The 132,298-nt window shown below is 44.1% G+C and overlaps 4 protein-coding genes across 15 annotated transcripts; 2 read left to right on the top strand and 2 right to left on the bottom strand.

The window, feature by feature from the left end:
• The first annotated feature begins 6,667 nt into the window (after nucleotides 1–6,667).
• PARL (presenilin associated rhomboid like) lies at nucleotides 6,668–19,626 on the top strand. The gene is made up of 10 exons (XM_074912345.1): nucleotides 6,668–6,724; nucleotides 6,811–7,006; nucleotides 7,238–7,378; nucleotides 9,929–9,977; nucleotides 11,963–12,058; nucleotides 13,445–13,594; nucleotides 14,043–14,113; nucleotides 15,451–15,552; nucleotides 17,395–17,492; nucleotides 19,308–19,626. The coding sequence occupies exons 1-10, from the start codon at nucleotides 6,678–6,680 to the stop codon at nucleotides 19,423–19,425; spliced, it is 1,068 nt and encodes a 355-aa protein (XP_074768446.1). The 5' UTR covers nucleotides 6,668–6,677; the 3' UTR covers nucleotides 19,426–19,626.
• Nucleotides 19,627–24,329: 4,703 nt separating this feature from the next.
• Nucleotides 24,330–40,680, top strand: MAP6D1 (MAP6 domain containing 1). Of its 2 annotated transcripts, none has more exons than XM_074911941.1 (3): nucleotides 24,330–24,960; nucleotides 36,008–36,125; nucleotides 38,831–40,680. In XM_074911941.1, exons 1-3 carry the CDS (start codon nucleotides 24,443–24,445, stop codon nucleotides 38,855–38,857), a joined length of 663 nt encoding a protein of 220 aa, XP_074768042.1. In that variant the 5' UTR covers nucleotides 24,330–24,442; the 3' UTR covers nucleotides 38,858–40,680. The 2 variants fall into 2 exon arrangements, with proteins under 2 accessions (XP_074768042.1, XP_074768041.1); XM_074911940.1 differs by having other exon boundaries at nucleotides 38,780–40,678.
• Nucleotides 40,681–43,471: 2,791 nt separating this feature from the next.
• Nucleotides 43,472–93,271, bottom strand: YEATS2 (YEATS domain containing 2). 8 transcript variants are annotated; one of them, XM_074911647.1, is made up of 31 exons: nucleotides 93,231–93,271; nucleotides 92,290–92,399; nucleotides 89,092–89,189; nucleotides 88,895–88,987; nucleotides 85,636–85,878; nucleotides 83,297–83,412; nucleotides 81,989–82,150; nucleotides 80,175–80,286; nucleotides 78,660–78,704; nucleotides 77,443–77,629; nucleotides 75,539–75,778; nucleotides 73,487–73,645; nucleotides 70,975–71,078; nucleotides 68,319–68,426; nucleotides 67,054–67,227; nucleotides 65,623–65,881; nucleotides 64,689–64,850; nucleotides 62,992–63,113; nucleotides 61,790–61,945; nucleotides 60,910–61,083; nucleotides 59,333–59,531; nucleotides 56,611–56,742; nucleotides 56,266–56,364; nucleotides 55,146–55,257; nucleotides 53,827–53,900; nucleotides 52,665–52,744; nucleotides 51,513–51,714; nucleotides 49,929–50,155; nucleotides 48,984–49,058; nucleotides 47,507–47,580; nucleotides 43,472–46,645 (listed from the first exon to the last, which is right to left on the bottom strand). In XM_074911647.1, the coding sequence occupies exons 2-31, from the start codon at nucleotides 92,387–92,389 to the stop codon at nucleotides 46,510–46,512; spliced, it is 4,224 nt and encodes a 1,407-aa protein (XP_074767748.1). In that variant the 5' UTR covers nucleotides 92,390–92,399; nucleotides 93,231–93,271; the 3' UTR covers nucleotides 43,472–46,509. The 8 variants fall into 8 exon arrangements, 6 of the variants coding, with proteins under 6 accessions (XP_074767748.1, XP_074767749.1, XP_074767750.1 ...); XM_074911648.1 differs by lacking the exon at nucleotides 93,231–93,271 and having other exon boundaries at nucleotides 43,472–46,618; nucleotides 92,290–93,016; XM_074911649.1 differs by lacking the exons at nucleotides 56,611–56,742; nucleotides 93,231–93,271 and having other exon boundaries at nucleotides 92,290–93,016.
• A 2,696-nt stretch (nucleotides 93,272–95,967) lies between these two features.
• KLHL24 (kelch like family member 24) lies at nucleotides 95,968–120,305 on the bottom strand. 4 transcript variants are annotated; one of them, XM_074912774.1, is made up of 8 exons: nucleotides 120,173–120,305; nucleotides 117,400–117,525; nucleotides 112,935–113,922; nucleotides 107,793–107,977; nucleotides 106,544–106,662; nucleotides 105,262–105,450; nucleotides 104,657–104,845; nucleotides 95,968–103,467 (listed from the first exon to the last, which is right to left on the bottom strand). In XM_074912774.1, the coding sequence occupies exons 3-8, from the start codon at nucleotides 113,852–113,854 to the stop codon at nucleotides 103,267–103,269; spliced, it is 1,803 nt and encodes a 600-aa protein (XP_074768875.1). In that variant the 5' UTR covers nucleotides 113,855–113,922; nucleotides 117,400–117,525; nucleotides 120,173–120,305; the 3' UTR covers nucleotides 95,968–103,266. The 4 variants fall into 4 exon arrangements, 3 of the variants coding, with proteins under 3 accessions (XP_074768875.1, XP_074768877.1, XP_074768876.1); XM_074912776.1 differs by having other exon boundaries at nucleotides 95,968–103,464; XR_012634101.1 differs by having other exon boundaries at nucleotides 103,354–103,467; nucleotides 103,742–104,845.
• Between the last annotated feature and the right edge of the window lie 11,993 nt (nucleotides 120,306–132,298).

Below are 132,298 nucleotides of genomic sequence, written 5' to 3'. Positions count from 1 at the left end.
AAGACCCATCAGTGAACAGGGCATATCGCTTCTCCTCATCCGGCAGCTCGTTATATGGTGGGGCCTCCTTAGCACGTGTCACCTCCTGTTCTGGTGATGTCCCGGAATCTTTGCTCTCTGGCCAGTTCGTAATCACCTCTAGTATTCCTGGGCGTCTGGGGTTCCCTATTCGAGCCCGTTGTGTTATCAGTGCAACCCATTTACTCCACGTGGCATCGGTTGCACGATGTGTGGAGGAGGCCTTTCCTTTGAACATCCACCCCAGCACCGGCAGTCGGGGTGCCAGGAGGGGCTGTATTTCAGTGCCGACCACTTCTGAGGCAGCCCAAACTCCTTCGTACGCTGCCAGTATCTCCTTCTCAGTTGGTGTGTAATTAGCTTCAGAACCTTTGTATCCCCAGCTCCAAAAGCCTAGTGGTCGGCCTCGGGTTTCCCCAGGTGCTCTCTGCCAGAGGCTCCAGGTAGGGCCATTCTCCCCGGCTGCGGTGTAGAGCATGTTCTTAACCTCCTGCCCTTCCCGGACTGGCCCGAGGGCTACTGCTTGGGCAATCTCCCACTTAATTTGTTCAAAGGATTGTTGTTGCTCAGGGCCCCATTCAAAATCGTTCTTCTTACGGGTTACGTGGTAGAGAGGGCTCACAATCAGGCTGTAGTTCAGGATGTGCATCTTCCAGAACCCCACAGCGCCCAGGAAAGACTGAGTCTCCTTTTCAGAGGTTGGTGGGGCCATGGCTGTTATCTTGTTTATCACCTCCACTGGGATGTGGTGATGCCCATCTTCCCATTTTATTCCTAGGAATTGAATTTCCCTTGCAGGCCGCTTAACTTTCTTTTGCTTAATGGAAAAGCCGGCCTTCAGGAGGATTTCAATTATCTTCTTCCCTTTCTCAAAGACCTCCTCGGCTGTGTCCCCCCATACAATGACGTCATCGATATACTGCAGGTGTTCTGGAGCCCCACCTTTCTCCAGTGCAGTATGGACCAGTCCATGGCAAATGGTGGAGCTGTGGTTCCACCCCTGGGGCAATCGATTCCAGGTGTACTGGATGCCTCTCCAAGTGAACGCAAACTGTGGCCTGCACTCTGGCGCTATTGGAATGGAGAAGAACGCGTTAGCAATGTCAATCGTGGCGTACCACTTGGCTGCCTTCGACTCCAGTTCATACTGGAGCGCCAGCACTCATTGCTGGCGTAACTTCATTCAGGCCACGGTAGTCCACAGTTAGCCTCCATTCGCCATTGGGCTTTCTCACTGGCCATATAGGGCTGTTGAAGGGTGAGTGAGTTTTGCTGATCACCTTCTGGCTTTCTAGCTGACAGATCAGCTGATGGATGGGGACCAGGGAATCTCAGTTGGTGCAGTACTGCTGCCGGTGCACCGTCCTGGTAGCAATCGGCACTCGCTGCTCCTCAACCTTAAGCCGCCCCACCACTGAGGGATCCTCTGAGAGGCCGGGTAAGGTGGACAACTGTTCAACCTCCTCCAGGGCAGCTACACCAAAAGCCCACCGGTACCCTTTTGGGTCTTTGAAGTTCCCTCTCCTGAGGTAGTCTATGCCCAGGATGCACGGGGCGTCTGGGCCAGTCACAATGGGGTGCTTATGCCAGTCCTTCCCAGTCAGGCTCACTTCAGCTTCCAGTAGGGTCAGCTGTTGGGATCCCCCATCACTCCGGAGATGCAGATGGATTCAGCCCCACTGTAGCTCGATGGCATCAGGGTGCACTGTGTGCCAGTGTCCACCAAAACCTTATACTCTTGTGGGTCTGACGTGCCAGGCCATCGGATCCACACTGTCCAGTAAATCCAATTATCCCTTTCCTCCACCTGGCTGGTGGCAGGGCCCCTCTAATCCTGCTCATCATCACTCACTTCTTGCAAGAACGATTTACTGGTCCCCTCAAGATGGTCAGACATAATGTTGGCCATTCTATTCTGTCTGGGGGATTTCTGACTGTACACTGGAGCTGCGCTCCTCTTGGAGGACTCCCCTTTTGTGATGGTCTTCCCTTTCAGTTGCTCTACTCGTGCAGCTAGGGCAGCAGTGGGCTGTCCATCCCACCTCCTCATGTTTTCTCCATGGTCATGGAGGAAAAACCACAGGGTGCCTCATGGTGTGTACCTTCTGCTGCCTTTCTCTTGGGTGGGTAAACGTTTACTTCTAAAGGCTGAGACATTAGCCCGTGCAGGTGGAATGTAGGACATGTCCTCTTCCATTTTCTGGACCCTCTGAGACAGTTCCTCCACACCTGAGACCCAGGAATGCTGAGATGAAGGGAGATTTCCCTCATATTGTCAGAGCTTGCCAACCACTCCATCCACTGTTAGGGTCTGTGTGTCTGTCCACCAGGACACTATTGCCAATGCTTTTGAGTGCGCTTCTGGTGCGCTCTTCAGGAACTTTCGCCACATCAGGTGTGTGTAAGGGGCCTGATCTGGGTCCATGGGTGACTGCTCATCATTCAGATCACCATAGATCATCTCAAACACAGTCATTTCCCTGAGATTCTGGATGCCTTTCTCAATGTTGGTCCATTTGCCTAGCTGACACAGGATATCATCCTTGTAGGGGTGCCTCTCCCTTACACTGAGCAGGAGTCGCTTCCAAAGGCTGAGGGTTTGAGTCTGTTTCCCTATTTCCCTATCAGTGCCAGCATCCTTGGCCAAAGACCCCAGCTGCTTGGCCTCTCTCCCCTCCATCTCAAAAGCACTGGCTCCATTGTCCCAGCATCGGAGCAGCCAGGTGCAAATCTGCTTGCCTCCCAGGCAGCTGAAATCTCTCCGTATATCTTGCAGCTCAGTTGGGGATAGAGATCGGACGATCACCTCTGGCCCTTCCTCCTGTTCCCGTGATGGGCCTGGCTCATCCTCATCCCTCACTTTGCAAACTGATTTTCTGGTATATTTTATTTTCTGTATCGGGGCGACTGATACCGGCACTGGCTGGCTCTCTGGCTCAGCTGCTGTGCTGGTGGAGGCAACTGAGACTGGCTCTGCCTGTCCCCCCGGCCCAGATACTGTACCAGTAAGTTCACTCTCAGGTTCTGTGGCCTTTTCTCCCCCTTGAGGGCAGTGGGTGGTATTAAAGAGGACACGGTATGCATGGGCAAGTCCCCAACACATTGCAGCGATTTGTGTCTCCTGGGTTTTGCCAGCTTGGTAACACACCCTTTCTAAGCACTCCATCAGCTTTTCAGGGCTCTGCATTTGTTCAGGAGTAAAATTCCAAAGCATTGGAGGTGCCCACCGACTCAGGCCTTTGCCCATCTTTTCCCACACCCCTTGCCACTCACTATTATCTGACCTCGGGGCAGGTTTCCGGGCACTGCTATTGTGAGAGAAGTGCCGCATGGCCAAAACCGAAATCAGGCAGGCATTCAGAAGGCATAGTGCTGCAATCACACTGGCCTGCAGGCTCCAAGGATAATTGAAACTCCCCAAAAGCGAGAGGATCTCTTCCCCTGGCTCACCCATAGAGGGGGTGAGACCCCTAACAAAAGCCCAAACGGCAAACAGGTACCGGCCCGCCCCCACACACAGCGATACAAAAGCATTATAAGCAGTCAGTAGCCAGTACATCAACATAAGACCCTTTATACATTTTCCACTGATAACAAACGCCAGCACTGGGATCATATACTGGATATAAGGAATAATCCAGCCCCACCACGCAAGTAAGTGGGCCAGCATTGCAAACATTATTACACAGTACAAATACAAACAGAAAAATTACACCCAACAGATTGCTCTAACACACTCTGGTCAGGGTCTGTCCCTTTTTTATTCTTATTTCAACCCAATTCGCGCCCCACGTTGGGCGCCAAAAAAGGCTGTGGTGGTTTAAGCCCCTGCCAGGACCGGAGATCACGTTGCCGTTGCCCCTCCCCCACCCTCAGCCGGTCAGGCTGGCAGTGAGACACAAACCCCGGGCTAAAATAAGAAGAAATTTAATACAACAGTGTGATAAACAATCTGAACAACAACAGTAGCAATGCTAACAACAATAAACAGCAATAACAGTAAGCAAGACAAAAGATATACAGAGAAATACCGCAATGGTTACAGACAGCTCACTCGCGATGCTCCCCTTCACCAAAGCCACAAAGGAAAATGTTCCCATGCTCCTGCTCCTGGACCTGACATCAGCATGGTATGAATAACCCGCCTGGAGATCCCTTCCCCCTCTCTCTCTGCTGGGGAAACTTAACCCTATCCTAGCTGAACCAGGACAATATTCTTTACATTTCCCTGGCAGCATTTAATCCCTACAGTCAGTAATTCGTGCAGACAGACGCTCCTCCAGTGGATCACATTAACAATCAAAACTGTGATTTCAGACATGCCCCAAGGCAGGGCAGACCTCCCTGGCTCCTGCCCAAAGGAGGTCCAGAAGCCCTGAACTGCTCTGCAACCACTTTGCTGTTGTTCCTCCTCTTTCAACCTGTACCACATACACCCTACCCTTCAAGGACTTGATTGTACTAGCTGCCATACACTGTCACAGTTTATAGGTTTGAGGTGATGCCACAACCAATAGCAAATATGCTTTGCAGCTATCTAAAGGAGAATGACCATAAACCAAAACCAAATAAATACATAAAGCATCATCCTTCGCAAAGTGCACACATAGGCTATATACAACTAAGAGCTGTAATGTGATAAAAACGAGCCCCAGAGGAACAACAGGATCACCTTAACATTAAAAACAGAACAGCCAAAATGTATGTGGTTTGAACAAGGATAGGAAGTGTTAACAAAGAAAAATATTTAAGTTACTTAAACAAACAATCCTGATAAGGTCTCTGGAAGCAAAAACAAATTATAAAAGGGTCTAAACTTGCAAGTTAAAGAACTGTTTTACTTTTTCATTTTGTTACATAGAAAAACAGAGACAGAGCATTGATTATCACACTGGTTTCATTTACATATATATATATATTTTAACCAGCAATATACAGCTTTGAACCTGCTAAACATTTCTTAGCTCAAGCAAATTCTGAGGCTGACCCACGGCCAGGAGTGCAATCAGAAAGAGATAAAATGCACATTTAAATACAGTACTAAACCACTTAAAGCATTCTCCCACCACAGGATTACAGAGGTTTCCTCAGGTCAGAGTCTGGCCTTGAGTTGAGAAGGCAAACTCTTTCACCATCTGTTAAAAAAAAAAAAAAAAAAAAAAAAAAGAGGAACCATATTAATTAATTTCCTCTCTACTTCCAAACGGTTTGACTTTGTAACCATGCTCCTGAAGTTGGTGTAACCTTACTAATACTCTAATGAGGCTTATAGCCATTTCCAATTACAATATACAGATCATTCTCATCTTGCTATTAACTTTCCCTTCACAATAGGAACTATAGAATAATTTGGGTTGGAAGGGAACAACTGATGCCAACGTCCTGCTAACGCACAGCTTAAATGTTGGGTCAGGTCACCCAAGCCTCGTCCAGACACAAGAGATCTACACCGAGGGCTGGAGACAGAACAAACATTTTCATGTGGAGTGTGTTCCTCACACTTTTCCTGCTGCAACATGTGACTGCTGCTTCTTGTCCTCCCCACGCACCTCCAAGATAAAACCACTGTTTATTCAGCTGCTTGATTTTTGGCAGCTCTGCACTCTGATCTCTGGAGGCCCAGGCATGACTGGCATGTATACTGCCTGCCTGTCCCATTACTATCTCCACGGCAACATAGATAATCAGAGAAGCGTATGCAACTTCTTGAAACTTATCGATTACAAGTGATTTTCAAAGCAAACACACCTGTTTTTTTCCAGTTAATTTCGGGAGGGTGTTGGTGTTTCCAGCACCGGCTGGGCGGGGACAGCTCTGCCAGCATGCGGCCCCACCAGCGCTGTCGGAGCCGCCCGCCCGCACCTCTGGCGCGAAGATCGGGCCACGAGGAGCAACACAGGCGGTAGAGACTGGCAGACCTGGCCAAAGGCACAGGGATCAGGGGACACCTGGGGACAACCGCGCCGGGCAAGGGAGAGCGCGGCGAAGAGGCCTGAGAGGAGGCCGCGGGGCAGGAGCAGCTGCCTCGCACCTCGTCAGCTGCGCATAGCCCTTCGCTGGAGCGGCCCGGCGGTGAGGCAACGCGGGGCAGGGCGGAGGAACGAGGTGAGGCAAGGTGGTGAGGTGAAGTGAGACCACGCTGCAAACCAAGGCAAGGCTGAGGCACAGGCAGCAGCGTCCTCCCTGCCTCTTGGGCTGCTGCAGCCTGAGCCCCAGGCTGGCAGGAGACAGGCTCTGTCAATTCCAGAAGGCTTCTAAGGAGGCCCCTAATTACACGGCGGCAGGGGCCCGGGAGGTAAAGGACCTGCCACGCTCATCATGGCGGCCAGAGGGGCCCCGCAGCGCCACTCCCGCCATGGCGGGGCAGAGCCGGGACGACCCTCTCGACATGGCGGCCGCGGCAGGACGTGGGCGGGCCCGACCCGGCGGCCGGCAGCAGCAGCGGCGCTTCCGAAAATGCCGCCCAGGGCAGGGGCCCGGGAGCCCCGCGGGTGCCCGCCGTGCGGAACGGCCCCGAGGAGCCCCCGGGCTGCGCCTCGCCCGGCGCGCGGGGGGCGACCGAGCGGCTCCCCCGCCCCGCCGCCGGGCGCCCCAGGCAGCGCCCTCAAGATGGCGCCCGGCTGCCCCGGAAGAGCTTGGCCCCCGGGGAGGAGCCCAACATGGCGTGGTGGTGCTGGGGCCGCGCCTGGGGCCCGCGGCCGCACAGGTATCGCCGGGCCAGGCTGGGCCGGGGAGGGGGCGGCCGGGCGGGCCGGGGCGGCGGTGCTGACGGTCCGCGTCTTTCCCCCGCAGACTGACGGTGCTGCTGGAGCAGCGACAGGGTTTCCGCCGGGCGCGGCCGCGGCCCGAGGAGCCCCCTGCCGCCGCCGCCGAGGCGCGGCCCGGCCCGCCGCCCCCGCGCCGCAGCCTCTGCCCCCCGCCGCCGCCCACCCGCGCCGGCCGCCCCTCGCCGCGCCGCCTGGTCAAGCCGCTCCTCTTCGCGGTGGGGGTAAGTGGCTCCTGCGGGGTAGGCGGGGAGCCCCGGCGGGCGGCTCGGTGGCGGGGCGCCGTCTGTTAGCGGTGCCTTAGTTCCCATCAACGTGCCGGCATTGGTGAGGGCTGAGCAACGGGGAACGGCCCGCAACGCGAGCCCGGGGCGAGCCCGGCTTCCTCGCCGAAGCCACGCGTGGACTGTCCTCGGGACGGTGCGTTCATCTTGCCTCTACGCCGTCTCGCCCAGTTCACAGGCTCTGCCTTCGGGTCCGCCGCCATCTGGCAGTATGAGTCGCTCAAGTCGCGGGTCCAGACCTATTTTGAGGAAGCTCGAGCAGACTGGTTGGATAAAATACGGCCGCAGAAGAGGGGGGACTTCAGAAAGCAGGTACACGGAGCCAGGCTCGGCCTCTTCGCGCACGGGTGGGTCCCCGCGGGAGTCTAAAAACACGGCCGCGTCTTTCCTCTGGTGTAGGCACTCTTGCGAGCGCTGTTTGTACAACAGGTACTTGTCCTGTTTATCTTGATTTCTAACTTGGAGAAATAGTAGGTTCTCAGAAAAGTATAGTAGATAGATTTCCTCACGAGAAAAACTGGTGGAATTACTTCTAGAAAACTGTAATTCACAGTATCACTGCAGAAGCCACACTGGGGAAAAAATAATCATCTTTACCCTCAAATGCAGGGAAGAGAGGTCAGTAGTAGTGGTTTGTATATCTAAACTAGGTACCTTTTGCTTTTTGACTATTAAAAAAAAAAATCTAGTCTGGCTATATCTTAAGTGTTGTCAACAGTGAACACGAATTCCCAAAGAGTGCAGCGCTGGCTTAAATTCTGAACCTTAAGCATAAGATTATTTTTTTTTAATGCTCTGGCTTCTGAAATGCATTTGTATTTTCTACCTTTACTTCACAAAGACAAGGGTTTAGAGGGCTTTTTTTTATTTTTCCTCTGAGAGCTGACATTTCCATGCAAATACTTTGGAGTTCAGGCAGTGAGAACAATATAAGTCCTGCAAGGCTTATAAATTTAGTTGACATCCTGAAAGCATCAGTCATTTAGCTTTCAATTAAGCATATTTAAAACTAAACATGCATATATGCTTTACATTTGTTTCAAGGTTACAACTGTGGCTTGTGATGGACCAGCCTTGATTACTCTTTCAGGTCTGCTTGTCCAAGGGAAGTAGGGCTGAGTGTGGAGCTGGAGAAGCAGGGAGGCCCTGGGCAGGACACTGGAGGAGCTGTTTTTGTAATGTGAATTGTGAGCACTGTGGTACTTCTTTTGATATGGGCATTTGCTGTGGGTTAACCCTGGTGGGCAGCGAAGCGACACACAGTTGTTCACCCACAAACTCCCTGTGGGATAGGAGAAGAGAAAAGGAAAAATAAAAACAAGAAAACTTGGGGGTAAAGATAAAGCAACAACCAAAAAAAAAGTGTAATAAGTGATGGATAAGTGGGAGAAGAGAGACAAAACCAAAACGCATGATGCAAAGGCAGTCGCTCACAATCTCCTGTGGGTAGAACAGTGCCCAGCCAGTTCATGACCAAACCTCCTAAAATCCCCTCTTTGCCCTTTTATTGCTGAGCATGATGTTATTTGATGGGGAATATCTCTGGTTAGTTCAGGTCATCTGCCTGGTTGTGTCCCCTCCCAGCATCCTGTCTGTTCACTGCAGAGGCATAGTGAGAAATGGGAAATGCCTTGATGCTGTGCACACACTGTTCAGCAAAACTAGAACAGTAGTGTGTTATCAGTACTGTTTTAGTAAAAAATTCAATATACAGCACCACGTAAGAGCTGCTATAAAGAAAATTAACTCTGTCCTAGCCAGGCCTAGTATGCTTTCTTGCTCAGTGTGTATGAACTGCAGGTGAGATTGTGATTGACACTTAATATTTTCAGTGTCTTTTGTTTTCCTTTAAAAACCTAAGGGGGAAGATCTGGTGATTAGCTGTAAAAACAAAACAAAAAAAACCAACCCAAAACACCCCTGTTGTTAATAGGCTTAAACTCTCAATCCCCATCTTTAGTTGTTAAATTTTTATTTTTAAAAGTTCAGGATCCCCCAGTAGCTTCTGAGAGCATCTACTTCTTGTATTGTAGAAAACTCATGTTTGTTTAGTGTTCTTTTACTGGACAACTTCATAGAAAATACCAGTATCTGTATCCCGTGGCAGAGAATTAAACAAAAAAAGTAATGAAGTTGTTACTTATCAAATAATGAATGGTCTGTTTTACGTGCAGTATTTGTATCCCCCCACCTCCATCCTAGAGATAATTTTTATTACGTTGTCCCCATCAGTATGGTTGGATGGTCTCTGAGCTATCAATAATATACTCGTCCAAAATGATTCTGAAAGCTGAGGAAGGGAAAGGGGTTTGGAATTTGTCTGTGGGCTGACTGCACTCAAAATAAACTTTTTCAGGGGTTTTAAACTTGGAGGAGGGCTGGGTGAGCTGGACGCAAGGGGGAGTGGATTCCACATCTTGTGAGCCACCTCTGCAAAAGTGACCCTGGCACAAAAGTGGAATCTCTCAAAGGTGGGTGGTGTGATGTTAGACAGCCTTAGGATGAGGCTTAGTTGAGGCAGGGTTTATACTAACTTTGGCTGATCTGCTGAAGTAAGCATTACGGCTAGATCCTTGTTTAGTACAAGCAGAAGTAAACCCATGGAGTTGTGTAAAAGGATATAACTTCATTTTTTTTGAAGAAACTCTTCATCTGGTTTGGGATCTTTTACGAAAAGGAGAGTAGATAACTTCTTGAGCAAGAAAATGCCAACTTGGAAAGCTAAACCAGTCAGAAATAAAAAAAGTTTGAAACCAATTTACTTGAGATTTCAAATGCTTTCTATTCTTAAAAAGGTAGAACCTTGTGTGACTGTTTTTGAAATTGCAAATACGGTAGCATTGATGTACGATTCTGTTTCAGGTTAACAGCTGGTGGAATAACCTGACTGAGGGTCAGCGGACTGTGACAGGTTTGTGTTAGCTTACAAGTATTAGACATTCACAGGAAGAAAAATATGGCAAACAGGTACAGTATGTTAAAACAGATGGCTTTCATACCACATTTAGATTGTTAGGCACAAAGCATGTGTAAACTTACACCTGCACGTACGCTATTTCTGCTGCACTTCCTTCTTACAAACTGTTTTTTGTATGCATTAAAAACATTCCTATGCATCTGCGCAGGAGAGTGTAGAGGATTAACTAGAATCTTCTCCAGGCAATATTTTCCTCAGGAACTGTGAAAAAACAGCAAATGCCTTTAGAAGGAATAGGCATATATATTCCACTGATATGTGGAAATAAAATTCCCTAATAGATGCTTCTTGTTTGTAGCATGATGTATGTAAAATAGCAGAAAATTATCTTGTCAGCTTTCCTTTGGTTATGATGTAGTTTTGATTGGTTAGCCTAATGTCACTTGAAATCTCCAAGATAAATGTAGTATGTGGAGAGAAATTGATCAAAACTTGATTCAAATCCAAATAAAGTAGCTGAGCCATATCTGCTATATTATATATTATATAATAATATTATATATTCTACATTAAGTATTCACTGAATCTATATTAGCAGGTTGTTAGCATAAGGTTACTTAAATGTTATTTCTATATCATTTACTTTTCTGTAGAAACACTTTAGAAAAAAATTTTCAATGAACTTATTACCTCTTTGAAGAGTTGACTCCTAGTCTAAGAACAGATTGCATAAGTGCTGAATGTTTGGGTCAGAAATAATCTCGGGCCACTCAATTAACAAGTGCTGTCAAGAAGTTTTGTACAGTGCTTTGAATTGCACTTCAACATGCAAGCCAGGTCACGATGCAGATACAGATACTGTACTGGGGCAGGGGTGGTGAAGATTCACGTTCTGTGGTCTCTAGAATGTCCCTCAGCATCTAGTTAATCTTAACAGGCAATAGAAATTCTAGTTGGTAGACCCTGAGCCATTGAGATAGGTACTCTTGATTGCCATAACAAAGTTGGACTTACTGTACTGAGATTGTTGACAGTTCTGTAACATCTTGGTTTAGTATGCAGGCAAAATGCTTCCTCTAATAAAAGAGCATGGTGGACTAGGATGGAGTGTTAAAAGAAATCTATTGAAGTTATGGTTCTAGGATTTGTATATCGTAGTTTGTCAGAGTTCCTACGTTTTGTTGCAGACTTCAGATAGAGAATAATTATGTGGCATTTACCAGGAATCAGAATTATTTTCCCCTTTAATGTTTCTAGCTATTATAAAAACATTTTAAATATCTAAATGTCTGGATAAAAATAAAGACACTTTAAACAAGAAAAAATAAATTTGCATAGTTATATTTCTAATAATTCACATTTTAATTTGAAATAAGATTGCAATAAACCTCTGTGAAGTAAAAGTCTGCATTTGCTGTCTCTCAGGTGACTATGCCTTAGCAATGTCAACTTTTTATGCTTGATCTCTAAACAGTGTCTTTACGATTCCCTCAAAACCAAAGCTCCCTAAAAATGGACAGGATGCATACTGCATGTTTGTATGGTTCCTTTAGGCTTTTCCCCTCCATGCGCAGTTAAATTCAACCGGGCAGCAGACTGGCAGCATTTGGGAATAAGCAGCTTGAGAGGCAAGAAGTGAGACCTTTTAAGCTGACGTTTCATTGGTTCTACAGTGGAACAGAAGTTTGAAACTGTAGCTTGAACATCTTCAATACAGATTTTCTGGACTGTGACATTCATTACACTGTTTTAACAGTTGCAATTAAATGTCATACTTCTGAAAGACTTCTACTATTAAAATACAGCTTTCGGTATTTCTCTGTTTTTTCTGAACTCCATAAAGTATACTGCTTTTAATGGAATAGTGAAGAAAAAGTACAATTCTTGTAAGCTTACTTTTGAATGCCTGCTTACCATAAGCATTGTGGCATATTACATTCATCATTTGCTTTTATACTTTTTTTCTCCCCTCTTTATAGGTATTATAGCTGCAAATGTCTTCGTATTCTGTTTATGGAGGCTGCCTGGCATGCGTCGGATTATGTTTACATATTTCACCTCAGATCCATCTTCCAGTAAGTGAACGGTTAATTCCGGTGACTTTTCTACCTTGGAATGTAACAGAACCTCTGACCATACTGCAGAAGCGTTAGACTTAGACGGTGCATGGCTGGTTTGTAGCTCCACCACCCACAAGCAGTCTCAGTCACACCCAAACGCGTTGTGCTATCCAGACAGGAAATGGTTTGAGGGGAAAAAGTTAGAAGTAATGGATCTGATTTCTTTAAAACAAACAAAATGCTGGTGCTTTTCTAAATATTGTAGTGTCAAAACTTGCCTGCTATCTGGCCTTTTACTGCATTCAGTAGGCTGCAGCTCATGCCTTTGTAAAAGTGGAGAGACGTTTCTCCCAGTGATATGAACCCTTCCTGCTTTCCTGGGCAGAATGCGAACCATGCCACTCTTTGGGAAGGAGGAAAATAAATTGCACTATGTAATGCCATTCAAAAACTGGACTCAAGTGTGATTTTTTTTTTTTTTTTTAATCCCCCCCCAAATGTTCTGTGGGATGCAGATAGAACAGTCATCAGTCACATTCATGTGCACTTTCGTCAATAAACAAGCATTAGTCTTTATATTGTGTACAGAGGCCTTGTTTCAAAGCCGTGCTTTGGGTCATATTAAAAAAAAAAAACAACCAAACAACAAACACCACAAACTTGGCTTTCACTGTGTGTGAAATGCCTTGAAGTTGTTAACTTAGAAAAGCAAGTTACTAGTATTTAATGTCAGAACAATTAATTTTCACTTCTACTGTAGAGAATTAAAAGGATGAGACAAACGTGTTAGGAGAGTACGTTCTGCTATCCTCTTAATTTCTGCTGAAAAATTGGAAACTCAGCCAATTCCCCACACACACTCCAAACCTAAAGTTTAGTTATTATCCAGATCTGAGCATCAGTCACCCCAAACACTCCTATTTTAAATAATGTTGACCTTCAAACCTGCTAATTGGCTTTTTTGCATTTTTAAGGCCACTGTTTCAGTGAGGAGAGCCTGTAGCTTTTTGAAACGTTTTCCATCTCTGTAGCAAACTAAGGTGCTAATATATTAAAAATCTTTTTACTGTATACATACATAAATAAAATCTTTTTTCCTTTCCAGAGCATAGGAGACATGTCATAAGATATATTATATTAAATATCCCCCAGTAGGTAATAAAGACTTTCCTAAAGTAGCTGTTTGTACAGTTTGCTTATCTCTGGGGTATATGTTTTACCTTTCAAAAGGTAACAATTTTCAAATTTCATCCAATACATTTCTGGGTTACTTAGCTTGTATTTGAGAATTCTAAGCATAATTAGCCTATAATATGTCTTGATAAATTTCTAGTCTGCATGACATGCAAGTTGAAGCAAATTAAAACACTGACTTTTTAAAATTGTTTTTCTCTTTTGTAGGAGCCCTGTGTTCTCCTATGCTGCTGTCTACATTTAGTCACTTCTCTCTCTTCCACATGGCAGCAAATATGTATGTTTTGTGGAGTTTTTCCAGCAGCATTGTGTCTCTTCTGGGATGTGAGCAGTTCATTGCAGTGTATCTTTCTGCTGGTAATGTTAAATATATATCTATATTTACAACACTTAAAAAATATAAATGTGTATGCATGCAAGTAAAGTGTGTGCATGGTTAATAGATGTATGATGACAGATGGCCATTGTTCAGTCCCACACATTGCTCTAAACTAACTGCAGTATTTATTTGCTGTCATACAGAATTTTGATGGGTTTTTAGGATATTGGGGTCCAAAATACCATGACAATATAAAATAGCTCTTAATACAGACTCATGGGAGTTTCATGGGAAAAGATAACAGTTAATTCAAGTTAAAACAACACCAAAAAAAACCCTAACCCAAAACCAACCAATCAACAAAAAACCCCACCCATGCCACCTCCACTACCTTCTTTAGGAAGATGTTCAGGTAACATTGTTGAACTTTCTGATGCTTGTCTGCATTGTTGGCATTGTTTCCAATAGTAATTTTTTCCTTTCCAGGGGTTATCTCCACTTTTGTCAGTTATGTTGCTAAAATGGTCACTGGAAGGTTTGAACCATCCCTTGGAGCTGTAAGTATCCTGGAATAGGGGAGACCTCCTAATGATCTCTGAAGCTATTTTCAATGCCTGTTGTATTCTTTAACTGGCTTAAAAGCCAAGAATAAATTTGGGATAATGGAAACTAGGAAGGTTTACCAAGAACAGATAACCAGGCTGTGATTCCTGTGCAAGAACTTGCCTGTTCTTCGAATGTTCACTCTCTTGCAGTGGCAGCCCAGAGCTAATGCCACTTAATGCTAATGGCTTGTAAATGAGTACATAGCAGCAGGACCTCTTGTCACCAAGCAGATAATTCAGTTCTGTAACTTATTTCGTGAATGTTTTCATAATTGTGTATCAGTCTTCTCTAATTGAAAAATGGAATACTTCAGAAAGAGATAATATAATCAGACAATCCAAATCAGCATGTGATACCAGCAGAAGTTGTAGGGCATGCTGTGCAGAAAGGGCAGCAGCTCTCCTGCCAAAAGTCTCACAGTATGAAAGATACGAGGCAGACTGAGGAGGTCTTGTGCTTGTTGGTTCTTCACAAGTATTTTTAGTACTAGAGCATTTTAAAACCCTTGCTATAAATTTGAGGTGAACCTAGCCATTTACCAAGTTTTAAAGGCTTCTAATTGACTTTACTAAAAAATTTTTATAAAAGCCAAAAGTCACATTCTCATTTTCCAATAGGAATGAAAAAACTGTTGAACTGTTGTGAAGTTAGAATTTTTTGTAGTGCTGTCCACGTATTGTCCCTTTATCTTGTGAACAAACTTATAATCTGGAGCAAGTTACTTTCCATTAGACTTACTGTTCTGAACTTACTGAATTTGTCACACATTGCATTAGTTCACTGTATTCACAGCCTTTTCACTGAGGTATTTCATGGATTCAAAAACCCACAGTCAATTTAATACAGAGCGGGGAATTGTTTGTTTTATTGACAAAAGATTTCTTGTCCCTATCCATCTGTTACTTTCCTTATTTTGGTACAAGCTTCAGAATGACTCCCTTCATCTGAGATGTCTGTGCTTGGTTAATATATGTTAGACTTCGAGGGTTTACTGGGAAAAAAGGCACATTAACGTAAATTGTTATCTTAAAAATTGGGGGAGTTATTTCTTAATTATGTAAGAGTATCCAAGGGGTATTTTTAATTTCAGTTACTTAAGTTAAATCATGGTGTCTTGGTTTTTTCTTCTGAACTCTTTATTCTGAACTTTGATGTGGTGCTTTGAGGTTTACCACAGGGCTGCATTTGAAAATACAAGTCAAAAGGAAAACGGGTTCACATGCAGAAAAACTAATTTTCCCTTATGTAACATCTCAGCTTACTTTCATGTATTTTAATGTATTTACAGTCAGGAGCAATAATGACTGTGCTTGCAGCCGTATGTACAAAGATGCCAGAAGCGAAACTAGCCATCATATTTCTTCCAATGTTCACATTTACAGCAGGAAGCGTAAGTGCCTTTGAACTTCAAAGAAATCCTACTCTTTTTCCCCATACCTCTCAGTATCTGGGCATGTCTCCTCTTTGTTTCTGTTTCTAAGCTGTTAAATTTATTTTGAAAGAGAATACAGGTCGTGGAATTCCTGGAGACCGATTCTGATTTGTTGCAGCCTAGCATGGTCATTACACAAGTGTGTAGTGAATTCAGAATTACTCTAAATTCCGTCCTCCGTGGGTGTGTTTCAATCTGATACTAAGAGGTGAAAGATGTTGGGAGAGACTTGGGTTCTCCTGTCAGAGGAGATACGCATACACGCACTGTTCTTTCTGATGTGTGATGGTTTTTTATAGCAGCACTTGTTACAGGCTAATCTAATGTTGATGATGCACTCTTTAATTTACCAAGATGGGAAAAACAGAATTTCCCTTCTCAAGGGAAATAACATTCCAGCCCTGGAGGAATACCTGCCTCCTCATTTGGATACCATCTTTTGATACTTTCAAGAACACTGTTGGGATTAGAAATAAACTGCTGAGGCATTTCTTCATGTGTAGTACTACAACTCCTTTTTTGTTTCATTAAGTTTTTAAGCACATTCACTGCCCCATTTAAGAAAAGCTTCTTGTGTATATCTTGATTTGCTTTAATAAGTTAATCATCTTTGGCCCACTACTTAAAGTTGTTTTATTTAAAGCATTTACAATCTTGAAGTGACAAAGAGATTTGAGATTTAATGGTTTTTGTGATTGAGGTTTGCAGATTTGAACAAGTGATCTTAGATACAGTCTTTGTGTTTTCCTCACACTTCTGCTTGAGTGGACCTGGTTTTTTGCATGCTGTCCTTTAACTGCATCTTTCCTTAAAAAGATGGCCAGGGTAGAAGTACTGGCAGAGCCATGTAGAGCGCTGCCATAAGGAAGTACTCATTGCAGCAGTAAAATAAGAGCAGTGTTGGCTATTGCAGTATAAACACTGGAATAATTTTAGCCCTACTATGTAATTGTATTTCGAAGCCCTGTGTACTTTAGCCTACCTTACTGTCCTGGTCTATATACTGTAATCAGCTTTTGAAATAAACAAGCCAATGTAACAATATAGCTGCTATCCTAACACACATGCTTAAGGAAAGAAATCCTACTTAAAGTAACATTTCATCCTAACATTAAGTCTGTTGGGTTTTTTTGGAATGAGGCATTTAGTAAAATTTTGCATAATTACAGTTACGGTGGTTTGCATCTCCTGAGGATGGTATGCCGTTTCTTGCTCGTGCTGTTTCTGGCCATGGAGTTGTTCACAATATCCTGATTTTCTACCTTCCAACAGATGTGTTATGGAGGAGGATGTGATGGTCCATTTATATCAGATAAGATGACAGGGATGCTGCCCTACATGTTCTATCCACTAGACAGTTGTGTTTGGGAGAACAGAGGCATCTAAGTTATGTCAGAATTAGTGAATTAAAATGTTGCAGTTAGGTATTTTGTGGTGTCTTTTATAGCATATACTCTTTCAAGCAACTTCCTTTTTTTTTCTCTGACCTGAGTTTGGAATGTATGTGTAGTTTTAGAAATTAAGATTGGAAGAGATGAGCATTTGAAAAGCACACATTCCTACACAGCACTGTTCTGTAGCTGCTCATGGCTGAGTTTTGACAGCACAGTGCAACAAAGGACTCAAGTCTGTTTTAATATTGTTGGAGTTTTGTTTTTACAGTGATTGCTTTCATATAAAATTTAGAGGATGTGTTTTGATCCCAGATTTTTGCTCTGTGCCAGCATAAGAAACACTGTTATTGGTGGCCGTTACATTCTGTGACTGATCCCATCCTTTCCATGTTCTGTTTCTTTCCAGGCTTTAAAAGCCATAATTGCATTTGACACTGCAGGGCTTGCTCTAGGCTGGAGACTTTTTGACCATGCTGCACATCTTGGGGGAGCTCTCTTTGGAATGTGAGTCTGTATTTACTAACTTCTGTTTGTTTTTGTATTTAAATTTATCCTATATATTTTCCTCTTCACTTCCTCTTATTTCTGAAGTGTGGGGGTTTTTTTTGAAAGCTGTCTTAAGTAGCATTGAAGGCAACTCACTGTTATCCTTGTGTGGAAAATACTGTTAACAAATGCTTAGAACTGGAAGAAATTGAGCTGAACTGCCTCAGAATGATAGATTAGATGTCAGATTGTCCTATCACCATAACGTGGGCTGGCTGTCTCTCCTGCTCTCCTCAGCACATTGAAGAGAGTCAAAAGGCAGAAAAGATTCTCACAAAACGCAGCAAGGACAAATTAAAATAACTTTAGAATTAAGCAGCTAAGATAATGTCTTTGTCTGTGTTTTTCCTCTAATTGACAATTTAGAGAGCTACAGAGTTAGTATAAGCTCAGGCCAAATTCCTTTGAGCAGCCTCTACTGCTGTTTCTCTGTGTTGCTGCACTGCCTTTGTGTGGAGCCTTCCTAATTGGGAAGAACTACTAGAAACCAGTTTGTAGGAAACAGTTCTGCATTGTTCCATGTTTGAACTGCATTGCCTAATGAGTTTTTCCCCTTCTGATTGCAACGATGTCTTAATCTGCACACTTATTGCTAAGAGTGTTTTTAAACATTTTGTCTAGGCATTTTAAAAGCCTACCTCAGATTTAACTAAGCCAGACAGAGAACAGGTGCAGGACACTTTAATTTTGGTCTACAAACTGGTTTGCCTTTGCTGTTTCTTGGCCTTCCTGTCAGTAAGTTCTGTACCACAGTCTCCTTTTCTCCCCTTCTGTGGCATCACAATTTGATGTAGTCTTGCTGAATGGTAACTACTTTCTGCCATCATGATGATACCAGCTTGTTCATTATAATGCAAATTCACATATTATTAAAATAGAGTAGCAGTTGTGGTAAAAATTGTCTTGAGTTGACAAGTATCTTGCCTTCCTCACCTACATGTGTTCTGCTCCGTGAGCATTTTGGTCACTTCATCCTAAAACAGAGCCTCTATTTAGATGTAAGTCAAATGGCTAAAGTATTCCCTATCCATTGCCTCACAGACGGTTGTCCACTTCAGAGAGCACCTATATGGTTTAAAGGAATGGCCAGTTTACCTAGCACTGGCTGATGGCTCATATAAAAGTGCTTTTGTTGTTCAGGGCTTAGGTGTGAAGTTAGGCTTGTGGGAGAGCCTTCAACTTATTTCCATGCAGTTTCTTCCCCTCCTGCCTCTCCTCTCCACCATAACCTCCCTTGCTTAATTACTTATGTTGATATTCATATATCAGCATATATAGTTCTCTACAAAAATAAATCAGGCTAGAATTGTGATAGACTAAATGTTTTTAGATGTTTATAGAAGAAAATTCACTTTGAATGGAATGTGGCTGTTCATTGTGGGGCAGTTGTATTTACATACGAGAAAAGTACTTTTGCTTGGTGTTGTCAGTAAGGATTAGCACAAGCAACAGTACTGTTCTAACAGTTTCTTAAATGGAAATGGTTTTCTGCATCTTTTTAAAGTAGAAATCATGAGAGCATGAAATTAAAGGGATGAAAATCATTCATTCCCAGGGCTGAGACAAGCAAGAACACAAAGAAAGGACTATTAGGAATCAAGAGAACAAGTGGCTTCCCTACCACTGCCACTTTACAAGAATGTTGTCCTTTCTGCCTTAGTTTATCTTGTCTCCTATACTAAGCATTTGAGTTACATATTTTTTTTTAGTGATCAACCTGTTCCTCATACAGTCAAAAGTTGTGGTTAGTTTAAACTAGTATTTCTTTCTTAGGTGGTACGTGACTTACGGCCATGAGCTCATATGGAAGAACAGAGAACCACTGGTGAAAGCTTGGCATGAAATGAGGACAAAGAACACAGGAAAGGGAGGAGGTGGAAGATCTAACTGATTCTAATCCTGGAGATTCCTTGTGCCCAAGTGGTATATTACTTGAAGACGTGGGACTGAATTGGTTTTGAAGGTTTTTTGCTATTCCACATTAAGCCTCTAAGGAGCTGAAGCTTCTAATGTAAACTACAGTGACAAAAATGCCAATCAATAGAAAATGAACTCTGATAAAGGTGGAACAATAAAGGTTTTTATCCTATTGCTTTCTGAGGTAACAGTCTGCATTATGTTTTTTAAAGGAGGAATAAAAAAACATGCTTTCCAATGAAGTGACCAAAAGCTGCTCAAAAAACTGCAAAAAAGGGTACAAATGGTTAATACTTAGGAAGATAAACATTTTTAAAACTGAGGAAGTTAAATAGATCATGCATCTGCCTAATGTCCACCAGACAACACTAGGTGCTTGCCTAGAAGGCATGCATTGAAAATATCGGATGAACTAAGCCAATGATCTCTTTTGATCTTAAACTTAAAATACATGAAGCAATACTGGATTGTTTGCCAAAGCTTATGTATTGGTTAATGGTCCAGCTTTATTCATCAGCTCTGGCTTATTCAACCTATGTTTCTCAGTTCTATCACTAGATTCTGTCACATCTTGTTAGAATTTACTACAGTGACAGCTTTTTCTCTTTCATGACTATGTGCAGTGAAAGAATGACTTATACTGTGATTTTAAAGTTGAGCTGTATTGCTAGTGTCCTTTAAGGGTTTTTTGAGAATTTTTGAGCAGTAACATTTGGTTTGGAATGTGCCAGTTCTAGAGAAATTAGCACCTTCAGTAAAAATAGATGAGGTGCCCGAGATCAGCAACACTGCAACCAGGAGTAACTGCTAAAGTAAACCTGAGGGTAGTACTGTGACCAATGTTCCTGTTAATACAAATAAAAACAAAAGTGGGATTTTGGGTATGCTGCTACTCTGCCTGTCCTGCAAGTATGACTACACAGCCCCCTGCAAAGGGCTGAGGTGTCTGCCCAGATGTGAGTTGGTGGGTTCAAACCCTTAACTTTTCCCTGGAGGCTGAATTAGTCATTCCAGATGGAGTGACTGGCTAAAGAACATGGTGCATCTGTAAGAAGCAACCTGTGCCTTTTAACTTTACAGAAAATACATTTCCTGTAGGGATGAAGAATGCATAATGCTAAATGGCACCCGTTGTAATAAATTATGTGAGTACAAAATCACTGTAAACTCCCTTATTGCCACAGGCCAGTACTCGAGTCTAAATTTTTCTCCCTTGGAAAAATCAGACACTTGAGACTTTGTTCCTTTAAGAGCCTGTCGTCTTAAACACTTAAAACATGGATGAGTGGGAGTATCTAATATTCCTTTGCTCTGCTGCAGAAGCTTTCTGGCTTTCTAATCTGAGACCACTTCTCCTTTCCTGCTTCCTTCTCGGACGCCGGGACCGGGTGTGTAGGGCTGCAGGCACAGTGCAGCCCTGCCTGCAGCAGAGGGCAGCCAAAGACGGGGAGACGCCGAGGCAGGGAGAAGCCGGCAGCAAACGAAGATGGCCACTGAACGGGCTGGTCATAAGGGAGTATTTCATGCCAAAGAAGCTCAAAAGTCACAGCTCACAATGTTTTGCACGTTGTTTTTTCACCTATTTAACCTATTGTCTTTGTCCACTTTTTCCCCCCTTCCTTGCATTACCTCTTGTGCACTCAACAACTTATGTAGTCTCTCCAACACTTACGTATTTTCTAAGGGTTTTTAGAGAACCTGGCTGAAAACAGCAGGGTGTAATATTGCAGGAAATAACAGTGTATAAACCCTGAAGGACATATTTTACAGGTCTAGAAGAATAAGCCAAGGTTTCAATGAAGTTCTTCACCATAGTAGCCGGTGCCTACCTCAAAGTTTGAAGGTGATGCCCCTGTATCACTTGCAGAGCCTGGAGCCTTGCTGGTGGTCTGTTAGAGCTGGTGAGGCAGCCTGGTATCACTGTAGCCCTTCAGCTTGCAGGAGTGCAGATGAGCGCTGTGACACTTTCAGGCTGACCCTTCAGATACCTGCACTTCCACTGGATTCTCAGAGTTGGAGAGACTCAAAGCTCCTGAAAAACCATCTGGAACTGCCAGAGAGGTTTGAAAGTCACTTTCTTTTCAGACAGTGGGTGTGGTTTGAGGCTCTCAAGCTTAAGCTTCACCTTAACTTTAGGCCTAGCCACATTGACCCTTCTAAAGACTTCAGTATCCAAATCTTCCTCATTTACAGAAACCCTAGAGGTATTTAACATATTAAGGTTTACAAAAACATTCATGTGGCCAAGCAGTGGGTTTCATGTCATTTTTGCACCTGAGCCTTCATGCAGCATTGTCTGCCAGAGGTAAACTATCTTCTCTGGTCCAAAGTGACTTTCAAACTGCAATAGGAAAGTCAGACAAGGAATGGCCCGGAGTTATGACAGCTCACCAGAGCGAGTAAGATAACTTTCTGGCAAGCAAATGCCCTCCTTGAAAAATGTGGCATCAGTATATGCCAATAGCTTAGTATTGTGTCACATCTTTGAATGGCAAAGAAACTAGAAGAATGAAAAAACAAAGCCCCCAACCCCAGAAAAAAACAACAAAAATAACCAACCACCTAAAACAAAACTAACCACATGGAAAGGCTTTTTTTTCCTCGTTTTCAAAGAGCTTATTATTGTGAATAAAAGTACAATGTGGTAATTATGTACATGCTTGGCAGAGGCAGCAGCTAGTGTTCGCATAGGAAAATAGCAGTAAGTATAAAGTCATGGTTAATCATGTAGAGACACAAGCCTTCATCCTTTTTCAATGACTTTAAGAAAGTCTGCTGTGGCCTTGCCATGTTTCAGGAATATTTTGCTTCAGCGTAGTGATCTGCTCTATTGAAATTTCATTTGTAGTATTAGAACAGTGGCTTTGAGCTTTCAGCCCCCATTCCTGGCAGCAACAGCTGTTTTGCTTTCTGATTTGATGGTTTTCCTTTGTCTTTCTGTTGCAGTATTCCACCCCCCCACCCCCCGCTTTTAATCATGATAAATCTCTTCTAAATGCAGACAACTTTTTAATCTCATCCAGCTTCTTCTGGTTTCTCCGTCTGAGATAGCCTTTGTGCCAATTTCATCCTACAAGCTCTGACGAGCAGCTGCTCAAAGCGCTCCCTGATGCTGTAGGTGGGCTCTGAGATGCACAGTGCCAGAGCTGAACTCAGTACTAGGAAGCGGCAGGCACAGGGAGAGCAGAGACATCCGATTTATTCTCCAATGTATTTTGCTAAGTCAGGCCTAGGAACAAGGATCAGAGCATCATTTGTACTGTGCCAGTGATAACAGATGATAAAGCGGATGTTCTGTTTTTCTCCCATGACCATAAATTCCATTTCTCTTTACCAGGATAAAGTGTTGGACATTTCACCCAAATCTGATTTATTTTTAAAAATTACTGCATAGAGCAGAGTGGTTCTAGAATAAAAGAGCAGCAGAAAATTAAGAATTACCTCCCTGCATACTCCTAAAAGTAAAATTACTTTTGTGGGTTTTTCAGGCAACAAATGAAATGCAGATTCAATATCCTATATGATACTGTGTCAAGACTTCTGTGTGAGACCAAAATGTTGTTACCTGAAATTTCTAAGTCTCCTTGCCCTGACTCGTGGGAGGGAGGGGTGTGAAATCCAAACCAGCAAGTGCCAGATCAGGCGTTTAGGACAACAGGATCATCAGCAAAGGACTTACTTCCTATCCCTTGGTAACTGTGTTTCAAAGAGAGGCCAAACACTCGCGGAGAGGTTCTGCCTCAGTCCATATCCACATTTCTAGCCCTCCTCCCCGCCAGAAGCAGGTGCAAATCTAGACTGAGGGCTGAGGTATTAATATGCTACAGATACAAACTGCTCAGCTGAAATTAAGCAGCAAATCTTTGAGTTCCACTGCATAATTAATTTCTTATTAGATCTTATCAGATAACCACCTGTAACTAGATTATTACATTCTAAGATGAAGTACCTGCCTAGTTAGCCTTTTCAATAGATGATGGCGTCTCAGTTGATCTACATTCTTCACTTATACAGCCTTACATTTCATAATTCAGTGACCCGTTGGGAGATTGAGCTTCCTCTGTAATAACCCACTGAATGGGGAATTGTGGAGGAGCATTATGGCTTGTAGCCACTTATTACATAAGATGTCAAATTTCAAAGCCAGACTTATCCCCGATATAATTCTGGCAGCTTCGGTGGTTTGTGCCAGGGCCGTTTGGTTTTGAACCCGAATGTACAAAAGCTAAACTGTAATTTCCAGTCTCTGGAGAACAGTAAACGATGTGGACCATATATTGAGATATATAATAGCCGACTGGATTTTGGTCAATAGGTAGCACTTTCAAAGTGAAGTGGTTAAACTGTTAATGTAAACGGAGGAGGGGGGTGTTAAGAGAGATGTTTTTTTGTAGACAGCTACTGGAAACTGGATCGCAAAGCTGCTATTTCTCATCCAGATCACTTACTTTATAAACATCAGTTTTCGTATACAAATGCTTTCTCTAATGATAAATGATTACGGCTGACTTGAGATTATAATTAAGCAAGTTAGAAATTATCGTTCAGCAACACTCCTCGCTCGGCGGATGCCTGTGGCCGGGTAAGGTACGGAGCTTCCCGGCAGCGGAGAGAGGATGCTAACGCATAACCCCCACATCCAGCCTCGAAGGCGCAGGAAGAGGGGGGAGCCGGTACCCCCCGAGGGCCCCCAGCCCCGCCAAGGCGGAGGGGCCCGGCGGGGCGGGAGCAGCCCCCGGCGGGGGCCTGGGGGCGCAGCCCGGCGCGGGTCCGCTCTCGGCCGCTTCCCCCCGCCCCGGAGCCGCACGGAGCTCCCGCGGCGGCCCGGGTCACGTGCGCGGGCCGTAATCCCGGCGAGGGGGTGTCATCGCCGGGGGAAGGGGGCGGCGGGAGGAGGGGCTGCCGCCGATGAGGGCTGAAGCCGGGTGCGCGGCCGGCTGCGGGCGCCGGAGCCGCGGGCGCCGCTGCGGGCGAGGCGGGGGGCTGCGGCCATGGCCTGGCCCTGCATCAGCCGGGTGTGCTGCCTGGCCCGCTTCTGGAGCCAGCTGGACAAGTCCGACCTCTCCGTGCCGCTCACCATCCACAACTACTCGGACATCGAGGAGCAGGAGGACGGGGCGGCCCAGCGCGGCGGACCCCCCCCGCGGGGCAGCGCCCGCCCGCCCGCCCCGGCCCCGCGCCCGCGGGACCCCCCCGGCCCCGCCGCCGGGAAGCCGGGCGGCCGCGGGAAGAGCCGGGCGGCGGCCGCCGGGGAGCCCTTCGCGGCGGAGACCCAGTACCGGCGGGACTTCAGAGCGTGGCCCCTCCCGCGGCGGGACGCCTTCCCCTGGGTCAGCGCCAGCAGCGGCGGCGGCGGCGGGAGGGACGGGGCCGCCCCCCAGCCCGCCCCGGGCCGCGCCGCCTGCGCCCTGCCCGGCGGCGGCGGGAGGCCGGCGGCCGACGGCTGCGGCGGCCCCGAGCAGCTCCGGCCGCGCTCGCAGGCGGACGGCGGCCACACCACCTCCTACAGGTAACCGGGCCCCGGCGACCGCCCCGCTCCCCGCCCCGAGCCCCGGGGGGGGCTCCTGCCGCGGGCGGGGGACGCTCCTCCGCAGCGCGGGGCGGGGATGCCGGCGAGCGGCCGCGCCGGGGGGCGGGGAGGAGCTGTAACGGAGGGGGGGCGCGGGGGCCGCGGGCTCGACCTGTCGCCGGAGCCGCGTTGGCTTCTGGAGGTGCGGTCCTTAAAAGCGCCGCTTGCTTCCCTGGCGGGTGCGGAGCCCGGCCCGCGCCTCCCCTAGAGCCCCTGCGGCGGAGCCCGCCCCGGTACGCGCCCGCGGGGCCGCCCAGCCGCCCGCCTCCCCGCCGTGGGCAGAGCGGGGGAGCGCCGGGCCGGGACCCCCGCGCCGCGATCCCCCCGCTGCCGGCACCCGCGCCCCCCCGACACCGGGTTTTTCCCTTTGAGCCCCCCGGAACGCCGCGTCCGCGCCGCGCCGGAGTGCCGCCCCGGAGATTAGTCAGCGCGGACACAGGCGATGCCAGTGTGGGCAATGGGGGAAACCGTCACACAGCACCTTTCCCAAAGAGCTTTTAAAAACGATTAAGTGACTTCTATGTTGTTGATGCCTTCCTTTCCCTGTGATCAGCAGGACCGCTGCAGACACCCATTTTCTGGAAGAAGCAGTCAGGCAGGACGCGCCGAAATTCAGCCCCTGTTCTCCTTCCGTGGGAGGAGAGGGGATTTCAGCTCCTGCAGGGCTGCTGCTGAGCGCTGTGCCGCTTCACCATGCGACCACATGCTCCCTCAGAATGGTGTTTGGCAGGTTTTAATATACCTATGAGGTATATTAATAGAGCAATTATTTTTATTCCGATAGAATCCCAAGTATTTAGACACTTACTATCTATTTTGTACCTGGGAGACATTTCTTTTCATAATTGCAGTTCATTAGATTATTTATCGCAAGCGCTTTTAAGACAAACACACTGGGGGCCCTGGGAAGGATTACAGCCCTGTGTGAGAGAGTGTATTGCTTATCCCACTCTATCCCACTCAGACAGCTGCCCTGGTACTAGTACTCTGGAAGGGATAACTGCAGTGTCTGAATTTTTGTGCCATCTTATCCTTTGCCACATCTCACAGGACAATCACAGAGTGAAAGAAAAGCACTTTTAAATTTCCTAGGAGCGCAGGAATTACTTCAACAGAGAAACCTGCCTAAACAAGACTAGCAGTGTTCATCTTTCAGAGGCACATCCATCTCCATATTGCTGTTAAAGCCTCCCGCACCTCTTGAGCCCGACCCCAGAGGAAGGGCACATTCGCCTGCACTAGAGCTGCAGCTTCCCTACAGCTGTTCCAACTCTCAGCAAAGAGTCACTTCTCACACCTTGCTGCCCTCTGACTCATCTGTTCTTACACAGGGCTACTAATACTGTCGTGAAAGAGCAAAAAATCTGCAGATCACAGGACAGAGCACTGGCTGTGGTGAGATACCAACATGCAAATCAAATCAAGTTTTAGAAAAAGTAAGACCTCAGGGTAGTCAGGGAACTCCTCAGAGCTGACAGGAGGATTCATGCAGGACGAGGACAGAGGACAAGCCGGGGCAGCCACCCCAGGACAGAGTTCTCACATAACACCTTTAAGTTGTTTGAAGGCTATACAGAACAACTAATGCAGACAGGGCAATAGAAGTCAGACCACCTTTGTCTTATTCCAGTAGTTCCCACAGTTTCTTTGAATTATCACCCAGTACAACACTGCAAATTTAAGAAATCCCCATACCACTGAATGTGCCCTAGAAAAGTCACAGGAGTCACAACAAGCAGCAGGAGGAGAGTCCACAATAGCTTCACAGTCTGCAAGAGTCTATTTGGATTTGTTCTTTTTTTTTTTTTTTTTTTTTTTTTTTACAAATAAAGACTAAGCAGGGGTGGAGTGGCTGGTACTTGGCAGAGTCACTCACTCTCATTTCAGTTATGCCTGGGGCACTGGGTTTGTGTTTGGTAGCTTTGGCCCCACCAAAGCCCCAAGAGTGATCCACTGGTGTGAGGCAGGGAAGGGACAATCCACAGCAACCCCCCCCTCTGCGAGCTGAGCACCCACAGCGGGATTTCCACTAACAGGGCTGCAGTTCAGTCCTGCTTTCCTCTTACCTTACTGTTTTCCAAAGGCAGCACTGCAGTCTGCAGACATTTATCTCCTCTTCAGGCAGCAGCCAAACAGCACCATTCAGTATTAATGTTCTTCATCTTCCTAACGGGAGAAAAAGACCCTCCCTGGACATTAAGCTGTCCCTTGGTGGCCCCTCAGTTCCAGTACCCTCTGGCAGGCAGGACCTGCCCTGCTTCTTGTGGGCTGCACCCACCCACAGGTGAGGAGGCAGGAAAGGCAGATCAGCTGTAGTAGAGGCAAAGCAAAGGGGGGTTCTGTTACTGGGGGCAGCTGGAGGGTGCTGGGCCCTCAGGAGGAGGTTGGGTGTGAACTACAGAATGCTTTTAGGGGGGTTGGGAGAAGGAAGAGGGTGTCCTGTGCAGAGCCATGCGGGCAGGGACTACTGCAGGTAGGTCGGAGAGAAGCAACGGTGTGGAAGACACGTGTTTTTGGTCAGACCTTCATTATGTTTCAAGGGAGAACCCTGGGGAGATTCCTCCTTTTCTGCTGTTACAGGAGGATCAGCCCTTCCCTACGGCTCAGCCCCGTGAGTGGGTTGAGTGGCCCTGAGGATCGTGGGCCTCCCATGGGATTGAGCGGCTCTACGTGTGGGAGCTGCATCTGCTCCCCGAAGAAATGGGCCATTTGAGAGCCATGTGGTGCCGGTGGTGCGGCCGGCTCCGCGCCCCGCCGGGTCAAGCGTGCACGGCCGGCAGGATCGGCCCCCGCAGTGTGGGTGCTACCAGCCAGCAGCCTCCAGCTGCATTTTGCAACTTTGTCAGGTCTCAGCAGCTGCCTGGGCTTCCTTAATGTTGTAGAGAAAAGATCTGAAGGGAGGGTAACACTGGCTTGAACAGGACAGTGCAGAAAAGTTAGCGCTGATGCATGGTCCGCTCCAAGCTGCTAGTGGCAGTGGTGGTTTTCTTAGTTCTGGAAGGTGTTGGGGGTTTTTTGGGTTTTGTAGTTGGTTTATCTCTTTTTAACTCGGGGATTTTGACAGTTCTACAATAGCTTATTGAATGTTTGTTTTTGTGGAACACCCAAGTGTAGCAGTGAGTCCCCTATAATGTTCAGCACCTTTTGTTGTGCTTTTGTGCATCGGTGCATTGCTCCCATGAGACTTCATTCTGCAAGTTGCTGCTACATCTTTCTCTCTGCACTCTTTTAAGCACAGAAGAAAACTCATCTGCATACAAAACTGGGTGTGCATGGTGTAGTCAGTCAGCCTGACGTGGCATTTGCCAGAACAAAATAAACCCACACCCGGGATCAGTGACCAAGACAAAAAGACCCATTCCTAGTGACTTCTGGGGGAGCCGTCTGTAGCCTGAAGAAAGATAAAGGTGGAGGGGGTGTTGGAAGAATACCTGTACCCTGAGGAAGCAAAGATGTTTTTAATTTTGAAATAATAATTCTATATAAAGGGTGAAAGGACAGCACAGCTCCCTCCAAACTATTGCCCTGTGTCCCCACATCTTTGGGGCAGCTTCTGTCTCTGGTACCTGGATTTTGGCTGGAGTTGCAGGGTCTGAATGAAGTCAGACCCCAACAGGCCTACATGGGGGGAGCTCAGGCACAGAGGCCGAGGCAGATCGATACAAGCTGCACTTGAGAGGTTAAAATGGGATGTGCTCCAACTGTGAAAAGATCCCAGGGACTGCTGCAGAGAGTTGCAGTAGAGGACACCTTACTGATGCTGGAGGAGGTGGAAGAAAGTGCGGAGGGGCCCCCTCTGCACCTTCCTAAGGGTTTGTCCTTCTGGATCTTGGAAGTGGCTTCTTCCTTTCAGCAATAAGTTGCAGATGCTCTGTACTTCTGGCTTTGCACACAATTAATTATTGTAGTACTAGTTCTTGATTGCATTTAGCAGATATTTTAGGAATATGTAAGTGCTTTCCTTAGCTCCCTTCTACAGCGGATGAGAGAAGCCGGTGCTGTCAGCAGGTACGTTCAGCTGGCTCTGTTCTCTGGATGTCATCTTACCTCGTTAGAAGGCAATGGGGATGAAGGCACAACCTCTCTGCCGGGGCTGGTTTTGCTGGGAGGAGAACCCTGTTCAAGGCTCAGCTGTACTTCTTTAAGTCAGTTCAGACCTCAGTTTCCCCTCCAGTAACCTGCCAGCTTTTGAAAGCACTTCAAATGTGTAAGTGAAAATGTTGCATCGGAGCTGTGAGTGATTGTTTTGCCTCTTCTTCCCCCATCCATCAGCTTTGCTTGTATTAGCACTTAGGGAAGGGGGAGGATGACTGAATTTCTGCACACACGCACAATGCCAGCCCCGAGCAGAGCCTGATGTCTGAGGTTGGTGTTTCTGCACTATAGGTGTTTTGAGCAGGTGTGAGAGTCAAGAGCAGATGACTTATTCATAGGTGGGAGGCACAGCAGTAAAGCAGACCAAACTGGGGACCTTGAGATTAGCAGGGTTTCCTGCTCACCCAGAGTGGGCAATTTTGTTTTGAGAAAAAGAAAACGTGTAGAGAGCTGGGTCATTAAGGGAAAAGGACCTGATGTGCCATTGCTAATGATTTTGCAAATAGCAGGGTGGAAGATTCCTCAGCAAACTGAACTCCCACCTTCTTGCATGAGTATTTAGCGTGTGCCAGTGGTTGCACTGTGACCGTGGAGCAGACATCCTCCCCACCGCGGGAGATAGCGCAGGATGAAGGGGAATGACCATTTTGCACATAACTATGGGTGCAGTCACAGAGCATGTTACTCGGCTGTCTGTACTATTCACCCACCTTCAAATACTGCTTGTGCAGAAAGGCAAGGTGAACTGTGGTGACTGCTTCATGTTGAAGAGCATCTTATTTCAGCTGTGTGGAAGAAAACAGGAAAAAAAACCCGCACTCATGTTCAGCAATGTATGGGATCACGACACACACCTGAGCTGGCAGGGTTAATAGTACTGTGTATGAGGAGCTCCATCCTTGATCCAGCAAGATATTTAAATGCATGCTTGTCCTTAATAATAGGAGTAAAGCTTTTATAACCAAGGCTTACTGTATCTTTACATTCTTAAGTGTCTTGGTGCTTGAGGAAATTAATACTGAAGCCCTTGATTTTGATGGTATTTAAGAAGTAAGCTTGCTTGGTGCAGGCATTGGGATGGATCCAGAGAGACTCAATGTGTGCTGCATAGCTTGGCCAGGGGAAGGGAGGACTTGGAGGGGGACAGAGCCATGGGAGGAGAGAGCGAGGGGGGCTGGGAAGAATAGCTCAAGAGAGGGTGTCTGTTGTGCAAAGTACACTGCAGAACTGAAATGGGGAAGATTCAAAGCTGTTGCATAAAGGTTGGAGGAATATCCTCCACTCGGAGTACACACAGACTTACATTGGAAGAAAAGTGAAAAGAATGGGAACCGGGGTAATGACAGAAGTCAAGATCCTAAGACCTGCCCACAAACCCCCATTCACGCTGCTCCGATAAGAGAGAAGCAGTTGCCTGTGCTATCACATCACTGTAAGTGCTTCCTCCTCAGGGATCTGTCTGTGAGCAGAGCAAGCCCCCAAAACTCATCCTAAGAGAACAGTTTGAGGCTTAAGGCTTTTCTTCCCTGGCCTTTCAGTCCAGACTTTTGCTGTTGCTTCTTTCCTGTGAGTTATGAGCAGCTCCAGGTACTGCCTGACCTTGCTACAGGTGAGAACTGAGTCAGGAAGCAGCCAGGCATCTTCTGTTTTCCTCCTCTGCAATCCCTCTGTGCTGGTCTCTCTACCCCTCTGCTATGTCTTTCCTCTACCCCTCTAGTTTTTCCCCTCCATCAGCCTTTCCCCCATTTCTGTCCTTGCACTGTGCTCTTTGGCTGGATAGGAGAATGGGCACAATCTGCTCCCGTGTCCAAGGCTTGGAAGGGCCTCCAGCACCTCACCGGTGTGTGACATAGCTCAGAGGAAAATCAGCTTAATGGCTCCATCATCCAGGAGGGCTCCTGGCTTTGCCCATCATGCAGAGCTCTCACCGCTGCGTCCATGACTCAGAACATTTGCGGTCCTCCATTGACCAGGAGATGTCCCAGCACCCTGGTTAGTGTAAGTCTGCGTGGGCAGCGGACCCAGCCTGTCCTCTGGGAGAGCACCGCTGGCTGCCCAGCTCTGCCTGAGCAACACAGAACTGTCCCACCTGAAGGGGCGGCTACATGGCCATGCCAGGAGCCTGCAAGGAGCTGCATTGCAAGCAGAGAGACATTTCACACCCTACACCTCCTGCCTGAACCCCTTGCACACCTGGCTTCCCCAACAGACATCCGGAGTAGTGTGTACTAATAAAATGCCCAAGCTGTGCACACAACTTTCCGTCTGAAGAGAAAATAGGATGAATGTTCATCATGCTGTTTAATTCTCACTGCTGTGCTGGGTATGAGAAGGAAGAGGGTGGTGGAAGAATAAATGCAGACTAGCTCAGGCAGTATAGCTCAGAGTTAAGTTCAGCTATACAGAATGAGCCTTTTTCTCCATTTCTTAAATGAGAAATGGGACTGTGATGCAGTGGCTCAGAATGCCACTGATAATCATATGAAGCAAACCATGATGTAACAACGAGGTACGAAAATGACAACTATTGATGGCATTGGTGTCATCACTGGGGCAAAGGAATATTATAAACATTGAAGGTATCTGGCTGGAAATGGCAGCCCCAGCATTGCAAACAGCACAGTTGGTGTTTCCTCCCTCTGCCTCTCCATGCCCAACAGAACTGCCTTCCATTTTGGTGAAATGAGAAAGCTTTCTAGGTTAGACTTTCACTAGGTCAGTGAAATAAAAAAGATTTCACAGGCAGTTTTCTCTGCAAGCCAGAAAACATTTGTGGAGTACATGGAACAGGGGAAGAGCTGGAGGCAGCACTTGGGCTGGCAGCCGTGTGGCTCGCAGCACCCAACAGCTTGAGCTGCAACAGCAGTGCACTGTGTTTGGAAGGAACAGAAGGACCAATCTTGAATCCATCATTCCCAAATCATGCTCTGACTTCTGTGAGGCCACACGGTGAATCACAGTGAGAGCATCCCCCTGCCTGACCTCCTGTGTAGGCCCTGGTACGGGCGGTCCTGCTCACCCAGGGAGGGAGATGGCACACAACCACCAGCTCACTGAAACAGCTCTCTTTAAAGCCGGGTTTCATAGTAACCCCCCGGTAATTAATAGTCCAGTGCTTTTTTTTGTTTGTTTCTAGCATATACATAAGCTGTACTGCCACTTGCTCACTTTCCCATCACCACTGGGGGGTCAGACTGTGCCAGCAGGGCACTAGCGCATCTCGTTCTTGCACTGCATTGATCCAAACCTTCCCCTCCAGACACATCCTGACGTATTACAAAAGAAACACTATTCCCTGGACCCTATTAACCAGTTATGAGAAGGGGCAAAGAAACAATCGACAAAGCAGTGATTTATGCAATCAAAGCAGTTCTACTGAGTAACGGGCAACCACCTGCAAAAAGCTGCTTATTCCTTCCTAGAGAGAGTCAGATGTAAAGAAACAGCAGTACACAAAAAGCAGCCCTTCCCTTTTGGTCTCTACTATTTTAAAGCCTGTGTACAACTCAGGAGGCCTTTTTCTTTCACAGCTTCAGTGCTTTAGTACTTTAGTACCACTGGGTCACTTCTATTTATGGAGATCATCTCACCTCTAGGTTGTAACAATGGAGAACCAAAGAGAATCTAAAGAGAGCCTGGACACTGAGTTACAGACCTGGAGGTTATTTCCCCTCCACTGCAGGTCCTTGCAGGCCCGAAGTAACCTGGCAATTGCTACTGTCTAGGGACACGAGGAGGAGGAGGGGTACAGCAGGAAGGATGAAGATGACTGTCTGCAGCAGCAACATATTGTTTCGTGTTCATCCCCAGCGGCAGCTGGATGTCACACCACACAGGGCGCTCTCCTTCTCCATGCCGTTTCTGTAATTTCCTCTCCCACCACGGTGTTCTCTTGCTAATAACTGCTGCTTGTGTGGTCTTGGAGGAGACACCACCCATGGTGATGAACAGGGGAGAGAGGGAGAGGCATGCGCTGGCTGAACTGGACCTGACACCTTGACTTCCTCTAGCACAGGGAGCAAATGTTGCACCTGGAAGACAGTTGGTAAATCGTGGCACTTCACATCTTAAACTAAGTGACATTAAAAACAGGTAGTTCCTCTTCCCCATGCTCAGAGTAGCTCATGCGTTTTGTCTCCACTTATGACTCCAAGACTATCAAGTCACCAAACTAGTATTTATGCTCATGCTCCTTCTGACTTTTGGCTATACAGCTGGAGATGGGTGATGTGTCCTGCAAGCTGAAAGGCAGAGCAAATTTAGTTAGCTGTACTTTCTGGATCAAAGGTTATAATTTTCATTTCTCATTTTGTTTCAGGTGCCCCAGCTCCCAGAGGGGATAAGTTGTCTGTGTTTTGCCTAGCCCTTCCCTGTGGCTCAGAGTCCAGGCTTCCTCCATGGGGAAATCCCAATTCCAAATAAGAAATGCTGTTGTGGGTCTGAGCTGTGACTGTATCTGCCCTCACATTTCTCTTTCCATGGGTGAAGGGAGAGCATTTCCTCATTGCATGTAGGTGCTTTGAAAATAGTTTTGGCTATCCAGGCTGAGAGAACGGTTTGGCTCCCAGCCAAAATGAGGGTCCTGTGATCCAAAAGGGCTGTGTTTGGGGGCCTGCCAAATCAGCAAATGATCTGCTACAAAGCAGCAAGACGGAGCTGACTGCAGAGACAGGCAGCACAGTCATTCATTGAAAGCTGGGGACACACTCCATTGCAGCGTAATGCAGTGGGGAGACCAGCTGGCACGAGGGTGAATGGTTGGGAATCAATGCCACCAGCACTCTTGATGCAATCTGGCTTTATGTGGGGTAGCAGGTTCCAGTTCCTGGAAACTACTGGGATGTAATTGATGGTTTTGTACCATTTTGCTGATATTTTGCCCAGTAGCTCTGTGTCCTCCCTTTGGCTGCGCAGCAGAGCAGAGCTCAGATTTAATTCTGCATTCACAGGCATCTGGGATTCCCTGCCAAATGTCTTCTTGTGGCAGCGCTTGGCCAAAATCACATTTCTGCAAAGGTGCTTCCTTATCCTGAGGTGTGAAAGCAGCAGGAACTGCACCAGCAGCACCAGAAGAGCTGCACAGGCACTTACCTGCTGTCTGAGCAAGCTTGAACAGCAAGACACAGAGAAGGCGGGAGGTAGCGGCTCAGAACAGCAAGAGCAAACCGATTATAGACAAGATTTGCAGTGCACATAGACAGCCCTGACAGGGGCCTGGTTTTGCTTTCTGACAGCAGGAAGGAAGCTCTTCCACAGAGCAGTATCCATTAGTAACTACGTGGATTTAAGAACTCACTCCACCTTCACTCAAACTGACAAACTACTGTCAGCCCTGGCTGCGGGCTCCTGCCCCTTTCCTTGTGCCTGCACCCATACTCATCTGTCCTGACAGGAGGCCAGTGCTGGCAGCTAACTCGGACAAGAAACAGTTACTTAATTTTTTGGAATTGTGTTAGCATGCTGGTTTCTCACTGGCTTAGATACAGTCCAGGACTGTACCCTGTGTCTACAAAACAACCAAGAAAAGAGGTGGCATTTTAAGGCTGAGTCTCTGTTAAGAAATCAAGCATAAACCAGGCAGTGGATATTTTGGTAATATATTAAAAGGATCAAGACCAAACTATACATTCTAAAATAATACTCTGCACTTCCATACTTTAAATTAGATTTTTAAAAGAGGAATTTGGAGCTACTATCAAAATAGCAAATAACATGCTTGGGAAAAACGAGAATTGGAAAGGCTGCAATCAAAGCTGAGCTCAGCACATTAAAACACAGCCTAATTCCGTAGCCTGGACGTGGCTCAGGACTCAGTCTTAGCCCTTCATCCTGTGTACAAGCAGCTAGTAGAACGCATTTATTATTTAAGTATGCCAGGGTATAAACATAAAATTGTGACATCTTGGGTAGTCGCCTCTACTTTTGCTACAGAAGCTGCCTGAATTGGTTGCCAGAGTTACATACACAGAGAGCAGACTTCTGTCTTCTCCTGAGAGCAGACACGCCAGCTCAGCTGGTTGCTACTGCAGCATCCAGAAAGTCCTAATGGAGAGAGCATTAGCAAAGCCTGTTTGTGACAAGAGGTAGAGAGAAGCAGAGGGAAGGCTGCAGAAGGGAGGGGGCAGCCAAGCTAAGCCAGACCTTGCCACGCTGCTCTTCAGTGCTCCTGAAACATGTGCTGCCCCTTCCTCAGTGTAGTCTCCGCACTCATTTCTCAGATGTCACTGCTCCAAGAATAGGTCAGCCAGGTGCCACCTTTCCCAGACATCATCATGCAAAGTCAAAGCACTTGCCCCCATCTGAAGAAAAATCAGCAGCAGAAGCATCTGCCAGCTGAGATGGTGTCTCCCTTCAGATGCACTTGAGACTGAGCTGCCAGAGGCGCAGCACAGCACACAATGGCAAAGGCACCTGCTGTTGGGCAAGCTAAAGCCAAGTAAGGGAACACCAGCAGCCTCCCTCCACACACATGAAGGCTAGGCACTTGCAGCCTCAGACCAAGTTGTTTTACATTGTAAGTGACCAATGAGCCAGAGAATGTTTTACATTATAAGTGGTCAATGAGCTATCAAGCAAAAAGTCACCCTGACTTTTTCTTATAGAGGAGGAAAATACCAAGCACCTCTGGGAGAGAGCACAATTTTGCCAGGAATAACGGAAGAGTTAAGTCAGTTAGCCCTGCCTATGCCCTGTTGCATCTTTCAACCTGTGCTTTCTGAGAGAGGCAGGCCCCTAGGCTCAGTTCTTTTGTTCTCAGTATGCCTTACACAAGTTCAATCTGATGAGCTGATTGTAACCAGCCTTGCCTTTCTGGCTTTGCAACGACTCTGCACAGAAAGTACCCTGTATGTTGTGTTTTATGGGTTTTTCTGTCTTGACAATCTCATTTCAGGCAAGAGTATCGCCCATGGACTGGAGCAAAACCATCCAAGCCTATAAAGACAAAGCAAGGCTTCATTATCCCAGAAGACCATTTTGTTCAAGAGACAAGCTACAAGGCAGATTTTAAGGTAATTAACATTTTAAAAAAGTCAATGTGAGTAAAGCCCAAAGTACGCGCCAGGAACTCATTCTTTATCGGTGTGGTGCATGTAAGAATAAAGCCCTGTCCTCATTCACCACTCTTTCATCACTGCCCGCTAGGTAATGTGGCCATCCCTTGCTTTCAGAGAGACATGGTAGAGAATGTCATACTGTAACTTACCATAATTCAACCCAAGACCAAGATTTTAAACTGCATGTCAGTCAGGAAGTTCCAAGATTTACGATTCCCTCAGTTGAATACCTTACATACTAAGGCGTGTGTCATTCTCTCTCTCTGTGGAAGGTGCATTTAACACCCTCTGCACACACTCAGAGCAGTCAGCGTGCACTGGCATTAGGGCTGTAGTGTGAGATTCAACCTCTGGAGCTACCATCAACCACGGACACAGGTGTGTGCATGGGAATGTCTGCAGATCACAGCCTAAGGAACAGCACCCACCCAGACAGAACTCCCCTGTGCTGGTAAGGGCAGAAGCTGCCCCTGCTACCAACACCAAGGAGGACATAGCTGTGGCAAGCAGCCAAGACACACAGCTCTCGGGCCTCTGAGACTTCCTTGGGATTTTTCTGCAAGTTTCTACAACTCTCTATACCAGCATAAGATTATTTGCTTGTTGGCAAAATACATCTAAACATTACTGAAAATCCCACAAGGAAACGTTCTCTCTGTACTCAGCATTTTCCCTGGCAGGGCCCCACATCCTCCCCATCCCCACAAGGAAGGAAGGTGCACACTGTCAAGGTTTAGCTGCTTTTTGCATTAGACCACCAGAGAGAATGGTGCTTCACAACCAACCGCAAAAGCCATTCACAGGCTGCACCAAGTGACTCAGAAAGCCGAGATGAGGCCAGGGCTGAATTCCCCAGCCGCAGCATGCTGTGCCATTAGAGGTAATAGCAGCTACTCCAGGGCCACATGTAAAAAGTAAATCTTTGCCTTGGAGGAGACGAGGAAGAAGTGTTTAATCAGCAGACAGTCAAGTGCCTCCTCCGCAGAGGATTGCTGACACACTGCTGCAACCAGGCACAAGCTGGGTATATCCAAGCTCTGCTGAAAGTGGGACAGTTGACCTCAGGCACAACAGAATTTGCAAACCTCACCAAAACTTCCTCCTTGCTCTGAATAGTCTGGGCTGCTCTGAGGTGCAGCAATGAGGATAGAGGTTATTTAACCCTTAAACCTTGCATTTTGACCCTTGCATTTAATCTTTTATTTTGACGCAGGAGGGGCAAAATACGGCGTCTTCCTACTTGGCAGATAGGACGCAAATGAGAGGGTCCTAGATGAACCCCTCAGAGTCCCTATCCCGGTTCTGGAGGAAGGGAAAGAGAAGTCTGGAATCTCAGACACAAACACGTGCCACTGCACTCTGGACCATGAAAGCAAAGGTCCCTTTTTCTGGGACAACGTGGGAAAGGTGTAGTCTAGAATGAAGATGGTGCTGAGGAGTCACCAGTTCAAAGAGAAGTCAGATTCTCCCTGGTTTACACTTAGCCATTTGGACTTTCCCTCTTGCCTGAAGCCCATGGCTTTGCTGGACAGATGGGAAGGAGGTTTATGTTGTGTCCTGACAGCCTGCATGTAGGACTCAGACTGGTGGCTCTCCCCAGCTACTCTGCGTACAGGCTGTTTGTGATGCTCCTCTTGTTCCTCAATGTGTCAGATCCATCCCCAGGGGAATGGAAAAATCAGAACAATGCAACAACAAACAGATCAATAGCTTTTCCTGTACTCTCTCTGCCTGTGGTCTTGCTCTTCTTTTCCTACTTGGATGGTGCATTGAAATACTCAGCACCCAGCAAAGCTTTCCACCCTTTCACGTTTTATAGTCAGATTCACCCAGAGTCCTGGGCTGGATGCACAGTTAAAGCCAGTCCTTTTCTTCAGATCCCTCAGGTTTTAAACATCAGGGAAGACACAAGCATCCAGATGTCCTTCATGCTTCAGTACAACCTCAATATCTACATATTGAGTGGAATTCTGACTCCAGACATCAAAGAGAGCAACCTCTGTTACCTCTACCTTTCCTCTAAGCCTGAGTAGTTTACATCCTTGTTAAAGTCCTTGCAGTTTCACAGCCTGGCATGGCCAGTAACTAGCTTTTCTCCTTGGGGTACACCCAGGTCTGTGCCTCTGTTGACAGCGCACATAGCCTGTGGCCCCATAAAGCACTGCAGTGGAGCATTCTGACAGAGCCTGGATGGCATTCTCCAGAAGGTTAAGGACCAGATGGACACCACTGTAATTCCTCTCGCTTAAATCCAGCAGCAGTCCAGCGGTGAATTTGTTGTGATGTTTGTAGAGTATGTGCCAGCAGGGCTTTGTGACGAGGGCAGCTTTTTGTCTTGCAGAGGTTGGCTCCTGCCATGGGTGTCCCCCATCGCACCACACACCTCAAGGGCCAAGGGGAGGGTTACAACAAAGCCCCTCCTCAGTGGCGCAGCATCACACCTGCCCTTGAATCATCCTGTGTGCCCAGCCGAGAGCTAATGCTTGTCAGGTAGTGGCATGTTACGGGGGAGAGCAGAGAGAACGCCACAACGCTCCAGACCCCTCAAACTCTCCAGACAGCCACACCCTGTGTCACACTAACGTTTCTCTCCCCCCTCACCCCACTAGATCCCAGAGGTGAAGACCAGGTTCTCCCCCAACCCTTCTGCTGTTTTCCAGGCGCCGTCGCGGATCCTCAACGTGTGAACCTGGACCCTCCTCACACCCAGGCAGCTTAAACGCAGTGTTTCTGTTAAGAAGTATCACTATGCAATTTTCATGAGGAGTGTTAAGATCAAAGAACCAGTATTATCAAAAACAGCTCCAGTGATTAATGATATGCACACACACTTTCTGTTAACACAACAAACCGCAAAGCGCTTGGTTCAGAACTGGCAAAACACGCTGTGAGGAGTGACCTAGTTTTTCACAGGAGCAGGTTCATTACTATGCCAGCTGGCGTCACATTAGGAGATTGACTTTGGGCAGCAAAGGCAGAACTACGGGCAACATCCCTACGCTTAACTACATGGGGTGGGAGGGAAAACAATCACAAGTGGGATGGATAATTAAAACCAAAAAGAGTCTTATTTAGCAGCACCCTCTAAGTAGTCCAGTGAAAGACAGGGAGTGTCTGGCTGACTTCTGAGCTTCTTGAAGGGTTTTGGAAATAGGACCTCAAGTGACATCACCAGAAACCATAGCATCAAAGAGGCTGGTCTGAACTTCCAGAACTTCTGAACTGCTCCAAACTGACACAGGAGCAAGAGGGGCCTCAACTTTGGGAGACAGCCCTGACAGCAATGCACCAGCCTGGCTGGGAGTGGATTGCATGGACAGAGTCAGCTAGGCACCTACCAGACTCCAGAGGGTCTAAGATGTTTATGTAATTTGTATAGCTGTTAGGGTGAGTGTAAATATTGTATATGGATTTTACCTAAAGCAATTTGTGATCCTTTAATGAAAAGGACATGCTTATACTTTTAATAAATGTTACCTCTTTGCATATGCAAGGTGGAAAATATTGCCTTGAAATTCCTAAATTATTGCCTGTATATTGGTAATGCTAATGCTAGGAACAACCAGAAGCGAATGTTATTTAGAAACTCTTAAAGAAAAATGTAACGTAGAATGTAAGACATCCTTCATTTTTAAGATAGGCCATTTTAAGTATCATTATTATGAAGCTAATTTTTTTTAATTGGTGTGCATTTAACTTTTGCTGAGGTACATGTGTTTTAAGAAAACATTTTTTAGCCTTTGTTCATTGAGACTGTAGTGGGTTTACAGTTTCTATCGCAACGACTTATGCAATATAATTAGTCTACTGCTTATTTAATGGGTTTACTAACTATATTTGGGGGAAAAAAAAATTGAAAAACTTTCACTTTATGTGTTTGCAACACACAAATGCGTTGCCTAGAATGAAAGGAAACTATCCTCAGACTTGAACACTGATCAGATATTCATTCATCTGTAATGAAATAGACTTTAACACCAGAGAATTTTTTCTTAACCTTCTTACTAGCTGAATTTTAAGGCAAATTTAATGAATTCTGGGGACTCTGCAAACACGTATGCATTGCTGATAATTCCCAGAGGAACGTACAGTAATACCAGTGCTTGCCAAAATAATTTTTCAGGAGATGCATTTTTCTCAAAATTCATTTGAAACATTCAAACTGTACTACAGGTTTTGCATGTTAGATGTTTCTAAGAATTCAATCTGCTTGTTTAGTCTCTTTATAATGTTTTTAACAGTTTTGTTCAAAGAATTTAAGTTCATTTAAATCCTGGACTTTATTAACAGAAAAAAAAAAAAAAAAGAAAAAAAGGATAAATTGTCTATTCAGTTTCTCTTCTTAATTCACTGTATTTCTTAAAAAAAAAAAAATCAACCCAGTTGTAAACAAACTGGTAATATAATAAGCTTGTATTTTATCAAATGGACTGGTTTAATTTAATAAATTAAAATGTATTTTGGCTACTGGTTCTTTCCCAATTTTTTTTTTTTTTTTGATGTAAACATAACCCTCGGGTAATCAATTTGTCACTGCATTTCTCTCTCACACAGCTGCACATGCAGGATACCATGTCAGGGAGATGCCCGACTGCATTCACAGCCATCAGCAGTCAATCCGTTACTCCTCAAGCTTATCCGCAGGCACAGACCCCCAGCAAGAATGGCTTCCAAGGCACATGTCAAGCTGTGGCCTGACTGCTGATTTAAAAGTGCAACTGCTTTCCAAAGGGAAGCTATTGCTCTGCAGAATTCATAATCGCTTATGGGATTTTTCTCCAACATTTTCAAAGGGAAAGCAAACTGTTCAGCAAGCAGTCCATCAGCATGAAGGGGAAAAGGGGATGGACCAACGATACCAATTTGCTACCTTCACTATCGAACAGAGGCTTGATCTACTCTGATGCAGGTGCCATGCTCTCAAGACTCCCTTTTAGTGGTGCCCACAATGTGCCCGTTAACAGAAGGGGACAGGCAACTTGTGTTTCACCACAGTTTCACTCTGTCTTCTCACAGAGATCATGGGAAAATGGCGCTAGCTTTGAATTTTAAGAGATCATTGCAAGATTTCAGGGAGTGAAGGTGCTGAAGGTACAACCAGCTTCCCTAGATAGTGCGATGTCAGCTCTTCTAGCTATGCCTCAGAGACTTCCAGGAGAAAGCCAAAGGCTTATGAGCTGTTGCCTGGCTCCAACTACAGGAGGGATGAATGGAGGGAAAACCAAGCAGGTACTTACCATTGCAAGGGACAGGGTGATGCAATTGGCTGCTGATGCAACATACCTGACTTTGCATGGTAAGTGCCTGCCTCAGCCAAATTGAAAGGTTAACACACCAAGTTCCTCTGAAGAGGGCAAATCTACACAGGTTTTGAAGGCTTCAAGGAGTCACAATACCAGACTGCTTCAACATTTCTCACATGAGGGTTTGTCTTCCCAGTTGCTCTGGGTTCACGTCTAAGTTCATCAAGGCTTTCCAACTGCAGAGACAAGGGTTATTTGACACATAAAGAAACGTCCTTTAAAAGGAAGGTTTTACACCTGACACATAATTTACTACCTATAGGGTGACACTGAACTTGCTTGTTTCATTCCATCTTGCTGGCACCTGGTCTCTTGGGATGCTGAGAATGAGTTTCGTGCCAGCTGCATCCACTGTACCAGGTAGCTGTGAACACCTCCACTTCCACATGCTCAGGTGAAGCTCTGGTGTAGGAAATACTCCATTACTCAGGACAGTTCTCATTACCTGAACTTGAAAAGTTCAAAAGCAGCACATTAGTGATTTGCCTGGTTTCATAAACTGTATGTTTCTCTTCACATTGCACTTATTTCTTGAAGGTTGAACAATCAGATTTAAGCTTATCACCTCTTATTCACACTGATTATCTTGGCCACTGCAGTAACGTAGACCCTAGAGACCAACCTGATTTGCCACAAATGGATGTTGGTGCCATGGAGCCTGGAGAGGCTGTGTTTGCTTTCAGGGCAGAGATGGCACAGAAGGGATGGATGATCCCTTGTTCCTGGTGGCAGAGGCTTTGGTGTCACCAAGACTGCACCCTGGGACTCAGACACACTGCTTGCTCCCGCGCCAGCTCTGTGTGCAAATACCTTCATTTCTAAAGGGGATGGTCCTGGGCACGCTGCAGCTGACTGCCACGTCCCAGAGATGTGTTCATGTAGACAAGGGCAGGGCCACAGCAGCCATGAGGGGAGGCGTCAGGGGGTTTGTGTCAAGGGCCCAGCCTAGGGTGCAGTCAGCCTCTCTCTTGGCCACGTCATTGTCATTTGTTTGGCTCTGGTGGTGTAAAGGCATTGCACTGTGGGCTTCTTTGAGAGGCACTTTTATCAGATTTTGTAGAAACAAGAACGAGTTTTGCAGTATTTTGAAAGACAACCGAGCATTAAGTCTGCTCACAGACACCAATGATTCCTCCCCACAGCCTTGGGAATGGAGAAGTTAAAATTTTTCTTTTTCTCCATTTCTTTTTGTACTGGGTGCCTAGGTGCTGGCAGTGGGGCTGTGGGTCTCTGTGAGGTGAGGCTGGGGCTGCCCCATGCTGGACACAGGTGGTTCCAGTGGCCCCGGGGCAGCCGAGGGAGCTGAGCCCCTCAGGGGAGCCAGCCAGAGCTTCAGAAAGGGAGGAGGAAGGACTGGCAAAGAGGGACTGGTAAGGAAAACCCCCCATTCCCCTGTGCCTCTCGCAGGGTGAGAGGAGGTGGGGGTAAGGAATGAAGGACTCAAGTCTTAGGAAAAAAGGCATGACGGAGAAAGGTGAGGTTTTCTGTCTTTGTTTCTCACCATCCAACTCTAACTGGCAATAAATTCAACTAATTTTCCCCAGGTTGAGTCTGTTTTGCCTATGACAGTAATTGGTACACAATGTCCCTGTTTTTATCTTGACCCACAATCTTTTTCATCTTACTTCCTCCCCCTGTTCTGCTGAAGGGGAGTGAGAGAGGCTGGGTGGGCGTCTGGCAGCCAGCCAACATCAACCCACCCCGCTTTTCAATCTTCCACACAAGCCAATTACTTGCTGTTTAAACAGGCTGTTCTGGAGGATGAAAAGTTGGAGGAGCTAAGCTTGCTGAGCTCCTGCCTTCCCTTCCCCCAACCTCCAAACCCAAGAGCTTTTAAAAAGAGCTAGAAAAGGGAAAAATTACCTTTTCTTTCGGATCAATTCCACAGCTACCAGTTTTTTACCCAAAACTAACAAAATCATTCTGAATATATAGAGCACACAAAAATTGTGGATTTGGAGAAATTTCGAGTGACAGGTGACAGTCAAGACAATCCTAGCACAGCTAATAAAAGAATTTATTGTAAACATACGTATCTTACACAATTATACAGTATAATACAGATAACATGAAGGATTTAAACACTCAGCATTACAAATAGGGGCAATATTTGTAAAGAGATCTTTAACTTGTATCAAGACTCTTTAGAAAGCCAGAGAAATATACCGTAACATTTCAACACACCATATTATCTGTAGTGTTCCACACACACCTGAATGGGTGCATGAAATTTCACCACCTCTAACTCATCTCCAAGCAATTCCCACAGGAACTTCTCACCAACAAATTTTTCTCCCACCACTTTTCAAAATTCAAAGAACTCGTTGCAAATGTTTTCTATATCTGAAGGACTAATCAAATGTGTTATTTTCTATCTGCTTTTAACACGTTTATTTTTCTTCAGCAAACTTTATATATTATTAATACAGCATCTCCTAGGAGAATAACCTGTGGTTGCTCAGAAATGTAGCAATAGATCTCCTCTGCAAGAACCCCATTAAGAACAAGGGGCATAACCTGCCTGCTTCAGGGCCAGGTTCAGGACTCATTCCGAAACTCCATTCCTCACAGAAAAGCAGGACACAGGCAAGGAAGCCACAGTTTGCAAACAGATGCCCAAAGATGAGCTCTTGCATCCTCAAGAGCTGATCTGGGTGTATCAAAATCCCAGAAACTAAGCCCACAAGAGACGGGGGCTGGAAATGCATGTGTCATTGCAGAAGATCATAGCATGACTGAGTTTTCCCAAAAGGCTGTTCCCATACAACCTGCAGGCTGTCATAGCAATAGCAACAGATATCTTGAAAATGCCCTTCTCTTTTGTAAAAGCTGTGTACAGAGGCGCCTGAAAGCAGTATGCACTGTGAGTTCACTACAGCCTACGAATAGTGTGGGGCCTGCAGCCCCCCAGCTACCTGGATTCCTCCCGACTCTCAACACTGAGCTCAAACAGAATCGCCACTGCTCGACTCCTTCACACTGACCTCAGCTGAAAAACTGTCAGGACTCAGCTGTGCACTTTACTCGTGCAGGCAGTCCTGCACTCAGCTCATCCGAGCAAGTCAGGATTATCTTTTGAATCCAGAGCATCCAAAATGCCCTTTCTAGGGGGCATTTAAGTCCTTCTCTGAATGCTGTTTGGATTTCATCCACTGGTCCCACTTCCTTGATACAAGGGTCAGGTTCTGCCAACTCTTATATTCAAGCAAACTGTAACTCCCCGTTAGCTCTGATGAACTGAGAGGGGCCTTCCTGCAGACCCTAATTCTAAAAGGTGAAGACAGGCAGCGCCTCATCTGAGGTACACAGTACCCTCTTCAGTTTAAGAACTGCATCAAACCTACACTACTCTCCTTGGAAGCCTGAAACCACCAACTGAACCATCTTCCACAGATCCTGCACACTACTGGAGTTACCATCACCTGTCTTCTAGCCCCAAAAAAAGCACCAAAAGATAACATTTTGAAGATTTCTGTTCCTACCCCAGGCCAGGAAAGATAACTGTAGTTTAATGTTTATAAAAGGCTTTGTATTGTCAAAGCACGGCACCAACAAGAGCGAGGCCTCAGTACACCCCTGTGAGGTAGGTATCCTGCTCCCCATGCTCAGAGATGGGGAAACTGAGGCACAGAGTGATTAAATCAAAGGCCATGCAGCAGATCAGAGACCCAGCTGAGATCAGCGCATTGGAGGTTCTGGCTGTTTGACCCATGCTCAACCCACATGACAGCACTGCCTCACAAAACAAGCACCCTGAAAGCATGACAGTCCAACAGGAGTCCCACCAACTTTACAATGGCTTATTCACGCTACTAGCAAGCACCCATGGGGCAGGACAAAGGGGTGGTGGGTGTGGGGTGGTCAAGATGTTGTCAGCAAAGCCTTTTTCATCAAGGTATTGACAGACAGGCTGCAGACACGTCTCCTACATCAGTGATGTTCCTGAGACAGGTAAGTGCTGGGGTTAGTAGCAGAACTTATTCCTGCAGTCAAGACATCAGAGGAGCTCCCCACAAGCAGAAAATCTCTGATTTTTTGATCCTATCAGGCCTGTGTTGAGCAGAACTTAAGCCAAAGTGGTGCTGCTCCCACAGCACTTCACAGTCCAAGCTGATCATTAGTGAATGCTGTCAAAACATAAAGACTTGTACAACACAGCTGGCCACCTGCCCTCCAACACACTCCAAACCTCCTGGCAGCCCAAGGAGGCACTCACTGGGCAAGCTAAGGTTTTCAGCCAGTCCAAGCCCACAAACATGGAATACTGTCCTTGCTCCTCTCCCTTTCCATGCAGGACAAGTGGTCAGTCAAATCTTCCCAAGCCTGACCATGGTTTGCTCATCTTCACTGAGCATGTGCCAGTCTACCCCTTCTGAGGTGATAAAGGTGGCATCTGACACCTCTAGAGGGGCAAAGAATTCAGTTAGGCGATACATAGCTGCATAAGCTAACGATAAGCCTACCCAGCTGTGTTCTCAGTCACACACATCATGCTCAAGCAGGACTGGAAGAATTTTTTGCAGTCATCAGTTTTCTGCTCCCCCCCAGCCAAATCTAACCAATAAACCCACCCATCTACTCAAGTGGCCCACCTTTAAAAGCTGCATTTGACTTTTCTCATATTCAGAGTGCCAAAGCAACTGTTCTGCCCACTGCATGGGGACACAACTTGTATATAGACTGCATCAAAAAACATAATTTCTTTTCTTAAAAGAAAAAAAAAGTTCAATCTCATCAATACAGCTGTCTCAGAGGGACCAGGCCTGTGGAGTCTCTCACAGCTAGCAATTCAATGCAAACTGACAATGTTTGTTCAGCCACTGAACATACACTTACCAAGTAAACACTGACATTTAACAACTTGATTTGGAACAGAGCATCATTTTGTTGCATTAAGGTGCATCTTTAATTGGAGGTAACAATCTAGTAGCCCAATGTTATAAATGTATGTAATTGTGTCCTATAGAAATACTGGATTTGTCAACCCAACTCCAGTCATAAATCCACCTTTCCTGTGGCATCTCCTCTGCTCTATTTCATTGTTCCTCATTTAGTATCTTCATATGTTTGTTTGTGAGGAAGTCAAGAAAGGGAATATTACAGATGGCTTTGTGAATATTCATCACTGTGATCTCTCTTGGAGTCCTGCCGGGAATGAAGGCATCAGAGATGCTGTTATAATACATAAAAAGACACGTGTCCATAAAGCAGCAAGTCAATAAATTTACTAACCGGGGGAATAACACACCCCCCCCCCCCCCAAAATCCATTAAAAAAAGGATAAATGAGCAGGTGTTAGAATGACACAGGAAAAGCACAAAAAAAGCCACTCTCAAGTGACTGGGAGAAACATCTTGGGCACTGGGACAGAAAAATCAAGTGCTGAAGTTAGCACAGACTATAGATATATATTTCTATATATAACATACATATATTTAATATATTATATAAACATTTCTATATTATATAAACATTTCTATATTGCATACAAGTAAGTATTTAATCTAAGCATTTTCTCATAGTGTTAGTGTTTTATTTTTGTTTTGGTTTTTTTTCAACTTCAAGCTATCCCAAATCATGCTGCTGAACAGAAATCAAAATGTGGCCTAATCATTATTGTAAAAATCACTCGGTATCTCAGCCAGAAAAAGTTTATCAGTAAAACAGAAAAGGGATTATTTAGGTTGTTTAAGTTCTGGCGAGCCGTGGGTAAACAGTCTACATGGTAACCTCAGATGGAAAAGAATGAGAAGGTCTTTCCAATGTAGCCTGTAGAAACAGGTCATCTGCCTTTGAACATGACAACACCAAAGAATCTTGCCTCTGGTTTTAATGTTGTCTATGTTTCCATCCTTTGCTACTATGGAGCTAGGAGATGACAAACCCCCTCATAAGGCTTGGGTCTTCCCAGAATATAGTTCATAAATTCCCTCACTTACATGGTTGGAGCCACACAAAATCTCACTAAATTCCTCAAGCAGCTCAGCCCTTAGTGCTGGCATAAGTGGTCCAAGAGGAAACAAGCTGCTGTACCTGTTGTGAGGGGCTGTCTGGTATGCCACAGCCAGCGCTTGCCGCAGGATGTCACTCATCAGCTGTTCAGTGGCCTGTGACAAAAGACATCAGGAGACAGCATTATGAAAAGAGGAAAGGAAAATGCTATTTGGTCAAGTATCAGTGGAAGAGCAGCTGAAGTTCTGGCTCAATTCAATCCTGTATTCGATCAGCAGGGGGCAGTTCAAGATGCCCAAGTGAGTTTTATTGGCACAGTAGTAAGAACTGAGTATATTTAACAGAAAGAGACGTATAGATGCACAGAGCAGTCTGGTTTCTCTCTGGACCTGCACAGTAGTACGTGCGCAGCAGGTTGGATCCAGTGTTCCAGAGCCTGTGCTTCAGAGAGCATTTTAGGGCCCTTCCCCTCACACACCAGAGCTTGTTTTGTCCATGGCAGATTCCAGGTATGCTCCAGGGAGCTGGTATATGCTTGTTGGCCACTCCCTGTGGTCACCAGGCTTATGGCAAGACACTTTCACAAAAACCTCCCAGCCTGGACAGCAAGCAGACAGCAGCCACATGCCCTACACGCTTGGCTTAATTAAGGTTCAGTCAAAAGCTAATTAAGGCTCTTGGCTTTCTGTGCCTGTATCAAGACTAGAGCAGAGGTTTCTGGGACATTCAGTCAGGAAAGCTGGCATAACTCTACAATTATAATGGAGCAATCTGATGATTACAATCTGTGTCTACAAATAGATGTACCTCTATCCGAGTTCAACTCTGGTAAGTAACAGAGCACAGCAGAAGTGTGCACCCAAGTGCATGTGTAATCTGGAATCAATTACCTCTTGTGAAACTAATCTTCTGATAAGCAGCAGTCTGTATAAACAACCCCCAAAATTGTCTTTGGCTTGAAATACAGCAGAGCACTGCTAGAAGTAATCTGTGCTAGCCTTCAGTCCAAACCCAAGAACTCCAACTCCATTCTGTTCAAAGCTTTGCTAAGAAACCATCTCTGGTTTTCCAGAAGTGATTATGATAGAGAAATGGTTTCTTATGTAAGGCAGAATTGCTACTGTCTGCAGGAATTCAGCAGTCTCCCAGCAGAGACAACCCAGGCAAAAAGGACCTGAACAGTATTTAAGAAAAAAGAGCTAACCTTGTATAAAATAATCAAGTCTTACCGAACTCCAGCAGATTTCCCCACAATTCTGAAGGGCAGGACAAAGTAAGGGGTACTTTCAAAGTTACACAATGAGTCAGTAATTACTCGCGGTGGGAATCTGCAAGTCACTATTCTGTGTCCAAGCCAACAAAACAGTTAGAAAGCTGGAAACACACAGAAGTATATGACTCTCTTTGGCCAGCTATATGTTTCTATACATGCACAAAGATAGACATCAGACTCTGCATCTGCCAATTTGATAAACGCATATTAATAAAGATATTCTATCTTTTTTCCCACATTACTGGGCAGTAACAGAAAAGTTCTTACTGTGAGGTAATTTCTTACCTTTAAAATCATATCTTCTATTACTGATGCATAAACATTCTTTTGTACCTCAGCAGGTTGAAAAGAAATCCCTATCTATAAAATGAGAGGGAAAAAAAATTAGTACGTCATATAACACAACCCACATCGTACTACAGATTAGATGAGAATGAGATTAACAGAAAAAGATCTATTATAAAGGGTAGTTAAAAATCAAGTAAGCAGATATTGCAGAACTTTCAAGCAGTATAATCTCATGCTTCATTTTAAAAAGATCTGGAGAAAATGAAGCTTGACCAATAGAACAGCCTGCAGAAATGCCTCTAAAACACAGAAGAGGAAAAAAAAGCAAATTTTAATCTGAGATCCTTTCTCCCACAACTGCTGCATGCAAACCCCTCCTGCTGCTGCTGCCTCTGCTGGTACAATGGTAAGCACTCTTTCCTACAAGCTGAGTCAGTCTCCTCTCTTCCCCTCCTGCTGCTGTGGCAGAACACTCCTCTCTACCTTTCTTTTACTCTAATTTGAATAGGGGGAAGAAATCCAAGCAGTAGTTTGCTGTGGTCCAAGATCTACCACAACTCCTTTTCAGGAGCTGCTATTAAACAGCACTGGTCCAAGCAACAAGTCTGAGTCTTTCATGTGATGGGACAGGAAGAATTTGGTACTAGTGCTCCTCTTTCCTCATTTCCCCTTGTTTCTAGCCCTCCAGGATGATTTTTCTGGTACTAAGCTCTGCAACACAGCTACTATGAAATGACCTCCCACCTGACATGCTTCACTTTCTCCTGCTAGCACTGCCCAACTCAGTGGCATTAGTCAGAAGGTCCAACTTTTCTGGCATTTATAAAAGCTTCCATAAAGCATCCAGAGGCCCATATAGATGAAAGGCAGGAAACGAAATAAATGTAAGATCACAACCAGCTTAATAACAGTTCTTATTAGCTTTATGATTCACTTATGCACCTTCTCTGCAGCATCCCTCACAAACTCTGATGCAGGCAAGGAAGCCAAGTAGAACTTCATCTCCTCTTGTTTCTCCTCCTGTTCTTTCTTAATGTTTATTTTCAACGGCTCACTGAAGTTGAGAATATCTACTTCCTCTTCATGTTCTGGTTCTCGTTTCAGAAATTGCTGCAGTTCCTCTAGTTTTCGGCACAGCTCCTCACCACTGCTGTAAGATGAAGGGCATTCTGAAAAAGAAGCCATCAATTAAACAGATGATAGCTTATGGAAATTTGTTTATAAACAGATGCACACTCATGGTAAGGAATAAAGGTAATTGGAAGTTATTTTTGCAGTTCCTACCAAACTTGAGGATGAACAGAAATGCAAACAGTCACTGAGAGTCTTCTAATTATATCTTCATGCCACTCATGGTCCTCTCCCTTATCTGCCCTTACACCAATTAAGAAGGATGCATTTCAAACAAAACCAGGCTAATGCGAGTCTCCTAAGCATCCTCACAGAAGCTTTTTGACAACCGGCAATGCAGTCTGATGCCCTTCAACTTGCCTGGAGAAATGCAGTTTTTATTATGCCAGCACCATATAGCACTAAATCATCTTTTACGTTGTGACAAGCATTATCATGCTTTTTAAGAAAAATCAGAAGACAGCTCTTCAGTGAAATTATGAAAGGGTAACTTCTCTGCATGCTCAGCACGAGCCAGTAAAACCATTAGCGGAAATCTATACAATAAACAGATTCTTTTCTTCAAAGACAAACACAAATCTAGTTATTTAGATAAAAATACTAGAAGAGAGATATAGGCTTCCTTTCAACAACTGCAATGCAGGGCCAGATCTAGCAAAGAATAATCAAATCCACAGACTTGTGTGAAATACCTTAAAACCCTGTATGATCAGAACAGAAAAACATTCAGCTTTGGGAAAAGGATTATCTGAAGGTGAAACAAGGAAGCTTAACTGTGAAGAATGCATGAAATGAAAGATGGATGTTTAATATATACTAAAACGGACTGTGGAGATCCCAGAGCTATGCCTAGTGGAGTAGTGCAGCAGCAGTAATAACAAAACGTGAAGCTTCACATGGGCCAATTCAGCACACTTTTGGAGGTAAATTAACCCCCACTGAGCTCCACACCACCACTGCCAAGTTAGGTTTGATTTTTTTGCACCTGAACTCACTCACACTGTTCATACACTAAGCCTTAACAGAGGCTAAGCTTACCCAAGGACAGAAATGTCACTACTCCCTATGCTTAGTTTGTGCGTGTCCACTTATAAATGATTACACTGTGGGGCAAGAATCACCTCTTATAAGATTTATCTACACTGGGCCTCCAAGTGCCCCAATGCACAATAAAACCCAAAAGGCCCCAGAAAACATCAGGACTTATAGTGACAAGGGACAGTCTCACTCATAGGCTTGCCCTTATGATCTCCAACTTTTGTTATTCCAAAGTAGGTTAAGTAAGAATCCCCTTCTCCTGAAGCAGCAGCACGTGCGTGAGCATACACACAGCCTTGAGCCACTTAATAAACAATGTCTTTGGCAGAAAGGAGCTTTCTGTCCCCCCGTACTCACCTGGCTCACTGTCTATCTGCGTCAGCACGTCTTCAATTGAGTCCTCATCGTTCCGCAAGGTCTCAGGGTCAGGTGGAGTGTAGCCATGGCATCGACACCAGTGCACCACGTGCTTTGTTTTCAGGGGAGTAATATTGTGAAACCTGGGGTGCTTTTCTATGATTTCTTGTAGGATCTTTCTCACTGTCATTGCTCGTTGCCACTGTGAAAAAACAAAGGGAAAGCTCGTCACGACAGCTAAAACAGTTAAGGCTAGACAATAATCCAGGTTGCAAGGAAGACAAAAGGAACGTGATTTTCTTAAAAGTCTGAATGATGAGGAAAAACAGATGTGGAAGATGGTCCTAATTCTGATATTAGGCAGCTGTAGGCAGACCATTTAAACTCTGCTTTGTCATCCAAACAAAACCTCATGAAAAAGGAACACACGTTTACAGGGGCCTAGACACCTTTGTCTTGACTTGAAATGTATCATCTTCCAAGTAACACCTAAGATGACATAATGCAAGAAATCCACTAGAACAAAATATATTTCTCAAAATTTTAGTTAAACTGTTTAATCACTTCATTTGGCAACAGCAGAGGGTCTAATCAGTTATTAACATCTTCCCTGTAAAACTTCATAGCAAGATGACAAAATTATGAATAAATAGGGGGAAACGTAACAACCACAACACAAAAAGGTCCAAATTAACTGAAATATTTATCCTTGGTGAACCGACAATCTACTTCAGCACTAGCACTGCTTATGTCAGATCTCTCAATTCTCTCCCTACAGAAAGCAGACACAGTCCCATGAAAAGATAGACAAAGTATGTTGGGTAAAATTCCCATGACCATAATATGCCACAGAGGAGTGATGAGGATAAAGTGCTAACAAGACAGTTTGCAAAATTTCCGATTTTTAAAATGCTTCAAAAACATCTTGCTTTGAATCAGCCAAAAAATGACCTTCAGAGTCCCTTTTGCTTGAGAAAGTCTCTGAACAATGAACTGGATTGCTACCTGGACACAAATCATTGCAGTAAGGAATGCTTCCACTTAAAATGTGACAGACTGCTTCAGAAAACAAATCAGACAACAAGAAAGGTTCCATAATTCAGAAATCCTTGTGTCCCTAATGACTGCTTATGAAACACAGGAGAGGATTACCTCGGCTGCCCTCCTCTTCCCAATATTCCAGCTGTAATACTGTTCCACTGAACTGGCACAAAAAGAGCTTGCATCTTCATCTAGAAAACACAAAGCCAAAAAACAGTATTAAATATTTAGTAAGTGAAGTAAGATAGATTTTGGTTTTGGTGTTATTTAATGGAGAGGAAGAGGGAAATGTGATTCATGCTCACAGGATGAAGGACACTAACTCTTACAGATGCTGTGCTCTCTCTGAGCACAGCACAGATAGCGCAGCAGACACTGTGGGGTTTGGATGTTGATCACATACACAGAAATCTGTGGCTGTAGGCTGTTTTAAGCTGCTTTTTCCTCCAAAAACTGTAATTATGTGGACCTGTAAATCTGTCTTACTGGTCAAAGTCTCTTCCTTTGGAAAACTCTTTGGGGCTTTTTTGCAAACAAATTACAACATAAAAATGAAACAACAGTGAAAAGGTTTCCTGGCAAAAACATGAGAAGAGGATATGAATCCTAAGCAACAGATTCATGAATGCTACTGTAGGCCAGAGAGCTGTACGTAATGAAAGCTCTACTGTGCCACCCACTCCTACTTTATTCGCGTGCTTATCTTGAGAGGGTCTGCCCTACCCAGTCTCCAGGACCACTTGTTCAAAGTGCATTAGTTACCAGAGAAAGCTGATACATTCTCAGCTATGTACATGAGTAAGAGGTATGCACTTATAAAGTACCAGAAAAGATTAAAATGTTTCTCTGCAAACTACCACCTTTTGTTTGTTTGGTTTTTTAAAAAAGCCAAAACCCCAACAACAAACACATTCCAATGTTGAGCAATCTCTGCAAGCATTTCTGAAACCCTGATATTAAATTAAGAAAAAAAAAAAAAAGCACATCAATTAAGGACAAACCAGGGAAAAGAAGACCTACTTGCCGCCATTATGTGAAGAAATATAATCTATTTCTAACCAAAAACAGATAAAAGTTAACTGCTGACAACATATTTAGCTTTATTGGAAGAATCTAGTTCTAAGTATCTTTAGAATAACCCCTTGAGTAAGCTCTCTAGGAGAATGGCTTCATTTCATTCCGCCTTTTAATAAGTTTTGTGGCTACAGAATATGCAAGGCAGTCTGTTGATACACTGAAAATAGAAAGCAAACCCTTTTCATTTACTGCTTACTTTTTTCAGCAATTAATGGAACCTTCTTCACTATTGCTGTTAAAAGCTGCTGGATATTCTCCAAATATTCTATGCTGCAAGGGATAAAAAGAATCACAATGAAGAAAACTGTTGGAAGCAATGGACCAGATGCAAAAGGTTTCAAAATCGCTGCATGGTTTAAAGTCCCTAGCCCCACGGCATTATAGCAATAGCAGTGTGAGGATAAACTGTTATGCCCCAATCTGGAGAAGGTATTTCAAACAGCCCTTCCTCCTGCTGAAGTGTCCACATCTGAAGCTGCAACTGCCAAGCTGAAGAAACTGAAGACAGGTTTTTCTGGGCAGGCTTGGAAGAAATCCCTGCATCATCTCACAAGATGCAACACTACTCTGAGGGATGAGATGCACCTTAGTGCAGGCTGTCCCAGTAGGAACATGGGATACTGCATGGGAAACTTTGTATTTACAGGACTTTGGATAAATTTTACTTAACCAGTCAGACTGTATTTAACTGTGAAGAACCATATTTTCCATTAGTTATTTTATAACTAAGAGAATTTCCCGTGTGTAGTGACTTGAGATTTATTCCTGTCTCCTACACATACTCTCCAGAGTAATGTCTGCAGGGATATGTCAGGATAACAAAACTTCAAAACACAGAGATGGGAAAGTCAACCACTGGAGGAATCAAGAGCAGAAGAAACTCCTACACGCTACAAAAAATAAGCAGAGAAAATTTTGAAAACTGTGTTCTCCTGAAAAAAACCTAACAAGTACTTGCAAGAGCATCACAAACAAGGCACCAGATTTCACAGCATCCAGTGAACAAATACTCCAATGATCTTTATTAATTAATTCCAATTCTGAACCAAGGCAGCCCTCATACTAAGCAATTACAGAAGTATATGAGCTTAGCAAGACTAGAGAGGCAAGAGGAGAGACAGTTCTACTTATTTCAGATTTTCTGACCTGCATTTCACTGGACAGTTTCACCTCAGTAAGGACACACGGTGGCAATGGGAATTATACAAGCAGTGGATGATGAGGTTTTAGCAGCCTGAGATTTTAGCAAACCCCAGAACAAATGCAAATCTTCAAATAATGTTTTCCCCTTTCACAAGCCCTGCGTACAAATCCATTTACTAAGAAAATATTGTAACACTGTCTGAAACAAACGTCACCCAAAAGGATTCATACTGATACAGCAGTGTATGGGACAGAAGATTTTATAATGTATTTCTAGGTCAAACTTAATCCTACTACAGGTATCCCTAGAATCTCCTCCATTCCCCCCGGCATTTCAAATATCAGAAATCCTTAAGAGAAATGAACAATTACTTGATAACGTAATTCCCAAGTTCAGAGCTCTCTTCTGTTTTTACTGGTGCTTGGCCTTCTTGGGTACCCACAGAATTGCAGTTTTGTCCTGTTGAATCAGGCTCCATCTTAACTTCAAAGAAACAGAACACATTTTAAAAGACAAAAAGTACCAGTCAGCTTGATAAATAGCGTCCTGTAAGACTAAAGATCTTGCATAATAACACTTCGTTTGTTGTTTGCATTCTGATTGTTCAGCATGAACAAATCTGGCCTTCAATTCTGCTGAAAGCAAGCCACCAGAACATGTTCCTCTCCTCCAAATCTCAACACGCTCACATCTCACACTTTTTAGAAAATCTGCATCATCAATCGCTGATGTTTTGCCTATGACTGCCTGATCTAAACTGAACTGCCTGCAAATATATGTTGGCCTTTTTGTAAACAAAGAGCTGGATAGAAACTACTAACGGTTTTACCAGGTGACATTTCAAAGTGATCTTCATTTTTGAAGACACTGCTGATTTTTGATATCAGTGAACTTTCTGACATCTAGGACAGAACTTTGGTGAGACAGGAGCAGGGACGGAGATGTTCCCAACCCAGAACAGCCAGGCAGTCTGCTCATTCCTCTGGGATGGGAGAGATGCATGACAGTTCTGCAAGAACTGGACCTTGAGTATCTCAGCTGGCCTATGCATTATTCTGGGAAGTACTGTAGGTCCATCTTTCCCCTGCAGGTGTGTGCATGCACACATGCTGTCTACATCTAGGGCTGCTGCAGAGCATTCTCCAGTACATTTCACCAGTCACTCTTCTGAGAACAGCAGTAACTGTGATTAAATACATGCTGCTCCATGCATTTCTGCAAATATGGATTGAAACAATGAATGTTTAAGGTACTCACGGTAGCTTTCTAGAACATCCTCATTTCTCTCTTTACTTGCCTATGCTTTTGTTGATGGAGAAATCACTGTTAATTTCCTAGTCCCCAGATACCATTTTTATTTGATTTAAGCCCTACTAACAATGGAAATAAAAGAACCCACAGTCACAGTGTCGACTTTCATAGCCAGGCCATTTGCATAAAGCAGCACCAGCTTATTTCCACTACTTATCTTATTGAGAAATTCCTTGTTACCTTTAGTGATGGATGCTGGAGAGGGACTAGGGACAACCGTACTTGCTGCTGTGACAGCTGAAACAGCTGAAACTTTGCTGGTAGAAAGTGACTGTATCACTGAAGAGGAAAAAGAAAAAAAAAAGGACAACAAAGAAGAAAAAAATTATCAAATTTCACACTTTGACAAATAACCATGTTCAGAAGCAACACAGTGTTTTTGCAGCACAAAGTTTAGGGATTAATTTCCTTGCTACATTTTCTTCTATCTCTAACTTTAGACCATGTATGCCAACAGTGACCAAGAGCTACCCTGTGTCAAAGGGGATTTTCAAACACCATCTGTCATCCTCCTCTGCCCTTTACCTTTGTTCATAGGCATGAGTATTGTCTGAACACCTCCAGAAGCTGTGTTTACACCGAGCTGTTTAAGCTGGCTGGGAACTGTCAGAACAGCCTGCTGTGGACTAGACTGATTTGAGTGGATTTTTAGCAACCCTGCAAGAAGAACGGAAGACAAAATGTTAAATAAAACACACCATTTAGTTAATCTCCAGCTACTTCTCTCCCTTTCTGCCTGCACCAGGATGGCATGTAAGCTAGCACTGCCACCCTCTTAACAAGCCACAGTTCAGTGAAGTGTCAGACAAGTTCTTACTGACACATCTGACTGCTAAAATACTGGGGTGGTGCACCACAGTGTGTGCAGTACTGCATGCTGCACAGCACTCTGATATTTGTAAAGCAAGTTTCCTAATTACCTAAGTAATCTTAAGCAAAAGTTGATGTAACACAAACCTTTCAATTGAAGCAGGCTCGGCAGAGTTCTTGTCAGAACAAGACCTTGTGCTCAAGGGTCTGGTAAGCCAGTGAACCACAGCTCCGTTGTACTTACACAGCCACTCTCACTGAGGTATCCAAGTGCCACACACACCTCTGCAATTCCGCTCAGAGCATCCACAGTAGAGCACATCAACCACGTCTTAACTAATTGACAAGCCCAAGGCTGTGCAGCAAAGTCTGATGAAGGACACACCTGAACTGCGTGTCCTGAGTCTGTGACATGTGCTGAATACATCCATAAGGATGGCTAGCTAATCAAGCTAGGGACTGGATTAAATCACTGATTTTAGTTAAGGCTAAAAGAGCACGCAGGGCATTCAGATATTAACAGCATTATCAATCGCAGCACCCAATGACTTCAGTGAAAATCAGCATGGCTCCAAGCTGTGACACAGGGCCATGGGTGAGTAGAACTCATCACCTGTCCATCAGCTCTCTCCTCCACAGTGATGACATCCCAAGCCACCAGAGTCAGCACTCTAATACTGCGATTTGGGCCTACATCCATCCTTTCTACTGGTAAAACAGCTATTTTCAATATAATTGTGTTCAATCTATAGCTAAATTTTCTTCAGACTGTAAAATTTAAAAGGCTTCTATTTTAGAACATTGACAACAGTAGACTTCTTGGATTCATGATGATCATTTTATACTCACGATTTGTTTTGAGATAGTTTCCAGTCTCCTCATATTTTATTATTATTTTTTAAGAAACACACCTGCCTTCCAAATACCAGACATGCAAGGTCTGCTGAAGATGTCTCATGGTTTCAAAAGATGTGCAGAAGCACTGGTCAGTTAAGCTTTCACCTCCAGCAAGAAGGCTAACCCAGTATTACCAATTCATTTGTGTGTGATACACAGATGTGTCGGGATAGGACAGCAAGGGGCCCAGATGGCAAGGTGAGTAAGAAGGGACGTTTTCAACTAAACCTATTAGCCTGATGAGTAGGAGACATTGTTCGTTGCAGAACAAGGGAAAACTTGAGATTTTTTGAAAAGTTTCCTTTAAAAATACAAATCTTCAGAATTTTAACACTTGTTTTGCTGTTGTTTTGTTTTTTACATTGAAGTAACATGGTTTATAACCCCCGCTTCTTTTGGGATTCTTGAAGAAAGAGTTTTTCATGATGAAGTCAGTGCTTCAGGTTACAAAAAACAAAACAAAATCTAGGTAACATTCTCATACCTAAATGGGAGTTTTAATCTGAAAGATATTTAGAATAGCATATTTTCTACAAAAAAAAAAACCCTTGCTGCTTTGTTTGCAAAGAGGAAAATACTCAACTGCTTATTGTAGAATTGTGGCACTCTTAGCTGCCTATGTTTACTGTTTTTCTCAGAGCCTGAAAGTAATGACAAAGGAGTTTGGAAGACTGTACATAGGAAACAAGGAAGAATTGCTTTAAAAAGACACTGTCAGATGAACTCAGTGTCACTTATTTTCTCTTTTCTGTATTTTTACTCTGTTTCCACTTAGTAAGAAGCCACTTCAAGTGAACAGAACATGCCAGCAAGTAAATTAGTCAAAATAAAAATTTCCAATTTTAACCCGTAATATTCAAATTAAATCCACTGTATTTGCTCTCCATAATACAAAAGCTACTGGAAGTCAGTAAAGTTAAATAAGGAAAACTCCCCTCTACATAAGGGCAGTCCATCTTTATTACTTCATCTTTATTAACTTGAAAAATTCCAGATCCAGCCTACCTCACTGTACTTAATGGATTTTGACTTCAAAGCCTTCAGTTCCCCCTAATCAACATCTCTACCCTTTCCAAGCCAAACAGAGCAGATGCAAAGCCTCAGAGCCAAATTCTGCTCATGCAGCTTCTCCAACTTCAGTGGAGTTGCACTTTCACAAACTAATCAAGTCTGTAGTATTGCTGGTACCTTGATAGCTTCAGCATTCAGTGATACACTGTGCTCTTGAACAGGCAGAATGCATCTTCTAATGTGAATCTGGCATAAAAACTAAAATCCCTCTCCAATATCAATGGGCAACTCACACTATTATTTGTAACAGATACAGTCAATGTACTGATGTGATAGGATGACAAATGACTTAGACATCTCTGGCTAAGACAAAAGTTACACTAGTAAAATATGTTTTAGAAAGCATGACTTTACTTTTACACATTCACAAATGCAGGTAACTATATTCTTCCATTTACAGTGAAGACCTCTAAAGAACTCACACCTGGATTTTAACTTTCTATAGCAAAGGTATGAAGGAAGTTAATACCTGATACTGCAGCTTTTCCAGCCACAGGCGTTGGTGTAGTCATCAGAGAAGCAACACTTACAACAGTGGAAGTAGCAGTCTTATTCACGACTGATGAAGTAGACTGGCTCTGGCTTATACAGATTTGCTGTTGCTGTCCAGATGTCTTTGCTGCAGGAGTTCCAGAAGATGATGAGCTAGAACTTGCATTATCTATTTGCTACGTGAAAGAGGCAGAGAGGGATAACAAATTCCTTCTCATGTCATGGATGATTCAACAATAAGCACAACAAGGTAATATCTAGAAGTAGCAAAACCAAATGTTTATCTATCCATCCTTAACAAACAAGAGGTTCTCAAGCACATAACTAAAAGCCCATATACAGTGACGGTACATAGGGAATGGAGGCTGTTTCAAGCAGAAAAAGTGAAACCATGCACACAGGAACTGCTACCACAACTGCTTTGATAGTATCTGAGCCAGATTCCTTAATTTCAGCAAGCAGGTAGGCCTCTAGATGAGAAATTTGACCCAGGAATGCTTCATATTTCCCTGCTGCTCTGAACTCCAGAGGTATCAATAGACAAATAGGAAAAATGTTTAGGATAAAGAGGCTGAATGGAAAATTTCTATCTCTGCAGCTTTTCTGAAAGCTGTAAAATCACTGAGTAGCACTTAACACATATTTTAGCATCTTCACCTATATATGCTGTGTATGCCAGCACTCAGCTCTCCAAGGGCAGCATGGTGTCAACTCCCTACTTGTTTAATCTTTGCCTCCCCACAGGCAAAAGCAGCGAGGCTAAGGGAACCCTCAGAGTGAATTATACACTCTTCTTTTTGCTGCATCCTCCCCACTCCGTGAACTCCAACTCCACTTCAGGTGAACAACCTAAATCAATGGGATACATGGCTGCATCCACTCCAGGAACACAAATGTTTTGCTTCCAACCTCATTCCGGGCTGAAGCACCTTGTTCCAAGGCTGTGCTGTCACAACTCCCCCAGGGTGGAGAGGAGTGACATCCTTTGAACACAGTCAGGACCAAAGGACCATGAACTCTGGCCACTGAAAACCAGCCTCTGAAACCAGCTGGTAGCAGATTGGGCACTAAGCACCATGGAGGGTCTCTGATGTCAGAGAAGTGACCTACAGTCTAGTTACTGCTGCCTTTCACTGGCTGACAGATACAGACCTTCAGGCATTTCACATTCTTCTGCAAATTTCTGTGCTAGCAGCAGACTTGGTGTTTAAAAGCTGCATGGCCAAAAAAATCTGATCCGTCTGATTGCAAAAGCTGTTTCAGATAAAGCCTTCCCTGCCTACCTGAATTTCAACAGTTAAAAGCAAGAAAGCGCAAGTTTCAGTTTCTCTTCTCCCCTTGTTTCTTCACAAATATTTACTTCCCATCAAACAGCAAACAACCCAGCAGAAAAGGAGTAGTCTGCACTGTACACAAATCAGAGCAGGCCCACCAGCAACGCTGACTGAGAAAAATACTAATAGGATGGAAAAGCAGTAGAAGGACTTTCCTGGAGATTACACTGGCTAGAGTGCAAACATTGTGTTACAGAATTTTGGCAATGTTGTTTCTCACCTGGGCCACCCCATTTGTGGGAAGGGCCACAGCAGGAGCAGCAGCGGTGGTGATAACACCTCCGGATACTCTCAGCACAGTGGTGCCAGGTTTAGAGAGCTGGGATGAGGCAGGCACTGATTTTATAGACCCATCTGATATTTTCACCAGTGATGTCTGTCCACTGGGTGCAGCCTTTGAAAAAGAATTCAGTGTAAGGAAAAAGGTGCATTTGGATTTTTTTAAAAATTACTTTAAAAACCCCAACAAAACACAACAAACAAGACAAATGCTTTTTATATTTACTGAAAAATATTTTCAAGACTTCTGAAAAAGGCAAATTGTGACAAATAATAGCTGGAAGAAAATTATCACCTCAAAAATCAACTTTACCAAACTGCTGACTTTGCAAAAATATGTCTTGAATTTTGGATGATCAATTACAAGTACTCTCGGGGATTTTGAATTTCATAGGGACCACTTGGTAGTTTTTAAAAGAAGGATGTTTGAGGGACACCGAACCCCCAAAATTTTAAGACCTTCAGCAGGCGACCCATTTCCAACGTTCAAATACTTTAAGCACATTTCTGCACCTGACTGTATTCACTTCCCTAATTCCATTTCACTAAGAAATCTCAAAGCACATTTACAAACTAGCAACCCAAGCTTACATGACCCACTCTGAGAACAGAAATAAAGCTGGAAAACTGTGGTCCAATATCTCCATATGAAAGTAGGCTTTTATGTGCCTTCCTCATCATAGTATAGTCAGCATCATAATTGTACAAAACCAAACCAAACTCCAAAATGAAAAGCTCTCACAATGTGTGGCTGTGGTTCCTATACTTTTATCTGAAAAAGTGCTAGTTGGTAAGAGAGAAACACCTCATTTGCATCTTACCTGTGTAAACAGAGCTGTTTTCTGTCCAGTTATCACTTTTAGTGCTTGTCCTTGTGTGGAAGATGCTCCAACTCCTACACTGCCCTGAACAACTGAAGCTGGAGTCAGCTGCTTTCCAGAACTCTGAGGAGAAGGCTGGCCGACCAGAAAGGTGCCCTGCTCCAGAAATAAGTTGGGTAGGTCAGCACTTCTAAACACAGTTAAGAGTCAACAGAAATCTGGAAGTGTCAATACAGGATAAAAGCTTGTAGATATAATGCAACAACACTTCATTACAGTGGATGCTTCTGCACTAAGAGCTAGACACAGCCTTCTTGGTGGAGAACAGATTCTGATGCAAGGGAAGGGGTGAGAAACCCACAGTCTCCTGTCTTGCCAGAGGCATCCACTACAATTTAATACACTTTATGCTCTTCAACTTTACTCTTTGTGACAAATGCTGCTTAGCATGCAACATCAGAAAAGCTTCTGCTGGGCTAGGAAGGGGGGGGGGGGGGGGAAACAAAAAAGAGAAATTGAGACATTCTGCCATCTTCTCACTTCAAAATTTAGTCCCCCTACAAAGGCTATATATTAGGAGCTCAGCATGCAGAAATCAGTCACAACTGGAGGTGTGTGCTCTAATAACCTATCACCTGAGACCTTGCCACCCTTCCTGCTTCACCTCACTATTCAGTTGCTGTCTTTCAGAGGCAAATTTCATTCACCCACTGTCACACATGGATCCCTTCACACAATCTTGGGTTTCCTCATTTTTCTTTCTTACTCAGCCTTGCCGTTTCACTCGAACAACCCTCCTTTATTCTCCTACCTCTTATGCTTTCCTTCAACTCTGACATACGCTACTGTGTAAGATAGCTCTTCCAGCATCATTTCCCTCAGATCACCTCTCTTGTTTCAGTGACCCTTGTGGCCCTGCCACCAGACACGTCCCTTCTCCACCTCCTGCTCAGCCTGGCCTTACCCAGTGCTGCTTTCTCAGCCTGCAAGGAGCCACAAGGGCACAACCGTGCAAGGGGAGATGAGGGGCAGAGATGTGCCAATAGCATCAGCAAGTGGCAAAGCAGGTGCTTGTCACAGAGAAGAGATGTGAGGGTTGTTAGAGAGGATCTAGATCCTACAGTCCAAGAACATTTCATATTCTACACAGGACATCCATTTAACACCACTGCAGCCTAAAATGTCAACCTGCTTCAACTGACCTGGGGTGTCTGCTTCAGGATGTAGGATGTATAGGTGAGGTGCTGTGACAAGTTACTGCTTGTGCTTTGGGTTCCTCCTCCTCCTCCTCCTCCACTATTTGTAGAAGAACCAGATTGGAGACCTGTAACCAGAAGAAAAGTCTTGACCCTTCAGTGACCACACACTGTCAGCTGCTAAAGCAGCCCCATCCATACAAGTAATTAAAAACACTTTGCAAGGCATTTGCTGCCATATGTTTTGCATCTCAGTAACATTACTACCCAGCACAGCACAGTTCAGATGTGCTGCTGTGTTCTCTTATAGCTCAGCAAACGCCATGAATGAAAGGAGCTATGGGGAAATAAGGTCTGGTGGGCAAGCAAGCTCACTGAAGGCTGTTTTGAATTTTCTATCAAAAGCAAATGCTGCCCAACGGATGAATAGTCTTCTCAGCAGTCTTTTGCAGATTATGTATCTGCAGCAAAAGCCCTAGAAGCACTGTGAATCCCACTGGCTTCCTAATTGTACTTTCATTTGTTCTTCCAATGCAATTTTGTTAACAGAGTATTAGATCATGGATACCGAGCAGTGGTAATTTGCAGTGACACTTTGATATTGCTCTGCCTTCAGAAGGAACAGTCTGAACGCTGACTTTTTTTGCAGTCTCATTAAGAAACAAGGGTAGAAAAAATATGTATGGCTCTGTCATAAAAATCACAAGTATTTGCTCTTCCTCAATGCCTATGAGATTATTTACTTGCCAAAGTTGGACTGCCCCAGCTATCTCTCTAAATCTCAAGAAATGGGGATCCCATCACAAGTTCTACAGCCCAAAAATACCTTCAGCAAGAGTATCTATTTCTTCAGTGACATGTACTCTATTGCTATATTGCTGGTATTTACCTTATATATTAAGCTGAATGATACCTCTTCCTCAGTGCCAGCATCAGAACTGGGAGCAAAAGGTTTACACCCAATCCATCTCTCATCCCAACCCCCAGCCTCAAAATAAGCATTCTGGAGAAGGCTCATGACAAAACTCTTCATCTACACAGTCCAAAATGGGCAGTATTCTTTCCCTATAGTAACAACACACTATAAAAAAGTATCACCCATCAGAGCTATTTTAGCAATGTTATTCTCCAGGTATTTCATAGCAAGTTTGATTCACAAGCCCATTAAAAAAAGTGCTTCTGCTAGTCTCAACAGCTTGGGCCTAAACCTTGTATCAACATTCAAAATTATTTCTTTCCCTCATTCCAGATACAGTAACTTGTCCTTTTCAGAGTTAGCTTCTTATGTTTCTCGTTTCTCCAGGGTGTCATTCCATTACTTATTAATAGCTTTCACAACTACATTCAAATCCATCTCAGTTCTCCATCATGAAAATGCAGTTGTGCCTTCCTACACATCACAAGGAACAGTTAAAGACAACCCTTTGCCGAATTCTGAGGAAAATTACACTTTCTGCTTTCAGCACAGAAAGACATTGAGAGCACTGCATGAAGAGCAGTTTCATCTAAAACATAAGACAGTTGTGAGATCTCAGTCTTTAAAAAGCACCACATGCTGTGTTGTTGTGAACAAAGAAACCCCATCCCACTAATCCCACTACTGACTTCCACAGTACCAGAATGCTTTATAGCAAAACTACCAAGCTTATTAATTATGCAGTGATTACATTATTTAACTCATTAGATTTCCCTGCAAGACTAACTGGCATTATTTGTGGCTCGCAGTATGGCTCCTTGGGGTATCAGAAGCAGTTTTCCTTTCCCAGAAGGATTCTTGCTGTTGGTGGTGAGATACAGCTTGGTGCCTGGTGGTAAATTTGCCAAGTTTGCCAGGTTGGTGGCTGGTAACTGCAGTGTAGCCATCACTAGAAAGAAAGAATAAAAAGAAATAAAACTACTGCTTGCAAAAAGTAGTATGCATTGAAATCTACATAGGATGAAAGTACAGGGAGTGACATGCAGCTAGCCTTCAATAATCCATACTTAGTTGGCCTAACTGCAAATTATCTCCACCAGTGACGCATAGACACTTTTTTGGATAGGTCTGGGGGGGAAAAAAAAAATAAAAATAAAAATAAAAAAATCTCTGCGTGCACTACCACTTATGGTTGCAGGCCAAAGCAGCACAGCCATGGTATCTACAGGCTTATTCCATCCAGATGCCATGGAACACACTTCAAACTGTCAGAGCCTGAACTAACATGCTCAGCTAAAGCCAGCTGCGTGCAGAAGCAGGTGGGGTGCTCCCACCCATACTCTCCATATTGGGGAAGATGCGAAGATGAAATAAGAAGTTTGGTTCTTGTTGGTTGGATTTATGTGGAGCCCTCTGAGCATCTCAGAACCACAATACTGGGCAAAAATGTGAGACCTGTCTCCATGAAAGTCTGCTAGGTCTCCAGCATATCTGTCTGATCTCCACTCACAGAACACTGCATGTTCTAAAGTACTTGTGCTCCCTCTTTCCCCTTACAGATAATGAGTTATCATTTTCTTTATTACTAATCTCAATCAGACTGAACTTCCCTACAGACTGAAGTTTTTCAATCACACAGTTATTCTGCTGTTGAAGAAATCATTATAGTACCTCAAAGTCTACCCATTATGAGCTATTAACAAGATGTAAAATTACTCTACCTGAGCCTTGAGATGTACTTTTCTGAGCACCTGTAGAAGAAACTTGTGCCTTTGTTATAGTCTGCACAGGCTGAGCAACAATTGTCCCTCCGCCTCCACTCACAATGGCTTTGGCTACACCTTGAGTCACAACCTGCTTCGGACCAACAGCCTTTGCTACTGAAGAGCTAGATTTTGCCACAAGTATCTGGCCACCACTTATAGCCACTGCTTGTTTCACTGTCGACTGTAAAGCAGAACCAACTGGAACGCCAACAACCTGCAACAAATAAGTATTGGATGATGTGCTGCCGGCAAGAGAAATCATGTGAATTCTAGCTGGTATGCTACCTCCATCTCTAGACATTTCAGGACACTTTATACATGTCTAGTCATGTATAAAAGCTATTCATTCAGAAACAAAATTAAATTGGCAAGAGATCAATCTGAAATAAAAAGATAAACTGTTAAACACAACCAGGATTTCACAGCACCCACAAAAGATTAGGTATGTTCAAATTACAGGGTACTTCCATCTTTTTTATATATATAAGCAATGGCTTAATTCCAGCTGAAGACAAAGCTTGCCCTGGCAAAGCACAGAGCTCCAGAAATTTAGTTTCAACACATTAATGGGAACAGACTCATTAATTGGAAAACTACAGACTCAAAGCAGAACCCACAAACTGCTTCAATTTTACGTGTTGACAATAACTGCAGGGAAACATGAGTTTGCAAACCTGCTCAAACAGGCAAATAAAGCAGTAAAAAGGACAATGAACTGTGCAAATGTAAATATAAATTTACTTATGCAAAAGTGAAAGCTCCATAGGTAGTCTCTTGTACTTGACATATGATTTGACTCTATCCATAATGGAAACAGGCAAAAATGGAGTTAATTTCTGACACATCTGTCATCTCGTGACTGATAGTTACTGTGCCTTCTCAGAAGCTGCGTCACTCCTGTCATAGCAGCACTGCAATGGCACAGACTCCTACAATAAAACACTTGAGTTGCCACTCAAGTGGGACTGCTTCCACCTATTGCTAGTGCTGGCTCAGCCTCCACCCCGCTCTCCATTTGTCCTGATCTTTTTTGTGGCAGGCCTGCAGTCCAAGGAATTTGCCTCCTCTTACAGAAACACCTGGAAACACCTTCAGCAAGAGCTGATGATAGCAGCCAACTTTCTGGCAATGGGTTAGACAGAAGTGGGAGATGTTCTCTGTACACAATGAAATACAACAGTGCTGCTCACCCTGCTACCTTCTCAAGGGCTACAGGTAAGCAGAATATGGACCACTGAGCACACGGGGAAACCAGCTAACCACGGTGCTGCTGCCTGCATCTGAGACAGAAGCAGTCCTACACCCCTGAGAGAAGCACGAAGTGTTGCAATAAAACCACAAGACAGACAGCTTAGACCACGCCAAAGATGCCCGAGTGCCTCATACCTTAGACTGCACCGTCCCCTCGCCTGTGCTCACGACAGGCTTCTGCGGTGACAAGGCTAACATGTGGCTCCCTTTTACAGTGACGTACTGCTGCACAGAGGTCTGCGTGGTTGTCCCTGTTGCTGGTAGCTGGGGTTGCTGGGGCAGTTCTCCTGGCTCCTGCTTTATTATCACCTTTTAAATAAGAAGAAATAATAAGAAAAGCAAACACTTTAAATCACTGGGGATCACTTCTGGAACAGCCTGTCTGCAGGAAAGGGCAGGCAACAGTCAGTAGACTCAGACATAGTTCTTATCACCAGGTGGTCTCTAACTCAGCTCCAAGATGAGGGCTACTCCCAACACACAAGCGTGAAGCAGTGGAGGGGTGTGTGTGTGTGTGTGTGTGTCTGTATTTACAAAGCATTCCAGATTTGAGACGTGCTCATAGGAATTGCAGAACCACAGAAATTGCTAGTAATATTACAACTGCTAGTCATACTATCAACGGACTTGGCCAGACCTGACTTCTTCAGGCCCTGCACCTCAGCATGGAGCCACAACACTTTAAGGTTTCAAATTTCTAAGCACCCTCTTCTCAGAACACATTCTAAACCTCAATGTTTTTCTATCCTGCAAAATGACAACCAGTATTATATCTATAGATACTGTAGATTATTATAGATGACATTTGCTTGTATATATGTTTTATGTTTCTCTGGGACAGGCCCTCAACCTCATCCCTAAGAGCAGTGAGCCAAGAAAGACCGGGTTTTTTTTCTGTTAGATTGCTGTAAGTACTGTAACTGGTAGGAAGCATTCTTCCACCTTTTACTTGGGTCACCTAATACTGCCAGAAACAACTTTAAATTCCAGATGGTAACATTTATGGAAACAAACTCAGAAGTAGCAACTTCTGAGATTCAAAAAAATCACTGTATTATTTTTTAAGAAGCTCCTGATGGATCTACTGCAATTTATTATAATTTTACTATATCCCACTAACACAGTTTTTAAAATACCAGCCTCAGTATGACGGGGATTCAAAGAAAAACAAGAAAGGATGAAAGAGGAGATAAAAAGAAAGATCACAGGTACAGTAGTGACAGTGAAAGACAAGAAAACAAGATACATTCTTGAGAGATGCTACAGAGCCCTCAGCAGCAAGACACATTGGTTCCAGTAACAGTTTTACATGCACTGGAAGTTACATGGTTTGTGGCACAAGTCAGCATGAAATGGCACTATGGGGCTCCTTGTCCCGGCACAAAAGCCAAGAGGAATACCTTTGTAAAAGCTCCAAGTCCTCCAGTGACCGATTTGGGGCTTTGCACCTTGGAATGACTCCCAATGGGACAAAGGGGTGGCATGGTGGCAAACAGAGAGTCCTCCTGCTGCAAATAGGAAGACATGGCACAAAAATTGGTGAAATGTCCAATACGAGAAGTAAAAAAAGTGACTGCTAATAAAGGGTAGCAGGGACCATCTGGGCAGGCCAAATTACCTGTACATGACATTTCCAAAATCAGTCAACACTTAAGTAAAAGGAGTATAACATACTTAATACAACCTACAAAGCAAATTTTATTTGGAAAACTACATCTCCAGAAGCAGTAACTTTTTCTTACCATATCAAACACAGGTGAAAGAAATCAACTCATGTTCTCCAACCAACTTTGTATACAAAGCATTTCAGAGCTGTAAAATTCAAGTAGGCTGAAGGAGAATCTTATCAATGTGTATAAATACTTGATGGGAAGGTGTAAAGATCAAGCTAGACAACACTCAATAGTATCCAATGAAAGAACAAGAGTCAACAGGCAGAAATTGAAAAATTGAAACACAGGAAATTGTTTAATTATAAGACAAGCTTCTTTTTTTTTTTAAAAAAAAAAAATAAAATTTAATGGTGATCAAACACTGGAACAGGTTGCCCAGAGGCTGTGGACTCTCCAGCCTTGGTGACACTCAAAACCCAACTGCACACATGCCTGAGCAATCTGCTCTAGTGGATCCTGTGTTGAGTAGATGAATTGGACTGGATGACCTCCAGAGGTCCCTGCCAGCCTCAACCGTTCTGTGATTCTATACCTGATCTCAGAGAGAGAAGACAATCTTAAGAAGCAGCAAGTTACAGAGGGGAAAAAAATGTTCAATTCAAGTGTGCAAGCAAAGTTCTCTCAGATGAATTTTTGCTCTCCTGTAACTAGAAAGATGTGATGGCACGCAGTCTTTCCAGGCAGAACTCACCATTTAACAGGAACAGTGAGGCTATGTAAATAAATGGAGTAAAAAAAAAAAAAAAAATCCACACCTGCAAAATCATGCACCTGGCATTTCTGGATCTGAGGCTGGTAGAGAAATCAAATGCTTTTGGGAAAGTCTGTTACAGTTTTGCTTTGTTTAAGTAAAATAATTGTACTCTTTTATAATCAATGTGAACTCCAAAGCCATGGTTTCACAATCACTTGGCCCATCCTCAGACTCTAACCTAATACTCCTCCCATCTTCCTTGTACTGACACATATGGCTGAAAACAGATTAGTTTTCAACCAGATTGGTTGTCTGCTCTGGTTTACCACATTGCCATACAACTGGTAGCAAAGAGGAGAAGGTGTGAAGATGAGGCTAGAGGCATAACCAGTCCTCTTAACATCAGCCTGCATATTGGTCATTTTAAAGTGTCTGAAGAAACACAGCATCAAGCCATTAAAAAAAAATACAGAGGAAACTAGCCCACTGTGAAGAGATGAAAACATCACACTGAACTATCAGACATTTCCTCCTCTTTAAAGAAACCATAAAATTACAGCTTTTCACCAACTAGAAGACATAAATCAAATTTCTGTTTACAGAGCTATGATTTTTATATCTGTATTTTTAAAATATCTTCAGTTTTTAACTTTGCCCTGGAAGTACAGAATTCAACTGTTACTAATGACATGTGCCTACTCTGACTCACTGAAAACCTTTCAGAAAGAACCGTTCCAAATCAGTGAAAAATAAAGACTAATGACTGGTTTTCAACTCAGTTATGTGTATCTGAGCAGACAGGCTCTTAAAAGCTGAGCAGCTAGCTGCACACCTGACACTTAAAATGCTACTCCAGACTAATTGCTTCAGACAGCAGTCTTCAACACTTTTTCCAGAACAGACATGGGAAGCATCTGAGTTCCAAATGTAAAGTGAGTTGCTCTCTGCAAGCTGACTGACAAGCATTCCCCCCCTCCCCATATCCTGCATTAATATTCTTGTGACTTGGAGACAAGGAAACGCTCCTGTTTTCAGCAGCACACCTACCAGCTGCTTTCAGAAAGAGTCTCGCTGACGCCACTTCCCTGCCAGAAATATCCTTCCTAGCACAAGATGTGGGAGAGATTTTATGTGAGACTGTTCAGCTCCATACCTTTTTGGCTTTCCAGATCAGAAGCATGAACCCTATTTATCACTGTTTGTTTACACATTTGGTTACTCTGCTGTTTACACAAACATTTTTCTAAATGCAAACAGTTGTAAAACCACTATTTTCGAGCAGCTGCTGTACAAAAGTAGTGAACAGAGTGAAGGTTTTGAGGTAGGCACCTCTGGTTTAATCACTTACTGTCACTACCAAAATGAAGATGATCAAAGTCAGCTACAGAAGAGCTTTTTTGACAGATAAGACATCTTGAGAGCTATGCCCTCCGTGCATTTCCTTGTAGAAAAGCAGAAGAGCAGTGCCTTTAACAGAGGTGTAGGCAAGTCTAATTAGAGCTGCATGAAGTGATGCTATCATCTTGTATAATCACCATATTCTCACATGGCTGTCAGACACAGTAAACCTTCATATGAAATGACAACCAAAAGAACTTGCCTAAACCGCAGAATTTATAATACTAATAAGCTCTATTTAATAGGAAGCTGGACTTTAAATGGAAAGTACACACCTAATGAGAACATTACCTTGACAGCTGAGGTGACAAAACTGCTCCCGTGGGTCTTTGATACAGGAGATGAAGTTCCATGAGAGGCCTGACAAACACTGGTCAGTTTGCTGGTTGGGCTCCCTGTGTATCGGGAAATAAAGCAATGTTGGGTGAGGGCCAGGGAGCAGTGCCACTGAACACATGAAACCTCTTCTAGCGAGAGACGTAACATTTCATTTCAACTCTGTATTCCCCGTGAGGTATGTCAGAGGGAGTTGGCATGGGAACAAAACAAATCCACTACCAAATTTCCACCTGCAGAATCCATGTCCCAGAGAAGGTCTCTCCACCCAGAGCTCCACTTGCTGCAAGCAAATGGTCAGGCACCTTCCCGGGTGGCTATGGGCTAGAGGCGTGAAGATGTGAAACTAGGACAGTAAATGAGCTGCCAGTCGGAACCTGCTGCTGCAGATGTAACATTCTCCATTGTCCAGAAGCCCTCTGAACCTACACTAGCCCTAGACACTGGCACAGGGGAAGGTTTGGAGGAGGCTGGAGCGGGAAGGAAAAGGAAGGCCTGACAAGGAGGGAGACAAAGCGAGGAGTAACAAGAGGAAGGGAAAGAGTGAATAGGGTAAAGGAAGAAACAGAAATAAGGAATGAAGACACAGGGTCCTCCGCCTGCAGAAGACAGCTCTTGCAAAATTAACACCTGGATACATATGCCACAGCACTCTCCTGACCCACCCCCCCAACCCCGAGCTGGTTCAGTGGTAAACTTACCCTGTGTTATCAGAGTGCATACACAGCACTTTGTTGTCACTGCTTTTGGTTTGGTATGTTAGTTTTCATTTGTTCAAGAGAGGCCAAAGCCATGGAGTACACACACAAAAACACAGTAATAGCCTCAGACAGTGGCACTACGATCTACACTTAAATTTAAAAGTAAATGGATAGCCACTTCTTGAAATAATGGGGTTTAAGAAGGCTGGCTTTCACACAGCAGAAACATCTTGCCCCTGCTTTTAAATATGATCTGTAGTCTTATCAGTGGCTGTTTGTAGAATCCCATTACTCTCAATCCAGCCTGGCTGCTGTTGCCAAAAAGCCAGTTCCACATTCCCTCTTGCTCCTTCATACAGGGTCAGGCAATGAGGCTATATGACAACAAAGCTCATCTGGGGAAGGGAGGGTATTAATTTTCTGCTCTGCCACTGATCTAATCCAAGTTGTGCAGGATATGGGGGAAGTGGCAGGAGTGCAGGGGAGGGAGAGGCAGCAGGCAGTTTCTCCCAGGCCAGTCTGTACTTACATCACACTGATGTGATGGGAAACTGTACCTTTAATGGTGTTAAGACTTGCATGTCCAAACCATCTGGTGCATCTATAGATCCTATCCTCAATGTACAAATCTCTACTAGGAGAACACAAAAGTTACCCAAACCACGATAAACCACATATACAGAGTAGACAGTCAGGCTGGAGGTAAAGAAGAAACAGAAAAGGAAAAAGGCAGAAAACCCCCGACCAACCAAATAAAACCCCACCCTATTGGTGAAACAGCTTCAATGTTACCAAGAAAGCCCCAAAACATACTTTAAAAAATTCAGCTATGACTATGCTACCCCCCCTCTGTGATGAGGTTAAAATGAACATGACTGCTCTGTTTCCTCAGATAAAAGGAGGAACCATTATTAAGAGAAGAATTTTTGCACTGTTCAACCAAGCCTAGCAGTGTTACATAGATGCTGCACTTGACCATGTGGCTCTGAACACCCTTCTAAGGTGCTGGCAAGTACACACACACACACACAAGAAAGTGTGTTTTTAAATAGACAGTGGTTCTTGGCCACTAATCACAACAAATAAATGACTGCTGAGTGACCTTTCCTCCAGCCACAACACAAAGATTACCAGTTGACTCCTATACCCATCACCTGTCTCCTGCAGTTCAGTCCTCTCCCCTGACCCCTGGCTTATGTCACCACTGAAGCACTGAGGGAATCCAGTCAGAGGAATCCCAACTGACTGGAATCAGCTAGAAGTTGAGTAGTAACAAAAACCAGCACGGCTGTTCTCCTAGTAACTTAGATCTACACATTTCAACACATCTAGAGCACTGCGCACTGGGACCTAAGACTGATCTGCAAATCACTGCAAGCTCTCCATGCGTTTTGTCCACATCCATGACAGAGTTTTCACCCCATCACCTGGTGCACTGTTTCTGTCTAAATCTCTGTGCACTGGTCTACATTACTTTCTCCCCTTCCCTTGCTGCCTGCAAAGAACAGGCTCTCTTTGAAGAGGTATCTGTGAATTCAATCTGGCCTTACAGTAAGCACTGTTTCCTAAAGGAAGTTATGTTTAAGTCTGAGATACCCTTAATCATGTTCCACAGGCCAGTTGCGCAAACCAACAATACCTCCCTCTGTCGACGACTTTTCCATCTTCGCAAGTTGCAATACTGTTATTATACTAATCATTTTAAAGGGAGAGTAAAGTTGAACGGGTAAGACTAAGCCACTGCCCTCTGTGATCACACTACACACCTGTGCTTGTGGCTGCTGCTCCAACCATCTGTCCAGGCTTGTCCACAATAATATATGGATTATTAACGACTGAACTAGCAGAGCCTTGCTTCATGTGCACCGGAGTGGAGGTTGGGGTACGAGGTAGCGGAGATGGACTAGGGGTTGATATTGGAGAACCTTAAGAAAAAAAGTCCAATGCTTCTATCTTGTAAATGTTTTAAGAACATAAAAATACAGCAGTAGTAGTAGTACTTTTTAACTTAGAGGAGGAACACTTTTTGAGGATGCATTTCCCAGCCTGAGCAACATCACAGGACTTGGAGAAGGAAAGAGGAGACAGAAGAAAAAGGCATGTAAAGCACTACGGCTCATACCCACCCCAGACATTCTGTGCCTACCGGGACAAGCAGGGTTCAGAGGGACTCAGAGAAGTCACCTGGTCCACCTCTGAATCCTGAGGGACATTACCTAAATCATTCTCACTGCCAAAACTAGTCCACCCAAGGAGATGAAAAAAAGAGAGCCAAGCTCCTTGACAGGCGCTCTCTCTCTCACTCGTGGAGCCCACAGTACAGGGATTCTGAGCCAGGAACTAAGCAGTTCACATAAAAAGGCTGCATGATACAGCAGCCATCAGACAGGCATGGATGCACATGTCTCTTCACTGCTCTCACCACGGCAGAAGCCCTTGAAAGCAAACTGTAAGACGAGCAACGTCTGGGTAACAGGACAAGGAGAGAGAAAAACTAGAGAAGAGAAAGTCTGCATGAGGGAATAAACAAGAAATGCAGAGAAAAGGACAGGCAAGGAAGCGATCAGAGTAAAGAAACAGCAGAAAGCACACTAAGCTTCAACTGCCTGTTAATCTGCTTTCTTGGCAGTGATTGACAATTAAAACGGAACAAATGCTGGTCAAATAAAACCTCCATGTCTTATGAACTGCTTCTGAAATCTAAAAGGAGTGACAGTTCTTGTCAGACAGTGGAACCTTGGAAAAATATTGAGCAAGGAAACATTTAAATAGCAAAGATCAACACAAAAGAGTCCAAGGATTTTAAGAAAGATAGGATGGCTCCTGTAATTCTTGCTTTCTGGGAAGCCTTGGGAAAAGAAGATCAAGAGAAGAGCTTATTAAGAAAGAAGAAAGCACTTGGCATAGGTTCAAATGTAAATCAGCCTGAGTACCTTTTTAAGATGTCAAGGAACAATACTGAAATTTATAAAAAAACAACAAACCAGACACACTTGAGGAAAATTATCTAGGAGCAGATCGTCAGAAATCACACATATTGATAGCTGGTGCTTCGTTCTCTCTACCCTGAACACCAGAAAATGAAGGGATGTAATGGGTCATCTTTCAGCTCCACAACATGTGACATGGTGAGTTGCACATTAAAACTTTCTGATGTAAAACATCATCCAGTGGATGGCATCATGGCCGGGCAGGGAAGGAACTCTAAGTGAAATGAGTAAACAGCACCTTGACCATGTTTAGTTCAGAAGCTATTAAAAAAGTATCACATTGCTCACTGCAGTCAGCTGACAACTTAATCCAGAGGGCGGACTTTTGGAAGAGGAAGACCAAAACTGTTCCATCTGAGGAGATATTGCAAGTCCAAGAGGGACCATTTGAGTCTACAAGGTTGAACAATTATTTGCCCAATAATCAGGAAAAAAATTTTCTTCTTAACGCATCCCAGCTGTCTGAAAGTGGGAGAGAGAAGAATGGCTTCTTCCCACATACAAATACCCCACATGGACGATGGTGCTTGCCTGGGCCTTTCTGTGGGTAGCAGTCCAGTTAAAGACTAGCTTTTTCATACTTAAAAGCATTCAAGAACAGGGAGAGAACAGCTCTCATCCTGCTTTTGATCTGATGTGAAGCATTTCACACACCTGTTTCTTTTCCTTGAACATTAAGAAGTGTGTTTAGCTCCTTATTCTAGAGTTTCCTACTGCCTGATATTCAAAGATTGGCAGGAAAACAGGGGAAGGACACAAAACAAGTCCAACTGGTTCACTCTCTTGTTTTCCAGGGTGAAGCACTGGGGTAAGTAAACTAACATTCACCTGATACAATCTTGCAACTCATGGTGATAGGCTGGAAGGATTTTCCTGGTGACTCTGCAGGGCTTGGACTCTGACCTTGAGGCACTATTTTACAGCTAGCTGCAATGGGTTGAAAGGCTGAATTTCCGTGAGAGCCAAAGGCAACTTTCTGTGTGGCTAACTTGGTGGGAGTCCGTTCTATCGAAGATGGCAGGGAATAAAACGTGGCATGTCTTTCGGTTTCAGCATTCCCAGGGAATCCTGATTAAAACAGGGAAAAGAAGAGAAATAGTTCTTAGGCTGAGAAATCTAATTCCTTTCTGCGCTTCTCTACACAAACAAAATTTAGGTACAACAAATACACTCTTGAAGGAAGGAAGGAAAAGCAACTGGTGGGCAGTTTTGAATGAGGAGAAAGTAGGGTAGGGGGTTCCACCTATGCAAGCCTGTTGGATCTGTGTCTGAACAGAATAATAAAATGCTACTGTGCACAGGCTGTTCAGCTGTGTCAGGTGATCACCCACTTCTTACATATTTTCTTGGAACAACCATCTCATTGACCAAAAGCTGCTGGTAGTTTCAAGTGTCCTCAGTTAGAACTCCACAGGACTAAGGCTGGATCTTTCACAGAGAATCTCACAGCACATTTTTTGGTGTAAGAGCACAAGTAGACCACCTACTGCCTTTTCACCTGATTCACCTTATCTGATGCAGAAGACCAATTAACCTGGAGCTGGTGAGAGAAGTCACTGCCTGTCAGTGTAAGAGAGGCAGGTTTACTTCCTTACTGTTGGCTGCAGTACTGCTCGCATAAAAAGTGCTGCATATCCTCCTTTTTGAATAAAAAGTCTGTGCATTTAAAATCTGGCTGCGTTTCTCCTTTTTTGGCCACAAGAAAACATCACATTCTTCTTGCTGAGCCAGAACACCGCCAGTGGCATCATGGCGCCTACCAGAAAGAGCACTATGCAAGACACCAGCTTAAAACCAATTCCATGAACACAGGAATGTCAGGAAGAATCAAGAAAGCCATCAGACCATGTTGCACGTGACCATATTTTGAAATATAAAGTTGCTGTTTCCAGCAAATTTCTCACACTAAAATGTGCAAACCATAAAAGACACCCTTGTTTATCAGCCCAGTTAACCAAGGTCTGTCACGTAAGCCTTGACACCATACATTTCAGAAAATAAAGCTAAATGCTAACAGAGGCAGAGTTTTTCCTACTTCACGCAAACTCAGAATCGTAACAGTGTGCCCAAGAGGCCAGCACTAGCTTATTTCAGGCAATTCAAATGATCTTAAGGCATCAACTACAGCCCCCCTGCAACAGACGCCACATTTCCTGATCTTACAGGGGCTGGTGAGAATGAGACCATGACATGCACAGATGCCATCCCTCAGACAAACATACACTACATCCTTCTCACTTTCTATTTTCAGCACCACAGTTATATAGCCATTTCTGTTCCCCCACAGTCAACTCATGTTAGGCAGCAACATATTTAACTGAACACACCATTAGACCAATTTCTTAAATGTATACACAGTCCCCCAAACATTCAGAAACCTAGGAAACCTTCTGAAAACACTCTGCCAAGAACAAAACTACAAATGCTATTCAACAACCTTTTTTCCAGCTGCATCTGCTGCATAAAGCTCCATATTCACTAATTTTAGCAAAACAGAGACCACTCAACAAATTCCAGATTTAAAAAACGACCCAAAAATCAAACACAAAACCCAGATAAACCGTAACAATTTCAGAATTACACTTCATAGTACATTGAGGAAATGATCATCTGGGGTGAGCAAGGAGAAGGTAGCACTGGCAACCTTTAAGTCACAAGAGCAGTTAAGAGGAGGTATCCAGAAGAGCTGAAGTTCCAAGAACTCAAATTTCACCAACAGTGATTCGCTTTACCTTTGTCCACGGAAGCATCTGGGCTGGAGTCCCGCAACTGTTTAATTGGTGAAGAAGCCTTGACTGGGGCTGGGATATTCAATGGCAGTGGTAAAGATGTAGGAACGTCAGAAAGGTCAGACTCTGAAGACTGGGAAAAGAGATACTCCTCGCCAAGGGAATGCCTATGTAGCTCCACATCCACTACCTTCCAGAAATAGGAGAAAGGATGACATTAATATTTGGTAGCTGGGTAAAGATGTAAAAAGTGAAAACAACTATGCCTTTTCTTTTTATTTTAATGTCTAGAAACCTCTCCTCTCCCCACCTCTGCATAACATTTCCATTCATTTCAGGGACACTTCCCAGAGGTCCAGCAGCACCCAAGCTAAGACAAAAATCTTCCAACATTTAACCCCCATGGCAAAATAGCGCATCTCTCAGTCCGTGGGAAGATCTGAATAGTGAATCCTGGAAGGAATGCAGAGCTGAGCTCCAAGCATCCCACTAAGGAAAGGACTGCATACCCCTTAGGGACAGGCACAAAACTACAGCTTGCCTTTTCTGCCTTTTTTTGATAAGGCCTTGAGAAACACACCACATTATCTACTCTTCAGAAGTGTTCTTTAATCACAGTAGACATCTCACATTAATGTTTTGTCCACAGACTGAAAAGCTGAAGTAATGCAATTTCACCATAAAAATTTCCATTCACTACAAGGGGAAAATAATACCAAAAAAACCTTTAGAGATATAGCAAACGAGTTATTAATTAGTTTATTTTAAGTTTAAAGAGTTCATTTTCCATGAAGATACTGAATCCTGACAGATGCAGAAACTCAAAAGTACTTAACATACTGCAAAATTTCAGCAGGACAGTTGGGTAATCCCTTTAACTTCTATTCTTTATGTATGAGATCTGCAGCACATCAGAATGCAAATCGAGTCATTTGGTACCAGAAGCTCCACAAAGAAATAAAAATTGAAACTGTAGTAAAAGTTAAGTCTTTATGAAAGAGCTGGTAATACTCTCCCCTGAACTAGAGAGGAGAAAAAAATTACTGTCGTCATGAATAGTGACAAGGTGACAATCATGTAAGAAGAGAGCAAAATCTACATTCCAGAAATCATGAAATCAAATGGGTCTGACTCTGTGCTTAGTACCATGTATCTTTTTCTTTTTAAACATCCTTAAGGGAATCAAAGTCCAACACCCATCTTGCGACCCGCTGACTCACCGTTTCTGCGCCAAGTGTCTGCAGGCCCGTGTAGGTCCTGTCCAACTGGGTAAAACAATACAATATATTTATATTAACCAGGGAAAAGCAATATATTAGCTAGAATTTACAATACAGTTGTTTGAAAGAAGTTGAAACTACGTAAGTTGAGCAGCAGTGCATCCAAGTTTCTGGAGACCACAGGGTCAGAAATCTGTGTACTCTGTTAAGTACCCTATCTTCTGCAAAAAAGTCAACCACAGCCAAGATGAAGGAAATAAGATTGTTAGAGAAATATTATTTTAGACTAAGACAAGCCTTTGAGGAGTGTCCTTTTTCATTCCTGATGTCAATATAAGGGAATGATAATGAGAAAAAAGAAATCAAAGAGATTTAAACTGACCAGCACGCAGGCTATGTTTACACTATAATTTTTGATTCACTGTCCACACTGAGAATCAGTTGATAGAGGCAGAAAATCCCAGATATTATTTAAGATATCTTTAGAGAGAAGCTGGGTTTGACAGGCTCACACTGCCCTGGAGCTCAGGCTGGCAGCCACAGAGGAGGACTCAGCTCACTCATCACCTCACAGCAGCCGCAGGCTCCATATGTGAACAGCAAAGATTTGCTGATTCGAGTTCTTGTGTGCCATGGACTGGCTCAGTTTTCGTCTGTAGGCTGGGCTTCCTTTGATGCACAACGTCCATCTGTTACCAATTTCCCCCCCAGTTATCTCTCTTCAAATATATTTTACTCACCATCTGCATTAAATGTCCCTAAATTCCAGAGGAAAATTTTCAATCTTCTCTACTGTTTATATTTGGGGTTGCAATGAGGTATCTACACTAGCATGAAATTCATTAATGCAGGCAGAATTTAAATAAAACTAAACATGCTGCTCAAAGAAACAGGAAACTAAACCAGCTCAGGACTTAATTCCACTAATGCTAGGGACTACTAATTAAAAGGAAAACAAGAGCAATGGCCTAGTTTTCCAGGACTGCTGCATACTATAAATCCTATCAAGTGTCACAGCACAGGTGAATGAGTTGAAAAAGAAGGCTCTCTTCAAAAGGCACAAGGAATGAACGGGGAATCTCAGCCTGCCCACTCTAACAAGAGATAATCTCTAGCCAATACGTGCAAGTGCTGAAGGAACAGAACAAATCTAACAATCCCTTTACCAACAGAAAGATAGCCCTGCAGCACCCTGTCCAGTTAGAGCCAGCGACAGCACAACAAAAATCTCAGACTGCAGGGAAACAACAGGTAAATGCTTTGCTGCTGTGTGTAGAATCAGTTCCAGCCTCTGCAAAGCTGTGTTCCTTGGCTCCCACATTCACTCCAATATAGCCAAGGTAAGAGGCTTTCCTGGATTTTTTTTGATTCTCCAGCTCAACTATACACGTGCAAATAACCAGTAGGACATACACGCAACAGAGAGGCAGAAACACACACACACAAGCAAAGCCTCTTCTAGATTTTGCAGGAGAGCTCATTTAATCGCCTTTCTCTGATATTTTGTTCAAATACCTTCAAATTGTGTATGATATCAATCCTCTTGTTCTGGCTATCCTTGAAGTGTATCTGGACTCTCACTGGAAATTCGCCCCAGCCTCTCCTGGTCAGGTGAAATGGAGGTTCTCTGCAAACAAATGGTGATTCACACTTTGGATGCAGAAGTAGCTTTCACCTATCTCTTTTTCAGAAAGCCAAAGACTGCTTTCTAGCTGACAACTAAAGCTATCTTCAGGCCTGCTATTCACCAAAGAGAGACTGCAATCACAAAAATGAGAATTTTGTGGCTTTGGACAGCTGAAAACATACTTTTATTTTGCACGAGGGGAAAGGGAAGAAAATGGTAAGACATTGTCGGATGAGAGCACACAGCAAACAAACATTTTTTTAAAAAACAACAAAAAAGAAAGGCTGTGTAATGCCAAATGAAAAATACGTGTTTCAAAAAACCCCAAGTCAGCTGCCAGGACATACCAGTAAGGTGAGTTTTCAATGTAGCATTTTGCAATCACTTTCTGTTATTCCCTATCTAGTAGCAAGAAGGCACATGTTTCATATAATGCCAAAAGAACAACATACAGACAAGAAAAAGCTAATTCAACACTGGCATTCTCCAAGCTGAAAAAGAAGGGTATACTTGTCTCTAAGTTTGCTGTTACTTTCTTTGTATTTCAGCTTGTTTTTATTGTAAATCCCAACTGCAGTTTTGCAATGAAACAGAACGCAAGAGGCTTAAAGGTTATTTTTAGTCCAGAACATTAATGTTCACTATGACAACTGGGACTGTGCAACAAGAAATCAGTTAACCAGGCGGGATTAAAACAGAAGACAAACAGCACTGACATTGGATACTGGAAACTCAGAAAGGCAAAGAAGACAGCAGTCAAGTGTAATTTAGTATGTTATATAAGAAAAACAAAGGAGTCTGCTTTCGTTGTTCTCAAGGTTGCCTTCTCAGAAACATTACTGAGGCATACCAACACTTAGATAAGTCTTTCTGGAGTTGCCTTTCAGCAGTTTAATTTAGCCAGAACTAAGCTGCCATCCTGTACCTAGGCAGTCTCCCCATGCTCTTCCAGGAGGCAGCTGAGCATGCTGTGGAGAAGAATTTCTTTGGGAGGACACAAAGTAGTTTGAAGGCATCCTCCTGCTGTCTTGTCCAAAGGAGCAAGAATGAAAGACTGACAGGGCACTTCCCTGCAGCAATCAATAGAGAATCGACCCTGCTCACCTCATTAGGGTCACAACTCTGAATACAAGTTTGGGAGAGGACAGAGAAGCTGCTCTGTTTCTGCAGCATCAGCACCATTACACTGATGAAGCATGAAGCCAGCACCACTGAGCTCACTACACTGGAGAAATATTTGGGCAGAAGATACTATTTCTTGCCCAAACGCACACTTATCATTAAAACTATGGGCAAAACAGCTTTCCAAGGCTCCTCTTTTTTTATACACTGGAATGGATGGGTGGTAGTAAACACCTCTTATCAACAGAAGTCTAACCTGAGCAGCAGACAGTGTAACACATACAGGAGACACACAGACTTGCATGAATAACATGAAATGCAACAACTGAATGCTTTTTCTCAGTAGGAAATTAAAAAAACAAAAACCCTGCTTGGTACATTTGCTACATAAAAACTTATTTATTTTTACTATTCTTTTGGAGTAAGTCAAGCCAAGACAGACATGGAATACTAAAGACATGTTAAGACAGACATGGAATACTAAACCAGGAAAAGAAGTTGCTAACTTTCTAAGAACCTTGGCACTGTAAGCCTGGCAAGCATAAATACTGGAATAGTCCCTGGAATAAAACCTTATTACCTCACTTCTACCAGGTCATTAGGTTTGTAACTGGGATGGAGGAAGAACCAAACTTTCTTGACAAAATGATTTATGCTGGGTTCTCTCCGAGAGCCTCGGACATACACCATCCATTTATGGGTCGACTGATCATTTTCTTCTCTCTTGTCAGGGGGAATGTACCTGGCAAAGAAAGTAAAAAACAAAACTAAGATAAAAATCCCCAACAGATAAATACCAGAAAAAAAGTATTTTGGAAAAGATTAAGCAAAAAAAAATTGGGGATGGTAAAATTCCTATGTGAACCTTGCCCCCTGTACGGTTCTGCTCGTTATTCCTTACTCTGACAGTTCATCCAGAAACAGATACAGGTACCATGATCTACTCTACGTTTCCAACACATTTCCTCTATTTTAGTGCAAAACTGCTATATGAAATTTGCCCATTTAAACATTTGGCTCTTAATTAGGAAGACTTAATTTTAACACTCTATCGCTGTCAGATCCCTTTCCCCAGCTTATTCCAAGATATCAGGAAGCAAAACTGCACCAGAACACTACCAGCAACTGCTACCAGAAATACAAAAAATAAAAGTTCTTCTCATACATTTTTAAGAAACTTCACAGTCAATACTTTGTTCCAGATCCAGGCTTAGGCAGATTTTCAAGAAACAATTCTAACATCGTAAGTCTCGTCAGCAAATGTTTGCTACTTTCTACGCAAGAAGAGGAAAAGACCAACGTGAGTAGTGTGAGGGTGAAGTTAAAACCTGGACTTGCACATAGTTTCCTAAAATGAATGCATTTTTTCATTAATTTCCTCAAAGTTCAAAAGTTATGTATATTTACCTGTCTTAAAGTTTGGGGGGGAACAAAAAATTTATAAAAACTGTACAAATTAATTTCTTCAGATTATGCTGCACTGTAACAATTTTCCTCATTCTGGTGGTTTGGTTTGGTTTTTTAGTTTAAAAAAAATACATTGTTCCTATGGACACACTAAATTAGCCATTAGGACAACTTGGTTTTCCAAATTTCAATGGAAAAATTTGGCATTTCTAACTTATCAGAAAAGGCTGAAAGACTCCCCTTGAGAGAAACAGATCTTAAAATCTCCATATATATATATATATATCTAAAAAAACAAAACAACTACTGCAACACTAGCACACTCGTGCAGACGCGAGAGGAGGGCAGCCTTGGGTACAGTGATTATTCAAGGGCATTCCCTCATGTTGTGACAGTCTAGCAACTTTGACTCCTAATTTTAACCTCCTACTCCATCTAATCTTGAAATAAAAGGACCATCCCTCAGACTCTGGATACTAACTTGGAGACGTTGCCAACCACAATTGTTTTCTTCACATAAAGCCGTGAGGTTTCATCATTTGACAGTCCGGCATTTCGTTGTCCTGGTTTTTGAGAGCTTGAAACACCCGAACTGTCCTGAGGATAGGGGAAGAAAAAAAAACAGGCAAACAAAAAACCAAACATTCCTCTTAAACATCATTTTATTTGGTGCTAGAAAAGTAAGGTGTTGTTAAAAAAGTAAACCTGCATAGCTAAATGAGAGACCAACAATGAATCATCCCTAAAAATACTTAAATTGCTATCTAGGCACGCTGAAGTAACTCAGGCATGCAACAATGATATACCACCTAGCCAAGTGTACACTGCATAACTTAACTGAGCATACATTATGCAACATACCATGGATCTGAACCATAATTTCAGCTTGGGTTTCAAAAGCACTGCCACTGCACTATTGGAAAAAAATCAAGCACTGCTAGAGTGACGACATGCTGGTCACTAATCAAAAACACAGCAATATCTCCCATGGGTGGCTTCTGAAAATCTAAATCTTTCTCATTCCGAGCCTACGCTGCTTTGAGGGACTCCAGCGTTCCTTCTCAGTGAAGAACTGAGGCTGAGCTTGAGACAAGAATTCAGCTCCAACTCAACAGGGATAGTAGTCAGCCATGTCACATCTCCATAAGCCTACAAATCCACTGTAATACTTGGGCATAATAAATCCAGCCTAAGCAACATCATAACACAACCTCAGCTATTAAGCAGCGGCCAAGATTCCCTGATAAAATGATGCCATGGCTGCCCACAGTGCCAACACAGGCTGCACCGTCATTTGCACAGGAATGAGAGGCTTTTCTGTAACTCTGTTGGTAAAGGGGCAGCCCTGAGAATAAGGGACTGCCATCCTCTCATGAACAACAGAGTTGGTGCTGCAGCTTCCTGGAGCATACTCTGCTGAGCGCTCGTCAGACAAGTGTCAGCGTGGGGAGCAGTGGATTCACTAGGAACCGCTACGCCTCCTCTTGTTAAGTCAGTGATGCCTTAAACTGAAGCTTGGAGCCACAGAAGGCTGGGATGACTCCTGCTCCTCCTCATCACTCCCTTGACCACCTCTGGGCCACAAGCTGCATTGGTCAAAAATGTACACATGCTACACCCAAGCAATGCAACTGCTCCATCAATGCCCCCAGTTCAGAAACAAGTGACATTGGTCTGGTGGCTTACGATATAGGTGGGTCCACATTCTGCATGTGGAATGTGTATCCACCTTCTGTGTATACACTGTGTATCCACCTTCTGCGACAGACCCTAGGCAGGGTTCCAACAAACTGCAGCTCCGTTATTGAGGGTGTCAGGCTGCGCAGTGGCAGAATCATTGGTTTTTCTGCCACGTATTATTGCAACTTGTTCACTTGCAGAATGCAGTCACATGCAGTGAGATAGACACATCCCTAGTTTGGGTTAGAGGCTGTACTCCTCTGGCAGGCCTGACAGCTTAAAAGAACTGAAAAGAAACTGGAGAGTTTAATTTCCCCAGTTAAAGCTCATTTCACTTACAGCCAGCGAGAGCCTGCCCGGTGGAGCTAACTGCAGCCAATAGGTGAAGCATTTCTGTAGCTGCAAGGCGAGCCATAAAGGGAATGGATCCAGGTCAAAAATACCCCAGAAAAAAGTACAGGGGAACAATGATAGAAGATATTTTTAACCTGGGTCAGTCTGGTTCAGTTAGGCAAACAGTGATATTAGCATAACAGCAAGCAGCACCACCAAGAGAAAAGTAACTCAAATGATGCACCCAGGCTCTACCAGCTCATGCTCCCAGGGTGAGCTAACCCACCAGTGTCACTATGCTTTTATCACAGGCTGCTTAAACCCCAAACTCCAGTGGATCAACCATGCTAAGCAACCCTGTGGGCACCCAGGGCCAGGCAGCAGCATTACTTCATAAAAATACTGCTGGAATAACACATCTTGCTCTTCTCTCCAGGCTCTACTCTTCCTGACTTGACTTCTATCTGCACTGCAAAACCCTTTGCTCAAGCAGTAAAACACCTCATTCCCGGGAGGCTGCCAACCGAGACAGTGGCAGAGAGCTGTGTGAACACAACGCTACCACCGCTGCCTGGCTGACCTCTCTGTTGGGCAAGACTGAGTTAAGAGGAGTTACCCAAGTTACATACACTTCAGTTAGCCTTACAGCAAAGCCAGGCTGAGACAGTGGGAGCAAGCGGTTGGAGAGGGTAAGAAACAGATCTTCAGCAAGGTGGGTGAAAACATGAAGAGCTCCTGGTGCCAGCACTGAGTCCAGACAGAGCACACACCTCCAACAACTTGACCACCACTCGAGTTTTACTTTACCCGGCCAGTATTTCTGCTCTGTCTCTGGTCCAGGCTGTTTGTCAGCCGCTCGTCTGTGTCCAAGTTGCCATTGTCTTTGTCCAGGAGAAAGTCATTGTGCTGAGAGAGCGAGTCGCTCTCGGAGTGGTTAGCAGATGGAGTGTCTGAGCCCTGGTTAGCTGGAGATGATGATCTAGAGGGCGATTCCAAGAATTTCTTGATTGAAGGGTGATTAAGAATTGTTGCATCACACGACCTGGTCCCCTGCAACAGAGAGGTCAGGCAGATCCAGTCACTATTTCCCTGTAGCCCAGATAAAAACCAAACTGCACCAGAAGAGAATAAGTCAATGTATGAAGAAAGAACAAATATTTATTCAGCTGCCCTGCAGGAAAATCATATGCCACAGAAGACAAAAGCTTAAAACTGTTCTACAGAAACAGCATCCCAAATTGAATCTGATCCTTTAGACATTTTGATCTCAGAAACCCACCTGGTTTTGGAAAGGACTGCAGCCTACTCAAATACCTATAATGGCATTTTGAAAAGAATGTCTTCTATTTCTGTGCAGACACCTACAGCCTTTTGCCATACACAGAAAGGCCACAGCTGCCTGATTCTTGCAGGCAAGCAGGGTACATAAATTCACCAGGCTCTTTAGTTTTGATACTCATTGGTAGTCTTGTCAATGCCTATGAGTCAAGCTACACGTATTAGCACCCTGTCTGCTCCCAAATGCTTAATGGAGGATCAAGAATAATGTGCTTAGGCATGCTTGCAAACTTTCCTCAAAATGGATATTTTAGAGCTAATCTTAAATCCTCCTAAACCTGCAGGGGGAGGACAGGGCGGGGGAGTGTTTTAATCTCCTTTGTATTTTTTATTACTGTGACAATGGCCCCTTTTCTTCTTTTAACCTCAGAAGTAGTAAGGAAAGCACCCAGCACTCAGAGCAAGTCTCCCTTGGCCACTTCTCCCAGTCACCAGTCCTCCCTGTCACCTTGGTTTGATGATGAATCAAACCAGCAGAAACACCCCTCTGCCAGGGTAGATAGGCTCACTACAGCTCCCGATGCCACAGACTCACACTAGAGTTGCACTGACAGCTTGTTTTGCAGGCAGTACCAGCTGAAAGAGGCTTTCTTCCTCCCTGCCAGAACCACCCAGATCAGCCAGGCTGGCACAATTATTCATGGGGAGGGGGCAGGTCACAAAGAAAAACAAATCAAGAAACTGATTTGGAGGTTTTTGGTTTGTTTTTTTGTTGGTTTTTTTGTTTATTTTTTTTTTTTTTTATTGTTGCTGCTTTTGTTTGGGTTTTGTTGGTTTTGTTTGGTTTTTTTTTTTTTCCTTGCAGAGTTTTTAATCCACCTAAATTCCCTGATACAAAACTCTGCCAATGTGATGGAGGGGGTGGCACAGGGACAAACACCAGCACCTCTATGGAGCAGCAGAACTGCCCTCCAGAGGTGGTAGCAGGAGTGGAGTTAAACATCGTCCCACACTGGACTTTAAAGTTTCATTTGAGAGCCTTCTTTCCAATTGTCCATTAGGTACCTGAGTAAAGCAATTATCAACTCTCAGTTACCTACTTAGAGTCTTGCATCCATATATCCAATGGCAGGGACACACACACAACATGACCAAGAAAAACCAAAAACCAAACCACCAGCAATAATTTTTATTTTTTTTTAAACCTCTAGTCAAGTAAAATGACCAACACCTTGTCCACTAATTTGTGGGAAACTGTAATAAACTGTAATCACATGGAATCATAAGCCTCAAAACCCAGCAGCACAGGGTTGAAGAACTGTTTAAACTTATGAGAACAGGTTAGGAATTTGCAAAGCATCTTCCTAGAAGTTCTGAATTAAACTACAAAGACTCCCATTCTACTAGAAGCAGAAACAAGACAATCGTTCACTGTCAAGTCAAACATACATTAACCACACACTAAAAAGAGACAAAAAAGAAATCTGAAAACAGTAACAATTTCCAGATAAAAAGAGAACTGATTTCGCCTGCATGCAAATCGGAACTTAAAAAAAATGCAGTCAAAGATACAGCTACACTAGCCATAAGCTCAAAAAACTACAGGAAAACTAAACAAAGCAAGGATGCACCATTAAGTTTTGTGAATACTGCGGAACAATTACAAAAGTTGTTGTTTCTGGGAAGTGTGAAAATCAGCAAGGAAAAAAACAAACACCCTGCATGGCAGAACAAGTAAAGAACAGGGGACAGTACAGCTCTTGATGACACTGGATAAAAGCACTTTCAAAGATCAGAACCTATGTTACTTTCTTCAGCTGCCTACACAAAAATCAAGGAGGGAAGAGGGATCTCCAAGCCTCCCAATACTACCATAACCTTTTTCAACTCCAGTTGTTCACCTCAAGTTCACTGAGGGGAAAAGCAAGCTGAACCTTTTTGGTTTTACCCCACTCCAAGCCTTCTGGAAATCACAGTAGGAAAACCAGGAGTAGCAGTGCAAGCCATTGCTTGGAAGAGAAATTCTCATGGGACTAGTGTAAAACCCAGGTTTGTAGAACCCATTTACAGCTTCCAAAAATCAGCTCAGACCTTTACACCCTGAACTGAAAAGACTATAGGTAGTGAACTACAACTGGGAGTCTGCATGAGTCTGGAACACCATGCCATTACCAGCCCATTAAGCACAGAGTGCTCAGAACTGGGATTTAACTAACAGGGTTTGGAGCTTGGTTAATCACTCTGTGATAGTTCCTTGATTTACGTCCTGCTTTATTGCTGCCATCAGTCTGTTCACCAAACAGACTGGCTGCCAGGGTAAAGGGAAGATGGTTTCATGGCACTGCCAGAGCCTCAAGAAATCTTGATTTATGGGTTGTTCTTTTTTCCCTGATAAATTCCAAACCCCATCTGCTTCTACTATCTTCCTGCAAAACACGTTCCCCACTCTTCAGGGCTTTGCAAAGACAAACTGCAGTGTGTGACAGGCAAGGTGTTCTCATGCAAGAGCTGTTGAAAAAAAACAAATGCAGAGTATTTCAGAAACCAGAACCAAGGGCGGCTGAACGACTTCTCAACCGCCCCTTGAAGACTAGTCTTTGCCAAGTACCTGAGGCCCAGGCGGTGATGTACAAGTCTCCTCTCCCACTGTCACCCCATTTGCAGTTTGTGTTCCACCATTTCAGAAAATCACATCTCAAAACCAAACATCAGCTGAATAGCCAGTGAGCTACACGTCTTCCTTTGCAAATATTCCCCCAAGTCTTAAAATTTCCAAAGTAATGTTTACCTCTCCAGCTTTAAGGAGACCGGCAGATGCGTAATAGTTTGCCACGATACAGGCACGCAGCTTATCCATCATCCTTCTTGCTTCAATCAGGCGCTACGAAAAGAAGTAAGATACAGTAACAGTAAACCGCTGCAGCAATCCCTTCAAACCCCAATAAACCAGGATCTTATGTATTTTTAAGAACAAAACCTTTATACCTGATCTATAACTTCAATTTCATGTTCTTTACTCTTCATTTCGACAGCAAACTGTTCTTTTATAATGGTTTCAATCTTCTGCACAGCAACATCTCGAGCTGTACAAGCGCACACATGGAAAACAAAGAAGGAGGAAGTACTTATATTCCTATTTTTGAGGCTCTATTTGAAAACATGAAGATCAGAAATCGTTATGGAGTGAGAAGTGAAGGGGTAAGTTCAGCACACACACAAAAAAAGGGAAGGATCATTTTTCTGCAAAAGAGAGTAACTGTCTTAACAAAAACCACATGTATCTTTAAAAGCTGGCTTATGTGGAGAGCTATTTTTGCCTTTTTAGGTCTGAGATGACAAATAACACAAGATGGGAAGAACAGGACCAGTTTGTTTACTTCTGTCTCAGTAAAGCTGTAAACAGTAAAAGAAAAACTCAAGTGTGCTCCGGCCAAGTGCAGTTACCGCTGCGATTGCGCAGGAGTATGCTGGAACACTATGTACATTTTTCTGCTCTCTTTGGCCCAATTCACATCCAGGAAATTTACACATCATGCAGCAATAATAAGACAAACTAATACTTGATATGTTCAGCACTGGCATGAAGTCCAGCCTGCTTTGGAGTGCTTACAAGCCTTCTATTACCCACAAAAGAAACTACATTATCAAAAGCTGGTCTACCTCTTAGAAAATCCTCTTCCAGCACAGCAGTCAAAAAATTTCAGCCTTTCAGCAGGAGTTTATTTAACTCGGTGGAAAGCATGTAGTTTAATATTTCAAACTGTGTGAATACCTTATAGCAAATTAGCAGCCAAGAACTAAATTGTCATCTTATTGTGTTTTTCTAGAACATGTATAAGCACAGGAAGAACAATTCTTTTTGCTCTATACCTACTGTACACTTCAATACTGCCCTTTAAGTCATCTCCGTTATATCAAGGGGCCTCAAACAACATCATCTTTTTCATCAAGTTATAAGCAAGAAGTTGGAAAAGCAAAAATTGTACTTCTGAAAGAAAGCCTGGAAAAGGTCCTCCAGCCTGTGCCAGAAGTACAGCGATCCCACTGCAAAGCAGATGAGAGAAACTGTCTGGGTTCCTCTGAAAAAAGTCTCACACTTTTTCTATGTGGAATAGGAGGTGACAGCACCAAGACTTTGTTTTGAGCTTCAGAGGAAGCATTTGTTTTGCTAAAGGGTACATATCTGAAGAGGTTTCTAACATCCCAGTAAGAAAGAGTAAAGAAATCAAAAGCAAGTCAAAACTTTGCTGGTATGTTCCAGCTAGCATACATAATTTCTGATATAATCTGATCTGTCTGATATAATCTGATCTGGTACCTACAACAGAAGCAAGGCAACTGATGATTCTATATGCAACAGGGGTATCCTAAATATTTTTACTTATTTCCAGATGGCCATATGTATCTATTCTAAGACCAGAAATAGTTCAAGCCTACATTAAAACAGAATTATGGTGGAATCTGTATGAGCAATGCAAAATTAAAAACCAGAGGGATATAATTTTCCCCCAGTCATGAACACCATGCCTAGGAAATTCACACGTAAGGCCACACTTAAAATAAACCTGAACAGATTAAGGTATGAGATGTACCGTTCAGACAGGGTCCACTGCATCTCTTCCCAAGGCTGATGTCACACAACACAAGCATTATGACAATTAAAGCACTTTAGGATTTGTGGTTATATTACAGAAGCTTTTAAGAACACTTTATTTTCATATTTTTCTCAGCTTAGCGTCAACCACAGTCCCTAATTAAGACTGTGTTAGTGAAATCTGTGTACTTGAGGAATTCTTGTATCAACAGTTGGAGATCTTCCATGAGAGGAAGAAAGAAGTCAAGTTAGAGGAATCACCTGAACAGAAAGTTCACTTTGGCAAGGACAGTTTTCCAAGGCCCTGAGACTTTGCCTGATAATTATTAAGACCATCTGAAAAGTTGCTTCAGAAGCAGATTAAAAACCCGTCTGCAGTCCCTGGGACACTCCACCACAGAGGGTGGCGACTTCTGGTGGGTCGCCACCAGACAGCTGGGGGCGGTGACACTCTTCTGCCCCGGCCAGCTCCAGCACAGCTCCACTGTCAGGGCCCCTAACCGACCTGGCAGACAGGACCTGCCCACAAACTCATTCGAGTCGGAGTTCAACCCCCTCAGACTTGTCCAGCTGTACACCACCCTCCATAACATCCCCCATGAAAGACATCATCACTCCCTCTCCAACTGGCAGCTCCGGCATCCTGCTCTGTTCCTGGATCTTCTTCAGATCCCACAGCCAGCTTCAGTTTTCTCGCCATCTTGTTCATGAGCTCCTCCCCTCATGAACCTCTCACTAGCCATGTTATGCCAAAACTCACTAGTCTACTCCCTGTCCCAGGGGCAAGAAGCTCTGCTCTCATTTGCCCAGCGACAACTGCAACCTGTCCCAGGCACCCTGCCAACAGGCTGCTTCCCAAGGCAAGCAAATCTGAGCGTGCCAAATGCAAACCTACTCATCCAGCTACTCTCTCTCTCCACTACTTCTTTATCCACCTTTCCTTCAGTCGGGTAGCTGCTCCTCCTCCTCCCTTGCCTCTTTGAAAGTCCTTCTCCCTAACTCATCCCTTCTATGCTGCTCTGTTTCACTTTATCCGCCTACTCCTGCAAACATTTGTCATCTTCCAAGAGCCAGTCTACCTACTCCAGGGTCGTGGATTTCTTCACCCCCCTTGCAGTGCCATGGATTTCTTCCCGCTGCTGCCATGCCGTACTCCGACCTGCATCCCCCCACAGACAAACTGCCAACCTTTCTAGAAGCAGACTTCAAGTGCAAAACAGACGCACGGGTTGGAGCCCAGCTCAGCACGGGTAACTGCTGGGAAGATGCACTGTGAAAATGCTTCAGCAAGCAACAGGAGCCAACCTACTGGGCTGCGGCCCTGGAGAGCTCGTGATCTAGCTGCTACCGGTAGAGCACCGAATTCCGCATCCTCACGCCTTACTAAGGGTTCAGCCAGCAGGTAGGAAAGGCTCTGCGTACAACAATCACACCCTCCTTGGCTATACAGAGTTATCACCAGCGCCCTTGCTCCGTTCCTGCCCTTTGGCCCCTGAGGCTCCTACCCCAGTCCTGCCTGCAGACTGCCCGTGCGCCCACAGCCTTTCCCATTCCTGCCGGGGGATCCCTCCGGCTCCCACATCTCCTACCTGACTGTTCGGCTGCTTTGTGGCGCTTGCTGGGATGGGTGACGGTGATCTCTTCGTAATCGGGGTCCTTCTCTGCGATCACTCTCTTGATCCCAGACATGTTCTCTCCACTGCGAGGGAAAATAACAGCATTATCGTCCCCCCACCGCGACCTCCCGGGCGGGCTTCAGCCGCTCCCCGCGGGAGGCCTGCGGTGCGGCTCCCGAAGGAGCCGGGACACCTCTTGCCCTCCCCGGTTGCTGGAGGTCAGCCTGGAGCCGCACAGCCCCGAGCCGGTCCCGTGCTGCAGCGCCCAGGAGCTCCAGCCGCCGCCGGTCCCCCGCGGCTGTGCTGCAGCGGCCAACCGCAGACGGCGGGGACACCCCCCGCGCTCGGATAGGGGGGCTGCGGGAGGGCCGGGCGTCCCTCGACACAGGCACCGCCACCCCGGGGGAGCGCCCGGTCCCGCCGAGCGCGGAGCAGCAACCCCTCGCACCCCAAACCCGCGGCGGGACGCCGAGGCACCGCCAGACGCGCACAGGTGCCGCAGCCGGGCGGGGGGGCCGTGGGCGGGAGGGCCATCCCCGGCGGGGGGCCATCCCCGGGGTGCCTCCCCCCGCCGCCGTTTAACCGGACCGCCACCCTTCCCGTGGGAGGGGCCCTCGGAGGCGGGAGGCCGCGGGCGCAGCGCCGCGCCCGGGAGGGACGGCGGTCCCAACGCCCCGCGCGCCCCGCCGGGCCGCCACCCGCCGCCGCGGGGCAGGGCCCGGAGGTGCGGGGCGAAGCCCCGGGGAGCGGGGCCGGGCCCGGGCGCTGCCGGTGGCGGGGCGCGGGGGGCGGGGCAGCGTCCGCGCGGCCGGGCCCACGTGCGCGGCGGCGCCGCTCCCCTCCCCCCGCCCGCGCACACAAAGCCGCCGCGGCCGCGCGCTCCTCCCCCGCCCCGTGCCCGCCCCGCCGCTCACCCGCACTCCGCCGCGCGCCGCCCGGCCCCGGCCCCGGCCCCGCCGCCTGCGCCGCCGCCGCCTGTGCCGCCCGCCGCCCCGGGGCGCTCAGCGCCGGCCCCCGCCGCCCCGGCCCGCCGCCGCCGCCGCCATGAGCGCAGGGCCGTGTGCCTGGCTGCCCGTCAGCCGTCGGGGCGGGGCCCGCGCAGGCGGACAGCGGCGAAGGGGCGGGGCGGGGCCGGCGGCCGCCCCGGGGGGGGCCCCGCACCTGCCGCCGCGGGCAGGTGCCGCCGCGGCGGCGGGCGGGGCGCAGGCCCGGCCCGGTGCCCGAGGGCGGCGGGGAAGATTCCCGAGGCGGAGGCGGCCTGAAGCGGGGCCGCCGCTGCGGAGACCCGCCTGCGCCTCTCTCGGTGTGCGGAGGCAAGGCGCGGTTTGTGGGCGGTAATTCACCCTTCACACCAGAAAAAACCGAGACTGGCGACACTGGAACGCCTCTGTTCAGCTGCATCGACCTAATCCTGATTTACCGGGTGAAGCAACCTCATGTGAGGAAGACGTTGTAATACAGAAGATGTTCAGGATGGTGATCAGCGAAAAAAAGAAAAAAAACAAAACAAAACAAAAAACCAACCCAAACCCAAAACACCCCAAGAAATGAGGCAGGGGCTGCCCGAGGTGCAGGGTGCCCACAGCCCCCGCAGGCGCAGAGCACCGCGTCACCTCAGGGCTGGGGTGGCGCCCGGCCGGCCCTTACCCGTTGGGCACACAAGATCCACCGAAGGGCGTTTTTGCACTGATTTCACTACAGATAGGCTTCAAAAATACCTTATACCGTATTTACTACTTGCCCTATTTCTTAGTCTCTCAAATCGGAGCCGAAATTGTCCAAATTAGTGTAGTCAATACCACAATTTGTGTTTGGTTTTGGCCACTGTAATCCCTCTGCCAGGCGTGGCTAATGGCAAGGAGTTCTTTGGTCTGTGGTAGTCCCGCTGTTCGTGCAGCGAGCTGCTAACCAGCATAAATAAATGTCCTGCTCATACATGTATTTGCAACTTATTTATGAGGCCACTAATTAGCAAGTGTATGCTGAGTGTTCAAGGGTTAGCCCTTAAAGTCCTCTTTTTTTCTGATTTCAGGACCACCACTACAACGGCTTTCTGATTTCTTACCAAACAAACAATGTGAATTATGGCAATTGACAGAGACCATTCTATACTCAAATTTGTATTACTTTGATCAGGAAAAGTACATGTGTAGTGCAGTTAAATTTTATTTTCTTCCTTTTTCCTGCTTAATGGAAAGAGGAAGAAGAGGCTGTTGTTAAAATATTGCTGGCAGTCGACTGTGTTCAAGACTTAAACTATCTCAAGACGGGCTTCCAGCCATCAGAAATATTTCCATAGCTTTGCAGTCTGTGGACTCTTAGACAATGTCACTCCTTTCAAGAAACTAAACTTCTGCAAGCATTGAGCTTGGTTGTTACTTTTGGCACCACAGCAAGAGCCACCTGGTTGCTGTAAACCAGCCTTGCCACACTGTAGAACTGCAGCAGACACTGTTGCCAAGTTTTATTTCATGAAACAAGTTATTTGAAAACCACCAAGTATCTCAGTAGTGCAACATCTAGACTCATCTCAGTGGGCGTAGGTTTGAAACTTGAAACTAAGGCAGCTACTTTATTTCTTCTTCTCAAAGTTGCAGAAAAATCTATGAAAGATGCAGCATCATGTCCATTTAAGTTATATGAAAATGGAGAATGTCTGGCACTATTTCTACAAAGAGCTTCTCTTTCCTTCTTTCTTTCTCTTCTTTTTACTTATTTCTCTGTCTCAGAGAGACACTGAGTATACCAAACATCAGGGCCCCACTGCCTTTGGCTTTATTTTGGTAAATCCAGAACACCCCACACCTGAATATACCACACAGGGAATAAATAGACTTGCAATACAGATTAGATCTCGGTGGGCTATAGGGCAAAGGTAGAGAAGTTGTATTTGATTGTCTCAATGTCCAAAAGAAAAGTTTTTTGGGAAAAGGCAAAACTAGGATTACATGAAGGGCAAGTTCTGAGTCTGAGATCCAGAATGCACGTTACAGGGAAGAAGCAGCCAGGAGTACAGCCAGTGTACCACTAGAAACATGCAAAAGATGGGTGTAATCTGTAAAAAAAGGGGTATTAAACCAAATACTTTCATTATATCAGTTCAACTGCACTAGTGCCACTCCATCACAGTCTGAACCCTTAGGCTGCCATCTTCAAGTGGGACCTCAAGATGGCCAGGTAGCTAATTTTTGGAGAATAAATTTTCTATAGGATTCTTTCCAAGCTGTATTGTTGCCAATCCCCTTCCTTGCATTATGTTACCTTTTCCTGATTACCCATGCTGGTTTTGTCTTCCAAGTCCATTCACACCCTTTTCCCATCGCAATACCCAGGACTAACTGCTATTTCATATCCCACCCCCCTGATTTATCATTTTTTTCCAGTTTTCTTCCTCCTTGAAGTTTGCTCTTCTGCACAGCCTCTAGCTCACCTTTACTCACATCAAGAGTAAATTCCATGGCAAGGACAGAAGGATGAGCAGGGAGAACACCTAAAAAGGGAGACAGAATAGACTGATGGATAGATACAGAGACTGCAAATGGGCAGAATCCAACAAGTTAAATGACCCAGAAAAAACAGGAAGGAGTTTCCTCCTTGTGCCACTAAGCCCCACCCTGGAACCTCTCACAACCCAAATAAAACACAGTGAACTATTCAAAAGGCAAATGTTTATTAGATACACTGAACTTTAAAAAAAAAATTCGAAGAATTATGCAAGAAACATATTTAAATATAACAGGTGTTATTGCAATTGTGCTACATTACAAAATCACTTTTCTACTGTCAGCACAATCTGAAGACCTTGATGTTATATGCGAGATAACGTTACGTTGACTCTGGCACGCAGTTAAGTGGTTTGCACTTTTCTGTTCAAATGTCATTTGTGCTGCACCAGGTTGTTCTTGAAGACAAGATCAGCTCTTCACAGAACTACGCCTTTTATGGTCCAGTAAGTAAAGGAACTGGCAAGGAATAACATGAACTGCTGTTTTCCTCAGCAAAAAAAAGGAAAATCCAAACATGATTTTAGGTGAAGATAAAATACCATATGAATAACAGTTCAGAGGTAAATTCTCTTTCCATGGCCAAGTAGCTCCTATCAATCTGACTCCAAATTGCTACAGGTGCACCAAAAGGAGAATGACTCATAGGTCCAGCATTTACACAGATGAAATTAGTAATAGTACATTACATTCAAGTCTCTTGATTTGCTTATTGCCATGCTGCACCATATTATTGCTTCATATTACGTATACTGAACAAGAGGTTCATGACTGACAAGTCGGAGCATTCAGAAATATCATAGAGGCTATTGACTAAAACAAGAAACTGCATATGTTAAGGACAGGGAGTCAAAGACTAAACTCAAGTCCTTTGTCACTGACAAGTGCTGGAAACAAAAAAAAAAAAAAAAGGAAAAAACTAATACTGATTTCCCTAGATTAAATCTGCCATAGCACTGTAATAATGGAAGCATTCTAGGCATATTCTAAACAAGAGGTTTAACTACTCTGGTTAATGAATGACAAGACTTATTTGTCTTAGAAGGACATCAACAGTCTGGACAGTAAGACCGATCCTAATAAAGATACACTGAGAGAAGTAATCCAAGCTCTCTTTCACAATAGATAAAAATATAGGTGAATTCAAGGCACAGGTATTTTCAAAATTAACACACATTATTTTCTTTGGAACTAATAATACAAAGGAAGCCATAATTACATTATCAACATGCTGTACACAGGGGCTTTTATGTGCATTACTTATAACAGCACTATCAGAAAATGATCACAAAATTATCCACACGCACAGATGTGCGCACATAAACATGAGCATAAACTGGAGCACTACAGTAGAAAAAAAGAAATGTTCCTGTAAATAGAGTTCTTAGTAATGTTATCAGGGCTATACACTTTGAGAACATGAACTTATGTGTTACATTAGTTATGGAAGACAGCTGACACAAGGCCTGCGTGCAGAGAGCATGTGATTCACACATCTGGTTTGGGGGTGGTAGGAAGGCTGCTTTCTGTTCGGAGGCAAGGTTCATAGCACTGACACAATCACAGTATACTGACAGAGAGATCCATTTTTATTAACATCACCTGAAATAATTCAACACTGAGGAAACCTGTGTGCTAGACATTAAAAAAAAAAAAAAAAATCACTGCTTGGCCCCCAAACAGATGGCAAATTTCTGTTTAAAAATCTCGTCTTACCATGTAGACTCTTTTTCTGGGTATATGTTGCTCAGATTTTTTAACCAAGCACAACCACCCATTTCATTTGTACGTTCTTGTGTGCACGAGACTACATTCAGATTAAAACATTCATTTTGCTGCACAGTGATCAAGTCTTGTGAGTTTCTTAATGCTCTTGAATTGGCTTTTGCCATCTTCAGTGGTAGAAAAAACCCCACAAATACTTGCCTAATTGGGCAATTAGGAAAAATGAACTTTTGGCTTTCCTGAACACTGCCACTAGAAGACCATGACCATATATGCATATTTATTGCTCCACCTGAGTTCAGTGAGTTGACAAATGTGAAGTATTTTTACCACCCGAGTTTCAGCATCTGGAATTGCAACCTTATGAGCAGGCAGAATGTCTTGCTTTCAGCAAGCCAGGCCGAACACACAAGACCCAACCACACTGTGTTTCCTCCTGCCATCTCTTACCCTACCCCAATAAGTTTCTCTCTTGTCTCTCTTTGGAGCTGGAAAAAGTTCACAGCTCTGCCTACCCACTAAGAGTCACAGCTCCAGCACTCCACCTGCCTTGGGCAGGAGGGAAATCTGAAATCACAGGAAGTGGGACTGCTGTTTGTTTTGACCTTGCAGCTCATATAAAACAAAAGCAGGGTAAACTGAGTAATTATCTAAGATAATGTGGTAAAGTCAACTATTTTGAGGAAGAAGCTGGAGCAGTCAGCAGTATGCTTACTCTCAAGCACAAGTGATCAACAAGCACAGGTGACCAAAGCTTCCTCTGAACCTCTGTCAAGGTAAGCACCTCCTCTTCCTACATCATCAGCCTCTCTCAAAAACTTGCAGTGTTAAAAATACCATTTTAAAAGCTTGAATCAGTTATGGTATGGGTCCGTACCAATATAATCGGCATTAAAGATATCTGTGCTTCACAGAGTAGAAATGAAAGCAACCTCTGATGAAAATGGCCTTGGTGCCAATTAGAATAAAAAATAGCAGTACACCTCTGGACCCTTGGTGCTAGACTGGAAAGCACAGTGCCAAATCCTCAAAATGCTTACCAAGCATGTAGTATAAAATGAATCATCTGATGGTACAAACAGAAGAGATTCCACAAATTATGCCCACTTAAGCACCACCAAGAAGGGAGTAAAACTAAATGATTACCAGGCCATGTTACACTCTGGATGTCTGTATAATGAGAGGATGCATGGTGTATCTAAAAGCAGAAGGCTAGAGGCTGCACTATAATGCAGTACTGAAGTTATCTATTCAAAACCTTCTTGAAGCCAGGCTGCGAGGAAACATCAACTTTCTTTTCAATTAACATCATACTGCTGAGAACAGAAGGATATAACTCATCATGGACGTAAATATGGAAAAGGAAAAATATTTACTATCATTTCCTTTTAAGACTGAAATACTTAAAAGGTAATTATCTGTTTGGTGGAATGAATTATTAGACAACTCTTAGAATTTATTTTTTAGGTGTGACTTCGGAGATAGTTGAGCCCTCTCCCCATGTATGGTTAGACTGAAGTTACATCTTTGTGGAGGTGTCTCTACTTTAAAGCTACCAAACCTATTACATTTATGATGGAAATCTTTTGATTATACTAGATGACAGTAATAATTTTCTCTCCTAGCTGAGACATAAAACCTCTCTTGCTGCTCAAGCCCATAAACTGCAAGCAGCCAAATACTCACAACAGTGAGAGTTTAAATCTTTGAATTAATCTTTGAATTAACCTGATCTCCTTCTATGACAGAGTGACCTGCTTATTGGATGAGGGAAAGGCTGTGGATGTTGTTTACCTTGACTTTATCAAGGCTTTTGACACCATTTCCCACAGCATTCTCCTGGCAAAAATGACTGCTCGAGGTTTGGACAATCGCACACTTCGCTGGGTAAAAAACTGGCTGGACGACCGGGCCCAGAGAGTTGTGGTGAACGGAGTTAAATCCAGCTGGCGGCCGGTCACGAGTGGTGTCCCCCAGGGCTCGGTGTTGGGGCCACTCCTGTTTAACATCTTTACTGATGATCTGGAAGAGGGGATCGAGTGCACCCTCAGTCAGTTTGCAGATAACACCAAGTTGGGTGGGAGTGTTGATCTGCTCGAGGGTGGGGAGGCTCTGCAGAGAGACCTGGACAGGCTGGAGCCATGGGCTGAGCCCAACTGCGTGAGCTTCACTAAGGGCAAATGCCGGGGGCTGCCCTTGGGCCACAACAACCCCCAGCAGCGCTACAGGCTTGGGGAGGAGTGGCTGGAGAGCTGCCAGTCAGAGAGGGACCTGGGGGGGTTGACTGACAGCCAGCTGAACAGGAGCCAGCAGTGTGCCCAGGGGGCCAAGAAGGCCAATGGCATCCTGGCTTGTGTCAGCAATAGCGTGGCCAGCAGGGACAGGGAAGGGATCTTACCCCTGTACTCGGCACTGGTGAGGCCGCACCTTGATTCCTGTGTTCAGTTTTGGGCCCCTCACTACAAAAAGGACATTGAATGACTCGAGCGTGTCCAGAGAAGGGCAACGGAGCTGGTGCAGGGTCTGGAACACAGGTTGTACGGGGAGCGTCTGAGGGAACTGGGGGTGTTTAGTCTGGAGAAGAGGAGGCTGAGGGGAGACCTCATCGCCCTCTACAGCTACCTGAAAGGAAGCTGCAGAGAGCTGGGGATGAGTCTCTTTAGTCTAGTAGAAAGTGACAGGACAAGAGGGAATGGTCTCAAGTTGTGCCAGGGAAAGTTCAGACTAGATATTAGGAAGCATTTCTTTACAGAACGGATTGCTGGGTGTTGGAATGGGCTGCCCAGGGAGGTGGTGGAGTCCCCATCCCTGGAGGTGTTCAAGAGTTGGGTTGATTTAGAGCTTAAGGATATGCTGTAGGTGGGAACTGTGCTAGGAGATCTCCAGGGTCCTTTCCAACTAGATGATTCTGTGAATCTCTACTGAGGTGAAATGCATCAGAGAACAGGTGGCTCAGGAATGCAACATCCAAATTAATGCATCCTTCTAGAAAAATGGTATATGTTCATTAAATTATAAAAGTCCAATTGTTCTTTTCTAGTATATCTAAAAATAATTGTTCTAACAGAGCAGGCCGTAAGTGCAAATTATTTACAGAGTTAACAAGCAAAAAAAAAAATACACTGCATGTTTTAAGGAAATCACTGCATGAGTAACTGTCATTTTAGCAATGCTCCACACATGTAATTGTTCAGCATTGAATACAGGCTTCCAAGAACTGCAAGCAGAAGTTTTCTTCTACACCTACATTTCTGCCTTTAATGAACCAGTAAACACTGTCATTTTCAAAATAATAGGTAACGGTACATAAATTGTTAAGACAACTAAACTATAAAATGCATCTTTAAAGCCATGGAAAGCAGTATCTTGTTATTTACAGATTAGTGCAGTATTATAAACACAGATAAAAAGATACCTATACATAAATGACATTGTTCTACACCTACGGAATAAAGCATGTTTAAACAGTTTAGCGTGACAATCAACATTACAGGTCTTCATACAAACAGAAGGAAATCAAAGGAAAGGACAGTATTTCTCAAACTGCATCTCTAATGAAGTGCTCCTATCATTTTTTACATTTTCATTTACAACAATGGCACAAGTTATATACAGTGTTAGTATATAATATCAGTTACTGGGCAATTACCATTGCTATCAATGGACCTTATTCACAGGTACTGAAATTACCTTTTCAAAGTAACACCTGGTGAGCAGAAACACAAAGAAACTTAGAAAAGGATTAATTTATCTGATTCATTTGTCTTACATTACTGAGGGACTTTCTTTTAAGGGCAGTGTGAATGGACATGCTCAGGGACTAACTAATTACACCACTGATACGCAGAGATTTGTATTTTATCGGTATTCTTAACATATACAAAACAGTGTTTGGTATTCAGCCAGAAACTGAAATTTGTGTCCTTTCCTGAGGTTACAAGTTAATGCATCACAAAGTGCAGCTCCCAGTGCTCTTTAAAAGTCATGACCATATTTTACTGAAAATGATGACTCCCAGTTTGGCATAGTTCTACTGAGGGTCAGAATTTCCATCTCATGAAGAAATACTCTGGGAAAACAGATGAAGAATGTCCAGTGGAACAAACGACGTTCCAGAAATGGTGCTTGTTTTCACCCTCCTGAGCAAGCACGAAGACCAGAACCCCGAGGCCAGGACCGTCTCTGCAGGGGGCTGTTGGTTTTTTTTCCTGCCCTGGCACTGACCAACTTCCCTACTGGCTGCTGTCCTCCAAATTCCTTTGAAAGGCAGTTCCTGAGGTTTTTGGTGATTAACAGGAAATTGGTACACAGACAATCCTATTCATTTTCCAACTCTTAAGTGCTGTTTCAGTTTTTATGAACTTGTGCCTCAACTGTACAACTGTGTACTGGAAACAAAGAGACACAGTACAGAAATCTAGGGAGGACTTAAAAAAAAAAAGCCTTTACAAAAAAAAAAAAAAAGGATCAAAATACAGGCACTTCCTAGGCTTCAAAATTATCCAAAACATGTTATGTGGGAGCTACCTCATATGGCTATGTGGACAGGTCCACAGATAGTTTTCTGGTGACAGGAGGGACCTTTCCAAAACTTCTTTATTGATGGCCAAGCAGCTTATACAGGAGTTTAACTGTGCTAGAGTGATTGTCTGAAGAAAGGCCAAGCAATAGTGATGGGTGCTCTGCCATCTCTGCAGATGAGATATCCGAAAAATCAATTTATAAGCTGTAGGGTGCAACCCAAGTCCCCATCTCTATCATCAGGTAGTTTATAATGTGATTCAGAGAAGCGAAGAATGCAGAGTTCACGATCCTTTATTCCTTGAGTAGTCTAGAGATACTTTGCAGTGAGCAAAAAGTGAACCCAGTAGCTTTCAGACTTCAGCCATACTTTTCAAAAAGTTAAAAACTGGGATTCAAAATTTGCTTCACAGATGCATGCCTACACCCCAGTGGTCACTGGTTTTCCACGTCATGTAGCCTTGTACTTCTGATGAACACTTTGCAACACTGTGAACAAGGTCCACAGTGTTAAGGTACACAATCGTTACCACAGTGTGTTGCAGTGGCTTACTAAACAAACAATTTCTCCTTCAGAAAAAAGCATTCCTCAAAGATTCTAGTATTTGTCCTATGCAGCTGATTTGGTTTGTTGGGGTTTGCTTTTGTTTTGTTTAATTCCAAACCATGCATGATCTGACATAAAATCTACTTGGTTAAGCTAAGTAATCTGTTTGTAAGAATGCTGTGCATATGAATTATAATTATACTTTTTTTAATTGTCGGTAATTCTCCTAGATGATTCTTTGGAATTTACTTGCCTATGTATTTTTCCAATTAGCAGAACCTGAAACATTTTGCAGATATCACTTCTTAGGACACAGGCACAAATGCTTGTGAAGGCACTTTCCCCCAAAAGCTTCCAAGATTTTAATTACTAATCACACATAGGGCAAACTTTCTGAACACTAGTACAACGTACTATTACTGCTCTCGTATCAGAGGCCACAGCAGATACAGCTGAACTCTGGTGACTGGATAGATTTGTAGACTTGTTTTGCAAGTTAAATTAACCCTTTTTCTAAAGGCACAGGATATAATTTTCATATGACGCTTAGGTAGGGAAAGGGCATCTTCCCACTTCAGTTATCTTTAAAAAGCCTGTCTTGTGGCAGACCACTGGATTCATTCATGCCGCCATCTTCTTTTCTCAAGAAAAAAATTACAGTTTAAAGCCTTTTTCATTATATCTATGAATCGTCACACAGCCATGATATGATACTGGCCTGGGCATGGCTGCTACTCCTGTGATAATGCCCGTAGCAGGGTCATAACAAAGAATAGTGTCTGTGGCTTCACCGTTTTCTCGTCTTCCACCAAGGATATAGATTTTTCCATTACACACAGACATGCCACAATTCTCCTGTTTCAAAATAGACAAAGGAATACACGATTATTCAAAAAACAAAACCTCAATTCCTGCATGTTTACCCCAGTGCAGAAGGACAGCATTGTGACTACCCTTTGTAAAGAGACTGGCCTATACTATTCCCTCCTGATAGGGCCAATGCAGAAAGCACAATAACTGGGGACAGCAGCAGCACAATCCTACAGAAAAGACTAGGTCAGGTCTAAGCCTTCACTATACGCAGCTCAGACAAGGGATACAACGGAATACAGCTGAACACTGTACTTACCATTTAAACATCCGAGATAAGGAAAGGGAGAGAGAATAAAGGTTTTCAGAAGAGGGGCTGCTGTAGGTACTCTTAATGCAAAAAAATGGGAAGGAGAAGCACCTTAGAGGAGTAACAGATAGTGAAGAGGGATGTAAACAGGGGAGGAGAAAAGTCATGACTAAGAAAAGAGTACGTAAGACAGCGTTATGCCTTACTTGAAACAAAGAGAGAAAGGATTTTATTTCTTCCTTAAAAGCAGGCATGGAAAAAATATTCTGTTAAGAACACAGATCAAAACAGAGGAATAGAGGGAAGGCCAGGAAAAAGAAGAAATTTCTGTTAATTGTGTTAGATACCATAGAGTATGTGATTGATGATTTATAAACATCAGGACAATTAACTGATACACACATACTTTACCACCGAGGGGACATATTTGTAAATTCTGCTCAGTTCCATATGTGAAAATGATACAGCTCTTAGTGCTTAAGGCAGACACTTTCTGTGCCACACATTGGTTTGGTTTTTTTTTATTTTTACCACACTGTAAAAACAGCCTTTGATATTTGTTACATTGAAAAACTTTAATAAATTATAAGGAAATTACTGTCTTTAGTCTAAATTAAAACATACAGCAGAACTTGACAGAGATCAATTTCTGTACAATTAAAACATCATCCATTATACTGTTACATTATTTTCCAACAGTAACTGCTCTCAAATAGTAAGTTTGGACTGGCTAACAGCAACACCCAACTGAAAAGCTGCTGGTTTAGAAACTTCCACTTCCATGTACAGATGAAGAAGTAAAGAAAGAATGGAATCGGAGACGCAATTTTAATAAGGTTAAACAAATGTATACTCATTTCATGCCAAAATATTAATGTAAAAAAATACCTTTCAGATGTCTACAGGGCTTTTAGTGTTAATTACCTGTCTGCTGAATGTATTCTGTACATGCATCCAGTAGTCCTCTGCTGGATCATAGCAGTATATTGCTTTGGTAAGCCCACCAGCAACATAGATCAGATTGTTCAAAGACACAGCCGTGATACATCTTTTTGCGATAGGGATAGTTGCACGGAGCAACCAAGAATTAGTATCAGGATCATAAGACTGAACCTGAAAACAAATACATGCATTTCAGATTAAAAGCCTAATTGAAGTAACAACCTGGCGCTCCCACACAGGTTATACAAGAGGAGTCAAAGCAGCAATACCTGGTGGGCAACATCCCAACAAGAAAATGAAGTCAATCTAAACACAAGTCCATATATTGTCTATATATGCGCTGTATTTCAGTATTACTTTTCTAACAAGTTTAAGAATTCACTGAACTTGAAGGCGATGACAGTATCCATGAGAAAGACCACAGGAATGGTGTATCATTGAGTTAACGTTTTCTACTCTACTTTTTGTGTTGTAGTAATTCCATACTCCATTCAGCAAAACAGTTAAAACAGATCCCTGTATGATCTGGTTTTAAACCAGCAACACTGTTTACCATGGATAGCAGTAATCAAATACAAATAACTGACCTTGTCAGAACACGTGTTGTCATCAGGACCACCCCCGATCACAAAGAGTTTGCCCACACAGCTGGTGACAGCTGGAGAGCTCACAGCTTCTTTAAGGGGAGCCACCTCTGTCCATCGATTAGAAAACGAATCGTAACACTCTACACTGCTGAGGCGGTTTTGCCCATCGTATCCTCCAACAACATATACCTGTGCAAAGTGGTGAAAACTATCAACATTTCATTTTTAGAGTAGTTATTACATTTAAATATAAAAAATATACAGCTGCAAGAATCCTAATTTGCTAGGTTTGTGAAGGGGTACTTTCCCCACATTTTACTTTATACCCAGGAGGAAGATATAATCTAAAAATAATAGGTAAAGACTCCCTGGAGAGTTCCATTCAGTCACATGTGGTATGACACTGCAAACACATGTTCAAAGCACAGTATTATTAATACTGAGAGAGAAACTTCCTATTTGAATGGCATTTGTTAAAAAAGGCACTTCTCTGCACTTCTCTTTTCACAGATTATGTTGAGCAACAGCAGCAGCAAAAGTCCATCCAAATTTACCTTTCCTTTTCTGTGTTTTCCCTTTTTCCTACTTGCTTACAAAAGTATTTCTTCTTCTCGCTCTGTAAACTTTGCTTTCCTGTTGCTTCTCTCATATTTAAGAAGCAGAGCTCATTACTACTTCTATCTTCTTCCCTCTGTGTGCTCCAGCTGCAAGTTTCATCTCTTAAGAGGTCAAAGGGATACCACATGCACATCTTCCCTAACTTCATTAATGGAGTCCCCACAGGCAGTTGATCCTAACTACTGGTTTTATGTTAATGCATTCAAAATACAGCAAAACCTCCCATTTTCCCCACAGCACATTGGTTAATTTCAACATAAAACATCAAATAAAAGAGCACAGAGCTAACACTCAAAGGAGTACTAGTTTCTGTTAATAACTGCATAAACTGCTAAACTTTTGACAGCACTTTTGAAGCATGGGCAAATCCAGATGCTTCTCTGCTTCCCAAAAAATTGCTTCTTGGGCATAAGACACTTCAATGACAAAAAAACCCACAAAAAATCCTAACTGAAGGATAACATGATTTCCATATCCACAGATAGTGTCTAACTGATAAAGAGCCTAATTGTTTAAAATAGTCTTTTATTTGAAAATACGCATTTTTGTAATTATTTGATAGGAAATACAAAGTAATACTAAATATGTACGTATTTTCTCCACTGCTTTTTTATATACAGCAAACATCTCCACTATAAAAAAATTATAAATATACTTCTCTTACTTTACCAAGAAGAACAGCCATTTTATGACGCCATCTGCCTTTATTTAAGGAGGCAACTCTGATCCAAATGTTAAGTTGAGAGTTATAAATCCAAACATCCCGGCTATTGATTCTTCCACCTTTTTAAAAACAAAAATAAGCCAATTTGAATAAATTTATTATTTAATGAGAAATGTTAACATGTCCCTCTACAGTGGGCAATGAAAACTTTGTATCCTTTTTATGTGAAATAAAGATCTATCTATATTTATAGACTGAAAAAGTCTGATTTCAAACACGACAACATACATTAAGTTGTTTTATTTATGTGTGTCTTTCCCAGTAACATGCTGAGATCACATTAGATTATTTCTCAAGATTGGAATGAATGCATTTTAATGGCTTCTGCCCTTGCTCTTCAGATCTCCTTTACTGCCACTACCTGGATGGGACACTCAAAATCTTAACTGTTGATGTGCCTCATGGCACATCCCTAACACTAGCTGCTCCTCCATTTGGTTCATGCATCCATCTCCTTCATTTTACCTTTTGTTCAAACGACATAGGTACTACACATCTGAGGAGAGACTTTCTTTGGTTAAACTAACACATGGGGCTTGGTTTCTAAACCATCAGCTGCACCCTATAATTTACCCTTGCTAAAAGACTGAATGAGAGGTGTTTAACACCTACAGCTATTGCTCATTTCACTGTAAAAGGCTGGTATAAATGGATCCCCAACTCTGGTGCTAAAAGGAATTAATTTCCACTTTACATTCCCATGAGGAGAAGAAGCTTTAACCGTTTTTCTTTCAGAGTCTAGGCAAGCCATAGGACAGAAGCAAGTCACCAGCAACATACCAGTTCTGCAGTTGTCCTAGGTAACTGGTGTTTTAACCAGGACACAGAATGTTTTGTGGCAGAGAAAATGCTGCTAGAAAAAACACTGCTTTCGATTTTTTGCTTGCAATTTTTCCATCTGTTGCTGCAAACAGGCCACTAATAAATCTTAAAGCAGTATATTTAGCGAGCATAAAATAGTCTCTTTAAATACAACGGACACCCTGGAATCAGCTGCAAAACACAACCAATTAATGCCAAACAAAAATCCCAGAAAACACCTTTTTCTACAGTAAGATTGGTTTGGGGCTGGTGTTCACCATTTACATCACAAAGTGACTGTCAGTTGAGCTTCTGAAGTTCACAGTACTTAATAAGAAAACAAAAACAAAGAAAAGAAAGAAATCTTAAAATTGTTGGGATTATTCACCTGAAACGAGAATGTCATTCCGTAGAGCACACACTGCATACTCAGACTTGGTAAACTCTGGAAGTTTAGCCAGTGACTTCCACTCTCCTGTTACAGGATCGTAGCACTCAGTATATGGCAAATTAAACCCTCCAACTCGTTCACAGCCTCCAACAACAACTATCACTTCAGAATAACCAGTTGATCTAAAAAAGAGAACACAGAAAACTAAGATATAGAAGATTATTTATTAGTACATGAAGGCCAAACAATACTGTCTTCAAAACTGTTAAAATCGGGAAATTTACTAGTTAGCATTAACTTATAGAGGGAAAAAAAAAGGAAAAAAGTCATGTAGCAAACTGAGGTTCTTACTGTTTCCAGCTGTCTCATTACACAGCAAGTTACTCCACTGACAGGTATTCTGTATAAGTGGTGGATTTGCACTGCACAACATTCAACGTAAAAATCAAATAATTAAAAAATACAGAAAGCCCTTACTCTAATGATAGTTCTCCTTTGACTGTGTATGTAGAGGCATCAGAAACAGTTCAAGCGAGGCCAGAGACAATGAGATGAGCAATGTGTTTCACAATGAAACCAGTCCTCGCATCCCCTGTGATCCCCCTGAATTTTTCAGAATTCACAGTACTTTACATTGCTTAAATACTCAAAAAGTTTGAAATCTTTTGGGTTATTTCATGAGAAAAAAAGCTGAAGGCATATAGTCACCAGAATAAGGGGGAAAAAGCCCCAGACCTTAGAGCCAATGTCCAGTCAAGAAAGTGAGAAAGTAGTGTAGTGATAAGAAGGAAACATTAAGGAATACTGAAGTAAAAATTCAAGCCTAAAACAAAAACTCAGTGTGAAAAAGTATTAGACAGTCTGCAGTACATGTAAATAAGCCTTTAAATTCTATTCCACACACTAATTCTTATTTTACTAACCTTCTGCACTATACATATTCTATATCTGCAGGAATAACAACTCATTATACGTTAATCCATATTTGAATGTGGAGAAATCAACCATCTTCAACATGCAAATCAAATTATGACCAACTTTTATTCCTCCCTGCAAATTTATAATTTCCTGTAAACATCTGTCAAAATCCTTTCTTTTCAGGGCATTTTTAGATTAAAGGATTTTGCACTGATACAGTTATTTCAAGGAGTGTTGTTTACTAATTAAGGAAAACTGAATGCAAGATTGAGAAACCTTTTTGTTGTGTTGTGCTATTAACTTTCATCCCATTCACACCTTTGCTAAGTACTGCAGTCCTCAAAAAAAAAAATACTTAAGACTGCATTTGAGATAAAAGTTGCATGGTTCATCCCCAAACGTCCTAACATGTGACCTTATGCACATATTAACTTATAAATCCTGATAACGTGTTCCCCATTTTGAAACATCAGGAATAAAACTAGTTAGCCCTTCTATCTCCTTGTGACCACACGCCATAATTTAAATACACCATATATATTTCTACTCAGAATATTTTAAACAGGCAAAGGCAATGTGCTATAACATTATATAACAAAGATATGGATCTGAGGAAGTATACTTATGCACCTGAACTAGTCAGAAGAAACTCTTCAGCTGCTCAGCTTTGAAGTCATGCTTGTTCCTAGTTTCTATGTATTTACTGTTACTGGTTTTTGCTTTTTTGAGGAACAACTCTGAAAAGAATCTCTCAAAGGGTAAGAGTGGGGAAGTTCCCATGACAGCAAAGCATTACCCAGGAAGAGAATTTCCTTAAGAGCAAGATACTCATCTCATAATTTGCCTTTGAAACAAGCCCAACTAAATCAGCTAACTGTATGTATGAAAGAGGTTTGTCTGTTGATTACTTTCTGGATTAGAATCAAGACCTCCACTTACTGAAAAGCTTACTGTACCAGATTATTGATCCTTATTTTAAAACTAAATGAACCAAAATCTTTGATCAGAGTGCTCTTTATGAAAATTGCTATGATGGACTTTTGCTCTTTAAGGAAAATATTCATTTAGTACAGTATTTCAAATCCACAGAAAACCAAAATTTTTCCCAGCATTTTAGTACCTATGTAACTATATCCTTTCCTCACTTAAGAAACATTTTCTCTGTTACGTTTTCTTGGAGTTTTGCACTGTATAGATTTTAAGGTTAGTTCCAACAGATCTTTTGCAAATGATGGAGGGCACATCAGTTTAAAAGAAAAAATTAAAGCTGTGGGAGTACACCAAAAGAACATACAGGCAAAGGCTAATTCCAGAAAAGAAGTAAGGGTATATTTGAATGGAGATTAGAAAAAGCTGTTATCTCAATCAGTGGTACATAAATTCTTCCTTGTAGCCCCTCAGAAGAAATGGTGTGATCAGAATAACAGACATGAGCTAAAACAAGCACTTCAGAGATTCCAGGAGACACTCTCCCATCAGAAAGAGGTGCAAAAAATTGTGCATTCCCAAGAGCAGGTTTCCATGGGGTCCTCAAGTTACATGCAGACCTCTAGGTGAGGTGAGAACACCAACCAGCACAGCGTCAGCTGGACACAAGAACTTCAATTGTTCTGAATTATAATAATCTGATTACATTCAAAAACCTTTTAAATTTGGTAGACAAATTACAGGAATTATGGTAAATCTCTCTCTCACACACGTTAATTCACTTTTGGGTAGTAAATGGTATGACAGAAATGTGCAGTGAAATAAACACTCATCTCCCTGGGGGAAAAAGAAGGAACTACATTGAAGTTTTCTAAAGGCAACTAAAAAGGATGTGTTAGAATGTGTGAATGTAGTAACTTCTGAGCAATTCAAGAGAACACTCATTTTTATCAGACAGCCTAACAAATGGTGTGATTGAAGAATCCACAGGTACATGAAAATCTGAAGATAATTCAAAGCATACTGTGGGAAGAGCCTGGTTTGGTTTGCATATGGAAATGTGTTATTGCTCACTGTTCTGCGACACAACCAGCAGGGGACAAGGCAGACTTAAAAGGAGCATGAGAAACAACCTCAAGATGTCACTATGTCGTTACAGGTACAAAACTGTTTTAAAAGACTTGCATTTGTCAACAATGCCTAGTGGCAAAAGAGCAAGCAGGCAACCGTTACGACACATTGTAAACTGGTATTTACTTCAGGTAACACTTCACTGCTTCAAAAAGAAAAAAAAAAAAAAAAAGTCAACCATAAATTGCAATCAACACCATTCTTTTAAAAAATGGGTAGAACACTCTTCACCTGTAGGTGCATACATACCCATACAAGGAATCACAATTAATTTCCAGAAGTTTCAGTAAAAACACTGGCGTTGGAATTTCTGACCCTGCAGCCTGTCTCCTTTTAGAAAGAGTTTATATAAAAAAGAAATTGAGGAAGACGAGAAAGAAGGAAAAGAGCTCTCCAGCATCCCCTGCTCCCCAAACCCCCCCAGAAATGCCCAGAAAATGGTGTGATGAAAACATGGGGGAAAGAGGGACATGGTAACTTGTTTTAAAACACAATCTCTTTTTGCTATAGGCAAGAGAAACAAAATGACAAATAACTATTCCATGAATGTATATAGAAAAGGGGAAAAAATTCCTGCTGGGAGGCCAGCCAGTTTTTCTCTGTAAATTATTTCTCTTGTTCCTGCCTACTCGAATTCACAGTGCAGTTTAATAAACTCAGCAGTAAACCCAACAAAACCCACAAAATCCCAAACCAACACCCCTCTACCCCAGAAATCACCTGTATCAGGCAAGGTACTTCATTTACAAACTGGAATGCTACACTGAGGTTGCTCAGGTTCTCAAGTACATACACACCATGCACTTTGTCAAGACTGTTAGGTCTGAGTGTGTTTGCTTTCTTTATCAAACTGCACAATAAACGTACAACCGCCACTACACCAAATACCACAAGATACAGCCACAGTCCAGCTGCTGATGAAACAAGGAGGTCCTTGGTCTGAATTCCCACTGTCCCTCCCTCAGGCCCAGACTCAGAGTAGAAAATGCTTCAGAAACCATCGTTGCAGCAGTTTCCAAACTCCCATGAACCAAAAAAGTTTCCAAAGACTCTCCATGGCAACATACAGCTTAGAAAACCTGGAAGCAGGGCTGCAAAGAGTTTAAGAATAATTTCTTCTCTCATCGCAGGAATGAAGACTAGAAAGCCAACAGTGGGGCAAATGCTTGCCAAATAGTCCCCTCTCCCCATTAAACACATGCCAAAAAAAAAAAAAAGGTTCCCTGCACAGTCACAATAAAGCAACCACATCTGACTAAGAGTAAACAAAGAGGACTAACTCCTAACACAATCTGTTTGTCTAGACCAGGTCACTGCACCACATTAATATAACACATGATTCTAGAACTACAGCTTAAATCAGCTGGAGTTAACAACAAACTATCATGTGGAGGTAAGGCTTTTACTGGGAAAGCATTTTTCAGGAAAAAAATTTGTAACTATCATCGCTCATAAATGCCACTAATGAACTCTTCCTCATTTCTTCTTGCATCTTCAGTCACCTATTTGTGTAACACATTATTAAGCAGCTGCAATTCTGAATCATTAATATGTCATCAAATAAGCATGAAATACCTCAGGAACTGTTTCATAATTTTTTAAAAATGCAAGATTTAGCTTCTTTACAGTTAAGAACCTGTTCTAGACCTGCTATTGTCTATTGCAAATCCAGGTACTACTCCATCTGTAAAGTATTTGTGATGTAGCATGTGAATGCTCTGAGTATGAATTTCTATCCACATCCTTTACAGTGTGCTGTACACTTACATGACTTTATTATAAAAAGAAATAAGGTTGGGAAATGGAATGGTTAATCTGCTATGGCACAGTAAGTTCAAGACACTGCTATTGTATGAAATAACATAAGCTCTCATCTAGCAAACATTAACCTTTAGAAAACATTTTACTTACAAGGTAATATAACTTCACTTACCTGAACAGTCGCTTATTTCACAATAATAAAGTGATCTGTGCAAAAAGACTCACTTATGTACATTTTCACGACAAATGTGAGCTTCACATGTTTTGAGGAAGTACTGAAGTGTAACTGTAGTGGCTCCAGAATGCAAAATAAAATAATCTTCAAGAGATTTTTAATCTGGGCACATGTATATCAAACTATGTCCTTCTCCTAAAAATAAGGGAAAAAAAAAATCTCCTCACCTGCGTGGCCTAGTTCTGGGAGACATCATCTCATTTCCAAGGATATGGTATCGCCTGGCTTCGTGCAACAGCTGATAGCACTCTGGGGAATTCTGAATCAGCTGGTCCACCTCCACAGTCTGAACAAAGTAGTTTGGATGCAACAACGGGAGCCTGACGTGCGTCAGAAGTTCATGTAACACTGGTCTTCGCAACTCGACCGCCCGGTACACCCAGCGCATGACAGCTTCAAAGACCATCTCTTCCTTACTGATCACCAGTTCATCACTGCAAATGTAATCAATAAGCTCATCCTTCCCCAGTTCGAGGAATTCTTCATGCTGGGACACGTCCTCAAATGTCTGCAGCGCAAAATTCCTGCACTTGGTGAACAGGGTCTTGAGTGAGTGCGTATCTGCAAAGCGCTGGATTCCCAGGCAATTGCAAGGATCCAGCTGTTCTTCCAGGAACTTGGCACAGGCGTCACGCAAAACACTGATCTGAAAGAGACTCGAGGTTTCAAAGAGATACTGCACGTTCTCTGTAGTGATTTTCACCTTGCCAGTGTATACATACTGTAAAAAGCAATCCATAGCTTCAGCAAAAATGCCATTGATCTCCACTAGCATCTCTCTGCTTTCTCGGTGATCATTGCAAAACATAGCTCTGAAGTAGCTGCTGCAGGCCGAGAGAACTGCTCGATGGCAGGGAAACTCCCTCCCTTCCACACAGATAATAACATCTGTGAACAACCGGCTGTCTCGAAACTCATTGAAGATCTGGAGAATGCTTTCAGCATGGGATGATCCCGAAGAAAAGTCAAAAAACTCAGGGCCTGACAACGATTTTGGGTCCATTTCAAAAACTTTCCGCTTGGTTGCTGGGGAATCTCGTATCCCACTATCCTCTCTATTAAGTCTGCGTCCCAATATTAGTACCATTGTTACATCAGTTGGCTATAGAGTCATTGAGAAAAATTTGCAGAGTTTCTCCTTCGCAGTCTTACGGTCTGAAAAATTAAAACACTTCAGTATTCAGTCTGGTATATTCTTAATTTCATCATGAGAATTAGACAAGATACTTATTTGGTCACTCTAAGAACTGGTACAATTTTCAACCTTTACTAGAGGGGACATGGTATTACAGAGCAAGTTACCATGCACCTTGCACAGGGCAATGCGGCACTACTGCCACACATTACATACAAGATATACCCACAGAACAGGTGTCATGGATAGCAAGTTCTGAGTGTCCCAGCACCACTAGCATTGGATTAGTGTTCATGGTTTAAAAAAAAGGAGATCTCAGCTCCAGTAAATCACCTGACTGAAAAAAGCCAAAGATTCCCCAGATAAAGAGCCAGAGCTTGGGCTTTTCTCATTTTCCAGTGTAATCCTCATTTCAGCTGGAGCCTCCAAGTACTACTATAACAGCACTAGTCAAAAAGGGGAGAAAAAAAAAGACTGAGATTTTCAAAATAAAAATTCAGTAGAGAAATCATTCCATTTTCATTATCAAGTCTCTCACAATGAAGTCATATAATACTAGTGTTTAATAACATTCAGTTATCTCAGTGAATAATCTTGGCCGTAAATTTTTACCTGTTCATTCCTAGCATCTAAAAATTAGTTCACTGATAATCTAAGACTCAATTAAAAATGAACCTAAGATGCTAGCACACAAAACAGAATGAAGAAAGAATTCTATTGGTTTGTACAAAACTACTGGAAATAAGAACCAAGGGCAACTCACTGAGGACAGAGAGATTTTTTGTTTTCCAAAGATCTACTAGTTTGCTCAAAAACTTTGCAGTTTCAAACAGACAGTGTACAACATTCCCCCAAGCATGCAAACACAGACTCACATTACCAGAGCACTAAAGTTGCAAAAATCAAGTACTATGCCAATAATACTAATATGTTTTTAGGTGAAGAAACTGCAGCTGATTTTGCAGACAGTGTGTATTAGAGGTAACGTGATCAACCAACCTAGCTGCGATACAGCTTTTTGCCAATACTGAGCTTTCAAATTAACTGGATGAATGTCCACCAAAATATACTGAGGCAGCAAGAGGCTGGGCAAAACGCCCTCTTGGGTCTGACACAGGTATCATTCCAAACACATGTAATACTTATATGTCTAGAAGGACATGTACCGAGTTATTTTTAAGTTTATGGAGATTGTTTTCATGCTTCCAAGAGGTTATATTCAGTTTCCCTCATTCCCCGCTTATACAGTCAATAGACGTCAGCTCCTCACAGCAATTTCATTTGTTGACGTGCCAGCATCTTTAGAGCTGCAATTACACAATCCTAGTCTGGCTATATCATCCCTTAATATAGAACTCAATGAAGACACTTTTTCTAAACAGGCTTTTTACACAGCACCTTTTAAAAGGCACCATCCTAAAAAGCAAGAAAAGAATGTGTGCCATACATAAACTCATTGAGAAAAGAGGTTTTAAAACTGTCAGTTTCCATATAAAATTTTAAACATATTTACAAGGTAGACTCTTGGTGTGGCTTATTTACTCTACAAAATATTTAATTTTAATTAAAAGAGGACCAGTTGTCAACGTTGATGCCTGAACAACACCGTTGCAATGAGCCTATCTAATAACTGATTGATTGCTTCATAGATTTTAAGGAGGCATAAACAGACAGTCTAATCTGTAGCTGGTATTCCATCCAACGTATTTCACAACTGTTCCACCCTGTAATGATGCAGGCCAGATAAAAGCAAAACCAACAACAACAACCACTACCACCACCTCAGCAGCTCTGTTGCTAACACCCTAACAAATACACTGAACTTTATCTGCAATTAATTCCATACTACTTAGTATGAGAAAGTGGGCAGAAGTGAAGCATCAGCAGTAGAAAAGGGAAATGTAACAATGAAATTATAAATATAAACCCTAAAGGCAGTATCACAGATTTAAATCAGACAAATTTCACTAAAGCCAGTGGAGCTCTTCCAAAGTAAAGTAAGCCTGAAATCAGAAACAGGACACTGGCATATTGCATGAAAGGGCAAAACACAGCAACTAAGTACTAAAAGCTTCAAAATTAAATCTTTCTCATTATGTGTGAAGATAAGACGACACTCTTATACAATCACCAATAAACGGAAATGAGGACTCTGGGTTAAGAATGCTCACTGAAGGAAGCAATGTCTTCTTTATGTTTGGAACAACACAAAATTAGTGGTCAGCAAATGATTTTATTTTTTTTTAATGTCCCAGTGGTTTAAAGAAATGGGAGACCAAAAAAAAATAAAAGTCCATGGAGCAAAAACTAATCAAGAGGATAAATATTGTAAATTCACACATAAGAGAATAGAATGGAAGAATAATTACATTCTATTGCAGAAATCACTGGTTTTGAATACATTATGCTTCAGTTTTATCCAGTTAATCATTTCTGTAGGTTTGCTTAAGCAAACTAATTTTATAAGACTATCAGTAACACTATCACATGTTCAGCTCTATCAGACATACAAATGGCCTTCTTGCAAATCTCGCTCTGGCAGTTTTAAAATGCCACCACTTCCAGCTGCCTGCCCCACGTTTCAACCCCAAAGCAGCAAAGGCAGAGGGGAGTCTGTGCCTGAAGCTGAGCTGCTGAGTGCACAAAGGAGGGAAACACAAGAGGATACACCTGTCTGCACCTTCTGCCTATGTAAAAGTATTTACACACGCCTACAGACTCTGCATTACAAAGCACCAATTAGAGAATTTAACATTGAGATCTCTTCAGTAAGTTTAAATGAATCAAAAGAAAAACAAAATAATTTTTTCCCAAAGGCAGCATTGGAAATTATTGTATTAAAAAACCCAAAACACACTGGATTGCTTGTCTAAGCAAGGATCAACAAGGATGGACTTTAAGCAAATCAGGGTCTACCTATTCAAAAAACTGGAAAGGAAAAACAAATCACACTTTCTTTCAACACCTTTTAAAAATGCTTTACAAATACAGACACAACTCCAACTGTTACCTGTACATCTCTAAATTAAGGTGGGTTCACCAGAAGATCAGGTTCCTCTATTTCCTTAATCTAAAGCATCTGTAGGCTTGTCTATACAAGACATTCCTCAGAAATAATCTAAGAGCCCAAATCAGAGGCCAGTAAATGAGGTCTACAAAATGTTTGCCCTGACACCTTCTATCAGTAAATCCTCCTGTGCAAATTACTTTTTATGTTGCACTAGACTACTCCTTCCTTCACTGCGACATCCTGGTGTGTTTTAGCCCTCTCCCTTCATCCGCAGCTCTGGTAACAGCTAGCAGCCTTCCAGCAGAGCTGGTTTTCTCTCCTTCTGTGTCACAGAACTCCTTCGGTCCGTTAGCAGAACTGAGGAAAGCAGCAAAGGAAGCATGCAGGCAGGGTCGGGGTGAGGCCCTTCAGTAACACCTAGTCATCAGGTGTGCCCCAGCTCTACCTTCCAAGCTCACCCTGGGGCTGTAGTTTCAAGGAAGAGTACCTGAAGCTGAGCTGGGCTTCCTTCTGCCGCTGCCGGTGGAGGTGGCTTCCACCCTGCGCCCCTGCCCACCGCCGCTGCCTCACGTCAGCACCAGCACTCCCGTGGCGTGGCCGGACCGGTGGCCGTCTGTGAAGGGAGAAACAGAGGCGCTGGGACCACGCTGTCTGCCCTGGGAAAGGGCAGGAGCCCCCAGCAAAGCCCACACACCACCTGTGTGGCTCCAGCTCCCAGACGCGTCACGCCTACTATTACCTGCTGCAGTATTAGTAACAGCACCCCCAAGGTAATGCAACCAAGCTTAATAAAATAAATGGTATTTTCGTTCTGAAGCATGGGAACTGTTAACTCGGGTTTGGCCAATTCTAGTTATTTGTGAGTTCAGATAACATGATCTGCAGATGTGCTTCACCTCAGATGTCTGGTTACCACAGGAGTCAGAGAAAACAAACTCCCCGTTGTACCTACTGCAACACACTGGCTAAACCACAAACCATACTCTAGGTTGTTGCTCTTTTTTTTTTTTTTTTTTTAAGGAAGGAAGAGGAAAAAAACAAAAGCATAACCGTTCCCTCCACCAAAAAAGAAACACAGCTTTTCTTTTTCCTTGCGATACAAAAAAAGACCAAAAAAGTTGTTGGTTTTAAATGATTTTTAAAACAATAAATTCTTCTTGTTTTACGATAGGAATTGAGGTTTTGAATGCCTTTAAGATGAAGTCTGAAGAACTAATAAAGATGAACTCAAAGTGAACAAGCTGATTGACATGGTAAGGAGTTAGGTACACCGTAGAAAAAGTTTTCTGTTCTAATAAGACACTATTTTGATTTAAAAAAAAATACTCTGGATGCCAAAATTCAACAGCAATCAAGGTGATGACACATAAAAAAAAGCCTTAAGTGCCCTCAAAAATCACTCTGCAAAAACAGGAACTGATTTGGACATGAGACTCATGATTATTAAGTAAACCAAAACAAAAACAAGCAGCAAAAAGGAACACCTTTAAACTGTGCAGAAATCTTTAAGTAACCTTTTTGTAAGTGAAGAAGTCACCTGAAAGGGTACGCACCCACTGGGGAGGGAAAGGGGGGGGGGGGGGGAAAAGAGAGCAGCACTCCATACTATCATTAACCTATGGGGAAGAGACTGAAAAAAACATTCTTCCACCTTGGTTTCACTATCATTTTTACATATATTCAGATTTTGCTTAAAAAAACCCCGAAGGACAGCCCCAGTCATTGCACACATCCCGATTAGGCGTTTCAAGGGCTTCCAGGGGCTTCAGCCAAGTGCCTGCTAAACTTAAACTTAACAAACAAATCGCTGCGACCACACAGCGCAGAGACAGCCGAGCCGATACCACAACCCAGGGAGATTGCTTTTATCGAAAGGAACAGGAATTTTAAGTATGTAACGATGTGAAAATTGGACTAATACACAAAGACGTACATCTGAAACCGTGGGCGTTACCGAGAATCCTACAGAGCAAGGCAACGCGAAACACGCAAAACAAACCCCAGCCAGGAAAATTTAAGAAATCGGAGGATGTCCTTAATGTCTGCACACACACACACCCCCCGACTCCCCGGGACAGGCCCCCTCCGTGCCTCTGCCCCAGGGGCGATCGAACACAAGCACCGTTCGAGGCCAAAACACTCCGAAGTTGTTGCCACCCCTTTTTGCTATATAAGGAAACCGAGCGTCATCCAGACTACAACAAAAAAACAACGCCCAAATAAAACAGAACCAAAAACAAGAGCCCCAGCGCCATCCCACTAGACCCCGGGGGGGTTAAGGACAAGGCCGGCGCTGAGGGGACGCCCACGGGCCGCTCTCCCGTTGTTTACCCGCGGGACTGGAGGCGGCTGCGGCAGCACAAAATGGCAGCGCCTGGCAGGACGCGGCTCCCGGCCCGCGGGAATCACCTGCCCCCGGCACCGCCACACGCGGGGCACAACCGCGCGGCCCCCGCGCCGCGGGCGCCGGCGAGGCAGGGGTTAACGGCGGTGCAACGGCGGGCCGGCCCCACAGCCGCTGGGAGAAGCCGGGCAGCCGGCACCCGCGGGGCTGAGCCCGGGCCGCGGCCACGTCCCCCGCCGCCTCCCTCCCAGCCCAGAGCCCCGGGCACAGCGCCCCCCCGCCAGCCATGCCGGCGCGCATGCGCGGGGCCGCCGCGTCTCCCGGGCCGGGACCGCCAGTGAGGCCACCGCGCGCACGCGCGCCCTCCAGCTCACCTTCACCCCGAGCCGCCCTGGCGACAGCCCCCCTGCCTGACCAATCCCCGCGCGGCCCGGCGCCGCGGCCCCGCCCCCCCGCCCAATCCGCGGCAGCGGAGCCGCGCCCCCCCCCCCCCCCCCCCCGCCGCCGCCGCCGCAGCCGCCCGGGGGGCGCGGGGCAGACCCGCGTTACGAAACCGCCACGGGGGTCTGGGGGCACCGGGCACCCCCCAGCCCCGCTCCGCCGCGCCGCCCGCCGGGCCCCGCTGCCCGCACTCAGCGCCGGGGCCGGGGGGGGACGACACACAAACACACGACACACACAGCCGAGAGGTCCTGGGACACCGGCGCCGCCGCCGGCCCTTGCCCGCCATGGCACCGCCGCGGCGGTCGCCCCGCGCTGCCCCACAGCGCGGCGACTAACGGTCCCGGCCGGTCCCGCGCCTCGGCCCCGCCACCGCCGCGCCTCGGCGGGACCCCGCGCCCTCCCCGGGGGCTCCCGGCCCGTCGCGGGGGCGCCGCCGCCCGCGCCCCGCGCCCCCGCGCCGGCCCGCACTCACAGCCGGGAACGGGCCCCGCCGCGCTGCGGCCCGCGGGAGCTGCCGCCCGGAGCGGGGGTCGGGCCGGGTGCAGAGCGGTGCGGTGCGCTCGGGCCTCTCCGCCGCCGCCGGTCGCGCTGCCAGCGCCGCTCAAAACAAAGGGGCCGGCGGGGCATGTGACCGCCGAGCCACCGCGCATGATGTCACGGGCCCGGCGCGGCCCTGGGAGCTGTAGTCCCGCCGCCCCGCCCGGAGACCGGCGGACGCGAAACCGGGGTCCGCGCCGCCCTCCGTCTGCGGCAGCGTCCCGGGAGGAACCGGGGACCAGCGGCCAAGGGGCGCGGAGGGGCCGTGAGAGCCCCCGGCAGCAGAGGCGCGGCAAGGCCGCACCTTTTGTCACCGCGAACTCTGGCCGTTCGCCTTCCCTTTGAGGGGACCGGGGAGCACCCCCACCCCCCCGGTAATCCTGACCGGACCCCGACCCTCCGCACGCCCAGGCGGGAGGAGGCGGTGCCTTGGGCTGGCGCCTGCCACGGTGACAGTGCCTTGTGCGGGCCCGGGGGGCCCGGCCAGAACCCCCTGCAGGAGCCATCTCCCACGCTAAGGAAAACACCATCTCTGTGGTTTTTCAGTCTACATGACCAAAATAGAAACCAGTACGCACAAAAATCAATCAGAAGGGGATCTTTGTCTACCTGAGCTACAGCTTCACCGAATGCATACCGAATTGTCAAGTGACAGAGCTTTTCCCCAGTCCCCGTGGGACTGTGGCACAACAGGGAGCCCCTTTCCCTGCTGACCGGAGAAAGCCAAGGCTGGCTTTAAGCAGGGACGAAGAACACTGCTGTCGCAGCTGGAGGTCACAGCCGTGGCAGCCAGTCAACTGCAAATATAAAAGCAGGACCCTGGTGTCATCGCCGTGCAATTTCAAGAGCAGGTCTGAGCCTGTCCTGGAGCCCAAATTCACTTCATATCCAAACTATTTGGACACCAGCCCATGCTCCAACACAGGCTGATGGAACATGCCTGGGAGTACGGAAATTATGCCCTTTAGCATAAGCAAACTTGCAAGTCCATAAAGCAGAGTAGGGAGGCAAGGGCAGGGACATACATGCTGAAATTAAATTCATTAGCAGGTACTAAATGAGGCCTTATGCAATGCGTGGAGCTGAGGTACTCAGGTAACTGGCTGCGTTCTCTTTCCTAGAAAGATGACCTCTCCCTCCTGCCCCTTACCGCCGAGGGGAAGGAAGAAATATCAATTCGTCTATTAGCTGCCACTTACTTTGCTCTCCTAAATGTTAGATATTGATCCCAGGCATAATATATCTTTACCTTTCAGTGAAGCTACAGTCTTCGGACCTCAGGATATTCTCCTCTTTTTGACTCCTTAGGTCCTCCCTGGGAAGCATACCCAGCCTTGTGTTCTTTGCAGTAGCTAATGCTGCTCCTTCGCTGAAACTATTAGAAAAGCAGCGTGTACTCAGGACTGCAGGACTGATCCTCTCTGGAGCAAACCAGTCTCAGATTTTCGTAAGGCTAAACGAGCTCTGCTTTTCCCTGGGGTCAGGAAAATTGCAGCCTTGCGGAACAGTTAGAATTACTAATCAAAAGGCTAAGTTTCTGAAAATAGACAGAAAATGTCAATTGATTTTGTTATGTAAATTGTTTTCACAAAGATCTTAAACAATTGAAACCTTCAACCATTTTCCTGCCGAGCTAAAACTCAGAACTGCTCAACAGATTTAATTAGAAGTGAGACCCTTCGGTCAACTTTTCATCCTCTTGCTGGAAAAGCAAGAAGGACCCCAAACAACATAAACAGCAAAAAGAAAATCAACAGACAGTTCACCTTGTATAGTATAGTTGTTTTGTAATAACTTATTTCACCCACTGAATATAAAAAAGATTAATAACCTGAAGTCTTATTTTTTACAAAGACATTAAATCTAAAAAGTATATGACCTAAGAAAAATGTTTTGCTTAAAATAGATCTCTTATCTGATATATCCTCTCGTCTGCCCCAGTCCTTTGAGTCTGTAGCTCTTGAGGTCAATATGACTGTGTAGAGTTCACTTCAGAAAACATAAGCGGGATTAAAGGAATGCGTCATGGGAAGGAAAAAAATTAAAAGAGGGTCAAGATATCTCTGAATTGGCTTGAAGTAGCTGTCTGAAAGGAGTATGTTTACTCCAATAAAAACTGCACGTGGCAAAAATACCTTGTGTGAAGAGGGTAAATGGAGCATTTAAAAGGAAAATACTAATTAAAAATACTCATTGAGCAACCAATTGTTTCATAATGTGCACATGTATGCATGCAGTCACATCTAGGCACTTCCAGTCCTGAAAGCCAACGTCACCAAGGATGTCTGAAATTAAGAATACTTGAGTTGCTACTACATCCTATTGGTCTTCATTCCTCTGCTAGCAATGGGATTGGCTGTTCTTTCTCAAGCTGCACTGAGCATTTCTCTCAAAATAAGCAGTTGCACGCTGCCTGAGAAGCTGAAGCCAATTATTAAAGATTACTCACTTCTATAAAGCTTCATTAATACTTTTTTTAACAATGTAAAGTACTTGTAAAGCATTTAGGCCAATATTTTCTGAAGAGGTCAGTGGTTCTGCAGATTTTGAAGGCATCTTCAGGGCACTGGAAAGGTTAAAACCTAAAATCCGAATCCTGTGTGAAAATTTTGGCATGCATCCAGTGATGTTCATATGTTTTTCTGGTGGTGCTGAATTTGTATACCACCACTGTCGGGCACTTTTCAGACACATTTCAGCCGTGCAGCATGCCACCTAAACGGGTCAGTGCATTCCTCCAAATAAAGTCATTAACTATTTTGGGAAGTCGTGTGCCAGTACGCTCCTGAGAATTTTCCTCTGCTGTGGCGAGCACTGTAACTCCTTACTGGATTTTCCTAAAATTAAGCACAACCCAGATGGTTTTCAAGTAGTTCATACACACAGAAAACAAAACCAAAGAAAGTCCATGATTTCCTTTAGTAGCTATTTACTGCTAATGGAGGCCTATCCTAACCAGTCAGAGCTGAATGAAGGAAGAGATGAAGGTGAGCCGCAGCAACAGAGAGCAGCAAGCTGAAGAAGAATATGAAGGGGGAGGACAGTCCAAGTGCCATGTCTCTTACCCTGATGGCTGATCAGAGAGAAGAGAGCAACATTATGCAACATGGGGTTTGTATCGCTGGATAAAAGAGAGAATTTAGACTTTTGAGTTAAGATGAGGATGAGTGCAGACTAATGACTGACAATGAATAAGCAACACAAGGGAAATTATGAAGGGCTGTGCAACAAATGGAGCAGAGATGAAACAACTCAGCACAAGGAGGGAGAACAGATTCTGACATTGCTTGAAAAAGTTTTAGTGGACAGAAAGCTTGAAAAAGAAAGAGGTGGTGTTGAGTGACAGCATCATTGCAGATTCCGACACAAATAGGCACAAAATGTTGTGCCAGAAGCCATTCAGCAAGACTGCAAACAGTAGTCAGTACTGAGCAAAAGGAAAGGTGACGTTAATAGAAATTTATGAGGAAGAGCACAAGATTGAGTTCAGTAACTATCAAGGAATTTGCTTTTTTGAGTATGCCAGGAAAAAGCACTAAGGTGAAGTAAGTGAAAAGGAAGAGGTGTATGGAAATAGCATTAAATAGAAGTGGCTTGATTTAGATCAGGATACAAGTACAGCAAAGTCTCTTCATGTGATAAAAGACCTCTCAAAGAAATACAGAGAACACACCGAAACTTGCTAAAATCTTTCCCTTGACTTTGAACAGACTTTCACTGTCATCCTGCCAAAATCCCTGTGGGTCACATTGACTTGAGCTGGTCTGTGGGATACTCATCAGGCACAAGCATTTGGGGTGGAAGGCACTTTGCTAGGACCGGCCCCTTTCAGCCTCTCCTCTTCCCATCACCTGTTTGAAGTGGCAGCAGCACCAGGAAATGCCATCTGCAACACAGATTGCTGCACTGGTGCTTGAATAGCAAAGAGCCCTGGCAAACCAGAACTCCCTCTCCCCAGACACCTCTTACTCATCTTTTCCGTTTTCACTGTCTCCTGGCTGAATCTGTTGATCCCCCTTTCATCTGGCCCCATGTGCTGCATGCCCCAACCCTTTACTCAGGCTGGCAATGCTTCCCTGGGTGTCTGGCTGCAGCACTGAGGCAGCAGGATGAGTGCAGGCCTGGGCACAGGGAACAAAATGGGCCATCTTCTACAACCAAGCACCATGCTCATCCCCACACAGCCAGTGGCGAGCCTGGGTGCCATCCCACTGCCTGCATGCTCAGATGGGGAAACACCGGGGTTACAGAGAGTCTGTACTGATTTACACACAAAAGCCACCTGGCAAAACATTGATAACATATTTACTAATTCAGCCCTGCAATTAGTATTACATATCCCCCTGTGGACCCTTGTCCTTCCTTGGCCAGCCCATGTTCCTAGCCCATGCAAATCCCCTCTTCCCACTCACCCCAGTAGCCATTCACCACTGTAAGCACCTCAAAACAAGGCCCATGCCAGTAGTGCTTCTGTGCAGAAAACATGTGTCTTAATTTTTCTGCCCAGTATCTCCCATCTCCCAAGCCTGGGAAATGACTATGGGAGTGGAACTGCAGAGCTGAGAAGAATGAACATTGCATCACTGCTGCTATGAACACTGAACTTTTTTTTTTTTTTTTCAGCACTTACAGCATCGAGACACCATGAAACCAGTGCCTAACCAAGGGAGATAGAGACAGAGTCTGCCAATGTTTGTCTGGTTCTTCTCTTTAGGAAGAAATAAGAAGCAAAGAAATAAAAGTTGTTTGAGCTCTTGTTGGCCACAGAGGCGAAGACTTGAAGGGAGTTGTTGTTGATGGCACATCAATCACTAACCTAGCAAATGTGAGGTAGGTACCTGCACAAACAGTTCTCCGAGCTGCTGTGCCGTTATCGCCATGTTCCCACCCAGCCCCGTAACCTCAAGCCCAACCACAGCCCCACAAATGTTCATATTAAGTATTTTCTCACAACAGTATTTTTCCACACATGCCTCCACCACAGGCCTTCCCTTTGTGCCACGCTGCTGCAGAGCACCCTACTGCAGAACTCCAGTCTGCCCTTCAGACACACTTAATAGCTCTCTACTCAAACGGTTTGCCAATGCCAGGAACAATTAATAGGCAGGAGCATTGCACCCTTCATCTCCAAGACCTTCAGGCATTTCACAAGTTAAATAAATCCTTTCTCCAACCCAAGTGACTGTGAAAAGCTTTGTCTGCAAGTGAAGCAGAAAACAAGGCAGGTTTCAGACAAACGTGATTTTGAGCTGGCATATGCATGCCACTCTCCAAGATTTGGGAATCTTAGACTTGCAAAGCTACCAATGACTTCCACACTTGCAGTTCCTTGCCACCAGCTATTTCTGGTGCAGTACACACCCCTCTGGCAATAGGCTGAGGAATCGATCCTAAGTTTACAAATTGGTCAGCTTGGGCCCTTGCTACTCCTAATAGTGACTGTGGGACAGCAAGCTTCCAGCTGCAGAACCAGCCATCTTGCATGCCAAGGAGGTCCTCACACTCGTGTGCTGCTGCTGTGCCTTAGGGTTGATGCTTGGGCAAATCTCTAGATGGCTTTTGCCATCTTGTAATTTTGGCTACCCCTTCACTTTGGTCATCAACAAAGCTTCATCAGGTAAAGTTAATCCAGGAAGAGTAGTTCATTGGGAGATGTCTTCCTCTGCTTGCTGCCAGATGTGCTGAGTGGCATAGCACCTGCTTTCTAAGATGTGTGGAATCACAGAATCATAGAATGGTTTGGGTTGGAAGGGACTTTAAAGATCATCCAGTCCCAACCCCCCTGCCATGGCCCCCTGCCATGGGCACCTTCCACTAGCCCAGGTTGCCCAAAGCCCCGTCCAACCTGGCCTTGAACACTGCCAGGGAGGGGGCAGCCACAGCTTCTCTGGGCAACCTGTGCCAGGGCCTCACCACCCTCACAGGGAAAAACTTCTTATATCTAGTCTAAATGAAGTTGCTTCTCCATTACTAGCACTGTGGTGCAGAGCAATTTCTCTCCAAGCTGACTGACAGGACTTGGCTCTCAAAGGATGGAAGAATCACAGGATGCCAGAAGGCCAACTGGCAAGTCCATCCTCAAATTCCAGGCTTCCTGCACCCAGCAGGGCAGCACAGAATAAAGCCCCCTACTACCCAGAAATTACTGGTAGGATTCTGGGATGCCTGGCATCCCCAGCCTGAATGCTGCTGCCTTGTCTGAAAGTGGTGAGTGCCTTGGGCATGGACGGTCAGAGAGGGATGTGGAAACAGCTGCTGTGCCCATACAGCTTCTTTGGAGAGGCATCCAAAAAAATCCATCCCAGAACAACACCCTGGACACCCCCTCCTTTGTAAACAAGCTTTTGAGCACCTGCTCTGAGGTCTAAAATAGGACTGCTTCTGGACCTGAAATACTCCTATGGAAAAGAGTTGCATGCTTCCCTAAGGAAAGCTCTCAGCTCTATTAAAATGCTGCGACAGACTAAAGCAACATCAGATCACTGGCCATGGACAAAGATTTGTCATACAAAGACAGGAAAGAAAATGGTAACCAAAGTAATCCCAGGAAAAACAGACTTAATGAAGGTTTGCAGATTCGAGTACAGTAGCTAAATCAACACAGTGTTTTGCCAAGAAAACATTGTGAAATCTGTGGTTTACTCTTTGATCTTAAGCCTTCCCTTCCCATCTATTCATAAGCAGTCTCATTAGACAGAAATTATGGTAAAACTAAGATTAGTTAGTTGGTGAGCTTCTGATAATAAAAAGATCGTTTTGTCATGTCATGGCTGGCTACTGGACTTTTCTGGCATATATCAATATGGTAGTGAACCTCAAAGAAAAAATTAAAATATTCCATATGGTATGATAGGCTTTCTTGGACTTTCTTATTAACACTTTTATGTATATGAGACAATATTTTGTAATTTTAAAAGGGGAGGAGAACTGAAATGAGGAACAGAACATTACTGTAGCCAGGAAGCAATAAAAAGATGAATACAAGTCTCATTTCTTTAGATGTTTGCTATATTTAGGTTTTGTTTTTTTTTTTTTCCCCCTAGAATTAAATAAACCTAATAATGCCCATCTTTTTTCTAAACAGAAACACACTAACAAGATTATGAAATTAGGAAGCTCTTCTGTCTTTCCCCAGAGCAGATACCATAGAAATGGAAATTGCACTGGAATATTAAAATTTTCCATTCTCTTTTTCATGTGAAAATTACTTTTTTTAAAATCAATATTGATTGGCAGAAAAATTAAAGTAGCATTTCTAAAGTTAAAAGTCTAAAATTAGAAGTGACAAACTTTTAAAAGTTACCTGCTTTCTTGAGTCTAAGCTGACTTTGGTCTTCCTCTTTCTCCGATGTCACACCTCCTGGATTTCACGCCTAGTCAGACGCACCCCAGCTCTCTCCCCGACGCTCAGTAACACTTAACACAGCCGGTGAGCTGGGCTCCACCTCCCAGCCCTGATACCAGCCAGCACAAGTCGCGGTTTCCAAATCCAAAGCGTGGGGAGCCGCTCGCCTGGCCTGGTGCAGCTGTCCCCATGCCCTACATTCCGGACGGCCTCCCTGACTGATTGCACAGCCCCGGGGCGGCAGCCGGAGGAGCCTTCGCAGCAGCTCCCCGGGTCCTCGCTCCTGCCAGCCACCGTCTGCAGCAGGGATGCTTTGGACCTCAGGGTATGTCAGGACTGCAGGTGAAGCGGAGCTGCGAGCTGTGTGAGCACACCTTGCTCGTGCTCTCCAAGCTGCCTCTGCACGCTCCTGCCCTAGGTAAGCCACAGTTTTCCAGCCTGCTGGCGAGTGAAGCTAAAGCCTACAGGAGCCTTGGTGTTTCCAGCCACACTCGGATGCCCACCCACAGGGTGGTCCGTGGGAGCCCAATGTGTCGCCAGAGACCTGCGTGGAGAGCAGGCTGGAGCCTTTGCTCCCCAGGAGCCCGGGGAGAGCAGAGCCTGCCACACATCTTACCGGGCGGGGGACTGCCTGGCCTTCATTGTGCGGCAGAAGGAGGGCTTGGTCTAGAAAACTGTCAGGTGCTTTTCTGGCCACAGCTGCTAGGAATCTGCTGTATTCATAGACAGAAAGTTATGGCTGTGTTAAGCTAAGATTACTCTGATCAGCTTAAAAAACAAACTAGCAAAGGCACAGGCTCCCAATTAGACATTCAGATCTGGTACACAGGCACTTAAGGCATATGCCGATAATTTCCCTTCCTCATCAGGAAATACTACAACTTTTTCAGCACTTCCTCTTTTTATGTTTTAAATCATTGCACTTCACACAATACCTTTATTTGCATAAGGATATTAACAACTCATCTCACACAATACCTTTATTTGCATAAGGATATTAACAACTCATCTACACTGTTTCTAACTTTAGGCCATTCATAATTCAGTTACGTAAAATGCAATAACGAATTTTACCACTGGTCATAATTAGCAAAATGTACATTTCTACAGCATAATCTCTGCTCAGATTAATATTTTTCCACCTGCTCAGCTACTTAGCTAAGAATCCATCTATTTAATTCCTTTTCAGGCTGCAGGTAGCTGGAAGCTGTGAAGTACAGCTCACTCACGTTCCCGAGCTCCCTACTCACACCGTACAGAATTAAGATTAAAGACCCTTCCTACATAACTAATCTTGAAGTGTCTTGAAAGCTGTCTAACGACCTAGCCTAAAGACCAGTTTCATACGTTTAGATTCCTTGCAAAAGAGACAATTAAGAAACCCTGCTGAAAATTTGCAAAAGCTCAATTTTTTAACAAACTTGCTGAAACTTCAGCTGCTGTAACAATGATGCAGAACTAGCTGAGCACTATAATAAAGTTTTTTGAACTAATGTTCAGGTTCATTAGATGTTCGCCATTCTTCTGAGTGTCAAACTGAAAGTTTAAAGAAAATAACTGTGAAGGAAAAAAATAAACTGGAAATCAGACAGACGTTATGTACTGGCTTTGTACAGGAGAGCACACGTGCAGAGGTGAATTAAGTCAAACTGCACTTTGACCAAAAGTTAGGTATTTATTTATTTATTTATTTAGTGTAAATTTCTGCTTCTTTTCTGTTTGCTTCTTTCCCCCAGGCCGAACAAGGCTGACCTTTCAGCAGCTGGCTGCCAGGGACATGACTGATTCTGCCCTTCGTTATGTCAGAAAAGGAGACACAAGAATTAATTACATAAATTTTGGGTTTCCAGTGAAAAACTCATGTTCCAAGAGTAGCAATATTTGCCAACAGCATCCTTACTTTTTGGATAATTAGGCAGGCTAGTAAATAACCTCACATCAGCCGGCAGCAGGAACTATCTTGTATGGTGGTCAGAAGAAATGACTGATACTGTGAGCTGCTGCGTGCACCACACAAAATGTCAACTCCCTCTTGTAAAGTGTTCTGCTCCCCTCCCCTGTTACCATCTGTGAAAAAAAAAACAAAACTCATTTGGTTTCAGCCTGTTTAGATTGGGCTTCACTTGAACATTTTCTTTTGCTTTGGGTCCACGTGGTTTTCTAGTCTGATAGACTTAGTCCTGCAGAAGGAAGCAAAGGAGCCCGAGGCTAGTCAGCAAGTGGTGTGGGTACAGAGCACACAGATCATTCCATTGGCTTTTCCTCTTATGATCTTCCTAAGTAATGGATTTAGAGTCTTTACAACCTGAGAAGGAAATCTGTATTGCAAACTAGCAAAAGCCCATCACAAGGAACATAAGGACCACACTGATTCCAGGGCTAGCATTTCTAAACTTCAGGCGGTCCAAAAACTAAAGCAAAGTGTGGTCACGGCTCTGGAGCGTCACTGGGAGTGTGAACTCATCAGTTAGGTATGTGTGCACAGAACTGGCTGAGATCGACAAGCCTTAATGAAAAATAGAAGTCAGCATTGCTTTAGACTTCAATAAGATCTGAGACTAGATTTATTTCCCATGATTTGGGGTCACACTGTCAGCATGTCACAGGGCTCCTTTGCATATTCTGTGAATAGACCCAAGAACTGGTTTCAGTCCAACCGATGTTCCTACCATTCATTAACATCAAATGTATAAAACACACAGACCTCCACATAATTCACTATAAATGGCAGTTTCCTCCATTCCCCAGCTCTTGCCAAGCAGCACAGCTCTCCTTCAAGAACTGCTTTTGTGGCCATGTTTTACCAAGACGTGGAACAAGTGCCTGAACTATAGTGCTTACTTCTTACCGAGGCTGCGTTTCTTCCCTTGGCATGCTGGTCGCCAGAGCCGGGCTGCAGCAGAAGGTGGAGGTGCATGAAGAATACGAGATCAAAATATCATCGAGGACAAGAGGCCTCTACTTCCAGCATGGGCCTAGTTCCTTGTGTCCACTTATAGAGATCAAAGGTATAATTTACTTAGAGGAAGAATTATTTGTGCATAAACAGCCATTAACTAATAATACAGAAAAGATGCTTTTAAATTCAAATGGGTGGCACAGCAGCCAGTACCAGACAAGTGACCCAAGCATCTTGTTACTTACATAAACTGAAACAGGAGGGAGTCTGATGCTGATGACAAAACCTCTTTGTGAGTAACACTGGCAAAATCTTTTAGAGAGCAATTCAGGCTAAGTTGAAAGAAAATGGGGCACTTCTAGGAGAAACTTAACTTTTAAGAATCTCATTTCTTTCCCTTGTTTGCATAGTGTACAACAGGGAATGGATAACTGCTGCTATTTTGTTTCGAAGACTGATTATCTGGGGGGGGAGGAAAAAGGGAAGCACTTTTCTGCTCTCATGAAAAACCTTTACTAGTGTAAGGTGTTGAGGAAAGAACACCCTTCTTCCCAGGAGAAAGAAAAGACTATTCTGAATGGGGAAGGGTGGTTACAGCATTCATCTACCATAGCCTGCACCTACTGCATTTCTTATGAGTCTTACCTTCAGCCCCATCTCTAGGCTTCAGTCCTTCCAGTTTCATTTGGGTGAATCTCATCTTGGGCTATAAGGTCTTAAAATACAGTGCTAAGTGATGTCTCAGCTTGCTCTGCCTGCAGCTTTGGGAGTGACCATACTGCACCCCCAGAATGCAATTCAGCTTCTTCAAATAGAATAAACACCTATTTAAATAGTAGTCTTCCTCCACCACTCCCTCAAAAGCCTATGAGCAGGGGATCAAAGATTTCTCAAGCTCAACTGGCCCATCCACACGTGAGGGTTAGGGCTTACTGACCTCTATAGCCAATAACACACATGGGAGTAATATGGATTAGGATAACAACCAGACTTTGAATACTGAACCCAAATAATCTGGCATTTACAGTTTGGTCAGCTGGGACCTCTCTTTTACGCAAGGTGAAAGCACAGTTTGGAGTCACTCATTGTTAGCACAATGCCTAACTATCCCTCTACCCCTAAGAAAACAATACATGGAAGAAGCAGCTGTTCTGGAAACATCTCAGTGGCTTAAAATACAAGCAAAAACAGTCTGAGAGCAAAAGTTGTGAAGATAATAAAAGCAGCACTAGCAAAATAACATTATGATACACTGAAAATAGGAGGTGCTTTTCAAGAGGGAGGGGATGAGACAGGCCAACCTCACAAAATCATGGTGGTGCGGTGGTGCTTTGAACACCTGCAGCTGCCCAGAGGGAGGGATATGAGAAGGCTCAAGGAGCAGATTCTGAAATGGAAGGCGGTGCTGGTACAACTGCAGCCCATTGCTCAATGTTTCTTTGTTGGTCCCCCTCAGACTTGCTAGATTCATAAGGGCTTTGTTAGCTGAAGTACTAGGACTGTGGGAAGCAAAACAAGTAACAAGAACTGTCAGAAACAGTTTTCTGTGTTTCTGCCTTTGTTTTAAGAATGCCTTAGCAGCTTGCTCTTGATCCATTGCTGGTGGGCGTCCCAGGTGTGATTTCTTTTGGCCTGCCTCTTAATCATGGCCCAATGTCCATGACTTTCCCAGCGACTGCCTGAATATTTCACTCTCCAATACAGAAACTAAGACCCCTGCCCAGTCTGGGCAGATTCACCTGGCATGGTCAAGCTTTACAGTACTGAAATGCCACAGTGATGAGATGCTAGTTTCAGGAACAGACAGTTGAAAATGG

This window comes from Athene noctua, chromosome 8 (genome assembly GCF_965140245.1).
Source record: "Athene noctua chromosome 8, bAthNoc1.hap1.1, whole genome shotgun sequence".
Taxonomy (NCBI): domain Eukaryota; kingdom Metazoa; phylum Chordata; class Aves; order Strigiformes; family Strigidae; genus Athene; species Athene noctua.
The sequence above is the reverse complement of the archived record's forward strand: the minus strand, read 5'-3'. Positions and strand labels throughout refer to the sequence as shown.

Excerpts from the sequence above, each read along its gene's own strand:
- MAP6D1 (XM_074911940.1), top strand. The coding sequence starts at position 24,443 with ATGGCCTGGCCCTGCATCAGCCGGGTGTGCTGCCTGGCCCGCTTCTGG. Across the intron at positions 24,961-36,007 it reads GGCCACACCACCTCCTACAG|GCAAGAGTATCGCCCATGGA; the intron begins GTAACCGGGCCC and ends ATCTCATTTCAG. Across the intron at positions 36,126-38,779 it reads GCTACAAGGCAGATTTTAAG|ATCCCAGAGGTGAAGACCAG; the intron begins GTAATTAACATT and ends TCACCCCACTAG.
- PARL (XM_074912345.1), top strand. The coding sequence starts at position 6,678 with ATGGCGTGGTGGTGCTGGGGCCGCGCCTGGGGCCCGCGGCCGCACAG. Across the intron at positions 13,595-14,042 it reads TGCAGTGTATCTTTCTGCTG|GGGTTATCTCCACTTTTGTC; the intron begins GTAATGTTAAAT and ends TTTCCTTTCCAG. Across the intron at positions 15,553-17,394 it reads TCACATTTACAGCAGGAAGC|GCTTTAAAAGCCATAATTGC; the intron begins GTAAGTGCCTTT and ends GTTTCTTTCCAG.
- YEATS2 (XM_074911647.1), bottom strand. The coding sequence starts at position 92,389 with ATGTCTGGGATCAAGAGAGTGATCGCAGAGAAGGACCCCGATTACGAA. Across the intron at positions 75,779-77,442 it reads AGATGCTTCCGTGGACAAAG|GATTCCCTGGGAATGCTGAA; the intron begins GTAAAGCGAATC and ends TGTTTTAATCAG. Across the intron at positions 47,581-48,983 it reads TAGAAGATATGATTTTAAAG|GCCACTGAACAGCTGATGAG; the intron begins GTAAGAAATTAC and ends CTTTTGTCACAG.
- KLHL24 (XM_074912774.1), bottom strand. The coding sequence starts at position 113,854 with ATGGTACTAATATTGGGACGCAGACTTAATAGAGAGGATAGTGGGATA. Across the intron at positions 106,663-107,792 it reads GAATGACATTCTCGTTTCAG|GTGGAAGAATCAATAGCCGG; the intron begins GTGAATAATCCC and ends GTTTTTAAAAAG. Across the intron at positions 104,846-105,261 it reads ACAACACGTGTTCTGACAAG|GTTCAGTCTTATGATCCTGA; the intron begins GTCAGTTATTTG and ends ATTTGTTTTCAG.